Raw genomic sequence first — 143,563 nt, forward strand, 5'->3', positions numbered from 1 at the left:
TCTCACTACCCTCCATGACGACCTCCTTATCTCCATCCTCTCCTTCCTCCCCATCAAGCAGCGCGTCGCCCTCTCCGCTGTCTGCGCCCGCTTCCGCCGCCTCCTCCCCTCCATCCCCCGACTCGACGCCTTCCGCCTTGAAGTCGACAACCATAAAGATCTCACCTTCCCCGGTGCTCTGATTCGCCAATGCCACCTCGTCTTCCACAACGTCGCCGATTTACCCGAACCCCTCGAACAGCTGCTCGTCGACGGCCTCGTCGAAGCGGGCGTGCAAGACCTCACCCTCGAAACCTCCGGCAAGCGATGGTTGTATCTCAGCGGAAGGGAAAACTGCAGCTTCTTGGACATCAAGTCGCTGAGGAGTCTCTTCTTGAACAGAATCTTCATGGTATCGAGATACTCCGATCGCCGTCCCCTCTTGCCCTCGGGCTGCGCCTTCCTCACCTTCCTTAAAATGAAATACAGCTCCGTTAGCGACGATTTCCTGTGCAACCTCCTCGCCTCCTGCCCTTTCCTCGAGACTCTGCATCTCGTCCGTTGCTATGCGCTTGAGCACGGGCACGGCATGAACAAATTAAGCTTCCACTCCGCCTCCATCAAGCATTTAATCCTGTTCCGGATCCGCATGCTTCACTCCATCTTCACCATCGACGTCCGCGCCCCACAGCTCGAGTTGCTCATCATGGACGTCGTCACCACGATTCGCATAGAAGCCCCCAAGCTCCGGAACGCGTCGTTCCTTATCTCCCTAAAGTCGCTGGCGGCAGATCCTCTAGATGCATTCATGAACCTTTTCGGAGCTGCTTTTCCAAGGCGAGCCGCTGTGCTCTTGCTGAATTCTAGGCAAACCCCAAACGTATACTCTCTTAATTTTCATGTATACTCTCTTTGATTGATATATATATATATATACATCAATACTAACAAAATTTGATTTAATTAACAGATCTTCTTAGCAGAGAGAAACAGAATTGATGGGGTTAAATCGATCTTCAAGCTCGACTTCAATTTGAAAGATCTGTCGTCTACTACGATATTGACCGAGTTCTTGAAGAAGTGCAATGACTGCAATACCGAGTTTGATATACATGTAGATCCTACACGTATGCAGAGCAGCACTAAAACAACAAAGGACGACGACCAACACTTCCTCCATGGCTCGACAGGATTGGAGCTGATTAGCTTACAAATAAAGATGTCAAAGAGGAGATTGGAAGGGTTTCTCTCGGATCAAAAAAAGATGAAGAAATTAAAGGATACGGGATTGGAAATGCTGAGAAGGCGCACCAGCAAAGAGCAGTTCATGGATATATTAGCATCTGAGGAGTCTCTGTTTAAAGTATCTTCCAATAATAACTGTATTGAAATGAAAATTTAGTGTATGTTATTTTCTTTATTAATTTTTGAAAGAGTAAATTTAGTTTTGGGGATAAATTTTTCTAGTTTTATTAGAAAATTTTATTAGGAAAAATAAATAGTGCACTGTTATGAATGTATAAAAGGGGATTAGTATGTATATATTAGTTGCATGAACAAATTAAGAGTTTTTTTTTTCAATTTTTAAGGTCGTATTAGAGTTAAATTCTTCCTAAAACCTAAATTTTATTTCCCCTTTAAATCATATATTTTGACAATCAATATCTAAAAAAAAAATTTGCACCCACCTTGTTGTTGCGCAACTAATGGGATAATTAGACCGACCCAAATTAATTAGCTATGTTAGAAATTCTTTTATTTACTTATCAAACTTAAGTGGTGATGCTTTGATTAAAATAGTACCAAAGTGGTGATGCTATGAGGAAATTAATACTAAGGTAGAACACTAAATGGTGATGTCAAACAATACTAAAATGATAATAATGCTTTGTTCAAAATAGGACCAAGGTGGTTGATCCTGCCTGAGGTCGCAGATGGTGATCAACTCGCTGGTGAGCTGTTATTGATATTGATGTTGACTAACGAAGAATGTAGGAATACTCACCTCGTGTCCTGGAAGGAAAGAATGAGTTAGGAAAATGGCCGAAAAGGTTCTCGCTATTGTTACTCCGATGTCCAAGTCGGTTTTTGAAAATGAAAAGAAAGAAGTATTCTAAAATTAGGATTTTTTTTTAAGATGTATGTGGATACCTTTTCCTTGTAATACCCCTTTTTATAGGAATAAATCCTTCTTATCACGTCTACACATTTTCCTAAGACATTACTATATTCTCCGTAATAAAGGACTATTACTGAATTAAATTATAGAATTATCTTTTATGAAATTTTCTGATTTATTAAAATATTCTATATTTGGAAAGTTTCCTAAATTATTAGGAAATAATAGATTTGGAAAGATTTGAAAAATCATAAAAAATTGATTTGAATTATTCTATAATAAATTAAGAAATATTAATTATTTATTTCCTAAATTGTTAGAAAATTAATTTAAAATTTTGTTTCTAAAATAATTAAAGATTCTTGATTGATGATTGATAGAAAGAATTCTAAATGAAATATATTAATTAAATTTAAAAATTAGTTAATTTGATTAAATAAATCTTAATTTATTAAAATTAGATTTATAGCATATTTTATTTTCTAAATAGAATTATAACATATGTAAATTTATGTCATAGTTATACTTGTATGTCATATAGATGCATTATTATGACATGATTAGATTTTGTCATACGTGTGATGTGATTAAATCTTACCATATATGTGATGTGTCATGCTATGTCATGCGTGCAATGTATCAAGTCATCATTTATATAATGCATGTAATGTTATGTAAATAGAATATTTGCATGATGTAGATGAGATCAAATCCCTTACTTTAAAACCTACACCTTCCGTTAATATGGTAAGAACTAGAGTTTAAGTTCTTATTTGAGTTGTTGTCAAAGTCATGCTCAAATTTGAAATTAAATATGTTCAAACCATGCATATAAATTATGTCTCTAAAATACATTCTTTCGATAAACCACACGATACATTTTTCATCTCTTATATAATGCAAATAAAGATAGGAATATTAACATGTTCATATTATAGCTATTCTACATTACCAAAAAATAATAATTTTATGTCAAATAAAATAAAGATCAAATTAGATAGATCTTGTGTTTGGAATTATATGAATTCCTTTTTAAACTTTTTTTTTTCATAATATTGATGGAGATGAATGAATCATATTAAATTGTGGATAAAAAACTAATACATGTTAGATACTTTACTATAATAAAAAAACAATAAATTTAGATGGCCGAACCATAAAATCGTATTTGAGCTAACATGTAATTAATGGCCTACAATCCGTCCAAGGATCTCTTAACAAAATCCACTCTGAACCCTGAACTGCGATTGCTACCTCCGGCGATAAAAGAGTGAGAAGTTGGCGGAGAGAGTCTGATCCCGACGCCTTTGCTCGCCTGATGACGGACCACAACAAGCAGTGCGTCGACCTCCTCCTCTCCATCCTCTCCTTCCTACCCATCAAGCAGTGCGTCGCCGTCTCCGCCGTCTGCTCCAGCTTCCACCGCCTCCTCCCCTCCACTGCCCAAAGCTCGAGTCGCTCGTCGTTGAGGTTGTCAACCACATGCGCATTGAAGCGCCCAAGGTCCGGAACGCGTCATTCCTTCTCGCCCTCCATCCGCCTCTAGATCCTCCGGCTGCATTGATGAATTTTCTCGGAGCTGCTTTTCCAAAGGAAAACGCTTGGCTCATGCTGAATTCTAGCAAAATCCCAAACGTGAGAGAAGAAGATCCATAAAGTCGATTGACCTTCTTAAATTTCACGCATATTCCCTTTGATTGATACATAACAAAATTTGCTTCGATTGATAGGGATTAGCTAGATAAGATGACAACAATGAATTAATTTATCCGAACTACAAAGGGGGCTCCGTGATCTTCAACCTCGACTTCAATTTGAAAAATCGATTGTCAACTATGATATTGACTCAGTTCCTCAGGAAGTGCAATGACTGCAATACCAAGTTTGATATACTTGCAGATTCTACGCATATGCAGAGCACCAATGAAGACAGATCGCTTGCTCCATGACTCTAAAGAAGTAGAACTAATTGATTTATAAATGAAAATGCCCAACAAGACATTTGAAGGGTTTCTCTTAAATCAGAAGGAGATGACAGAGGAATTAAAGCAGATGGGATTACAAATGCTGAGAAGTCACACCATTACGGATCAGTTCGAGGATATATTTGGATCCGAAGAGTCTCTATTCCAAGTATCTTCTAGCATTGCCAATTGCATTGAAATGAAATTTTAGTGATCCTCTTTTCTCTTTGTTCAGTATAACTAACTTGTAATTTACACAAATGTCTGCGCCCTTTGTTAAATAATCTAACTAACTAATAATTTCTTCAAATGCTGGGTTTGACTCATATTTTTAATCCCATTAAGTTATAAAATTTAATGTAAATGTTCTTATTGACTTGGTTAGCAAATTACTGTGTTGATGAGTTAATAATGAGTGGCGATCGATAGTAGTTAAAGAAAATTATCAGATTTTAATTAGTAGTGACAACTAATGATTAAAAAAAATATTCATGTTGAATGTATTTAAAGTAGTAGATATGTAACCCCTAAGGCTGGTTGTGGTGGTAAGAAGCAATGACAGGGATGAATGGAAGAATAATAGATAGAATGAGCTGATCTCTAATTGCTAAGTTTGCCAAGGATGTAATAGAAGAGGTGAGGTGTGAGTTCACTTCGTGTGATAACGTTACAATCTCATCTTTTTCTATATTTTATCAAATTTTAAATTTTTATTAAATAAATTTTTATTATTTATGAAATTATTAAGTTAATTTATCGATAATAATATTTAATTCGTAGACATTGAAAAATTGAGGTCATAGCAGAAGGTCTTGTCGTTGACGTCGGTATTAGAGAGTGTGCTGCCAACGGTGAGATAGAGGTAGTTACGTTGGTCCACAAGCGCAGTGCTAAACCATGTTCGAGCGTCTCACGCAAGACCTCAATCCACAGTTGCTTGCTTTCGGTGTCAACGTTGTTAGACACAAACAATCTGTTGCCGGAGATTTTAGGGGACTTAGTTGAATTTAAAACTACTACAAAAAAAACACCCATATAAGAGCGATTTTTTTTACTTTTAAAAGCGATTTTCAAGCGCTCCTACACTTTTACCAACGGTTGTAAAACCGCTCCTCTTGTTGCCGTCCCTATATCCTATAGTAGCGATTTTTGTAACCGTTGGTACAAGGTGAAAAACCGCTCCTATTATTCTATGTAGGTACGGTTTGAAACCAATCTTACACATTGTGCATATAACAACGATTTCAAACCGCTTCTATAGGTATAAATCCAGGAGCGATTTAAACCGCTCTACAACCTTTTAGGTGTAAGAACAATTTTAAACCGCTCCTACACGCCATGAATATAAGAGCGATTTCCAAACACTATTGATGTTAGAAATTTAGGAGCGATTCAAACCACTTCTAAATGTCATGGGTATAGGAGCACTTCAAAACGTTATTAAAGCTAGAAATATAGGAGCGGTTCAAATTGCTCTAGAACTCATAAGGTTTAATAACAGTTTTCACAATATATGAGTGATTTCAAACCACTTCTAAATGTCATGGATAAAGGAGCATTATTAAATGCTTTAAGAGCACTATAAACCACTCCTGAACCCGTGCTCTTACATGTCATGAAAATAAGAGTAATTTCAAAATTGATGTTAGAAATTTTAGATTTGTTTTAAACTATGCTTAAAAGTACAACCTATTGATTGATTAAAAGTGATCTAAATAATTTTATGGATTAAGCTACCTGATCAATTATGTAAATTGAAATTATCATGTTAATCGTGCCTGATGATGAATAAATCAATATGATTTGAGATTAGATAATTGCGAATACTACAATTAAAAAATATTTTTAATTACAAGTCTAAAGATTCTTTTACAATCAAAACATGAAGATGAACAAAAAAAAGCCTAGAATTCTTGTGACGGTGATATGATCTCTGGTTTACTCTTCCCTCCGCCTTGCTTCTTGGGCAGTAAAGCCCGATGGATGTTGGGCACGACCCATCATTGGAAATCGTCGCACATGCTAGGAGCCTGCCAAACTCCTCATTGTTTTTCATGAGCAATTGAATGTGTTTTGGGATGACGCGCGCGTCATTTTTGGCCAACTCTAACACCTTGAACAATAAAGAAATATAAATTTAGTTAGAGAAGGGGATCCCTAGTGAAAGAACAAAACAACGAAGCTTACGTCAGCATCTATGTACTCGAGGACTATAGAGAGAGACCGAAGCACCGGAACCAACGCGCTAAGAGTATCGATCGGCCCTAAGGTAGTGAGTGATGCACCCCATTGGGAACTGGAGGCCAGCCTTCTGCAACCAAGAAACAACCTTCGTCCCCTTGGCCTTGCTATGGCCACTCTTAGTCGTCGTCGCCCCCACTGTAGTCAAACTCATCACAAGAGATCGAAGCTATTCGACGGGGGAAAAAAATAGCAGCAACGATGGATGCTAGATGGGTAGGGTTTTCACATGATTTTATTGAATGGGTCGTCACTCGGATTGCCAGCGTGGAACAACTAAAGGTGTTAGATGATGTGAGAAATTTAGATATTCGACTGTCACGATTAGCTTTCACATGGTGGTAATCCCCTTTCCAATTAAGCAAAATATGTTCTACAAATCTTCCATTATCAATAATACTGAATAAATGACAATAATACGATGTAGTCAATCATTGATTTTTTTCCTTTTTTATTTTTTAAATGTTTTTATTTTTTTTAATATTTTTTACACGTATTCCCTTTTTTATTATTTACACGATTTTCCTTTTTTAATTTTTTACACGCTATTCCTTTTTTTTATTTTTTTTTACACATTTTTCCTATTTTAAATTTTTACACGTTTTCCCTTTTATATTTTTAAATATATTTCCTTTTTTATTATTTACATGATTTTTATTTTTAATTTTTTACACATTTTTCTATTTTTTTAAAAAAAAATTTACACGTTTTCCTTTTTTTTTAAAAATTTTTTACAAGTTTTTTTATATTATTTATTTATGTATTACTATAATTTAGACGACTGCCGTCTGAAACAGGTATAGTTTACAAATCAATTCTTATCCATTAGAAAACAAATAGATCCGCTACCTTAGCGAGTCCCTCGTATCGACCCCATGGATATGAAAGAAGGTAAATGTAGATACACAGGTGTTAAACGTATGATGGGTGACCACAGGTCATCAGTTCCTGGTAATCGACTCATGGCCATTATGTTGGTGCAACCTTAGGTCAAGGTTGACCTGGTTGACCCGACTCGAGGTGACTTGACTCGAGTTGTATTTTGATGTTTGACTTGGGAAGATTGTCGGTGCAACCTTAGGTCGAGGTTGACCTAGTTGAGTTGCATGTTGATGTTTGACACTCGTGAGAGAGTTCTATTCTTGATGTGAGACAAGAATAGATGGTTGGGAGATTATTGGTGCAACCCTAGGTCAAGGTTGACCTGGTTGACCTGAAAAGTCCAAGTATGGAGACTTGGCACTGGAAAGTCCAAGCAGGGAGCTTGGCACGCAAAAAGTCCAAGTATGGAGACTTGGCACTGGAAAAGTCCAAATATGGAGACTTGGCACGGAGAAGTCCAAGCAGGGAGCTTGGCACGAGGGAAAGTCCTAACTGGGATGTTAGGCGGTGGAAAGTCACGTGAGTGAAGCCAAGTGGGAAAGTCCTAACGGGATGTTAGGCGTGTGGAAATCTCGGTGAGTGAAGCCAGTCCCGTGAGTGAAGCGGACAGGAAAATCCAGATGGATCGGGGATGATCGGACATCCGGTGTAGAGAAAAAGTCCAAGTGGGTCAAAGGGATTGACCGGACACTTGGTGGAGAGTCTTAGCAGGTCAAGGGACTGACCGATGTTAAGCATGATGTACCAACAGTCAAGGTTGACCGGATGTTGGTTTGGGAGACTTGGGACTTGGTTTGGGCAAAACCAAGCTCCTGGATCGATCTGCGGACCGATCCAATGATCGTTGTATCTCGATCGATCGGTGACCGATCGGATAACAAGCGAAGGGTTACAGAAGACATCTGATCGGCCCGAGACCGATCGGAAGAGTTGAGCAGAGACACGCCACCTCTCGCAGAGAGGTGGGATCGGTCCGAGGACCGAGGGCCTGATCGGTCCCCATGACCGATCGGAAGCATCGGTCCACGGGACCGATCAGGCTACGCACAGAGAGTTGGGCAACTTGCTATCTGATCGGTCTCGGGACCGATCAGCATAGAGCCTGATCGGTCCCCACGACCGATCGAGACCACCGATCGGTGATGCCCGATCGGTCCACACCAGCCGTTGCGACAACGACTAGATTCATGTCTTCGTGTCTTCTTCAGTGCGGTATAAGACCTCTGAGAGCGAAGAAGACAACAACTCTCTTCCTCACGAGACTGTGATTTGAGCTTTTGCTGAGCTCTCATTGTGTTGAAGCTCTGCGTGAGTTTCCTGCTGGTTTTCTAGCTAGGCTTGGATCCGAGAAGCTGCTGCTTCACCAGGGTTCCTGTTGACTTCAAGAAGGCAAGCAAGTGTTGTTTACATTTCTGTTCTTGTTTTCTTGTTCCTATTTGTACTCCTATTGCTGTTGCAAAGATTGTGGTGAGGTTTCTCCACCCACAAGGAGCATCTATTAGCCGGGTTTCCGGGGACTCATCCACCGACGGATTGGTAGGCTTCGTCCACCTTACGGACACGCCGAGGAGTAGGAGTTCATCTCCGAACCTCGTTATATGGTTTGTCTTTCTTCTCCTGTTTTCTTTCTACGTTGTATTTCCGCTGCACTAACCTAATCGTAGGAAGAAACGCGAAAGATTGGGGTCGGCTATTCACACCCCCCTCTCTAGCCGTACGTAGGATCCTAACAAGTGGTATCAGAGCAAGGTTTTGCTTTTCATCGGATTAACACCCGGGGAGCACGAGCTAGAGGATGGATCTACTCGGAGAAGATGTCACCATTCCACCCTTCTACGAATGCGGTGACTTCGCGTATTGGAAGGTAAGGATGAAGTACTTTCTTATGACTAACATAATGAATTGGTTTTGTGTACAAGAAGGTTTTATTCCTCCGGTGGATAAGGAAGGAAAACCACTTGAGAAGAAGGAGTGGACAAGAGAACAAATTCACAAATCCGAAATCAACAAAGAGGTAACAAGAATAATTGAATTTTCATTGCCTACTAACATCTTGTGTAAGATAGGTTACAACAATGCCAAGGAATTATGGGATAACTTGGCCAAGTTCCATGAGGGAAGCTCAAATTCAAGCCATGAAGAGGAGCTAAGTGAGCCAAGTAGCTCACATCATGGAGGAGAGGAATTAGAAGTTGAGGGTTACTCAACATCTAAGGACGAAGAGGAGGAGAGTTCTTCTTCAAGTTCGGAGCAAGAAGAAGAAGCTTCTACCTCCGAAAGGGATGAAGAAGAGAGCTCGCATCCACCCTCAACCCTAGGTAACTCAAGCAATTTAAGTTCAATTAAATTACACATTATGTGCTTTGAGTGTAGGGAACATGGACATTACAAGAGTAAGTGTCCGAAGAGGATAAGAAAGATTCCACCGGCGCCAAAGGTCAAGGAAGCCGGAGTCCCGAAACGCAAGGGCAAGGAGCACATCGTGTGTTTCCAATGCAAGCAAAGGGGACACTATAGGAGCCATTGTCCGAGGGGGAGGCAACCTCACAAGGGCAAGAGACCGGGCACATCGATAGGGGGAGTTAAGGCAAACCCTAAGGTAACCTCTAAGGTTCATTTTTGCAATTCTAATAAAATGCATGCTAGGAATTTTATTGCACTTGTCGATAATAACAAGCATGATAACCTTAGGAATCAATACATGTGCTTAGGAGCTAAGCATGTGAGTCTAGATAAGGATAATTCTAGAAATGCTAACCCTAGAATTAACTCATCTAAGACTAAGGAAAACCTAGGTAGAAACCCCAAGACAACTAGACATATGCCTAGGAACACCTCAAGAAAGAATGATAAATTAAAACTTGAGGTTTTAGAGAAAGAAAATCAAGTCTTGAGGTCAAGACTTGACACTCTAGAAAAGGCCCTAAAGAATTTAGAGAAGTCAACTCTAGGGTCTAAGGGTCAAAAACCCAAGTCCAAGGACAAGAAAGGTTTGGGTCACAAACCTAAGTCCCAAGTGGTCAAGCCCACTTATCATAATGTTCCATTCGATTATGGAACAAAACCTAGGGCTAGGAAGACCACCACCAAGGTCACAAGGGGAGTCACCCCTAGAGTTGATCTTGATGAGTCCCAAATGACCAAGGCTTCAAAGCCTAAGAGGGTCATTAGGAGGGTTGCTAGGGAAGTCATCCCTAGTGAATATTTAGTGAACCCAATGAGCTCACATAGATATTGGGTTCCTAGGAGCATCTTCTCTATCCCATAGATGGGTTAGAGAGTGTCAACTCCAATTAGAAGGGTAGTTAACCCAACTTTGAGGAAATTGACACTCAAGGAGCATTTTCAAGGTTTTGATAACCTTTGAAAATGAAAATGAATTATTATTTACTCCTTGAAGAGTAAATTGTGCCATATTTGAAAAATATCGATTTTAATCTTATTTGGCACAATTTAAGAAAACCTAGAGAAATACCATAATTGGGATTTTGGTTTTCTCTTAGGGATATATGGGCAATTTAGGGTTAGATTTTAAGTTAGCTAAGGCTAAGGATACTTAGATAGGGAATTTAGGTATTTTATTTGTGCTAACTTGCCATGATTGGTTGCCATATGCCATGCCATGACATCATATTTATTTTATTATCATTTGAAATGTCATGATAATGCTTAGGCTAGTTTATATGTCATGCTTTATTTAAGTTTTCAAACTTTATGCCATGACATCATGACATTGGCACATGTTTTTACTTATGATATCATTATATGTCATGTCATCATCTCTTGCATTATAATCAATGAAATTGATTTAAGGACAAACATATAATTTGATATTGAGATCAAATTTGTGTTTAGAAAATGCATGAGACCTTAGTCTAAGATACCTAAACTCATATCTCACATCAAAATTACCATGGATGTGTTTTGATACACTTTAGATGTGTGTGAGATATTAGGATCATGAATTAGGATCAAGGTGCATAGTTCTTGTACCTAGATGAGCCTAATTCAAGAAATGGGGGATCATAGGGAAAGTCTATGTACAAGTCATGTACATTTAGCCCAAAGATTGTGGTCCTAAATTAAATGGTTTAAAATCATTTTTAAATTGATTTAAAAAACCTTGATGAAGCTTTTCTAGTGATAGCATTCATCATTGAGCAAGTTGATACAAAGTTAAGGTAAACTTGAACTATTTCAAAGTTTTTAAACTTTGTATCAAGATTTGAAAATGGAACTTATTTTCGTAGAAAACTATTTTTTCATGATAGTGTATGTTATGAGGAATGTATCCTCAAAATTTTATAATTTTTGAAATTTTCTGTGATTTTATAGAGGTTTCTGAATTTCGGGAGAAGAAATCAGAAATCTGATATCAGACTTGTGGACCGATCAGGAGGTTGCCTGATCGGTCCAGGGGATGCTGGATCGGTCACTGTGAACGATCCAGGGAATCCCTGATCGGTCTGGTGACCGATCAGGGCGTGCCGAATTTCTAATTTTTCAGCTGTTGTCTGAAATTTCAGTTATGGAAATGGTGTTTTTGGATTTCTAAAGGTTTGGAACTCACAAAGACATTGTTGGTGCAATGGTCAAGGGGGAGTTGACCTTTAGGGGGAGTTTTACCTAATTGTCAAGGGGGAGTTGACTTTTAGGGGGAGTTTTTACTCCTTAAGACTTTTGAGGATTAATGATATGGGATTATCACTAAGTTGATTGTTGAGTTTAGTATCAAGTGGGAAATTAAGAGTTTCAATGAAAGGTATGGGACTTTCATTAGGAAGAAACTTTTGACCTTGATACCCTCCTTTTTCTTTTTGATGTGTGTCAAAAAGGGGGAGAATTATTGGAGAACCCAAGTTAGGTTATCGGGTTAACCTAAGGGGAGAATGTCTAGAGAATGTTCAAGGAAAGAATATTGGACATTGGAAGATGATTGGAAAACCTAAGTTAGGTTATCGGGTTAACCTAACTTGATTATGGGTTTTGTCAAACATCAAAAAGGGGGAGATTGTTGGTGCAACCTTAGGTCAAGGTTGACCTGGTTGACCCGACTCGAGGTGACTTGACTCGAGTTGTATTTTGATGTTTGACTTGGGAAGATTGTCGGTGCAACCTTAGGTCGAGGTTGACCTAGTTGAGTTGCATGTTGATGTTTGACACTCGTGAGAGAGTTCTATTCTTGATGTGAGACAAGAATAGATGGTTGGGAGATTATTGGTGCAACCCTAGGTCAAGGTTGACCTGGTTGACCTGAAAAGTCCAAGTATGGAGACTTGGCATTGGAAAGTCCAAGCAGGGAGCTTGGCACGCGAAAAGTCCAAGTATGGAGACTTGGCACTGGAAAAGTCCAAATATGGAGACTTGGCACGGAGAAGTCCAAGCAGGGAGCTTGGCACGAGGGAAAGTCCTAACTGGGATGTTAGGCAGGTGGAAAGTCCTGGTGAGTGAAGCCAGGCAGTGGGAAAGTCCTAACTGGGATGTTAGGCAGTGTGGAAATCCTGGTGAGTGAAGCCAGGTGAAAGTCCTGGTGAGTGAAGCCAGGCAAGGGAAAATCCAGATGGATCAGGGATGATCGGACATCTGGTGTAGAGAAAAGTCCAAGTGGGTCAAAGGGATTGACCGGACACTTGGTGGAGAGTCTTAGCAGGTCAAGGGACTGACCGGATGTTAAGCATGATGTACCAACAGGTCAAGGTTGACCGGATGTTGGTTTGGGAGACTTGGGACTTGGTTTGGGCAAAAACCAAGCTCTGGATCGGTCTGCGGACCGATCCAGCGATACGTTTGTGTATCTGATCGATCTGGTGACCGATCAGATAACAAACAGAAGGGTTCTGTAAGACATCTGATCGGTCTGGAGACCGATCAGAAGAGTTGAGCAGAGACACAGCCACCTCTCGTACAGAGAGATGGGATCGGTCCGGAGACCGATCAGACTGGGGCCTGATCGGTCCCCATGACCGATCAGCAGGAAGCCTGATCGGTCCACGGGTGCTCTATTCTGATCGGTCTGGGGACCGATCAGCATAGAGCCTGATCGGTCCCCACGACCGATCAGACCAGCCCCAAACCGATCAGGGTGATGCCTGATCGGTCCACACACTAGCCGTTGCGACACAACGACTAGATTCTGTGTCTTCTGTGTCTTCTTCGCAGGTGCAGGTATAAGACCTCTACAGGAGACGAAGAAGACAACAACTCTCTTCCTCACGAGACTGTGATTTGAGCTTTTGCTGAGCTCTCATTGTGTTGAAGCTCTGCGTGAGTTTCCTGCTGGTTTTCTAGCTAGGCTTGGATCCGAGAAGCTGCTGCTTCACCAGGGTTCCTGTTGACTTCAAGAAGGCAAGCAAGTGTTGTTTACATTTCTGTTCTTGTTTTCTTGTTCCTATTTGTACTCCTATTGCTGTTGCAAAGATTGTGGTGAGGTTTCTCCACCCACAAGGAGCATCTATTAGCCGGGTTTCCGGGGACTCATCCACCGACGGATTGGTAGGCTTCGTCCACCTTACGGACACGCCGAGGAGTAGGAGTTCATCTCCGAACCTCGTTATATGGTTTGTCTTTCTTCTCCTGTTTTCTTTCTACGTTGTATTTCCGCTGCACTAACCTAATCGTAGGAAGAAACGCGAAAGATTGGGGTCGGCTATTCACACCCCCCTCTCTAGCCGTACGTAGGATCCTAACACATTACACTAGAGATATCATGCGTCCACCATCTGTATTATGCCCTAGGGGCATTACCCATTAGAGGAGAGAATATAAGTGGTTTATTGCCACACTAATTCTTATCCATTAGAAGAGAGAATGGTTAATAGCAGCACTTTATATAAAATGTTGTTAGCGATTTGAAAATTATTCCTAGAAGTTAAGCAATAAAAATGGTGAGTAGCAATATTTGACACAAAACTGTTGCTATGTAGATAATTTCAATGTCTTGTGATCCATTGCACCATTTCTTTGGGATAGAGCTATCGATTTAAGTTGGGTCCGTTAAGTTGGGTTCGTCGGATTGATATACTTTAATTGTTTTTTTTTTAAAAATAATATTGATCAATTTTAACTTCGATAAGTTATTAACTAAATTTATCTGGTCAAAAATATTTAATTAGTAATTAATTATTTTTTAGCATCCAGATAAAAAAAATATTTATAATAATTAGTGGATAAATGAGAATATGAAAACAATAGTATAAAAATTGATAACAAAAGATAGAAATTGTGAAAGAAATAAAATTTAAAGAGAAATAATCTATTTTAATATTAAATATATTTTTATTTAAAAAATTAAACATAAAAATGCTATGTCCAAATTTTTAAAAAAATTATAAAAAATTAATAATAAGTATAACCAATAAATATTTTAATTTATTAGTGAAACCTAACTTATACTAGTAAAAAAATTAAATATTACAGTTCAAATCTAATTTTGATAAATAATAAATTAAATATTATCGAAAAATAAATTTGGTTAGTAAAAAATTATATATTACCTGTTAAATTTAACTTTAATTATAAAAATAAATTAAATATTACCGACCAAAGTTTTAATGATTTGATAGCGGTTTATAGCAACATTTTACACAAAATATTACGGTTCAAATCTAATTTTGATAAATAATAAATTAAATATTACCGAAAAATACATTTGGTTAGTAAAAAATTATATATTACCTGTTAAATTTAACTTTGATTATAAAAATAAATTAAATATTACCGACCAAAGTTTGAATGATTTGATAGCGGTTTATAGCAACATTTTACACAAAATGATATTAAAAGTATTCAGTATGAATGCTTTGATAATTGTTCTTAGAAGTTAGAGCAATAAAAACGATTAGTAGCAACATTTGACATAGAACCATTACTAAAATTACCGAATATCAGTAGTTTCAAGATTATTTCTAATATTTATATCATTAAGAGCGGTTTACAACGATGGTTTATTCAAATTGATGCTAAAACTATATAATAGGAGCACTTTGAAAATTAATTCTAAAACAATAGAGCAAAAGAAGCCTTTTATAATGGCACTTTACACAAAATGATGTTAAAAGTGTTTAGTATGAATAGTTTGATAATTGTTCTTAGAAGTTAGAGCAATAGAAACGGTTAGTAGCAGTGTTTGACATAGAACCATTGTTAAAGATACCCAATATCAATAGTTTCAAGATTGCTTCTAAAAATTATATCATTAAGAGTGGTTTATAGCGACGGTTTAATTAAATTAGTGCTAAAAGCTATTCAACAAGAGTGGTTGCAAAACCGTTCTGAAAAGGTAAGACAATAGAAACGGTTTAATTCAAATTGATTATGTTGTTGGATTTCCAAGAGCGGTGTTACAACCGCTCCTAATAAACCGTTTCTATATGTGTATTTTTTTTGTAGTGACTTGCACAGAATTTAAATTCAACTTGCAGTCGAAATGACCTGAGCAGATAATCTCAGGCTGCTAGCAGAGGCTAATTTCCGTAACGCAATAGAGCTGAGCGACAGGGCAGGTCTGCAGAGCGGCAAACAAGAGTGGAAGAGCGGGTCTGCAGAGCGGCAGACCAGAACGGAAGACCAAGGCAGGTCTGCAGAGCAGCAGACCAGAGCGGCAGGGTAGGTCTACAGAGCAGTAGGGCAAAGCAGCAGACCAATGCTGTAGTGCGGAAGACCAGAGTGGCAGACCAGAGCGGCAGGGTAGGTCTGTAGAGTAGCAGGACAAAGCAGCAGACCAGCGCTGCAGTGCGGAAGACCAGAGTGGCAGAGCAGGTCGGAAGACCAGGTCAGCAAAGCGGAAGACCAAGTCAGGTCTGCAGAGCGGCAGACCAGAGCGGCAGGACAGGTCTGTAGAGCGGTCGACCAGAGCTACAGTGAGGAAGATCAGAGTAGCAGGGCAGGTCTGCAGAGCGACAGACTAGAGCAGCAAATAGATCTACAGAGCGGCAGACCAGAGCAGCAAACAAATCTGCAGAGCAATATGGCCAGGTCTGTTTGAGCAGGTCTACAAAAAGGAAGACCAGATCTACAGAGCAGAATGACCAGGTCTGTAGAAAGGAAGACCAGGTCTACAGAGCAGAATGACCAGGTATGTTTGAGTAGGTCTTCAGAGAGGCACGATAGGACTGATCTGCAGAGCGGCTCTTGATATGGTAAAAGACAGATCGGGCGAGGAGACTGGCCGATCGAGAAAACTGACCGAGGCCTGCGAGTAGCAATTTTCTTGAAACAGATTCGCCCACCTCCGACTGTGCTTAGAGGTTTACTCGGGTCGTCTGTTTCCCAGGATACAACGATCGACCATGAACTCCACCAAGCACTGATGGTCACGGCGAACTGAGTGGCACCCGAATACTACCACGGGCACTCTGCCGAGCAATGCACAAAAGAGGATGGGAATGAGGAGGAGAGCTTCTGCCTTCTTCGCTGTGTTATCTGCGTAACCTTTTGCCTGTGGTCGCAGCCTCCTTATATAGGAGCTCGAGACCAAAGGACAGTAGTAATGATCAATTAATGATCATTACTCAACGCCAGCTTTTCACTTGGTCGTTTTGATTCTGCATTAATCTTTTTTTAATGCATCCGTTACACAAGTAGCAAAAAGATATATGTGGTAAAATGTTGGTTGTTCCGCTTGGACAAATTTTGCCCCGATCGGTCCGACATTCGTGTGCGCAGGTCGCGCTTGTGCACGAGTCAACTTGGTTCAGTGCAATCCGGACCCTGAATTTGCACCCCCCCTGTGCACCCACGCGTGAGAGAGAGCCTCTCCCCATGCATTTGTTTACATCCTCAATGTATGTGAATCAATATAAACCAACAAAGATGCCAAGAAACTCCCAATGTGGCACTAAAGTCCCATGCACAATAGAGCTTCTTCTCTTCCTCCTCTTCTCCATTCACACTTATTCAACAATCCCCCACATGAATGGAGATAGGGTATGTGATAGCATTCAACAGTCGAGTCAAGTATAGGATAGGTAGGTTTTACCCTTTGAACCTTCCCTTGTGAAGATCTGGTTGCTTACTGGCTGATAGTAGACACGATGTCCTTGAACTATACAGTCGTCTGTGTAAGCAATGACAAATTTCACCTAAGACTGTCCCTAATACAACTCAGTTCTCATGAGTGTGTTCATTCTTAGCCCAGAACACGCCTGGTTCTGTGAGAAGCTCTAAGAATTGTGCCTCCAATTCTCTTCGAAGCGGCCCCACTTCTTTCTCACATAGGTGATCCCTCAAGAGTTCCATCTACTCTTTTTTATCATTAAAAACTCATTGGCTTACCCTCGTCTAGTCACTTTTTCATTAGGCTACCCCTCACAGTGTGTCTAGTCAGTGCAGATTAGTTGTCCCTTTGAACCTAGTTCTTGGGATCTCCAGTCAGCATAGGTTGGGTGTCCTCTGCACTGATCGCTAACATCGACATCAAGCTCATTCCTCTTGATAAGCTTGCAACTAACTCTCGATTTAACCCCTTGGTTAGCGAATCCGCTAGGTTATCCTTTGACTTAACATAGTTAATAGTGATAACTCCCGTTGATAGTAGTTGTCTAATGGTATTATGTCTACGACGTATATGTCTAGACTTACCATTATACAGATGACTTTGTGCTCGACTGATTGCTGATTGACTATCGCAATATATGCAAATCATCGGCACTGGTTTCGGCCATCGTGGAATATCTTCTAAGAATTGTCGTAGTCATTCAGCCTCTTCACCACATTTTTTAAGAGCTACAAACTCATATTCCATCGTGGATCTGGTTATTACGGTTTGCTTAGAAGATTTCCAGGAAATGGCTGCACCTGCTAGAGTGAAGACATATCCACTCGTAGACTTAGAGTCTTTTATACCAGATATCCAACTCGCATTGTTGTATCCTTCGATCACAGCAGGATATCTTGTATAGTGCAGTCCATATTCATGAGTATACCTCAAGTACCTCAGTACTCTTGTTATCCCTTTCTAGTGCTCAACCCCGGGATTACTCGTGTATCTACTCAGTTTGCTTACTGCGTAGGGCAAGTCTGGTCGTGTACAACTCATTAAGTACATCAGACTTCCAATTACTCGAGAGTACTCTATTTGAGAGATACTTTCACCTTGATTTTTTGATAGATGTTGACTCGTATCTATCGGCGTTCATGCCAGCACAGTATCACCCTTGGTGAATTTCTCAAGAATCTTGTCCACGTAATGGGACTGACTAAGAACAAGTCCTTCTGTCGTTCTAAGAATTTTGATTCCTAGAATCACATCAGATAGACCCATGTCTTTCATATCAAATCTTGAGTTCAACATATCTTTAGTGGATTTGATTATCTTATCATTACTCCCAATGATAAGTATGTCATCTACATAGAGATACAAGATGACATAGTCACTCTCTGTGACTCTCATGTAGACACATTTATCACATTCATTGATCTTGAATCCACATTTCTTCATGGCATTATCGAATTTCTAATGCCACTGCTTTGGTGTTTGTTTCAAGCCATATAATGAATTCACCAATCTACAGACCTTGTTTTTCTGTCCTGGCACAGAAAACCCCTCAGGTTGGTCCATGTAGATTTCCTCTTCTAAATCCCCGTTTAGAAAGGCTATCTTTACATCTATTTGATGTATTTCGAGATTCCATAGAGCGACAATAGCCAACAATACTCTAATGGAAGTTATTCTCGATACCGGAGAGTATGTATCGAAGTAATTAAGGTCTTTTCGTTGTCAGTATCCTTTAATTACCAATCTGGCCTTGTATTTATTGATTGTGCCATCTGATTTCATTTTCTTCTTGAAGATCCACTTGCAACCTAGTGGTTAACTTCCCGGAGGAAGATCCACAAGTTCCCAAGTGTGATTTTGCAAGATAGATTTTATCTCAGATGCAATTGTCTCTTTCCAGTGAGGTCCATCAGAAGAGCCTACAGCTTCTGAGTAACTTCGGGGCTCACTCTCCAACATGAAAGTGCTAAAATCTGATCCATAGGATTTTTCTACCCGAGCTCTTTTGCTCCGTCTAGGCTCAACCTCCACGGGTTCCTCGTCATCATCATCTTCTTCTTCGCCTTGTGTTTCAGTTGCCCGTTTTGAGAAGCTAGCATCCTCATGGGTCTTATAAGGAAACACATGCTCGAAGAACGAGGCATTTCTCGATTCAATTATCGAGTTCTTGTGTATCTACGGTATGTGTGACTCATACACACAAAATCGATAAGCACTGCTGTTATGTGCATATTCAATAAATATGCAATCAACAGTCTTTGGTCCTATCTTAATCCTTTTCGAATCAGACACCAACACTTTGGCAAGACACCTCCACATTCGTAAGTATTTGTAGGATGGTTGTCTTCCATTCCACAACTCATAAGGGCTCTTATCTATTTTCTTCCGGGGCACCTTATTTAAAAGGTAATTAGTTGTTAACACAGCTTCCCCCCACATGGACTCTGGTAATCCAGAGCTCAATAGAAGAGCATTCATCATCTCCTTTAGAGTTCGATTCTTTCGCTCAGCTACTCTGTTTTGCTGAGGAGTATAAGGAGCTATTGTTTCGTGTCTGATCCCATATTCAGCACACAACTCAGCGAACGGTGACATATATTCACTGCCTCGGTCACTTCGAATCACTTAATCTTTCTATTAAGCTGGTTTTCAACCTCATTCTTATATAGAGCAAATTTTTGTATTGCTTCATCCTTACTTTTGAGAAGATACACATAACAGTATTTTGTGTTATCATCTATAAAAGTGATGAAGTATTTATTCTCACCACGTGTTGGCGTACCTTTTAGGTCGCACACATCAGTGTGGATTAGGTCAAGTGGTTTATTACTTCTTTCAATATGTTGAAAGGATGACCTTGTCATTTTCACTTCAACACAAATCTCACACTTGTGTTTTCGGTCAAGGTGGAATGTAGGTATGCTTTGCATATTAATTAATCTACGCAATACATCGTAGTTAACATGTCCTAGTCTACCATGCCACGAACACGAAGACTCAAGCATATAAGTGGAAGAGCTTTCAGTTTTATTTATCTTAGGCCTAATCGTCATTACATTGAGCTTAAACAGCCCATCAGATACATAACCCTTCCTACAAACACTCCATTCTTGGACAATACAACTCTGTCCGACTCAAAGACAATGCGAAATCCATGCTTGCTTAACAGTGATCCTGACACTAGATTCTTTCGAATCTCCGGAACATACAGCACATTGTTTAGAGTGAGATCCTTGCTCGAGGTCATCTTCAGCACCACTTTTCCTTGGCCCATGATGTTCGAGGTTGCTGAGTTCCCCATAAACAGTTTGTCTCCAGTGACTTCCTCGAAGTTGTGGAGCAGCTCCTTGTTGCAGCACACATGTCTGGTGGCTCCAGTATCGATCCACCATTGCCACGGGTTTGAACCAATCAGGTTCAACTCAAAGACCACAGCGCAGAGGTCATCCATTTCTGGTCCCTCGTTCAGGTTGACCTCTTGCTTCTTCTTCGGCTTTCTGCAATCCGAAGATTTGTGACCCACTTTGTCACAGTTGAAGTACTTTCCAGAGAACTTCTTCTTGCTGATGCCTCCTCTGGGTCCCATCTTGGAAGACTTGGGGTTCTTCCGTTTCGATCTTTGACCGTGCTCGACCACGTTAGCTTTCACAGTAGCCTGAGAGAATAGTTTCCTCTCTGAACTCTTGTTGTCTTCTTCGATGCGAAGTCGAACAATGAGTTCCTCCACATTCATCTTCTTTCGCTTGTGCTTCAGGTAGTTCTTGAAGTCCTTCCAGCCGAGAGGCAGCTTCTCAATGATAGCAGCCACTTGGAAGGTTTCACTTAGAACCATCCCTTCTGAGTGGATCTCGTGCAAGATCACCTGAAACTCCTGAACTTGGCTTATCACTATCTTGGAGTCAACCATCTTGTAGTCCAGGAATTGGCCCACGATGAACTTCTTTGCCCCTGCATCCTCTGTCTTGTATTTCTTGTCCAAGGACTCCCACAGCTCCTTAGCCATTCTCTTCATGCTATACACAGCGTACAACGAGTGGCAAGTCAGTTGAGGATGTAATTTTGGCAAAGGAACTCAGAATGAGTCCATGCCTCCACTGTACTGATGGTCTGCGCATCAACATCCTCAGCTCGCTTGGGAAGATCCTCGGTCAAGAACCAAGCCAGGTTGAGCGTGGTCAAGTAGAAGAGCATCTTCTGGTGCCACCTCTTGAAGTTCAGTCCACTGAACTTCTCTGGCTTTTCCCCGTGGTTGATTGGTACAGTTCCAATCGGGGCGGAGGGGGCCTGCACGTGTTGAGTCTGTTGCACCTCAACATGTTGTTCCGTGGCCATCTCAACATAAACGAGTCTGTTTCAAGATTGTTAGACACAAACAATTTGTTGCTAGAGATTTTAGGGGACTTAGTTGAATTTAAAACTTACACAGAATTTAAATTCAACTTACAGTCGAAATGACCTGAGCAGATAATCTCAGGCTGCCAGCAAGGGCTAGTTTCTGTAACGCAGCAGAGCTGAGCGACAGGGTAGGTCTGCAGAGCGGTAGAGCAGGTCTGCAGAGCGACAAACCAGAGTGGAAGAGCGGGTATGCAGAGCGGCAAACCAGAACGGAAGACCAAGGCAGGTCTGCAGAGCAGCAGACCAGAGTGGCAGGGCATGTATGCAGAGCAGCAGGGCAGAGCAGCAGACCAGTGCTGCAGTGCGGAAGACCAGAGTGGCAGACTAGAGCGGCAGGGCAGGTATACAGAGCAGCAGGGCAGAGCAGCAGACCAACGCTGCAGTGCAGAAGACCAGAGTGGCAGACTAGAGCGGTAGGGCAGGTTTGCAGAGCAGCAGGGCAGAGCTGCAGACCAGCGCTGCAGTGCGGAAGACCAGAGTAGTGCGGAAGACCAGAGTGGCAGAGCATGTCGGAAGACCTGGTCAGCAGAGTGGAAGACCAGGTCAGGTCTGCAGAGCGGCAGACCAGAGCGGTAGGCCAGGTCTACAGAGCTGCAGATAAGAGCAGCAAACCAGAGCTGCAGTGAGGATGACCAGAGTAGCAGGGCAGGTTTGCAGAGCGGCAGACCAGAGCAGCAAACAGATCTGCAGAGTTGTATGACCAGGTCTGTTTGAGCAGGTCTGCAGAAAGGAAGACCAGGTCTGCAGAGCAGAATGACCAGGTTTGTAGAAAGGAAGACCAGGTCTGCAGAGCAGAATGACAGGTCTGTTTGAGCAGGTCTGCAGAGAGGCACAACAGGGCTGATCTGTAGAGCGGCTCTTGATCTGGTAAAAGACAGATCGGGCGAGGAGACTGGCCGATCGGGAAAACTGACCGAGGCTTGCGAGTAGCAGTTTTCTTGAAACAGATTCGCCCACCTCCGGTTGTGCTTAGAGGTTTACTCGAGTCGTCTATTTCTCAGGATACAACGATCGACCGTGAACTCCATCAAGCACTGGTGGTCAGGGCAAATTGAGTGGCACTCGAATGCTACCACGGACACTCTGCCGAGCAAGAGTTGCACGACAGAGGAGGGGAATGAGGAGGAGAGCTTCTGCCTTCTTCGTTGTGTTATCTGCGTAACCTTTTGCCTGTGGTCGCAACCTCCTTATATAGGAGATCAAGACCAAAGGACAGTAGTAATGATCAATTACTCAATGCCAGTTTTTCACTTGGTCGTTTTGATTCTGCATTAATCTTTCTTTAGTGCATCCGTTACACAAGCAGCAAAAAGATATATGTGGCAAAATGTTAGTTGTTCCGCTTGGGCAAATCCAACCGGTCCGACATTCGTGTGCGCAGGTCGCGCTCGCGAACGAGTCAACTTTGGTTCAATGCAATCCGGACCCTAGATTTGCACCCCCCTGTGCACCCACACGTGAGAGAGAGCCTCTCCCCATGTATTTATTCACATCCTCAATGTATGTGAATCAATATAAACCAACAAAGATGCCAAGAAACTTCCAATGTGGGACTAAAGTCCCATGCACAATAGAACTTCTTCTCTTCTTCCTCTTCTCCATTCACACTTATTCAACAAACGTAAGCATATGTCGATGTGGAGGACACGTTGATCCAATCATGGCAGCCACAGGCGAGGGCAGTCATGTTGACGACTACGCCTCCAAAGGCGAGAGTCTGGACTACAAGTGGTGACCACGAAAGGGCATGCGGACGAGTAAACGAGGTGAAAGAGGGTGGTGATATATGAGAAAACAAAGCCACATATGCTTCTTATAATTTTCCCCCTTGACTTGGTGTTTATTTGCCTGGTTGGGAAATCCATCGATCAGTCTTGCTTTATTTTTTTTACTCCGTGACTTTGTACTAGGCATGGAGCCACTCAAGATTAGTATATATTCCAAAATAGCCCCTGAATCCCTGGACAGGATGTGGTGCATTTCTTAAGTAACTAGGGTTCAATTCTTAGATATACCTATAGCGATTGAACTAGTGGTGAAGCTAGGCCACCACGCCAGAAGTCACCGTGCTTTCTAGATTTATTTGGTAAGCGAAATGTGGTTAAAAAAACAATAGATATGTAGTTAAATGAGTATTGTTTTAATTAATAGTCAATATTGAAGAGTTAGAGTTAGTGGGTTATATACTAGTTTACAAATTGGTCATTTATTTATCAAGGCATGCATTGAGAATTTTTTATCCTCCTAGTCCTTGTCTTTCGTGTAAAACTCTTTAATTTTTAATAGTAATATCATAGCTAAGTTTCAAGAAGAGTGATGACTTCCAAAAGTTTTGTACACCTAGCAGAACCAAAGAATACTGAAAGATTATTAAGGTCCATGACCATGAGCATGTTTTTGGAGAATTATTAAGGTCCAAAGAATACTGAGAGATTATAATTTCTCAAATAGCAGAACTAACAAAAGTATTATGTTTATATAGGTGCAAAAGATGGAGCATGAGATGTTGAAATTGATCAAAGATTTGAAATAAAGAATTATTTCTTTCAGTTATTAATTACTCTATCTTAGAAGTCATTTAATGTACAAAAAAAAAAAATCATCAAAAACATCTAAGATTCCATGATGAAGAAGTATTAGGTATAAATAGTTAATGTGAGGAGTTAGTGGACTATAATTAAGGAATCAGTGGGCTATGTATTGGCTTATAAATATACTATTTGTTTATCAACGAAATGCATTGGAATTTTTGTTTTATCCTCCTTGTCTATTCTCGATCTTGTACAATTGTGCAACATTAAGCGATGCAGTTCATGCATTATTTTGACCAATTTGTTGGAACTTATTATTTGAGAGCCCCAATCTTCTTGACTAATAGATAACCTTTAATAGTTAATCTGGGCTGTAACCCACCCCAAAGTCCTTTTCCTATTGAATTTTTCTTGCTGCATCAAGGCATTGAAATGAGCCTGATTCATTTCTATATGAGAAGAGAGATAAATGTGTAGATTGTGATCATGATCTCTAAAAAATTAAGGACCATGCAACCATTTCAAACATTAATCATATAACAATCTCTAATTATAGTGTCAGTCATTGATGTCAATCTTTTGATCGTTACTAACCAAAAATGATGATCGGCCGTTGTAGGGATTGTAGACTACATCTACTTGCTGTCAATATAACCCATAGTTGATAGTATATCTAAAGAAGACCAAGTAAAGAGAGCCCAAGAACTGAGCTTGAACAAGAAAGGGTGAATTCAAAGAAGAAAATGTGGAGAGCTCAAGAAACTGAGTTCGGAAGAAAGAGCTCGAATAATTGAGCTTAGATAATTTATGCGACATCAACCTTAGATTGTATCGTCTATCTTTTAATCAACTAATGCGGGAGATTTCGGATGCTCGTAGCTAAGTACTTCTCGAATGTTGATCGATCAAGCACTCTTTGTTCTTTCCGTATCAAGTTACAAAATATTTTATTCAACAATAACACAGAGGGTACCGGTCTATCCTGATAAGTTCCTCCGATACTTAAGTGAAATTTTAAGAATTAGGAAATAATTAAACAAAAGAGATGATTATCTGAGACAATCTGATCAAGCGCCCGCGTGAACAGGAAGTCACGCCCGATGACGGACCACTACAAGCGCCGGCGTGAACAGGAAGTCACGCCGGAGGACCGTCTCACTTCCCTCCACGACGACCTCCTTATCTCCATCCTCTCCTTCCTCCCCATCAAGCAGCGCGTCGCCCTCTCCACTGTCTGCGCCCGCTTCCGCCGCCTCCTCCCCTCCATCCCCTTCCGCCTCGACGTCGACATCCACAAAGATCTCACATTCCCCCGTGCTCTGATTCGCCAATATGCCTCGTCGAAGCGGGCGTGCACGACCTCACCCTCGAAACCTCCGGCAAGGGATGGTTGTATCTCAGCGGCAGGGAAAACTGCAGCTTCTTGGACATCAAGTCGCTGAGGAGTCTCTTCTTGAACAGAATTTTCATGGTGTCGAGATACTCCGATCGCCGTCCCCTCTTGCCCTTGGGCTGCACCTTCTTCACCTTCCTTAAAATGAAATTCAGCAACGTTAGCCTGTGCCTCCTTTCCTTTCCTTGCGACACTGCATCTCGTCCGTTGCTATGTGGTCGAGCACGGGCACGGCACGAACAAATTAAGCTTCCACTCCGCCTCCATCAAGCATTTAATCCTGCTCCAGATCCGCATGCTTCCCTCCATCTTCACCATCACATCTTCAAGACCTTCCCCGGAGCCGGAACCCTTCAAATCTCCTCTTTGACATCTTCATTTGTAAGCTAATAAGCTCCAATCGTGTCGAGCCATGGAGCAAGTGTTGGTCGTCGTCCTTTGTTGTTTCAGTGCTGCACTGCATACGCGGAGGATCTACATGTATATCAAACTCGGTATTGCAGTTATTGCACTTCTTCAGGAACTCGGACAATATTGTAGACGACGACTGATCTTTCAAATTGAAGTCGAACTTGAAGATCGATTTAACCCGATCAATTCTGTTTCTCTCCGCTAAGAAAATCTGTCAATTAAATCAAATTTCGTTAAGCATATATAGATGTATATATATATATATCAATCAAAGAGAGTATACATGAAAATTTTGTTAAGCTTGATCGATCGATCTTCTCTCACGTTTTTGGGGTTTGCCGAGAATTCAGCAAGAGCACAGCGGCTCGCCTTGGAAAAGCAGCTCCAAAAAGGTTCGTGAATGCATCTACAGGATCCGCCGGCGGCGACTCTAGGGAGAGAAGGAACGATGCGTTCCGGAGGTTGGGGGCTTCTATGCGAATCGTGGTGATGACGCCCATGATGAGCAACTCGAGCTATGGGGCGCGGACATCAAAGGACGACGACCAACACTTGCTCCATGGCTCGACAGGATTGGAGCTGATTAACTTACAAATGAAGATGTCAAAGAGGAGATTTGAAGGGTTCCGGCACCGGGAAAGGTCTTGAAGATATCGATGGTGAAGATGGAGGGAAGCATGCGGATCCGGAGCAGGATTAAATGCTTGATGGAGGTGGAGTGGAAGCTTAATTTGTTCATGCCGTGCCCGTGCTCAAGCACATAGCAACGGACGAGATGCAGTGTCGCGAGGAAAGGGAAGGAGGCAGAGGAAATCATCGCTAACGTTGCTGAATTTCATTTTAAGGAAGGTGAGGAAGGCGCAGCTCAAGAGCAGGAGGGGACGGCGATCGGAGTATCTCAACACCATGAAGATTCTGTTCAAGAAGAGACTCCTCTGCGACTTGATGTCCAAGAAGCTGCAGTTTTCCCTGCCGCTGAGATACAACCATCCCTTGCCGGAGGTTTCGAGGGTGAGGTCGTGCACGCCCGCTTCGACAAGGCATATTGGCGAATCAGAGCACGGGGGAAGGTGAGATCTTTGTGGATGTCGACGTCGAGGCGGAAGGGGATGGAGGGGAGGAGGCGGCGGAAGCGGGCGCAGACAGTGGAGAGGGCGACGCGCTGCTTGATGGGGAGGAAGGAGAGGATGGAGATAAGGAGGTCGTCGTGGAGTGAAGTGAGACGGTCCTCCGGCGTGACTTCCTGTTCACGCCGGCGCTTGTAATGGTACGTCATCCGCCGGAGGTTCCCTGAAGCGACCGCGATATATATGTGTCAATTAACTAACAATTATATTAAAAAATAATTTACCTTTTTTATCCATATTAGTCTTATTTCTAACAAATAATATATTCCTTAAATAACCCAACAAATATAATATATAAACGTCAATTAACTAACAATTATAGTAAAAAATTATTTATTATTTTTTTTATCCATATTAGTCTTATTTCTAATGTTGGAGTAACCAAATAATATAATTCCTTAAATAACCGAACAAATATATTATAGAAAAAATACGGTATTAAATATTTTGAAATAGGAATTAAGAATAGATCTTATGAGAAGATTTTGTTATTAGATTTATCTCATTGTTGTTTTATTTATTCTTTTATATATAAACGTCAATTAACTAACAATTATAGTAAAAAATAATTTACTATTTTTTTTTAATCCATATTAGTCTTATTTCTAATGTTGGAGTAACCAAATAATATAATTCCTTAAATAACCGAACAAATATATTATAGGAAAAATACGGTATTAAATATTTTGAAATAGGAATTAAGAATAGATCTTATGAGAAGATTTTGTTATTAGATTTATCTCATTGTTGTTTTATTTATTATTTTATATATAAACGTCGTTTAACAAACAATTATAGTAAAAAATTATTTACTATTTTTTTATCCATATTAGTCTTATTTCTAATGTTGAATTAACCAGATAATATAATTCCTTAAATAACCCAACAAATATATTATAGAAAAAAATACGGTATTAAATATTTTGAAATAGGAATTAAAAATATATCTTATGAGAAGATTTTGTTATTAGATTTATCTCATTGTTGTTTTATTTATTCTTTTATATATAAACGTCGATTAACAAACAATTATAGTAAAAAATTATTTACTATTTTTTTTATCCATATTAGTCTTATTTCTAATGTTGAAGTAACCCGATAATATAATTCCTTAAATAACCCAACAAATATATTATAGAAAAAATACGGTATTAAATATTTTGAAATAGGAATTAAGAATAGATCTTATGAGAAGATTTTGTTATTAGATTTATCTCAATGTTGTTTTATTTATTCTTTTATATCTATTATTAACTTAATACAATTATAGTAAAAAAATCTTACACTTATTAATTATTCAGCCATAAAATAAATAATTATGAACATTAGTAGATGAATTAGGACAAAGCCAAATGACACTCGGCTTTAAAGATCAGTGTTCGGAAGCACTCTCATGACCAAAAGAGAAGTAGGAATTTGGGGGGAAGGAAGCGAAGCTTTGGAAATAGACCAGATGTAATAAGCAACTAATAAATACTTGCGGCGCTTTACCAAAGGTGAGGATCGTAGCAGTATATTTTTGTAGTGGTGATAACTTTTTTCTTCGCATTGTATTGTCCCTATATTGAAAAAATGTTGAATGATTCTCTAATACATTCATTATGTGAAGGAATAACTCTCTTCCCATTCGTAATCGTCTTCGAAATATTTCATTGTGATACATCGGGTTTATAGAGAAATAATCATTGATGAGTCTCTCATGTCCAGCTTCACGATTTCTTTGGACGAACCCTCTTCTTCTACGTGTGTCACTCCTCTGATATGCTTCCTTAAGTTGTTGGTGTTATTGAAGAACCAATAACATCAGTTCTTCACCCGGATCATAAGTTTGCTCATCGATTTCAACATCCCTAGTACTCCGATGCTCGAGGCGGGTCCCACAAATGTATAAGCAATCAAATAATAGTAGAACAATGAAGTAAATGTAGGACGAGTACGATGATGTACCCTGGCCCCGGGGAGGCGCCCTCGGATGGGTCGGTGAGCTGATCACGGTGCTGACTGAGTCGTCGCGACCCTGACAAGTAGATGGGTGTGAGCCAGCTGAGGAGCTGGACCTGAAAGCGACGACATGGAATCCACTACAGCAAGGATCCAAGAAGACAACATGCAGGCCGGATATGATAGCGGCTCGTAGGTCGGCGCATGGCACACAAGCCAGATAATACTAGTAATGTACAAGCATAATAACAATGTGAATAGTGAAGCACAACGGCTCGATGGTCGGAACCACATCAGCTCGTCGGCCGAAAACCCTCTCGACTCAAAGGTCGGCGTAGACAAATGGTACGAGCGATGTCGGCCGCTGGAGGCGGCACCCGCTGTTGGATAATACTAGTAATGCACAAGCATAATAATGATGCGAATAGTGAAGCACAATGGCTCGATAGTCGGAACCACATCAGCTTGTTGGCCGAAAATCCTCTCGCCTCGAAGGCCAGCGTAGACAAATGGTATGAGCGATGCCGGCCGCTGGAGGCGGCACCCGCTGCTGGAGGTGGCGGCGATGGCCGTAGGAAGCGACGTCCGTTGGGACGACGGCAGGGCCCGCTGGAGGAGGCGACGGTGCTTGGGGCGAAGGCGGCGAGAAGGTCTGTCGACCTCCTCGCCGTGAGAAAGAGAGCTGCGAAGGGGCAACGGCTGGTCTGTGGGCGTGAGGAGAGGGAGATCTAAGATGTGGTGTCAGGGTTCGAGAGAGGGAGCGCGGGGGGGAGCCCCAGTCGGCCGACGTGCGTGAAGGAGGGAGGCGGCGGCTAGTTTGCGACGACGATGTGGCTGCTTGGCGGCATCTGTGCCGAAAAGGTCGGAGGTGATGCTAACTGCGGAAAGAGAGAGGGAGAGGGAGGATGTGGTGATCGGAGGAAGAGAAGGAAGGGAGCAGCCGGTGCCTGGTGTCGTCGCCGGGGAGCAGCATAAGAGGGAGGAAAACTGGCCCTTTGCTTGGCGGCGCCCGCGCAAGACCACGAACCAACCCCCCTCTATGCGTGAACAGTGCTTCCCTTAAAAAATCCCTAACCTCAACACGCCAAAAGACTAAAATGCCCTCTCCCCCTTACTAATTACAGTTGAGCCATTCCAATATATCCGCATCACAAGCCTTCCCTTCAAGTCTAGTCGAAGGAGGCGTAAGTCCGACTGACTAGAGAGCCTGTTGCAAAGGCTGACTCGCTCTCGACATCAAAGTCAAATCACTGAACTCCTCGTATAATGGCATGCGAGCGGCCGCTGTCATAAGGGTGTTGCATGAGAGATGGTAGCGATGCCGAGCGAATGACAAAGCAACAAGTGAGGCAAGTGCTGACAGAATGACGTACGCTTGGCAGAGTGGCAAGCAAAACGTGTGTCGGCCGAGCGACACGCGGGATGACGAGCAGACCGAGCGATGCTGAGCGTGCGACTGCGAAGATGCTAACCGAGGGATCAGGAGAATGTCGATCGAGCCACCAAAAAAATACTTGACGGAAGTGTAAAGTGCAATCAGACGACCCGACAATGTCGACCAGGTGACCGTAAAATGCTGACCGAGCGAGCGGGCGATGCCGAACGGGTGACCGAGAAAATGTTGACCAATAGATCGCAAAACGTTGACCGGACCATCTAGAGAACGTCGAGCGTTCGACCAAGTAGCTCAAGTGTCTGGCTGATCGAATGACTAAGCGATACCGATCGGATGACTATGAGAGTGTTGAACGAGCGGCCCAGAGAATGTCGACGGGGTGATCGTAAAATGTCGATCAGATTGCCGTAAAATGCGACCGGGACACCTAAAAAGGTCAACCATGTGACCGTAAAATACCGACTTGACGACCACCAGCATGTCGAGCAAAACAATTGCGTGGCTAAGCGGACGATCTGCCGTGGGATCGGGCTACTGCCAAAGTGTCGACCGAGCGACGAAAAAATAGGGCCGAGCTGCTGCCAGGCAAACTATCGGGCAAATGCCAAGTGAGCGCCTGGACAAATACTGAGCGAGAGACGAAGTAGCGCTGGGCAGGAGTGGAGCCCGAAAATCGAGCGGGAGCATAGCCCGTGAAATCGAATACGCACAGAGACGAAATTCGTGAGCCGAACGGGCGCATAACCTAGGAGATATTCTGGTCCGAAACCAGTGGAGATACTCTTGTCCGCGACCATCGAAGATAGCTCGGTCCTGAACGACGAGATGGATATTCTAATATGTTGGCCTATGCCCAGTGAAAATCGCTCGACCCTGAACAGGGGAGGTAGGAGAACTCGCTAAGCAGGTCCACGACTAGTGAAGATCGCTCGACCCCGAACGAGGGAGATAGAACATCTGGTAAGCTGGGGCAAGACCAGCAACAACCGCTCGACCCCGAACGGGGGAGATGAAATATCTGATAAGCTGGTCCGAGACCAGTGGCGGCCGCTCGACCCCGAACGGGGGAGATGAAATATCCGAGAAGCTGGTCCGAGACCGGTGACGACCGCTCGACCCCGAACAGGGGAGATGAGATACGATATGCTGATAAGATGGTCCGAGACTAGTGATAATCACTCGACCCCGAATGGGGGAGATAAGAAGTACGATGCGCTGATAAGCTGGTCCGCGACCAGTGATAATCACTCGACCCTGAACGAGGGAGATAGAATATTTGGCATGTTGGTTCGTGACCAGTGAAGGTGGCTCAACCCCAAACAGGGGAGGTGAAATATCCGCTAAGCTGATCCGCGACCAGTGACGACCACTCGACCCCGAACGGGGGAGATAAGAAGTACGATGCGCTGATAAGTTGGTCCGCGACCAGTGATAATCAATCGACCCTGAACGGGGGAGATAGAATATCTGGCATGCTGGTCCGTGACCAGTGAAGGCTACTTGACCCCGAATGGGGGAGGTGAAATATCCGCTAAGCTGGTCCGTGACCAGTGACGACCACTCGACCCCGAACGGGGGAGATAAGATATCCGATAAGCTGATCCGAGACCAGATACGACCGCTCGACTCCGAATGGGAGAGATAGGAGATCTGATGAGCTGGTCCGTGACGAGTGATGACCACTCGACTCCAAACGAGGGAGATATAATATCTGGCATGCTGGTCCGTGACCAGTGAAGGCTCGACCCCGAATGGGGGAGGTGAAATATCCGCTAAGCTGGTCCGCGACCAGTGACGACCACTCGACCCCGGACGAGGGAGCTAAATGCTCTGATAAGTTGGATGGTGGAGACACGGGTTTAAGATCGCCGCTCGACCGCTGGTGGAGACCTGGGTTTAACGTCGCCACTCGACGGTCTTCAAATATAACTCAAACCCGGTCGATCGACACGGGAGTCTTTGACAACGAGCGTGACTCTAATAAAATATAAGCCCGTCCGATCGGCACGGGGTCTTCGACAATGAGCATGTGGCTATAATTAATATAAACCCGACCGATCGGCACGGGGTCTTCGACAATGAACCTGTGACTCTGATATAATATAAACCTGGTCGATCGGCACGGGGTCTTCGACAGTGAACCTGTGGTTCTAATATAATATAAAACCGGTCGATCGGCACGGGGTCTTCGATAGTGAGCCTGTGGCTCTGATATAATATAAACCTGGTCGATCGGCATGGGATCTTCGACTGTAAGCCTATGGCTCTGATATAATATAATCCCGGCTAATCAGCTCGGGAGTCTTCGCAAATATAATCCCAACCTATCAGCGCGGGAGTATTCGAGATTGAGCCTATGGCTCTAATGTAGGACAAGCCCGGCCGATCGACACGGGAGTATTCGACCGGAGAACTATGGCATATCCTATGATCGAAAGAGAAAATACAACGAAAAAACTGACCTGCCATTCAACAGAGGATCTGACTCAATTCCTCGACTCCCGAATACCTGTGGAGTGAGGAGAATATGATATAATCGTCGAAATCCATCAAGGTCATGAGTATGACCGAATTTTCTGGCGTCGTCCATCTTCACGTTCCAGATTAGGTGTGTTCCCATAGACGACGCCAATTATGTTCCTGTCGGGAAGCTGAGAAGACGAACCAGCCGGTGTGATGTGTCTGGAATGTTGACCGCATCTCAATGACCCGGATGGTGGGTTGTCTTCTATGTTGACCAAGTCGTCCGAAATTCTCTGGTCAATAGTATTTGTATCCAGCGACCGGGATGCCTCGGTCCCTGGTACCCCGATGCTCGAGGTGGGTCCCACAAATGTATAAGCAATCAAATAATAGCAGAACAATGAAGTAAATGTAGGATGAGTACGATGACATACCCTGGCCCGGGTAGGGATGACAATGGGTAGGATTTGGGAAGGATTTCATATCCTCCGTACTCATCCCCATTTATTATATCTATACCCATACCCATCCTCATACCCATCGGGTATTTAACTTTCATACCCATCCCCATACCCGTTGGAGTTTTGGGTACCCATATCCTACCCATCATCCTATTATTTCCTACCATTCTCATTTTAAAAAAAAAATCAATGTACTTGTCAGCTCTTCCTCGTCTCGCGCTCCTTCGCTCGGGTGAACATTTTCCATGGAAAAGAAGATGAGATGCGTGTTAATAACAGGATAAAGAGACAAACTAAGTTTTTTTTTCTAAGATAGAAAACGGGCTAAAGTTTTTTCTTTCCCAATAAAAAATAAGGCTTATAAATAAATAAATAAATATATCGGGTAACGGGTAAGGTATGGGTAGGATTTTACCACATCTGCCTCCATACCCATACCCGAATACCCATTTACTATAATCGGGTATAAAAATTCCCTCCATATCCTCCTCCATTTGGGTCGAATGTCGGATTATCCATCGGATTCGGGTGGAATTGCCATCCCTAGCCCCCGGGGTGCCCTCGGATGGGTTGGTGAGCTGATCACGGTGCTAACTGAGTCGTCGCGACCCTGACAAGTAGATGGGTGTGAGCCAGTTGAGGAGTCGGACCTGAAAGCGACGACATGGAATTCACTGCAGCAAGGATCCAAGAAGACGACACACAAGCCGGATATGATAGCGGCTCGCAGGCCGATACACGGCACGCAGGCTGGATAATACTAGTAATGCACAAGCATAATAACGATGCAAATAGTGAAGCACAACGGCTCGATTGTCGGAACCACATCAGCTCGTCGCCTGAAAACCCTCTCGACTCGAAGGCCGACATAGACAAATGGTACGAGCGACGTCGGTCGCTGGAGGCGGCACTCGCTGCTGGATAATACTAGTAATGCACAAGCATAATAACGATGCAAATAGTGAAGCACAATGGCTCGATGGCCGGAACCACATCAACTCGTCGACCGAAAACCCCCTTGACTCGAAGGTCGGTGTAGACAAATGGTACGAGCGACGCCGGCTGCTGGAGGTGGCACCCGCTGCTGGAGGCAGCGGCGGCCTCAGGAAGCGACGTCCGTTGGGACGACGGCAAGGCCCGCTGGAGGAGGCGACAGTGCTTGGGGCGAAGGCGGCGAGAAGGTCTGTCGACCTCCTCACCGTGAGAAAGAGAGCCGCGAAGGGGTAGCGGCTGGTCCGCCGACGTGAGGAGACGGAGATCTAAGAGGCGATGTCGGGGTCCGAGAGAGGGAGCAGGGGGGAGCCCCAGTCGGCCGACGTGCGTGAAGGAGGGAGGCGGCGGCTAGTTTGCGACGGCGATGTGGCTGTTTGGCGGCATTTGCGCCGAAAAGGCCGGAGGCGATGCTAACTGCGGAAAGAGAGAGGGAGAGGGAGGATGTGGTGATCGGAGGAAGAGAAGGAAGGGAGCAGCCGGTGGTCGGTGTCATCGCCGGCGAGGAGCATGAGAGGGAGGAAAACTGGCCCTTTGCTTGGCAGCGCCCGAACAAGACCACGAACCACCCCCCACCCTCTATGCGTGAACAGTGCTTCCCTTCAACAACCCATAACCTCAACACGCCAAAAGACTAAAATGCCCTCTCCCCCCTTACTAATTACAGTTGAGTCATTCTAATATATCCGCATCAATTACAATCACTCAAAAATACAATAATACTAGAAAATGAACATTGAGTAAACAATTTAGATATTCCATCTCGACCTAATATCCTGGCATAAACATTCATGTATGATAAGTTGCTCCTTTGTCATCTGCGAGGTGTCTTTGTTCAATATTTCGTACTCCTTCAACTTCAAGCGAAAATTCTTAGCTTCAGATTTGGACAAGGCAACTTTTGCCTTAATCTACTCTGCTTCGAGTTGTTTTTGTTTCAGATCGACTTCGGAGTTCTTCACGCTTGTGTACGTAGTGAACTTTGTGATAATATTATTGTAGTTTACTGTCAGATCCTCCATGGTCGATTTTACTTTGTCTTTTCCCTTTCTTTTTGCTACCTTTTGTCCCATTGGATGAGTATCTTCATCATCCAGGTCTATACTCACATCTTGGTTGGAGGAGGTGTTGCTTGCTTCTGACTCTAAGGTCTTCATCTTCTTTGTGGCCACAAAGTGATCAGCGGACTGTAGAGTAAACATTGGACGGTCTTTGACAATTCTCCATACATGTTCAAGATTGAATGCAACGCCATTGCTTTTGGATCGATATTTTTCATACACAAACCTCAATATATCTTCGTCACTGTAACCACTTCGATATGAACTGTAAACACTTCGATATGAACTGTAAACACTATTATAATTTACGTTGAATCAATATACCTTATTTTGGATTGTATTATGCCAATGTAACTATATAACATTTGCACTTCTGGTATTTGAATCTAGGGGCGGTTCTCATTGTAATAGCTTGCAACATGTCCTCAAAAAGCATCCGCCTTTTAATCATTGCCGATTATTGGATCATCGCTAATAGTGACAAAACTTCTCGCTAAGACCTCGTCTTCAACCTTTGTCCAACTTGAACGCTTTCTTGTACCCTCACATTTGAAACTGTTTTTTTCAAAATTGACCACCTCAATTGAGAATTAACGATCGAAAAGTTGAGTCTCTGGGACAAAAGTCGGAGTTGCAGATTCATTCGACATCAAAGGAGTGGAACACGTACTAGTTGTGTGTAGGGTATCATATTCATGAACAACTGACGACATGCAATATGAATGGCTTATGTTGTGCCAAGATTTGGTTGGAAGCGGTTGATATAGACCTCGAGGGGCATAATTCAGATGATTCATAGAATTTCCAAAATCTTGGAATTTTTGAAGATTATATTATATGGAGGAAACGACATATTTGGAAATGGATATGAGTATTGATAATTTGGTAGAATTTGTGGATTTTGGGAAGATGAATATTCTTACGAGTTGTTTGTAGAATTCAAAAAATTTATAAAAAATATCCTATTATTTTCATCTATTTCGGATAGAAAATAAGATTGTACAAACTTAACAAAATAGACGAGGAGAATATTTAGAGAGCAGAATTGAAGAGAGTAGTGAGTTAGAATGAAAATATGTGTATACATTGATAGATATTTATAGATGAAATTTTGAACTAGTCGTTAAACTAACAATTTTATTCAATTTTTAATTTTAGAATTTATAACTTTTTAATATAAAAATAAAAAAATTATACACATGGGGTGGGCCAGCCTGACCCACCCCATGTTTGCTAGAACGTGTTCAAAACTTTGAACGTGTTCAAGTGGAAGAGTGTTATAACACCCCTCTGTAATGCTTTAAACGGTGAAATGATGTTATAACATCAAATTAACATTTGCGTTGCAAATGCTCTCATGGGATAGTTGCTAAATGGAAAGATAATAATGGTGTTCGGTGACTACTACGAAGGAAGTATTTAAATTTCATAATAAATTCTGTTATACGAAATAGTATAAAAGAAAGGCAACAGTTAGAGGATAGAATGTTCACTCTCGTATAATCATCTCTTTTGTTTAGTTATTTCCTAATTCTTAAAATTTCTCTTAAGTTTCGGAGGAACCTTATTAGGATAAGACCGGTACCCTCTGGCCATGTGTTGTCCTTGAACAAAATACCATTTAACTTGATATGGAAAGAACAAAGAGTGCTTGACCATCAACATCCAAGAAATGCTTAGCTACGAGCATGTGAAATCTACTGCATCAGTTGATGAAAAGATAGACGATACAATCTAAGGTTGATGTCGCATAGATTATCTAAGCTCAATTATTCGAGCTCTTACTTCCGAGCTCAGTTTCTTAAGCTCTCCACGTTTTCTTCTTTGAACTCACCCTTTCTTAGCTAAATTTTCTATATTTCTAGAGGTTGGGAAGTGAATGCCATCAATTGTGTTGATGAGCTCAATTCTCCTAACTCCCCAGTTTAAGCTTGATTTTTCAAGCTCTCCCCTTAAAGCTCGATTCCTCTAGCTCTCTCTCGATCTTCTTTAGATAGAAGTACTTCCACCCATGTTGTTATTAGCCACAAACTAAAAGGCCTACAATCTCAGCAACAACCTCTTCACAATCATCATTTCTAGCTTGTAATGGTTGAATGGTTGACATTAATGGCGACTGCATTTCTGATACTATAATTATAGGTTGTTATATGATTAATGTTTGAAATGGTTGAATACTTGAATGGCCCATAACTTTTCAGAGATCATGATCACAATCTACACATATATCTTTCATCTCATATCTATGAATACTAGTTACATACTTACATTTGTCATTTAGAGACTAATGTTAATGAAACTCTAATTTTCATACTTTCTATTGTCCACTACACTCTTAGCGAATTGAGCATCGGAGACGTCTCGTTGGAAGTAACTTCTTGCAAACTTTCTAATGTCTGCTCTTGTATATGCATGTGAGACTATATGTTGTATGGGCATTACTAAACTTCCACTTCTATACCACTAGGTCAGCAAGCATTTACTTCATTACCTCTATCTTAGAATCCATCTCATTGGTAGATTTCATAAACATTAACGACTGTTAAAGGCTATCTATTAGTCAAGAAGTTTGCGGCTCTCAAATAATAAGTTCCAACAAATCGGTCAAAATAATGCATGAACTGCATCGATTAATGTTGCATGATAGTAAAAGATTGAGAATAGACAAGGAGGATAAATAAAAAATTCCAATGCATTTCGTTGATCAGTAAATCTTGATGACTAGAATTTGACCAGTTAAAAATTTCTGTCTTCCAATTATAACACATGCATATACATATATGTAATTAATATATAAATATAATATTACTAAGATGCTTTTATACATGCATTTTCATATTCGAGCTGATCAGATTATGATCATTTAACATTATCCTTCGTTGATAAATAAATAGTCTATTTATAAGCCAATACATAGCCCACTAATTCCTTAATTATAGTCCACTAACTCCTCACAGTAAATGCCTTCTAAGATTGAGTAATTAATAACTCCAAAGAAATAATTCTTTATTTCAAGATCTTTCAATTTCAACATCTCATGCTCCATCTTTTGCACATATGCAAACATAATACTTTTGTTGGTTCTGCTATTTGAGAAATTATGATCTTTCAGTATTGTTTGGACCTTAATAATTCTCCAAAACATGCTCATGGTCATGTGACTATAGAATCAAGAAATGACTACTAGGTGTACAAAATTTTTGGAAGTCATCATTCTTCTTGAAACTTAGCTACGATGTCACTATTAAAAATCAAAGAGTTTTACACGAAAGACGAGGATAAAAAATTCTCAATGCATTTCCTTGATAAACAAATGACCAATTTGTAAACTAGCTAGTATATAACCCACTAACTCTTCAATATTGACTATTAATTGTAATAATATTCACTTAATTACATATCTATTATTTTTAAACCACATTCCGCTTATCAAATAAATCCAGAAAGCACGATGACTTCTGGCATGGCGGCCTAGCTTCACCATTAGTTCAATCGCTATAGATATATCTGAGAATTGAACCCTAATTACTTAAGAAATGCACCACATCCTGCCCAGGGATTCAGGGGATATTTTGGAATATATACCTATCATGAGTGGCTCCATGCCTACTACAAAGTCACGGAGTAAAAAAAAATAAAGCAAGACTGATCGATGGATTTCCCAACCAGGCAAATAAACACCAAGTCAAGGGGGGAAATTATAAGAAGCATATGTGGCTTTGTTTTCTCATGTATCACCATCCTCCTTCGCCTCGCTTACTCGTCCACATGCCCTTTCGTGGTCACCGCTTGTGGCCAGGCTCTCGCCTCCGGAGGCGTAGTCGTCAACATGTCTGCACTCGGTCGTGGCTGCCATGATTGGATCAACGTGTCCTCCACATCGACATATGCTTACGTTGACACCAAAAGCAAGCAACTGTGAATTGAGGTCTTGCGTGAGACGCTCGAACATGGGCTAGCACTGCGCTTGTGGACCAACTACCTCTATCTCACCGTTGGCAGCACACTCTCTAATACCGACGTCAGCGACAAGACCTTCCAATATGACCTCCAAATTTTCAATGTCTACGAATTAAATATTATTATCGGTAAATTAACTTAATAATTTTATAAATAATAAAAATTTATTTAATAAAAATTTAAAATTTGGTAAAATATAGAAAAGATTGTAATGTGATCACACTAAGTGAACTCATACCTCACCTCTTCTATTACGTCCTTGGCAAACTCAGCAATTCGAGATCAGCTCATTCTATCTCTTATTCCTGCATTCATCCCTATCATTGCCTCTTACCACCACAACCAGCCTTAGGGGTTACATATCTACTACTTTAAATACATTCAACATGAATAATTTTTTTAATCATTAATTGCCACAACTAATTAAAATCTGATAATTTTCTTTAACCACTATCACCGCTAATTATTAACTCATCAACTCAGCAACTTGCCAACAAAATCAATAATAACATTTACATTAAAATTTATAACTTAATGGAATTAAAAATATGACTCAAGACCAACATTTGAAGAATTTACTAGTTAGATTATTTAACAAAGAGCGCACACATTCGTGTAAATTACAAGTTAGTTATACTGAATGAAGAGAAAAAACAATCACTAAAATTTCATTTCAATGCAATTTGCAATGCCAGAAGATAGTTGAAACAGAGACTCCTCACATGCTAATATATCCTTGAATTGATCCGTACTGGTGCGACTTCTCAGCACTTGCAATCCCATTTCCTTTAATTCCTCTGTCATCTCCTTCTGATGCAAGAGAAACCCTTCAAATGTCCTTTTGGGTATTCTCATTTGTAAATCAATTAGTTCTACTTCTGTAAAGCCATGGAGCAAGCAATCATCTTCATTGGTGCTCTCTATATGCGTAGAATCTGCCAGTATATTAAATCTGGTATTAGAGTCATTGCACTTCCTGAGGAACTGGGTTAATATCATAGTTGACGATCGATTTTGCAGATTGAAATCGAGGTTGAAGATCACGGCGTTCTCATTTTTGATTCCTCTACTAATACTTGTCAATCGAAGCAAATTTTGTTATACATAGAGCAAAGAGTATGCATGAAAATTAAGAAGGTAGGCTTTATGGATCTTCTCTCACGTTTGGGGTTTTGCTAGAATTCAGCATGAGCCAAGCGTTTTGGTTTGGAAAAGCATTTACGAGAAAATTCATCAACGCAAATGGAGGATCTGCAGGCGGATGGAGAGCAAGAAGGAATGATGCGTTCCGGACCTTGGGCGCTTCAATGCGCAGTTCGTTGATGACCTCCACGATGAGCGACTCGAGCTTTGGGCAGTGGATGTCGATGGCGTCGACGCTGGCGAGCGACTTGAGAAGGACTATATTCTTGATGGAGGCGGAGTGGATGCTTATTCTGTCCATGCTATGCTTGAGCCAACTGAACCAGAGGAGTTGCAGAGTTTCGAGGAAGGGGCAAGAGGCGAAGAGGTTAAGCGGGAAATCATGGCAAAGGATGCAAACTTCCACTTTGAGGGAGGTGAGGAGGGCGCAGCCCAAGGGCGAGAGGGGGCGGCGATCGAAGTATTGCGACACTCGGATTCTGTCAAAGGAGAGGCTCCTCAGCGACTTGATGTCGAACAAGCTGCAATCCCTGCCGCCAGAATCAAAATCCAACCATGCCTTGCCTGCGGAGGTTTTGAGAATGAGGTCTTGCACGCCCGCCTTGGAGAGATCGTCGACGAGTAGCTGCTCGAGGGGTTTGGGTAAATAGGGCCAAAAGGCGGCGTCGTCTTCGTCCCGGAAGACGACGTGGCATTGGCGGATTAGAGCACGAGGGAAGGTGAGCTCTTGGTGGACGTCGACGCCGCTGGAAGGGAGCCTGACGTCGAGGCGGAAAGCGTCGAGTCGGGGGATGGAGGGGAGGAGGAGATGGATTGGATCGATTGGGAGCACTGTTTAAAGCCTTGGCGGAGCATTTTCTCCGCAGTTCTTTGCGAGCTTTCTTCCTGCGATTTTGCTGCGATCTTCAGCGACTTTCTCCGATCTTCATTGCTAGTTCTTGAAGGCTCTTGAGAGTGTTCTCTCAAGGTTCAAGAGGCAACAACAAGCACAAGTAAGCAAGAAGAGACTGTATTCATTTGTATTTGTATTTCTCGTAAATATATGTGTTTGTTATCATATTAGGATTAAGAGCACACACTTCCATAATAACTAAGGTCTAGTTCTTTTATAAAGTCAGTACAAAAAGAACTTACCTAAAATGGTCCTACTCAATACACTTGGAGTGTATCAGTGTAATTTATTAGTTAAGATAAACTAATACTTAATTACATTACAACTACTTCAACGGTTTGTTCCTTTCCATCTTAATCACGAGCAACTGTTTATACTTTATAAAGAACCAACAACATGATCTTCTGTGTGTAACACCACACACCATGTTGTCTACTATATAAATTAATTGAACAAATTACATTTAACAAATAAATGTAGATATTTGACTATTGTGATTTTTTATTTCTAAATAAATGTTTATACAAAAGCTAGGCTTTTAGTATACACTCTAACAATGCTCCCCCTTGAGCAGTAATCTTCTTCTCAATGCTCATCCAAGAGCATTTTTCACTTTACCAATGAAGGTTCTATCCCCTTCATTAACCCAATGCTCCCCCTTGAGCAGTAATATACTCCACAATGCTCATCCGAGAGCATTTATCATCCTAGCAATGAAGATAACCAATCTTCCATTGCTCCCCAATACTCGACCCTGAGTATTAATTCATCACGAAGGTTTAACCCCCTTTCAAGGTCTTTGAAAAGATTTTTATGTTTTCAAAGAGTAACTCCCCCTAAAAACATAGTCAAACTTCTATCATTGCACCAACAATGACTTGGGATTCCTAAATAATTAGGAAAACCAAAACTCGAAGTTTTGAGGTTCAAAATTCAATAAAGAAGCTAAACCTCACTCTAAACTTCACCTAAGTCTACCTTAACCAATCCATGCCTATTTTCATCATGAAAACTCCCCCTAAGTGTATAAAAATATATTTCAAAGGGTTAGGAATGGTTAATGACCCTTGAAAACCAAAACTTGAAGTTTTAAGGTTCCAAAATTTAGAATTGAAACTAAACTGTATCCTAAACTTCACTTTGGTTTCTCTTAACCAATCCATACTTATTTTCATCATGAAAAACTCCTTCTAAATGTATACAAATGTATTCCAAGGGGTTTGGAATGGTTATTGGGACTCGAAGTGACTTGAAGTGCAGAAATCAGGCTTTTCCAGCCATAATCAGACTTCCCAATCAATTGAAGTTGGGACTCAATCGATTGAAATCACTTCAATTGATCCATTGATCGATTCCGCAAGCTACTGCTCGCAGAAATTCCCTCTGAATCGATCGACTGATCAATCCAGCTTGGATCAATCGATCGACTGATCGATTCACTGGACTTTTGTTCGCGTGAATGAATTTCCCAATCGATCGGCTGATCGATCGAAACTATCCCAATCGATCGGATGATCGATTGGGTTTCTGATATCTCTGAAATTCAATTTCAGCGAAATTCAGAAATCCCCCAAAAATTCTACAAAATTCTAAAAATCATGAAAATTCATGTAGACATTATTTAGGGTATACTTTATCAAGGAAAAATAGTTTTTTATGAAAATACTTCTTATTTTCAAAGATTGACACAAATTTGAAAACTTGTAAAAATTTTAGTGTTCTTTTCAAGTTTGTGTCTAACTATTCAATGATGATCACTATCAAAAGATAGTTTTCACCAAGGTTTTCCAAAAGCATTTTAAAATCATTTTCAAAACCAATATTTAACCATGTTCTTTGGGCTCAATGCACATGACTTGTACATCAGCTTTCCTAATGATTAGAAGACACATAATTTTTGATGAACCTAAAACTCAACAAGGTGCACTAAATCAACATCTTGAGTTTTGTTCATCATCCTAACATCTCATTTGTATCTAATGTGTACTAAAACACATACAAGTCACCTTATGATCCTTTGTGAGATGTATATTTGTTTTTGCCCTAAACTAAGGGATCATGCATATTTATCTAGGCATTAAGAGATTTATGATCATCCACCTAGGATGTTATTTGGTATAATCCCACTTCTTGGGATATTTACCATTCTTAATAAATGTCTTTTGTCCTTAATTATAAGGAAATTAACATAATGCATGATGTTACTGTTGGAACCCCAAGGTGTTTTGATGTGATCAAACAAGCTAAGTTAGGTCCTGCGTTTGTTTAACCCTTGTGTCTAAGTGTGTAGGAGCTTAGGAACACAGGAAGTCGAGCGGAAGACGCGGCTAGCGAGAAGGACGGCACGGGAGAGAGCCGACGGGCTCGGTGCTCCGAGGGACGAGGTGTCCGCGGAAGAGTACACCGGTGGACGAGAAGAGCGTGCGCGGCGCTCGAGGGACGAGAAACCGGGAAGGAAGGCTGCTCGAGGAGAAGGCCGGAACATGGGTTCGGGTGAGCCCTATTCCGGAAGGCCGAGATCACCCAAGCTAACGGAGCCGGAGCGAACAAACTCGGACCGAAACGAGCTAAACCGGAGTAGTAGAATCGGACCACAAAAAGTCAACAAAGTTGACTTAAGGGGTCCGGGCGCCCGGAATCATTCCCGGCGCCCCGGGCACTATTGAGGGTCCGAGCGCCCGGAGCTGACTTTTGACCGGGATCGCGTCAAACGCGATCTGATCGTTGGGGATAGAATTTTATCCCCTCCAGGGCGCCCGGAACTCCTTCCAGGCGCCCGGACCAATACTATAAATATAGTACTGGTCTGCACATTCAGTTGAACTCACTTGTAATCAATTCTTTCTGTGCTTTCAGTTGTATTCTTTTCATTTGTGCTGTCAACGTTGTAAAGAGGCTTCTCCGCCCAGAGGAGATCATAGTGCGCTTACTTTCCTTGGATTAGCAATCCTCTGATTGCAAACCAAGTAATTCCTCTGTGTCTATTTTTTGTTTTAATTAATCTCTACTTTTTATTACAAGTGTTTATGATATAGTTGAAATCCGAGAAAGGTTCGAATTTTATTTTGTAGGGAAATTCACCCCTCCCCTCTTGTCGTCCTCCAAATGGACCAACAAGTGGTATCAGAGCAAGGCGCGCTTCAGGAGGACTAACCGCCGATCGAAGCAACAAAGATGGCCGGACCAAGCATTGTTCCACCAAAATTCGAGGGGAACTTCGCAGACTGGAAGCGTCGTATGGAGGTATTCCTAAAAATAGATTTTGAAATTCGGTTTATTATGAAATATGGTTTTGTAGCTCCAATAGATAAAGATGGAAAAGAAAAAGAAGAGAGCGATTGGACAAAGAAGGAGCAGAATGAGTCGGTAGCAAACAGCCGTGCGGAACATCACCTGCTGAGCATGTTACCGCCTCAAGAGGTCAACCGCATCGGAAACTACTTATCTGCTAAAGAACTTTGGGAGAAGTTCTTGGAACTCCATGAAGGAACGTCTAAAGCAAAGCTCGCTAGAAGGGACATCCTCCGCAACAAACTGATGAACATCCGTCTGGAGAAAGATGAGAAAGTAGCTGGTTTACACGCAAAGGTAAAAGAACTAGTTACTGGTCTCGAGAACCTCGGTGAAACGGTAACAAACCGGGACACTATACGCTACGCGCTCAACGCGTTTCCAAGAACTTCGGAATGGACATCAATCGTCGACGCCTACTACATCTCAAAAGACCTGGAGGTAAGCACTTTAGAAGAGTTGTTTTCTACTCTTGAATTGCATGAAACCAGGTATGCAGGAACGACAAAGGATACAACCCAGACTATGGCGCTAAACGCAACCCAGAAGGATGAACTCGAGTCAAACTCCGAAGATGATCAAGAAGCATACATGGTAAGAAATTTTAAAAAGTTTTTTAGATCTAATAAATTTAAAATGCAGAATAAAAGGAATCAAAAAGGTGGAAGAAAGGTGCGGTGCTACCAGTGTCAGAAGGAGGGACACCTAAGAGAAGACTGCCCAGAACTCAAAAAGGCTAAAAGGAAGTCTCCCAAGAAACACAACCTAAAAGCAACTTGGGACGACACTTCTTCATCCGAATCAGAAGCTCAAGAATATGCCGGAATAGCACTAATGGCAAGCTACGATAGACAAAGTATATCAGAACCTAGCATCGATGAAGGGGGAGCGACCTCGGATGAAAGCAGTGAAGCAGGGGGAGATTCATGCTTCAAGTCCGACATGGTAAGTGAGGTATGCCTCTTACCCCCTGATCAGCTTTACTCTGGTATAAAAGCTATGACTAAATCCATGTATAAATTAGAAAATAAAAATGCCAAATTAGAAAATGAAATTTTAGAAACAAAGAGAATTTTGGCAAAATCTTGTCTTATAGAGGATTTTGAAAAATTGAAAATTGAAAATGAAAAACTAAAAGAAGAAATAGAAAGATTGAAAAAATCTAAAGGTTCAAATATTCCTACTTTTAGAAATTTAAATTGGTATTATAGATTTCATCAAAGTCAAATTAGAAATATATCAAAAATCTATATACCTAGGAAATACTTGGTTAATCCTGTAGGTAGGAACCTTTACTGGATTCCAAAAACCTGTTTAACTTAAAATTAAAGTCAGACTTAGCATTTTCAGCAAGGAAATTAAACAACTAATTTCTTTATGAGGCTTTGTCTAAGGAAGTGGTTGTTGCTCCAATAACCAAGAAGGCCTAGTGCCTCGCCACGACCTGGAAGCCAACTATCGAAATGAAAAGTTTAATTGACTAACTGAAAAAGCATTAATTTAAATTACTTAATGCTTTAAAAGAGTTATTCAATTTGTATTAGAAAATATTTAAAAACTTTCTAACTTAGCTTAGAAATTTTTTATTATCTTAGAAATTTTCAAGAAAATTGACTTAGAATTTTTTTTAGGTTAACTTAGATTTTTTTTAAAAAAAAATTGCCTTATCATTTTTTTTTTAAAAAAAAAATTGACTTAGAATTGTTTCTTATGAATATTCACTTAGAATTTTTTTTTTTGAGAATGCTGAGATAAGTTTTAAACTTAAATTTGTTTTAACACTTATGACTGTTCTTATCTGAAAAATATTTTTTTAAAACGAAAAATTCTGAAGAGTGGCTTTACTAAATATTTTACACTTAAAAGTTCTTGTTTGAATTTACCTTAGACTTGTTTATAACCCCAATTTTTATGTGATCAAAGGGGGAGAAGTATGTTAAGTCTAAGAGGAGGTACTATAATTTTTCAATTGAAAAATATTTGGACTTACTTTAATATAAATTGTTTTTATTGCATATGGTTACCCTAACTTAACTTGGGTTGCTCACATCAAAAAGGGGGAGATTGTTGGAACCCCAAGGTGTTTTGATGTGATCAAACAAGCTAAGTTAGATCCTGCGTTTGTTTAACCCTTGTGTCTAAGTGTGCAGGAGCTTAGGAACACAGGAAGTCGAGCGGAAGACGCGGCTAGCGAGAAGGACGGCACGGGAGAGAGCCGACGGGCTCGGTGCGTCCGAGGGACGAGGTGTCCGCGGAAGAGTACACCGGTGGACGAGAAGAGCGTGCGCGGCGCTCGAGGGACGAGAAACCGGGAAGGAAGGCTGCTCGAGGAGAAGGCCGGAACATGGGTTCGGGTGAGCCCTATTCCGGAAGGCCGAGATCACCCAAGCTAACGGAGCCGGAGCGAACAGACCCGGACCGAAACGAGCTAAACCGGAGTAGTAGAATCGGACCACAAAAAGTCAACAAAGTTGACTTAAGGGGTCCGGGCGCCCCGGGCACTATTGAGGGTCCGGGCGCCCGGAGCTGACTTTTGACCAGGATCGCGTCAAACGCGATCTGATCGTTGGGGATAGAATTTTATCCCCTCCAGGGCGCCCGGAACTCCTTCCAGGCGCCCGGACCAGTACTATAAATATAGTACTGGTCTGCACATTCAATTGAACTCACTTGTAATCAATTCTTTCTGTTCTTTCAGTTGTATTCTTTTCATTTGTGCTGTCAACGTTGTAAAGAGGCTTCTCCGCCCAGAGGAGATCATAGTGCGCTTACTTTCCTTGGATTAGCAATCCTCTGATTGCAAACCAAGTAATTCCTCTGTGTCTATTTTCTGTTTTAATTAATCTCTACTTTTTATTACAAGTGTTTATGATATAGTTGAAATCCGAGAAAGGTTCGAATTTTATTTTGTAGGGCAATTCACCCCTCCCCTCTTGTCGGCCTCCAAAGGGACCAACAGTTACATGACATACATCAAAATAAGAATTTTTTTTCAAAAGAAAAGCATGCTATAGCTACATGATGTATGTATGACATGACATGATATTTTTATGTTTTTTATAATAAAAATGAATGCAACATATGATGTCATGACATATAATAGGCAATCAATCATGACATTTTAGTATAAATAAAATATACCTAGATAATCTATCTAAGTGTCCTTAAACCTTAGCTAACCCTTTAAAATTAAGCATAGATTACTTATCTCTTGAAAGAATGTCAAAACCCAACTTGACATTTCTTTTACCCCTTTCTATTTGTGCCAATTGAAATTAAGAATTCAATCCTCAAATATTTGTTTGACACATATTACTCTCTTTAAGGATCAAACATTTAGATTGAGACTTAATTTTGCTCTTAATCCCTTAAGAACATACTAATATCTCAACTAGACATTTCTTATCCTTTCTACAAGTATACCAACTTACCTTTGATGTGATTCCTCAAGGTTTAGCACAACTTACTCTTCCAAAGAGTAATTATCTTATATTTTGAGCCCGGATTTTCCCTTGACTCCCTAAGAACATACCACAATCCCAACTTGGTAGTTCATATGACTCTCCAAATTGTGCCAATTTAATTCAAACACAATTCTTAAGATTTGGCACATGCTACTCTTTCCAAGAGTGACAATTTGGATTAAGGTTTACATTTCCCTTAATTCCATAGGAAAATGCCAAGTTCCCAATTTGACATTTCTTTTGCTTCCCAAGTGTGCCAATTTAACCTAATTTCAAATCCTCAAAACTTGGCACCTTTTTGCTATTCAAGGCTTAATCACATTTGATTAAAGCATGAGTTTTCTCTTAATTTCTTAAGAAAGTATCAAAATTCCAACTCAATTTTTCTTATACTTTTCTTAAATATGCCAATTTAGATTAAGTTTAACTCTTTAAATTTTAGCACATATATCACTTTTTCAAAGAGTAACCCAATAATCCTTTTCATTTTCAAAGATTAACAATAACCTTGAAAATGCTCTCAAGTGTCAACTTTACCAAGGTTGGGTTAACTACCTTTTCAATTGGAGTTGACACTCTCGAAGGGGGAGTTTGTTTTCAGTTTTTGATGTGTGACAAAGGGGGAGAATGAAAGGTTAAGTTAGGTCTTCATCCCAAGAAGGGGGAGTTTGCCCTCTAGAAAAGGGAGAGAATGAAGGAAACCTTCATTCATGCCTTGTCATGAAAAGGTTAAGGCTATGAGATTTAGTCTTGTGATAAAGAAGAGGTTAAGGCTATGGGATTTAGCCTTGGTATAAAGAAGAGATTAAGACTATGGGATTTAGCCTTGGTATAAAGAAGAGGTTAAGGCTATGGGATTTAGTCTAACTTAGAGGTATTGTCAAATATCAAAAAAAGGGAGATTGTTGGGGCAATTTCCCTTGGTCAAGTTTGACAAGTTGACTAAGCTTGAGTTGAGTCAAGCTTGAGTCAGGATTTGAGTTTTGATGTTGGACAATATAGGGAGATTGTTGGAGTAATCATCCGGTTATGGAGATGGTCAAAGGGTTGACTAGGTTGATGAGAATATAAGTCAAGTAGGTCAAGGTTGACAGGAGAATTGACTGGGAAAGTCCTAACTGAAGGTTAGGCGTATGGAAAGTCCTAACTGGAGGTTAGGCGTATGGAAGACTTAACTGGAGGTTAGGCGTATGGAAATCCTAACTGGAGTTTAGGCAGTGGTGAAACTCCTAACTGGAGGTTAGGCAAATTGGAAGTCCTAACTGGAGTTTAGGTAGTGGTGGAAGTCCTAACTGGAGGTTAGGTAAATTGAAAAGTCCAAGTGTGATCTTGGCAAAGGAGAAAGTCCTAGTGAGGAGTCAGACAACTGGAAGTCCAAGTGTGATCTTGGCAAAAGAGGAAGTCCTGTTGAGGAGCCAGGCAATTGGGAAGTCATAATGAGGAACCAGGTAACGGAAAGTCCAAGTGTGATCTTGGCAAAGATTGTAAGTCCAAGCATGTGGTCTTGGCAAGATAAGTCTTAGTGTGACTTGGCAAGGAGAACTCGATAACTAGGATGAGGCCGAAGAAAACTCTTGAAGACAAGGCGTGAAGGATGAGAGATATCCGAGAGATGCAAGGCTGATGGAGGAGGTTAAAAGGCTAGTTCGAGGTTGGTCGGGTATAACCAAATGCTAGGCACGGAGACCCAATAGGTCATGGTTGACCAGGAGTTGGGTTGGAGATTTTGGACTTGAGTTTGAGTCAAGTCCAGGCTGGTCAATCAATCGGGCGATCGATTGAACCAGGGTCCAATCGATCAGTCGATCGATTGGAGTGTGCTGTAATTATGGGAAGGCCCAATCGATCGGTCGATTGATTGGGATGTGAAATCGCGAGTACAGAAGCGTTCCCAATCAATCGGTCGATCGATTGGGCAGCAGAAGCTCTTGCGCGATCGCGAGAGCATAGAAAGGCTCTGAATCGATCGGGCGATCGATTCAGGCAGTCCCAATCGATCGGTCAATCGATTGGGAAGTGACTGTTGGGCAGGAAACGAGCGATGGACGGCTACGATGGAGCGGTGCTGATGTGGAAATGGATTGGGGATGGATTGGATCGATTGGGAGCACTGTTTAAAGCCTTGGCGGAGCGTTTTCTCCGCAGTTCTTTGTGAGCTTTCTTCCTGCGATTTTGCTACGATCTTCAGCGACTTTCTTCGATCTTCACCGCCAGTTCTTGAAGTCTCTTGAGAGTGTTCTCTCAAGGTTCAAGAGGCAATAACAAGCACAAGTAAGCAAGAAGAGAGTATATTCATTTGTATTTGTATTTCTCTTTCTTGTGTGAGTGTTGTGTTGTAGTGTGAGTCTTGTACATTATTTCCGCTGTATATCATCATTAAGACGAAGCAAACAGACGGAAGCGCGATGAACCACTATTCACCCCCCCTCTAGCGGGCACAATGGTCCTAACAACTTCTTCTGGTCGCTCATAAGGAAGCTGCCCTGGTACTACGACCACATGCTCAAGAAGGCTAATGAGTATATAAATGTGGAGGAGGCTCAGGCCGCAAGAAGGAAGGAGGTGTCAGCCGAACCCGTGGTGCCGACTGAACGGTGACTGCCTAACAACCACTAACCGCCAAGGGGGCCGAGAGCTGAAGGTCGACCGCACCAAGAAACGAGGACACAGGCCGTGTAGCATGTGACTTCCGATCGGCCGAAGGCACCAAAGGGCAAGGTATGGACACCTATGTTATGTTCCTTCCACCAGTCGGCATTGCACAACACACGTGATTGTCGTGGTCTGACACCAATTGCCAGACCGGCCCCAAGGGGCTATTGTCGACAATCTCCTTCTCCCGAACGGCGACATTGGCATCAATCTGCCGGACGGCTGGAAGATGCAAGAAGATCACCCGAGCGACAACAGCATCATCAGTATAGGGGAAGTTTTGATCCTTCCTGAGCCGCGCACGAGCGAAACATGTCATCCGCTCGGGAGGAGGAAAATAGAAGTAATGCCACTCGGGGGGGGGGGGGAAATAAGCTTCATCGCTGGTGGGGCGACCAGCGGTGACTTCAACCGAGTCAGGAAGTCATATGCTCGCCGACTGAAGATACATGCGATAGGTTGCAGCCGAGAAAAGGCAAGTGGGTCTGAGATTAGCTCCGGGCCCCATGATCTCGAGGGAGTGGAAGTCCTTCACGATGACACTCTCATCATCCGAGCGATAATCGCTAACTACACTATCCATCGAGTTTTCATTGCATAGGGAGCTCAGTGAATATAATCTTCAAGAAAACTTTCGATCATGTCTAAATTGACCAAGGCGAGCTACTACCAATGATGACTCCACTATATGGGTTCACTGGCAACGAGGTACAGTTGATCGGCCAAACCAAGTTGGCTATATCACTCGGAGATGAGTCACTCAGGAGGACCAGAACTACCAACTTCATTGTGGTAGACACCCCATCGGCCTACAACATTATCTTGGGCCGACCGACCCTCAATGAGTTCTGAGCAGTAGTTTCAACCTACTGCTAGAAGATCAAGTTCCCAATAAATGACCAAGTGGGAGAAGTCAGAGGTGATTAGCCAGCCATTCGGCACTGCTATGTTGAGATGGTCAAGACCAAGGCCAGATCCACTCGGAAGGCTCCCAGGCTAGAGGTAAGCGTCGTCACTGAAAAACCACCTACTCTAGTTTATGAGGAGAGAGAGGAAGTGAAAATTCATCCTCACCGAGCGAAAGTAACAACTTTCATAGCGTTCGATCTAGAAGCTGAACAGAAGGCGGAGCTGATCGCCTGTCTCTAGCAAAACCACGACGTATTCGCATGGTCGATGCACGAACTCCCTGGAATTTCCTTGAACGTTGAGCAACACGAACTTCATGTCCGACCGGACGCTCGGCCAGTAAAACAAAGGAAGAGAGACTTCAGCGCCGAGCAAAATCTGATCATCCGGGCAGAAATAGATAAGCTGCTGGAGGCCGGCCACATACGGGAAGTTCAATTCCCGAGCTAGCTCGTAAATGTAGTGTTCGTCTCCAAGCTGGGCAGCAAGGGCTTCTGGGGGCAGCTCGGACAATGATGGGGTCCGGTTAGATGAAGTAGCCTCCGTCATCGCCAGAAGGGTTGCAGGAGAAGAGGTGATGACCAGTTCGGCGACCCCACGGCCTAGGTGGCGGAGCGGGATGGATTATCCGTACGGCGCCTCTTGCGCCTAAGGAGGGGCACTCCATCGGAAGACTCGGAGCCTCCAGTTCGATTGATAGGCTATGCTTTGAGGGTTGGGAGTTGATCACCAACCACTTCAATGTTGGTCGTCTGGTCGACAATTCCCTCACCCACAACGGGCGTCTCCCCGCTCCCAGCAGTCGTGCCCTCCTGGGAGTCGACCGATGCTAAGCCGAGGCTCGCCAACTCCTTCGCAACTACCGCCTCGACCTCGGCATCCTTCAGCTTGCTGTAGGCGGCCACCCGTGCTCGCATCATGATTTGGGCTGCAAAAGGAAAAGAGGAAATCAGTTAGACTCAAAGGAGAGAACCAAGAAGTTTCTTACCTAAGCCGCGCGAGAGTCGGGATCGGATCGGACTCAGGCCGAAGATATACATGACACCCTCCAACAGCAGCTTATGGATGTCAAACTTCTGGCCGGCTAGCATTGTCGCTGCGTGAAGGTAGTCCGGCCGGCCCTTGTACTTTTTCAGATCATGCCGGGGGGGTGAAACCGACCTGCCAGCGCGTTCGGTAGCAGGGTCGCTCGGGGAGGCGTAGGAAGAAGAAGTACTCCTTCCAGTGTTTGTTGGAGGTGGGTATTTTATCGAAAAACACTAGGTCAACTTGAGATTGAAAGAGGAAGGTTCCTAGTTCTGATTGCTTGGGGTAGTAAAAGTAATGGAAGGCTTGAGGGGTCAAGGGAATGTCGTGTAGCCGAAACAAAACTACGACGTCGCACAACAAACGGAAAGAGTTTGGTACGAGTTACGAAAGGGGAACGCGGAAATAGTTACAAACTTCGATGATGAAAGGGTGGATCGGGAATCGGAGACTGGCCACAAATTGGTCTCGGAAAAGATAAATAGTGTCTATCGGCGGGTTATTAGGCCGATTAGACGAGGAGGCCGGGATTATGTCATGGTCGGAAGGGATCTTAAAGACATTTCTAAGACTCTCGACGTCGCCCACGTCAAATCTGATCTCCATTGTACTGTACCAGAGACCAGAAGTGGGGTCAGACGACCGAGAAGAGCTAGCCATGGTCGGAAGACAAGAACAGGATTTCGATAGAAGCAAAGATGGACAGAAAACGTGATGGACACGAGAAAGATACGAAGATCCGAGAGAACTACAAGAAGATCGAAGAGAGCTTACAGAGAGTAGTAAATGTTACAGCAGGAGAAGGTGGGAAGTCGCCGGAGCAACTGATTGCACAGGAATTGTCGGAGCAACAGATCACACAAGGATCATTGGAACACTGATCGCAGAACGCAGAGTTAAAGGAGAGGGCAGCGTTGCGACATTATAAGCCCTTGGCTCGACCGAGCAAAGTCGTCAGATCTAGGGCATGAAATCCAAGACATAGATCCAGTCGTAGAATTCAAATCACCAAGCATCACATCAGAGCTTGTCGCCTCGGGCAGGCAGCAACGACACGTGGCATTCCCCCATTGGTGCACATTTAATGGGTGCATGCTTGACTTTAACGGGGTGATCTGCACGAAATCCGAAAAGATTATGGTGATGTCAGCATTGACCACATGCGTACGAGGGCATTGGAGGAGAAAGCCCAAGTGCAAATGCTTGGAGTGTCGATCGGCTACAGGGGTCGGTCTCAGGGCCGACTGGCACTCTTTGATGAACCACTTGGGAGTTCTACCAATATGATGGTTGATCAACCAACCGATCTCTATACTTCTTTTTGTCCAGTCAGACGGACTTGTAGCCTCCTTCGACTAGACTTGAGGGAGAGGCATGTAATCTACTGGTAAGGGTCCACCCCTCAGAGGGTCATGGCCACGGTGGAAGTCAAAGTCTAGGTGGTCAACGTGCCTGTGTCGCTGGCCGATCGGACAACTCACTCGCCCGACCGGGACAAAGAAGTATCGATCAGATATCAGCACAGCTCAGCTAGGCACCGAGCTTCCGACGCTCAAAACAGACATACGTCAAGTGGCCAACTCGCTCGAACTTACATCGAACCTTGGAACTGGTGAAAAAGGATCGCAGCATGACAACGGAGCTCTGACAGTGGAAGGTTGGCCGAGCGGCCACTCCGCTCGGCCAAAGGGCTAGACCACCCGAATGGCTAAGGACTAGCGGAGCGGCCATCCCGCTCGACCCATTAACAGACAAAAGGAGGATCAGCCGATATCCTTGTGGGAACTTGCGCCACCGACAGACGGCATGGTTGGCGGCATGGACAGGCAAAGGATCGCACGGCGAAAGCTTCCACTGTCGTGTCAGGGATATACTCAGGTCATTGAGGTATGGTGTCAGAGACGCTTTCCTGACATGTCTTTTCAGGGGAAACTTTGAGAAGTATGCATGCCTCAAGGAGCGTGCACACGTTTCCCCGAAACCCTATATAAAGGGCTCCAAGTTCGACGGAGGTATGCATAATCTTTACTGTAGCTATTGTTACTTTGCTACTTTGTTTCCTCGCTTCTACATCGTCAGCGACTGACTTGAGCATCGGAGGGTCATCGCCGGGGAACCCCTCCCTGGCTCGGCACTGACGTTGTTGTGATTGTAGGTCTCTCTGACTGTGAGTCCACCAACAATCAACAGGAGCGCCACATCCCCCAGCATCCATCGCCTCGACTCTCGGACAGGATCAGTAATCACAGCTCATTTCTTGGACAATGATCGGAAGTTGCATAAGCGAATAATAAATTTCACCAAGATTACCTCTCACAAAGGAGATGACATTGGCAAAGTTTTAGAAACATGCTTGAGCGATTGGGGGATCGATAAAATTTTCACTATCACAATTGATAATGCTAGCACGAACGATAAAACGATGGAGTATATGGGAAAGAGGCTAAAGGAAATGGGCACTCTATTATTTGATGGTAAATACTTGCATTTGAGATGTTGTTGTCATATTATAAATTTAATTGTCAATAGTGGGTTGAAGTTTCTTAATGAGTCAGTTGAGTCCATTAGAAACTGTGTGAAATATATGCAGTCTTCTGGGGACCGGTTGGACCAATTTAGGGATTGTGCTATCCTATTAAAGATGGATAAAATGTCAATCGTTCAATGGATGTATCTACGAGATGAAATTCCACCTATACAATGCTTTTTGTTGCATACAAGTTTAAAAAAGTGTTTGGTAGGATGACAGAGAATGTTAAATTTGTTGAATACTTTGAAGAGGTAGATGGTTTGGAGAAGAAAAAGAAAGTGGGGTCTCTATGGAAACAGATTGGGAGAAGACACAAGTCTTTGTGAATTTTCTCAAGAGGTTTCATGATACTACATTGCAACTTAGTATCAGTGACGAATCATCCACATATATCTTTCAAACGACTTTCGGCTCAGGATTTTGTACCTCAGTGATGAAATCCGCCAAGGCTTGCGCTTTGATGGCCGTTCGGGGATGGTACTAGATGTCGAACTCACTGAGCTCCGTTGTCCATTTGATTAGCCGTCCGAACGCTTCTGGATTGAGGAGGACTCTCCCCATAGGACTATTGGTCATCACGATGATGGAATGCGCAAGGAAGTATGGACGGAGCCTCCGAGCGGCGAGAACCAATGCATAAGCCAACTTCTCGAGACCGGTGTAGCGAGATTCAGTGTCTTTCAATATATGACTTAAGAAATACACTAGTTGTCCCTCGTCGTTCTGCCTAACCAGCGCCGAGCCGACCGCGTGCTCGGTCGAGGACAGATAAATTCGGAGTGGTTTGCCAACAATTGGCTTAGCTAGTACAGGCAATGAGTTAAGGTATTCCTTAAGCTCTTCGAACGCTCGGTTGCACTCCTGGTCCCATTGAAACCTTGTGGCTCGGCGCAATATCTTGAAGAATGATATACTCCGATCGGATGATTTGGAGATGAATCGAGACAACACTGTTATCCGACTAGTGAGACGTTAGGATTCCTTCAAATTTCTCGACAGCGAAGATTATTGTAGCTACTATTACTCTGCTTCTTTCGATTCGCTTCTGTCTCTGCTCCCACATCGTCGGTGACTGACTTGAGCGTCGGAGGGTCATCACCGGGGAACTCCTCCCTGGCTCAGTCTGACGTTGTTGTGGTTACAGGTTCATCCTATTCGAAGTCCACGCTCGGTCAACAAGAGCGTCACGTTCTCCCGGCATCCATCGCCTCGACTCTCGGACAGGATCACCGAACATTCGGGTCCCGACACTTGTCGGGTATGAGATCAGGAGAAAAATTAATTCCCAATTTTTATCGGGACGGGTATTGGGTAAGATGGTTACGGGACAGGTCCCTACCTGATTCCACCCCTAGGCATAACGCAACCCAACTTAACATATTGACCAAACTGCTTAGAACGTAGTTTTCTTTCCTTGGGCAGCCCATTATAGGCCCGATCAAATAAAAGGACGGCCAAATCTACAACACTTGACCTCATATTACTTCTCGGGCATATTTCATAGAGCATAGGTTATCAGAGAGATTTCCAGGAAGCATAAGGCATCGTATTATTTCTCTAACGGATTTCCAACATGACTAAGCCTCTATATTATTCTCCGAATGACCGTCTCAATGTTGCACAAAATATAACCAAGTGGCTTAATACCGAGACAGATATAAAGACAGCCGACCTTACTAGCCAGCCAAGATAAATGCAGGATAATACACAACAAAACAGATTATACAGAATATAACCGAGCAGTTCTAGAGATGGTCGGCCTTAAGGACCGGCCGAGATGTACTCAACAGACAACATCCTAACAGCCTGTCAAAATAACAAACTATATGTCAGAGAATATTCTTCTGGAACCTTCTCCAGAGACCATCTTATCCTCCATCAGTCAACCATTTATAACAGCATATTTCTTCAAATGACATAAACAACAACTTGAGTTATAAATGATAAAAGAAAAATATCTATGCGTAAAAAAAATTTCTCAGATAATTATTATGTCTTATCTAATAAATTCTGATACACTTTATCATCTCCTGATTACATAAATTCTAAGATATGATATATAAAAGAAGAATCATCTCTCTAATAAAAGTACATTCTCTGAATAACTGTCACTTACTTTCGTGTGCCGATCATAATCTTACCCGTTGACTCACCACTGCATACCCTCTGAGTCTCCTTGGGACCCGCATCCTTAGAGAAACCTGTTATTAAATTAGACGAGGGTAAATGAGAGGAAGGATGCTTCGGGTAGGAGGGGTCACATAATGAAAAAGTTGGCCCGTGTTGAATCTTTGGCGCTAGAGCTACGTACGTACTGAGGCTGCGCCGGTGGTTTGGAATCGGTGTGAGATGTCATGTACTTAGACTGTGCAGAAGGTGATCGGGACTAAAAAAATGGTCGTTGAGGCGTCTATCAAGACTGATAGGATGTGCTTGTTTGAGGATTATTTTTAATAATCTTAATTAATCATTTAAAATTATCAATAAAAATTATATTTGATTTAGATAATTAATAATTTCCAAATAACGATTCATATCTGACATGTCAATAAAAACGACATGCGATCTGGAATTAAAAAACCTCAAAAAAAAAAGTAATACCCCTAAAACCTTTTATAACCAAAAATTTATTTTAAAATAAAAAAACATAAACTAAAATAATAATAATAATAATAAAACGTAAACTAAAAAAATAAAAAAAAATGTAAAAATAAAAAAAATAAAAAAAATGTAAGAAAACAAGAACTTCAGAAAAAACAAAAAAGAAAAAAAACCAAAAACGTAGACTAAAAAATCGAACTAAAAAATAAAAACGTAAACTAAAAAAACGTACTAAAAACAACGTAAGAAAACGTAAACTAAAGAATAAAGAAAAACAAAAAAATATATAATAAAAAACGTTTGAAAAATAATATGTAGAGTTAGTTTTTGGAACGGGGGATAATATAGTAAAATATTAAATCAGATTATATATTAAAATTTGAAAACAAGAAATTTTTTGTTATATTATCGAAATTGAATCAAATAATTTTAGATTATGTTTTATTTCTCATAATTTTAATTATGTGATTATTTGATAATTAAATAATCAAGATTATATATGATGACTTGAATCAAACGTACCCATATGATTTGATGATGATGGATTGCGAGGTAGATGCATCAAGAAACATATGATGTAGTTATTTTTTAAATATTTTTCTTAAATCTTTTTGAAAATAATTCTAATAATTAAGGGGGGTCTTTTTTTATTATTACTATGTTACTTGATTTTTTATTCCTTAACTGGACAATAACCAACAAAAATTACTAGCTACTTACTTAAACAACAACAACAATAGAAAAATTAAATCGTTAAATTATTAAAATATCTTAAATCCACCTTCAATAATTCATTTTATTTTAATGTTAATGTGAATTTATTCTGGCCAAGTGAGATATATATGGCATCGACCGCGTGGTTTCGTTTTTAATAGAAACTCGGTCTCTGCCTTTTAATTTTGAATGTTATACGCGTGGTTTTATTTCTCCAAATGCAGCAAGTCAGCAAGAGAGTTTTAGAATCTACGCACCAAATGTGAATGTAATTATGATATATATTTATGTAATAATCATATATATATTTAGTGAATTTTACAACGGACGATATATATTTAGTAGATTTTACAACGGACGAACTATTGTATTTGAATGACATATGTTGTCCATATTTAGTAGCGTACGGTCATCTATATATATAGTACGGATGATCTTTCTCGGAAGATAAAACAATTTAGATTTTCTACATGGATCTTGTGCCATGGCTGATCTTTCTTCTCCTCGCCTTATTCTCGAATCCCTTCTTTGTCTATTCTTCTTCTTCTTCTTCTGCAAGCCGTTACATTATTCAAGTCGAGGAGCCCATTGAGCCGCAGCTTACGGAAGCGAGCCTCAAGAGCTGGCATGAGTCTTTCCTGCCGTCGACTGTCGAGGAGTCTGGCGCCGATCAACGACTGCTGCACTCCTACAGCGACGTCCTCAACGGGTTCGCCGCCATGCTCACGGAGGATGAGCTTCATGAGGTGGGGAAGAAGAGGGGCTTCGTGCTGCCCCTGGTCACCACTCACACGCCAGATTTCCTGGGGCTCAAGGTTGAGAAGAAGGGGCTGTGGAACGACTCGAAGCTCGGGAGTGGTGTCATCATCGGAGTCCTTGACACCGGCGTGACGCCCGGACACCCTTCCTACGACGACGAGGGAGTCCCGCCTCCGCCCTCCAAGTGGAAGGGCCGGTGCGATCTCGAGACCGGTTGCAACAACAAGCTCATCGGCGCTAGGTCGATGTTCAAAGGTATGGGTGGGAGACCTCCCATTGATGAGTACGGGCATGGGACCTGCACATCCTCCACTGTCGCAGGTAACTTCGTCCGCAATGCGAGCTACTTCGGCTTGGCCAATGGCACGGCCGCTGGGATGGCCCCTCGGGCTCACCTCGCCATCTACCAGGTTTGCCATAGCTACGGTTGCAATGTCAGCGACATCCTCGCGGGGTTGGAAGCGGGTATCAAGGACGGCGTCGACATCTTCTCTATCTCGATTGGCGGCGGCTCGGCACTGGACCAAGATCTCATCGCCATCGGTTCGTTCGCCGCAGCCAGGAAGGGGATCTTCGTTAGCTGCGGCGCAGGCAACGATGGACCTGACAACTTCACCCTCTGCAATGAGGCACCGTGGGTCCTCACTGTTGCGGCCAGCAGCATCGACCGAAGCTTTAGGGCCTCCGTGAAGCTTCCCAACGGGAAGGTGATTCTCGGAGTGTCTCTCGACCAGCCCCGCAACTTCACTAAAAACTCTCTTCCCCTCTACTACTCTACCGAGTCGAGGGCTTGCGACATGGATCCACCCGATGATAGTCACAGAGGTAGCGTCTGGGTCTGCGAGGCCGATGGCAGATTTCCAAAAGATGTGGCGGCATTCGTCAAGTCCCATGGCGCCAGGGCATTGATCTATATTTCCCCGAAAGTTGAGGCGACCACCATTCTGATGACAGAGCTGAACTTCCCTGGAATATGGCTCACCTCCCAAGATGGCTCCGACCTTATATCGTATTTGATCTCAGCTTCCAACCACTCAGCGTCGATCATCTTTAACGGGACAACGGATCTCGGCATATCCCCCTCCCCCGTCGTGGCTTTCTTCTCCTCCCGGGGGCCGTCTAAGACAACGCCGGGAATCCTCAAACCAGACATCTCCGGCCCTGGCCTTGACATCCTGACGGCTTGGATTCCTTCCGGTGACGCTCCGGAGTATGCTATCAAATCTGGCACATCCATATCGACGCCTCACCTCAGTGGCGTTGCTGCGCTCTTAAAGGCCACACACCCTACTTGGTCACCGGCAGCTATCAAGTCGGCGATCCTCACTACGGCAGATGCTAACATGTTGGACGAGTTACTAGAACCGGCACTCTATTTCACCAAGGGCGCAGGACACGTCAACCCTAACAAAGCTGTCGATCCTGGCCTTATTTATGACATCACTGACGACGACTACATCTCCTACATCTGCGGCAAATTCGGGAAAAAAAGAGCCAGAATTATAGCGCGCGGAGTCGTGGACTGCTCGAAGAGAATGAGGGAAGAAGAACTCAACTACCCGTCGATTCTGTTGGCCCCGAAAGCCAAGGCGACGGCCAAGGTAAGTCGGACGGTCACGAACGTGGGACCAGCGAGATCGAGGTACACAGTATAGGTGACCATATCGAAGACTTTCGTGTCGGCTACTGTCACCCCCAAGACATTGGCGTTCACTAAGCTGAACGAGCAGAAGTCGTTCACCGTGAGGGTGAAATGGGGCTCCGGCGGACCTCCCACTTCCGATATTAAATTCGTGGAGGGAAAGTTGACTTGGATTTCCGATGATGGTAAGCATGTGGTGACGAGCCCATTGATCATCTATGCTCCGAAGTGATCGATGGAGCGCTAGCTCGAGCTTACAATTGTCTGCTCCCTTTCAAATATTATTTATTGCTCATGATTATTAAGAATGTATGAATGAATTAATTGGGTGGGAGACTCGAATAAATAATGCTTTTCCTTTCAATATCATAAATTAATATTTTTGTAAGTTTTTTTTTAAAAAAAAAAACCACCATACCCTTAGGATTCTAAAGAGTTTGACATTGACCTAAAGGACCCCACGAGCATCATTTTTAAATTATATAGTTTTTGAAAAACGTATGCATACATATATCGATATATAGACGAACATAAATGAAATATCAATGTTTAAAAATATATATATAAAAATATTTATATAATTTATATATTTTTAAAACCTCTTTCAAAAATATTTTTAATTTAATTGTGTTTATCATGTCACTCGTTCTGTGTGTAGTATGGACAGTACATGTTGAACTTTTTTCAATTTTATCTAATTAATTTTAAATTTAAATTTGGGGCGATTGTTTGATCTTAGTTAAATTCATATTTAATCAGGAATCAATTAAATAGGTATTTTCTAAATCACGACAAGACACAAGGGTCTTCTTAATCGAATCAACGATCACATCATTAGACAAAATCTTTTTAGAACATTACATACTCAACGACCACATCTTAGGAGTGGACAAAGAACTAAAAGAAATTAGACCTTAGCCATAAGTTGAGCAACAATATTAATCACACAAGATTCCTAATGCAAAGATGGGGAGAAGCTAAGCCTTCAAAAATGACTGTTACATTAATTCCAACCAAATTCACTAACTAAAAATGACACATTTGATAGAGATTTATTTAACATTTTGTGAGACAATATTCATCATCTTCAAGAAATTGTGGGAAAAAGTTTTAGCCTAAGAAGAAATACTTGTCTAGAGAATGAATAATCCTACAAGTTGATGAAATATAAATCTTTTGATGAATAATTTTGTCATTACAGTTATGTTTATCATTTACTTTTTAATTTTTAATAATTTTCAACAAATGTGCTTTTAAAAGTGATGAATATATCACATTTATATGAGACAAAATAAAATTCTATTAATTGATAATATTCAAATATAAAAGGACAATTAGTTATTTGAACAAAAACTTTGCTAGCTATGGGGTTCGAACCCATGCGCACTTATGTACAGAAGATCTTAAGTCTTCCCCCTTAACCACTCGGGCAAACTAGCTAATTATGTACTTTATTTAGAATATTTTATACTTGTAAACTTTGTAAAATTTCTTTTGAAGAATTTGTTAGATTTCTATTCTATAAACTAAATTAGTAGCAAATATTTCAAAAAATAAGCCCAATAATTTTTAAATAGAACAATTTTAATATCAATCATACAGCAAAGTCAAAATACACTACACTCAAAAAATTTTATTTTTTTTATTTTAATATAAAAAATATGTATGTTATTAGAATAATTTTATTTGCACTTAAACCCTAGACTAAGTTAACTATATTTTTTATTTTTTTATTAAGAAAAAATTAAATTAGATAAACTTCAAGTTAACTATGCTTTATAGTCAGCTGTTATTGGATAGTAAGTGGATAATCAATTTTTTTTTTTAATAAGATCAATTAACATCATATAATATATCCAATGTTATCCGGTTTAATTGATTTTTGAATTTTAAAATAGAGATCTAATAAATTGAAATAAATAAAAAAAATGAATTTTGAATAAACAGAATTGAACTTTAATTTAATTGTTGAACAATATAACTCACTATAATTGGGGGAAAAATTCAGTGCTAAAGTTATTTATGGGGCAATTTTCTAGAATTCATACAAATAGAAGATCATCTAATCATTATCTCTTGGGTTAAGAATATTAACTAAAGGATGCTGACTACTGGGTTATTCATTACGAGTGCTTCTCGATTTAACCTGGTGATCGGTAGGAAATTTTCGTGTGACCGAATTGATCACCTCAAATTCAACGTTACCTGATTAAATTTTTTTTTTGAGCTAAGAATATTAATTAGATGAATTCAACAAGTAGGAGTAAACAAAACATTGGTTAGATTCAATTAACCGATTGATTCTAAAATTTATTTTTAAAAAATAATAATTGTTTTAATTTAGTTTGATTTTGATTTTAAAATTATATTAATATATCTTAAGAGGAAATAACTATGTAGTTCGATTGATGGATGGTTTGACTATTTAATATCATCAATGGTTTAATTGGTTAATTCGATAATCGACCTCGTTTTTATATCGATTAATTCGGTAACTATTTTATATTGGCTTGATTTATTCACTTTAATGGTAAAATTCAATCGGGTTTGATTTGTGAAAAAATTTAATTTAACCAAATTTTTTTTTATGGGTCTGCTAGCTTCAGTCCTTCGATCTTCAACAGAACCTTATCGGTAATAAAATATCTAAATAATTATCTTATTAAATCATGTATGTTCTTCCTTGATATTCAGTCAAAAAAAAAAAAGTTTGCATATTAAACTGAAAAGCAAATTTAACCATCACATGGTCTTGCTGCGAGTAATATGACTTCAACATATTAATTGGAAAATTTAGATTTTTTTTATTGTGATATTAACAAAAAAAAATGTATCTAAAATATCCTTAAATAAAAGAAAAATATGATAAAAAATAAAAATATAAAAAATAAAATAAAAAATTTTAAAAAATAGAAAACATTAAAAAAAATTTAAATAGAAAAAACATTAAAAAAATTAAAACATAATTAAAACATGGGAAAAAACATAAAAAAAAGTAGAAAACTAGAAAAATGTAAAAAAAATTTAAAATACGTAAAAATAATAAAAAAACATTAAAAAAGTTTAAAAACATAAAAAAAATAGAAAAAAAGTATAAAGAATTTTAAAAATATAAAAAATAATAAAAAGCATAAAAATATATAAAAAATAAAAAACGTAAAATTTTGTTTTTAAAAAATAAAAAATACACATAAAAATAAAGAAAAACATGAAAAAAAAAGATTAAAAAATTGTAGAGTTTAAAAAAAATAAAATAATATATGATTGATTTTGTAACTAAAGGTAATATAATAAAATATTAAATTAGGTTATTCATTAAAACCTTCAAAAATCGGGAGAAGCTAATGCTAGTTTAATCATATTAAGCTGAGCAACAATCACACAAGATTCCTAATGCTAGTTTAAGCATTTTGCAAAGATGGGGAGAAGCTAAGCCTTTAGAAATGACAGTTACATTAATTCTAACCACAAATTTACTAGGATTTATTTAACATTTCGTGAGACACATTTATCATCTTCAAACTGTCATGGTATAAGAGAAAAAGCTCTAGCTTAAGATGAAGTATTTGTCCAGAGAAACAGCAATCTTGCAAGTTGATGAAATATAAATCTTTTGATGGGTAATTTGGTCATTAACAGTTATGTTTATCATTTACTTTTTAATTTTTTATAATTTTCAATAAATATGCTTTTAAAAGTGATGAATATATCACATTTATATGAGATAAAATAAAATTTTATTAATTGATAATATTCGAATATAAAAAGGATAATTAGTTATTTGAATTTCACTAGCTAACGTAAAATACATTATTTAAAAATATAATTTTTCAAAAATTTTGCTAGCTATGGGTTCAAATTATGTTTATCATTTACTTTTAAATTTTTTATAATTTTTAACAAATATGCTTTTAAAAGTGATGAATATATCACATTTATATGAGATAAAATAAAATTTTATTAATTGATAATATTCAAATATAAAAAGAATAATTAGTTATTTGAATTCCTCAAAAATTTTGCTAGCTATGGGGTTCGAACCCATGCGCACTTATGTGCAGAAGATCTTAAGTCTTCCCCCTTAACCACTCGGGCAAACTAGCAATTTACATCTTTTTTCAGACTTTTTTAATCTTGTAAAATTACTTTTGAAGAATTTGCAGCCCAAATATAATATAGATTTTTATTCTATAAACTAAATTAGTAGCAAATATTTCAAAAAATAAGCACAATAATTTTTAAATAGAACAATTTTAATATCAATCATACAGCAAAGTAAAAATCATATAGACACTACACTCAAAAACTTTTATTTTTTTATTTTAATATAAAAAATATGTATATTATTAGAATAATCTTATTTACACTTAAACCCTAGACTAAGTTAACTATATTTTTTTATTTTTTTATTTTTTTATTAAGACAATTAGAGTAGATAAACTTCAAGTTAACTATGATTTATAGTTGGATAGAAAGTCGGTAATCAATTTTTTTTAAAAATAATATCAATTGACAGCATATAATATATTCAATGTTATTCGATTTAATTGATTTTTGAATTTTAAAATGGAGATCTAATAAATTGCAATAAATAAAAAATGAATTTTTAATAAACATAATTGAACTTTAATTTAATTGTTGAACAATATAACTCACTATAATTAGGGGAAAATTCAACTTAAAATTATTTATGGGGTAATTTTTTAGAATTCATACCAATGGAAGATCCTCTAGTCATTATCTCTTGGATTAAGAATATTAATTAAAGGATGTTGGGTTCTTGAACTGTCTACTATGAGCACTTCTTGATTTATCTTGATAGTCGGTAAAAAAATTTCATGGGACCAGATCGATCACCTCAGACTCGACATTACTCAACCTGATTAATTTTTTTTTTTGAGCTAAGAATATTAATTAGATGAATTCAACAAGCAAGAGTAAACAAAACATTAGTTAGATTCAATTAACCAATTGAATCAATTCAAAGTTCAATTTGGTTAATTTTAAAATTTATTTATAAAAAATAATATTTTTTAAAATTTAGTTTGATTTTGATTTTAAAAGTATATTAATATATCTTAAGAGGAAATAACTATGTAGTTCAATTGATTGATGGGTTGACTATTTAAAATCATCAATGGTTGGATTGACAAATTCGATAATCGACCTCGTTTTTATATTGATTAATTCGGTAACTAGTCAAATTAATCGATTTTATATTGGCTTGATTTATTTACTTTAATGATAAAATTCAATCGGTTTGATTTATGAAAAAATTAATTTAGCCAGTTTTTTTGATGGGTCTGCTTCAGTCCTTCGATCTTCAATAGAACCTTATCGGTAATAAAATATCTAAATAATTATCTTATTAAATCATGTATGTTCTTTCGGTAAAAAAAAAAAAAGTTTGCATATTAAATTGAAAAGCAAATTTAGTCATCGCATGGTCTTGCCGTGAGTAATATGACTATACGATTCGAATCTCGACAAAGTCAAGATAAATATTTTTTTTATATATTAGTTACTATTTCAAAGGTTAGTAGTCGTCCATGATTTATTTCTTCCGTGTTAATCCTGGAACGGATTGGCGGGAATACTAGGAACGAGTGTATTCATCTTTTACCATCGCATGATCTTGCCGTGAGTAATATGACTTCATCATATGATTCATCTTGGCAAAGGATGCCCCCTCGGATGAGTCTAATGGCTAACACATAAGATGTTATCATCATAAGATCTGAGATTCGAATCTCGGTAAAATCAAAATAAATGTCTCTTTTATGTGCTAGTCACTATTCCAAAGACTAGTAGTCGTCCGTGATTTATCTCCTCCGTATTGGCTCTGGGACGAATTGACGGGGGTACTAGGGGTGAACGTATTCACCTTTTGCCACCATCTTGGCAAAGGATGATTGAGATATGAGGTATTATTATATGAAATTTTATAGTTCAAATTGGCGCGTTTAAGTATGTCCTCTTCTATGCTTTAGCTGCTTGTACTAATGGCTAGTGATTATCCGTGATTTATCTCCTCTATATTAACCTAAGGATGAATTAACGGGGACATTAGGAGGAGTGCATCATTTATTTTATTTTATTTTATTTTTTCCATATGCCAAATCTTGGCAAAGGACTTAAAATATAATTTTCCCGAATCCATGTATTTGTTGGATTTATATAACTATGTTGCTTCAAGTCTCTCAAAAAAACAGTGGATGGTATTCAGATATGCTAACAAGACTGGCTCACAGTAGCTTTTTATATGACTCTTTCTAATCATCAAGTAGCATGCCATTGCCCTCATAGATGAGTATTATCATAGATAAATCTGAAATCGATTCCCAGTAAATATTGAATGTTCCGTTAATTGCCTCATCATCTCCTATATACGCTATTACTATTAGACAAAATCCCCCCATTCATTCCCCTGCAGAAAATATGTGATCGCTGTGGAGGGGTCATCAATGTAACATTTCAGATGAAAGAAACATGTGGTAAAACATAATTAGCTCGTCTCAAATCCCTTTGTTAATCCGTTCCTAGATCAACATAACATGAAGAAACATGCTATTAGAACGGCTAGTTAACCATCCAATGTTTCAATCTTTACTAACATTTAGAGTTTTGAAATTCACATGATTTTAATTTTTACCATTTTTTCATTCATAAAAATGGAACCAAATTAGTTTCAATTTTTTATCGATTTAATTTGTTCATTTTTTATAGAAAATTTTGTCGTTCAATTAATTAAATTTTTTAATTTATTTAACTTTGATATATCAATTCGATCCGTTATTAAATATTTGCTCACCCTAGATCTGCCCGTCACCCGATTCAGCTAATTTAGTCTAGATTTTGGCACGGCCCGACAGAGGCTAGGCCATGTTAGGTCTGACCTAGTTGAGGGTCAAGCCAGGCAAAAGTGGCTTCGTTTGCTTGCTAAGCCGGGTTTTCGTTTAAAAATAAAAAATAAAAAAGGGGAAAAAAATTATTTTATTTATTTATATAATTTTTATTTTAAAAGCTCCAACAAGGAGCCCATGTTGGTTTGTACCGGACCCGGCCTACCATGTTGGGCCAACTGTCACATTATATAATTTAGCTGTTGTGGAACCTACAATTAGGCATATTTTTGCAGATCTAGAAGAATAAAACTAGTAATTACTCAACCAACACAGGAAAATCTATCATTTCTGTGAAATTAGAGCTAAATACTTATACCAACTACGCATCAGGAGCCAGGCCAAAGGTGCAGTTTGATAGAGAAAAATCATGATAATCTCATTTCAAAAAAGAAGACGATACACAACAGGTTACATGATATTTTCATGCTACATATATAGATGGCTGAGTTATTTGCTTAATCAGTCATGATGTTAAGCTTCTGAGTTAGTGGCTTTTTTTTTTTTTTTGGTCAACTTCCTGTTTGATTACTTCAATAGTTGGGTACATGCATGATGTCAAGTTCTTGTTCTTTCTCAAAGAGATGCCGAGTTCTTGTCTGAATTCAGCTCGCAATAAGATACTGGTGCTGAGTTCATGCTTTTCTTATCCCAAGTGGTTTGGTTACACCCACAATAAGGCACTAAATGCTGGGTGAGGTCTTGTTCTGGATAATGAGATTCAGTGCTGCTGTTTTTTATTGTTCCAAAATGAGAAATAGGTCATACAAAAGATTACCTCATTCACAGCAAGTGCTGCGACGATAAGCTACTGAGGTTGAGTTGCTTGCTCAGTGGATCCAACAATAAGATACATGCATGTTGAATTACTCCAACAAATAGAATATAATTCATACCGTTGAACCCATGGGTTTTGATGTCAAGTTGTGGTTCTTTCAAGGAAAAGATGATGAATTCTTTGAATCCAATTTGCAACAAGATGCTGACGCTGAGTTCATATGTTTAATCCCTTCTTGTTCGATCGCCCACAAAGCAACATACTATAGAGCTGAAGCAGTTCTCCTTTTCTGCAATAAGATTACAGCGCTGCCGAGCTCACAAACACGATATAGGTAAAGATTAATGATAGAGTTCACCATGAGGATGAAGAGTAAATAAACAATGTTCCATGACTTGTCAAATGATGATTCAGGTGCTACCTGTACCTAATAGGGAACTGCAATCTCAGAATCTGCCAGGTTTTCTCTATGTGAAACTGCAAGATGAAGAACAACAATCATGAAACTGAGAGATAAAAGATTGTTAAGGATTGGGAACTTAACGGACTATATAAATCCAGTTCATGTAAGTGACAACCAAGTTGACAGACATTTTAGGGAAATTGTTGAACAGTATTTCACTAGCAACTTGAACTGTGAAAAATTTCCAGTTAAAGAATTTGAGAAGCTCCTTTCGACTGAATGCAGGCATTTAATGGAAAAGGGAGATCGGCAGGTATGAACTACAGATTGATTTAGAGGATGTGAAGCATGTAATATGAGAAAAATTATAAGTAAATATAAAGTTTGCAGCATCACACACCTCAGAATCAAATGCAGCTTGCAAAGTGAAAGAACCCAAGCATGATGTGCAATCACAACTGTTGAAGAAATATATCGCACTACAGTTCATGGAAACCTCTGCACCAAGGTTTCTGGAACAATTTGCCAGAATTCACAACAAATGGAACATCATCTGGTGTCATTATCTCTTACACTAAGAATATTAGATGAATTCACGAGGAAAACAAGCTTGGCGACTTTATTTGCTAAAACAATATTAACTCAGTTTCTAGAAAATCCTGCTTCCAAGCTATGACAATAAAATTAGGAGGCATTTCCAAACATATATGCAAAGGGCACTTGACTACATTAAACCGTTTGAATCATCGATCAATGTTTAATTAATACAGAAGCATCAGAATCATTGTCGCCTTCATCAATATTCATTGGCCGAAGTACAAAGACAACACAGCAAGAAAAATCGAGATAATTGTCTTATTAAATCATGTATTTTCTCCCTTGATATGTAGTCAAAAAGTTTGCATATTAAACTCAAAAGCAAATTTAGCCATCACTGGGGTGATATACGTCAATATAAATGAATATATGTGCAAAAAGAAGGAGATTTCTTTTAAATATGATAATTCCTTCTCCAACTTTCTTTTTAACTTATAAGTTATAACTGAATCTTCTGTTCTGAGAAGAGCGACTAGGTGGGAATTAGAGCAATAGCTGACATTAGTAATTCCTGTTGTAATGTGACAATGGATTCTATATCATCACATGACCTTGCTGATCATATGGTTCATCTGGGCAAGAGATTGTTCTTAAAATAAAATTTTCTCGAATTCATGTGATTGTTAGGTATGTTTGAGAGACTGTATAACCAAATTCTAAGAGATTCAAAGATGAACTGTACATATAGCTGTACTTTCCTTCATCAAGTATTATACATCATGAAGCAAGAGTGAAGTAGGGTTAATCTGGGGCCATTTTGCAATCTCTCTTAAAAATGTACATGAACCAGAAGCTGCTGAAGACAAAAGCGAACACAATGGTCCAGTTTTACAAGACCATGGAAAGGGCAAAATATAGTGTGCCTAAAAAGGAATAGACAGGAATATTGTCTTGGTGAAGCACACACAGCTCTATATCAGACAAGACTAATAGGTAAGAGAAAGGATTCCACAGCAGACCAAAGTTGTCCAGACAAATCACCACCCTTTGGCATTAAGAGATTGAAAAACCAATTCTTATACTTCCGATAAACATATCACATAATTATTCATCATTAGTTGATAAATATATACAAGTATTAAGTTATAAATCATTTTTTGAGGACAATTGTCATTGAAACATGTTCATCATCATTACAGGATGTAAAATAAAACATATTGAGGTATTACAAAAGAAACCTTCCTTCCCTTGATAAAAACTCTAAATAAACTCGAATTTTAAAAGTTCAATTTACCTTAAGATGCAGAAAAATCTGATCTAAGGCTGGAACTCAGGCTACAAGAAGAAGCTACAACATCAAATGGAACGAGAAAAAACATGGCAGACCTGAGATTTTGTAGAACAATAGTCCATTAGTCCCATAGATGGCCTGTCTGTCTCACCCTTTGGTTTCTATCTTAGCTTCAGGATTAAGCTGATTCAAGAATTCCAATGGCTTTTCTGTCTGCTTCTTAGTCCTCTTAATCTTATGGGTGGTCAGGTTTCCATGAGAAAACCCATACATTCTGAGCACTTGGTTATCTGCAAAATTGAAAGCTCTCTCCATGTTTTTCAAGCATCTCTCCACAGGGTAGTCTCCATAGCTACCACAAGGCTTGCAGCCAACAAAATGAGTTACGAATGGCCACCTCTCGTCCCCTAGTCCGGGATGATGCTTCTCCATCATTTCCTCAAATTTCTCCACCAATCCAGTCCAAAATCCATGAAGGTAATAGGAGTTTTCGATGTAAACCTTGTCTACCCACCGATTCTTCTGCGATAGCAGTAAGTAAATGAGCGCCGATTGATCGTCGGCCTCGAACGCCGGCCGACCCTGCAGTTTGGCAGTCAGTATCTTTCCGGCTTCATCTCGAATCGGGCCTTTTGGCCCCATCGGCGCCCACGCATCAAGCAAATCGAGACTCCACTGGCAATTGCGCAGCAGAAAGCTGCCGGTGTTGAGGGCAATCCAGGAATTTTTCTCAAAGAGGAGATCGGGATAGCCATGGATAACGAGATTGTGAGAAGCATATCGGTCGAGAGGAATCTCGAAGGCCATGTCGGTAAAGAGAGCGTCGCTGTCCATCCACCAGATCCACTCCAACTCCGGGTGCGCGAGCATCAGACGGCGGATCAGCGGGAGCTTCGCCCAGTACCCTGCGAGCTCCTGGTCTAGATGCGCCATATTGTAGACGATCTCGATCCCATGGATGCGGCAATAATCGATCTTGTTCTTGGTGCCCTTCAGAAGGTAATGGTCGCCAATGGCGTTGTCGCATGGGTTGGGCGGCGATCCAGTGACAAGTAAGGTCCTCGGCTTGCCGGTAGCGATCCGGTTCGGGAACCCTGGGTTCTCGGTCAGCCACCGCCGCCGCTGCTCGTCCCAGTCGGAGATCTTGGAGCCGAGGGTGTAGTTGGCAACGGCGTCGAGGACGTCGGAAGAGGTATAGTTGAGAGCGGCGGCAGCGGAGTTAAATCCGAACGGGATCTGGTCGCCCTCGTCCGGGTCGGAGTCCGAACGGATCTCGCGAAGGATGCGGTCTATGTCCTCGACAACCTTCTTGTCGGAGTCTTCGGAGGCCTCAGAGCCTCCGCCGGCGCCGATGAGGCTCCCGATGCCAACGGTGCCGCGGAGGACGAGAATGGTGACGACACCGCAGAGGACGGTGATCTTAAGGTTGTTGAACGTCTTGCGGATCTGTCGGCGACGGGTAAGCCTGGAGCGGGCGGGGCCGGGGAGGTCTCTCGCCGGCGTCGTCTTGCCTTCCTGCCTCATCACGGGATTCTTCTTCGGCGGAGGAGGAGACGACGACGCCGCCGATAGGTCGTCAATGACGTATTTGTTCTACCTATGCTGATGGCAATTGATCCTCTAACTCACCGTACATGAAACGCGCCATTTTGATTGGTTGTTTCTTTCTCTACGTCCACTTTAACAACGTTCACTCCTGTTTCCTGTCGCAGTCGGTGGATGGAAATCCTCCTAGAATTGGAAGGTCAAATATTTTAGTGTTAATTAATAAAAATTTACCAAAACTTTAAAAAAATACATGGCGAGGAAATTTTGATGGGATGAGACTAATGATCTCTAAAAGTAATCGGTATAAATTTAATATACCGTATAAATTTCAAAAAAAAAAAAAACTCTTTTCTAATTGAAGCACTCTTATTTCATTTCTTATCATAAAAAAATAAATAAATAATTTGTTTGTGCAAATATTAATGACGTAAAATTTAATTTTGAATTTAAGATATTAATTTAATTGATTAAATTAAAATAGAGGTCATTAGTCAATTGCTAATCTCCATCACACGTGATTGATGGATTTGATTGTACATCGGCTTTTCGATTTTATCAAATTAATTAAATTTTCATCAGTTATAAAAAATTGATTTATTATATTTAATAGATTAAGTTTGTTTTTATGGCATTTATTTGGGGCTTAAAACATTTACATATATACAGCTATAAAAATGTTTTTGCAAACTGTTGCTCATGGTCAAGCACGATAATACATAATTATACTTTCGATCACATAAATAACATTTCGATTTTAATTTCTCAGTAGGGTGAAAAATGAACCGGCCGCTCCGGTTGATGAAGAGTCTGCAGGGGCGGCGTAGAGGCTCCGATCACCGAGTCCCTACGATCGATCAATATAAAGGATTAATTAATTAATTAATGCAATAGGCGATCGAACTTGGAAGTAAAGAATTATTAGAGTAAGAAATTAAGCTCATCGATGGCCGTCTTCAACCTTCAACTTACTGCTGAGGCGGCCGAGAAGCCCAGAGCGAGCTCAGGGCGCGAAGGCGGGTGTAGTATTCTCCGATCGCCAGGAAGCATCTCGCCGCTTGCCGGACGGTCAGAGTCCGGCGCAACTGGTGGATCATCTGCTGTCTCAAGTTGTCGGCCTGCACGTGCAGGTCAATTAGTATTCACCGCCGGGGGAAAAAAAATAAGATGATCGGAAAGTCGATCGGCCGGCAGGAATTAATTTTATATATTCTTAATTACTTGGCGGACGAATCCTTCGAGATTAGCGAGCTTGTCGAGCGCAACGACCATCTGGTTCATGTAGTTTCCGACGTCAACGGTGGAGGTGTCCGTGCTGAGAGAGGCGGCGCCGCCGGCGACGGTGTCGATGAGGGAGCAATGGAGCTGGAGGAGGCCCTGCGACAGCGCCTCCTCCGCCTGGTGCGACGACTGCTTGAGATTGCACATCCCCACCAGTTGCTGCTCCGTCAATGGGTCCAGCTGAGGGATGAGGACCTTGAGGAGGTCGGAGGGCCGGAATCCGCCGATCCAGAGGAAGCAGCGCTCGGCCGGAGTCATCCAGGCGCCGTTGAGAAGGTGGAAGACGTCGGAGTTGACGGTGATGGCTTTGAGGCGGAAGAGGTGGTCGTAGTTGGCGATGCAGTCGTCGAGGATGGTGCTGAGGTTTCCGTCGGGGAGGCGAGAATGGAGGGCGGCGCGGAGGCCGGCGATGTGCTTGCAGTTGTCGTCCAGCCACCGGGCGTATTCCACGTCGAACATGGCAGCTCCTGCACCAGACTAGACCATGAATTTATTTTTAATACATAAAAAATAAATTAAATATTATTTTAAAATTACTCTTTATTTTAGTATTTTTTAAAAATATAAAAAATTTATTTTCTAAAGCTTAAATGGGGATTAGAGCATCAATAGTTACCTATCTAAATATTTTACTTTAAATTTTTAATATTATAATTAAAATTTTTTTACATTAGCTACCCTATCTATTCATTAAATTTTATATTTATGAACAATAATTTTTCAAATTTAATGAATTTTTTCCATTCCTTAAATATTATGCGAAGAGAGAAAAAAATAAGGAAAATGATTATAATGTAGTAAAAAATGGATATCTAAATTTAATAAAATACTTTTTTTTAATCTTAAATTATATATTTTTTATAAAGAAGTTGGTGTGAATGATCTTATAATACTCGTTTAACATCCCTTACTATTATAAGTAGACATTAAAATGTTCAGTCACATGGAGGAGGATGAACACCGTCCATCTCTTTCCTATTTTTTTATTATTTTTCTTTTTTTAAACAGTAATAATATATCTGATTATTACCTATATTTTTTCAACCGTTTGGATTTGTATTTTATATTATTTTGTTTATTTATAATTTATTTTAATTTAATTCGAATTAAATTTTAAAAAAAATAAAAGTACCATATGGATATTTTTGAAATAAAAAAGATGATGTGTTTTTGTCAATTTAATAAAAAAAAAATGTCATAGCTATGAGTAATTTAAGCCAAAAACTACTATAATGGATATAAAATAAAGATATTTTAGGATTTATTTATTTCAACAGGAAAACAAAAATAAACGGTACTATTTTTAAAAATTTACCCTTAATTAGTTATAATTGCATCCAAATTTAGCTATGGTAAACACTCATGATGGGTTAGAGCATCTATAATAAGGAATATTTTGAAAGAATATATATATTTCTCTAAATATCTTCAAAATTTTAAATATTAAGAGGATATTATGGTGCAGAGTTTTTAAAATCATGATCGTACTTAATATCTTTATTTTTTATAACAAAAAAAATAAAAAACATATTTAATGATATAATTTGAAATATTTGATAGTGGGGGTATTTAATAACTGGACCTCCCAAATAGTTAGTTTGTGAGATATTGAATGGTAAAATTTAAGATATTTAAGGAATAAGATATTTGAGTGAATATATATTTAATAGAAATATTCAATCTTATTGTAGATGCTGGTTGTATATATAAACATGAACATAATAATAAATGAAAATATTAAAGAGAAAGTCAAAAATAATTTTTAAAATGTTATATTTATGAAATGTAAATTGTACAAATGTGCATATTAAATAAGAAAGATGAATATTAAAAAAAGATTTAATTAATAATAATAATAATAAAATAAGATAAATTTATTTAAATATAAATGATAATATAACATAAGATAAGATAAAATTTAATGATAAAAAATTCATCCCTGACTAGTAAGTGACAATTTGATTGTTATTATTCTAAAAACTTTCTAATAGTAATGGTTATTTATTGTCGTAAATCTCAAATTTAAGATATTTACACAAAGAGAAGCTAATAGAATCATAGATAGGAGCAAAGTGAAAAATCTTTATGTGATTTTTATTACCTGAACTAACAGCTCCATTTGCACTCCCTCCTACCCCCACCATGAGCCCCTAATTAACATCAACAAATCAAAATTTACTCAATCAAAAACTAACTAATCCACTGGATTATTAATTAAACCATCTAACACCTGTGATTTAGCTCTTTGGAGTTCTTGCTCAAGCTGCTGAAGCCTTATCCTACTCGACTCCAATTGTTGCACATAAGCCTTGAGATCGATCAAACAAACAATTATTCCAAATTACTAGTAGTTTTTTGTAAAAACAAAAAAATCACCTTTTTTCTCAGTCTGCTCTTCTTCGCTGCCTCTCTATTTTGAGCCAAACGCCTCAGAGTCTAATTAATTAATTAATTAAAAAATCAAAATTAGGCAAATCTAAATCTCGCAAGTATCTTTAATATGTTTAATTAATCGCTAAAGCAGCTTTCGTGGAAGAATAATATTCCACACTTTGTTTAATTTAGTGGAGAAAGAAAAGTTTAATTAAGAAATTAATGATGATGGATTAAGAACCTTGGCATCGAGTTTCTTTCCACCTTTCCCTGTCATTGAACCGGTCATATTATTTTTCTGAAAAAACCCAAACAATTTGAAAATTTTCAGAAATCGACAGAGAGATTTGGGGACGACCACGGAACAATCGAACAGTGGTACGGTACCTTGTCTAGAGGTGAAGGCCGAGAGCTTTCACTTGTCGTTGTTCCTGCTGATGCTGCTGCTGTCGCTGCAGCCATGAAGGCGGCGCCGCCGCAGCCGGCGGCGGCGGAGTCGGAACTGCTCCTGCAAGTCTCTACCTTCTTCTCAAACCCAACAAAGGGTCTTACTCTGGTTGGCCAGGAAGGGAAGATCTCGAGCGTGGCTGCGCCTGCAACAAACAAGAACAGGAAAGACATCAATTGAATCGAATCAAATCAAAACAAATATGTTCTTACAGTTTCTGTCTCCGGCGCTGCTGCTCTCCCTTAGCTGCACGAGGGCCTCCTCCAGCTCCCCAAAGTATGAACCTCCTCCCCCTTCATCATCACTGTTCGGGAAAAAGGAAATTAAGAAAAATATATGGAAGCTTTGTGGATAGATTTTTGTGTGTGTGTATGTATATATATATATATATAAGAAAACAAGATGATCGATTGATAGTGCGGTAGTGCTGATCTATTCAAAAAGTTTGAGCGGAAAAAGGTGAAATAAAAAATATACAAGAATCTGGCTATAGCTTGAGATGAAGGTCCAGGGGCAGCAAGATGAGCAGTTGCGGTGGCTCTGTGATTTTGATTATTTGCCATCCTTCTTCGTCTTCTTTTTCTTCTTCTTCACATGCATCAGTGTTGAAGAGATCAGGAGGAAGAAGGTAGATACCACGCGAGTTGCAGGTCTCTGAAGGTTCGAGCTTGGAGGTCGTTCATGGAGGTGTTGAGATTGAGCAGGGCTTTGGCAGGAGGAGGCAGTGAGTCCTCTGTGACCGACTGCTCGACCTCATTGGACCTTGAGAAATATAAAAAAGAGAGAGAGAATTGCTAGGAGGAGGAAAAAAGATTAAGAAAAACTGAAAACGGACGAGTTTTTGGAGCTTCTGAATTTGGACAAATGAGAGAAGAATAAGTTTAAAGGCAAAAGAAAAAAACAGTGAGTGAGACTTTCATCGCCAAGAACCAAAAAAAGAGGGATTTTTAGGGGCTGTACTTCAACAACGACAATAAAATTTTAATTCCACTAATAGATAAAGTCATTAGGTGATCTTTCTATACGAATTTTATTCTATTTTATTATTATTAATGGAGTTTTTTTTCTTCTACTATGCATATTTTTTATAAATGAACGTATTTGATATTTTTTTAGTCGGAATCCATAATATTTCATTAGATTATTCATGAATAATCCGTCAGCTGAATATGAATCAAAACTCTTATTACTTTTATATAAATTTTAATTTAAATACGCTCAAATTAAGATTTGAATAATTTGAACATAATTCAAATTTAGTTTGAATCAACATTTTAGTCATTCAAATTGAACTTTAGATTGAGCCAAAATTGATTCAATTCATTTACACTTTTACTCTCGATTTTTCCTGATATTTTTATTTTTTATTTTGTTTATATGTGAATTTGTTTTTTAGATTTTACCTAAAAAGTCTTATATCAATGAAGATATTTTGAAACTTTTCCTTCAACTTTAAAGATGTATTCATTCCTATCCCAAACGACTAATTGCTTTTCTCCCTTTTAATTATCCTACATAAAATATCTTTATAATTAGTTCACATCTTATTGCAAAGACTATTCTAAGTGCTTAAAACTTTCGGTTAAGAGTAATTTATCATCTCTTATCTGAATACTAATTTCGTTATGTTTAATATTACTATACTTAAATTTCATATTCAAAACATCATACCTTGTTGGATCTAAAATAAAAGGGAACTTGATGAAGCCTTGTTCAAAAGATCATCTTGGTTCTTAAGTTAGGCAAGATATTTTTACTCTCCAATATGAAATTTCTAGCTTCGTCCCGTAGACAAGTATTATCATGAATATACTTGGAGTTCTTTGTTAGTCGTGACCCTATTGTAGTATTACTCAAAATAGAAGTGCCGAAGTGAAAAACAATATCAATATTATGTATAAATGAGCCAACTGGCTGTCCCACTCATCTAATAATTAAGAATTAAGCCTAGATTTATTTGAGATTATCCCTAATTATTTGTTCATAAGTCAACATCCATCTAAATGTAAAATGCACCCTTGTTAATTAAATACAAGCAGCAGCAATGTTGTTTAGGGCAGACTAATTAAAGTAATTAATTAACTTAATTCGATGCATTAGGTGGAAGGAGATGTGGATTTGATGCAGCTTCCACACAAAACCACTTGCTCCATAAACTATTAATTAGGTATAGGGAAAGTTTCATTTTGACCCTTAAAGTTTATTAAATCATATAAATATTAAAAACATATACCGGAGATAGCGAATGAAAATGTACTTAGCCGAGAAGAACTTGGGATCAACTTTATGTGCCTACTTATGTTAACTCGACTATGCTAAATTATCGCGCATCGATGTAGAACACTTTATGTTCTATCTTATTTTTTAAACAAAAAATAAAAAAATTATGAAATGAATGTTAAGACATTGGTCCCTAACTCTCAAAAAATATTGACAAAGTTAATAAATATTCTTGTTAAATAAGACAACATGAACACAATCATTATGCCATGCTTTCGACAAGGCAACAAAGAGCACAAAAAAAGGGGCAACAAATAGCATTTTATTGCAAACACAATTAGTACTTCAAAGGATAATTAAATCATGATAAATCATTGAGGAAAGCCATAATGTTGGATGAAGAGCAATCATACTATTCCAATAATTGAGTTCTACTCCAATATTTAACTCATCAAATGTTAATTACATTAATAATTAGATCAATCATTTTATTTATTTGCTTTTGTTTTTTTATAAAGGGAGGCTTGCGGTCAACCATGGAATGAAAACCCTATGTTGTTTATGAGTTGAATAAATTATTTTATTTTATTTTAATTTAAATAAATAATAATATACATATATCTTACATTTTTTATGTTAAAAAATGGCTTCTTAACCGTTGTAGACATAGTGCCCTTTTTGGGATGTTTTCGATAAATTGCAAAGATGGAAGGGCTTTTTAAGGATTGTCTATCTTTCTGCAATATTTCGGCCAACTCAAGGCCCAGTCCGAGGTCAAATGGGAATATGTCCGTTGGATTTGAATCCGACGGTAGTCGGTGCTCGGCAGGGGAAATTCTAGGGTGTACACAGGATCGCGTCTTCGTTAGTTTATTTTATACTCTCGCGCGCGCTCCCAGAAGCAATTCGGCGGCGATCTCGTTCTACCTTCTTCCTCGAGGTACGTCTTCCAAGTGATTCGTACCTTTGGCGATGCTTGTTTCTCCAATCCATTCTCGAACAAGCTCTGTTGTTTAGTTAGCTGTCCAATGTTCCGATTTTCATGTTCCTTTTTGTTGCATTTTTTGTATAAAAATTTGTTTTTTTTATGGATGAGTTCATCTCTTCTTTGTATTTTGCTTTGAAGGGTCGGTCGAAAGAAGGAAGGCGTTCACGTGAAAAATGAGGTAGTTTGAAGCTTCGATTTAGTTATCTTTAGATGTTTAATTTTAAATTGTTGGAGGTTGTGTGTCTAATCACATATATCGTGAGCCACTAAAAGTATTATCGGATTCCTTTCTAGAGATGGCACTTTTATCATGCACCACTATGTATGCATATATGATTATCTATATAAAGAGACATTTTATTCCCTTTAGTACGCTTTGGAATACAGAAGATAAGATGGAAGGACATCTTTTCTATTAGACAATTGTTCTTCATGTTTGATTGCTTTTTTAGGTATTTTCAATAATCTTAAAAATTCCCAGTTTGTTTAATCTATTTACATTCTATGTCTCACTGGGGTAATGGGTTGCGAATCACTGATTCTTCACTTTGTATACATTTCTTTAAGTTTTGAGTGGGCTTAAGTTCATCAAATTTTTTATTTTTTATGTTGGAATAACTTTTTTTCATGAATGTTTGTTACCACAGCAAATTGCAGAGTGATGTTCTTAGGGAAGCTATCTCTCAGGTGGTTGGTGATTCTCGAGAGAAGAAGCGCAACTTCACTGAAACAATTGAGTTACAAATTGGTCTGAAAAATTATGATCCTCAAAAGGATAAGCGATTCAGTGGCTCAGTGAAGCTTCCGCATATTCCACGCCCTAAAATGAAAGTTTGCATGTTGGGTGACGCACAACATATTGAGGAGGTATTCATATTGGAATATTTTGTTATACTGTCCCCTCTAGATCCTATTACTTATTTCTCTCTGTAGATTGGCTAAACACCATGCTTAAAATTTTTATATTGTCTTTAAATACCATTATAATAGAATTATAATTCATATTGGATGTGATGCTGGATGTTTTATTTTTGTCCACTGTTCAGATCCTTAACATCTGTCATCTGAAAAAATAACTGCAGTTAACTTCAGTTGCATATGTATTATTTTATGCATACATTTAACTGGAAAACTTTTCCAACACATAGCTTTCTGCAGTTGGATGTTCAAAGTGTCAACGAGGAATAGTAGTGATTTGTATGCATTGGAAATATATTCTCCATTTGAATTTGCACATTCAAAATTTGTGTTGTAGGGATTGACTTTTGAGAGCACATTCGGCTGCTACTTTATATTTGTCCTCATCTTTCATTCAATTTTCTGTAATACTTTTGTCACTTCCAGGCAGAGAAGATAGGACTTGATTACATGGATGTTGAAAGTTTGAAAAAGATGAACAAAAATAAGAAGCTTGTGAAGAAGCTTGCTAAGAAGTACCATGCTTTCCTTGCATCAGAAGCTATCATTAAGCAGATTCCTCGTCTTCTTGGTCCTGGTCTTAATAAGGCAGGCAAGTAATCTTTCTTTTTAAGACCTGTTGGTTTGTGATAGGAAAACTATAATTCTCAATGGTTGATGATTTTCAGAAGAACAATTCTTCTTCTTTTTGTCTCTTTTCTATGCTTCTACAAGAAAATTAATGATACTACACATCATCCTTCTGTATTAAAAAAATAAAAGTGCTAGTTGAACAGGTATTATATATTTAAACCTGACTGAAACTATTTTCATTTCAAATGCTTTATTTATCACAATGCATATTGAAAAGAAACTTCTTTTGTGAGGATGATACTTTGGTTCTATTGACATGATTCCAATCCATGATCACATGGAAACACATAGCATTTGATTTGTTAATGACCATTTGTAGCAAGTTGATGAATTCTTAGTTACTAAATCTATACTTGTTTCCTCCTCATTTCCCTTCAACTATTTTTTTCTGAGTTTGAAGGTTGCAACAATGGGATATGTATTCCTTTTTTTTATATTCTTATTTTTGTTACATTAATATCTGTTTATTTATTCTATTGCAGGGAAGTTTCCCACATTGGTTTCTCACCAAGAGACTTTGGAGTCTAAAGTCAATGAGACGAAGGCAATGGTGAAATTCCAACTCAAGAAGGTCCTTTGCATGGGTGTCGCTGTTGGCAATGTTGCCATGGAGGAAAAGCAGATTTTTCAGAACGTGCAAATGAGCGTGAATTTACTCGTGTCGTTGTTGAAGAAAAACTGGCAAAATGTGAGTTCTCTCTACTCTTTGACCACCCTTGCATTTTAAACCCTTCCTAGAAACAACAACACTAGAATTTAGTAACCTTTTGTTTATGTAGTGCTGAATTTTACACACTCACTATGCCCATGAAATATATCTGACTCTAGTGAACCTTAGAGAAGACACATTTTCAGTAACAAGAATTCCCCGACTAGCTTTTGTCGCTGTCGTGCAGTTGAACCTTTAGTTTTGCAAAATTAGCTATGACACATCTCTTCAGGCGAATTATACATAAATCTGCTGCGTAAAAATTTGACCTTATTGACATGAGGTTGCAATGAAAATCATCTTTTAATGTGCAGTTCGTTCCAACTCTTGTTGTATGCTTTGCTAACATCATCTAGTTTTAACCTTCTCTTTTGCTTTGCTGTGTTCACAGGTCCGATGCTTGTATCTGAAGAGCACAATGGGGAAACCCTATCGCATCTTCTAAATCTTCGTATGCCCGAGTTCGAGCTTGCCGTCTCAAGATCGGACCTTTTAGCTGAATGTTTTTCGGATATCAAAGCTATCTTACAGTTAGTCATTTGTTTGATCAGTCTGAAAGAACAGCAACTATTCTTCCTCCTCAACATAGCTTTCTTTGCTTAACATAGCTTTCTTTGCTTGTTGATTCAGTTATATTAATCAGTAATATATATATATATATTTCAAATGAATTTAAAATTATCTAAAATATGGATTAATCTGTATATATATATATATATATATATATATATATATATATATATATATATATTTCAAATGAATTTAAAATTATCTAAAATATGGATTAATCTGCACCGCACAACATGTGTCCGGTGAGAATCTTAAAGCAACTGGTTAAAAAGATTCATTTCATGAAATGGGTCACGGCGTGATTCTCTATGCCAATTGGTTAAAGAGCCTATGGGCCTAACCCTCTATTTCTATCGGCTTCTTGCCCTTCTTCTCCTCTTCTTCTTCGTCCCTGTCGCTCACTCGGCGGTTTCGCTCACAATCGCAGTGTCGATTCTTCCATCTGTTCAGCCTTCGCCGCCTCATCTCTTGGGTACTCGATCTCTTTTCTTTAGCTTAGTTTTCAAAATATCTCCCTTCCGCACGGGAACTGATTTCGAAGCATTTTCTTTTTAGGTTTTACTGATTAATCCGTTCTAAATGCTCATTCTCTGGTCCTAAATTCTTGAAAGATCATTTTTTGGTCGCATTGTACCAGTTTTCTCGTTGTTTTGATGTGGATTGCAGTAATTGATGTTAGCTTAACATATAAGCAACTGTGCAGTTCTACTGCTCAGTCTCAGGCTCTAAATGGTTATCCTTTTTTTTTTTTTAATCTTGTTGCTGTTGATGTGGGTTGCACTGAAGAACCTGTGTAGTTTTACTGCTGCTGTTTAGGTGGTAATGGTTACTCAATTGTTAGCGTTTAATTTCCTGGTTGCTTCCTCTTACGACAATGGTGCCGGCATCATTTCTGATTGCTGATTTACAACGCCAGTAAAGGTTAAAAGTAACTAGCAACGCATAGCTAGCAATCATACTCTCTTTGCTGTTAGTTAAACGAGGTGATTCAAGTCAATTTCCTGATCTCTTGAGTAGTTGAGTGCCTCATTGATAGGTTAAGATATCATAGGTTAACAGATGAGTGGGCAATTCTACCCAATTTAGTCATTTTGGATGAACGGATCTCTCATCTTCTTCGTCTTCTCTTTCCTTCATGACATGTTCGTATTTAGTGAATATGTAGTATGCAGTCTTACATAGCGTTCAATGAAGAGATAAAGGTGGAGGATGAGTAATCTTATGTGCCACATTGATAGGTTAAGACTTAGATATACATCATAGGCTAACAGTTGGAGAGGCAATTCTACGTAAGTTATACTCTTTTTGGGTGATGAATTCATATCTTTATTGCCTCTTGTCTTCATGATGTGAATTCATTTTCGCTGGTATTTAGTGGCATGCTTTTTTGACACTATAATCTTACGTAGTGTTCTATGAAGAGATAAAGGAGTAGGCCAACTAAACTCTTAAGTGCTACACATCAATAGGTTAAGAGTTGGAGAAGCAAGTTTGACAAGTTATAGTTAGTTATTTGGATGATGGATCTCAATTTCCTCACCTCTTTCCTTCATGATGTGGCTTCATATTTAGTTGATATGTTGTAGAACATAGCTTTCATTAAAGAGATAAAATCCATTTAAACGACTGAAAAATTGGTGCATATCTAGTTTTTGAGACTCATTAGCTAATCGAGATTTTTTCTTTCTGCTGAAGCTCTTGATGTGAATGGCATGATGTGGTATTTTCTTCTATTGTGTTCCTCCCAACTTAGGCAAGAAGATAAGCTTATTGTTGATTCTTTTAGGAACAAATTTAAATTTTTGGTGCAATTCCTCTATATATGCAGTTGTTGAATTCTGCATCTTCTTTCATGGGAAGTAAAATTTGAGATATGATTTAAATTTTCAGGTTTTCAATGGCAACTTCCACACTTGTGTCTTCCTCTATGCTTAAATGCAGCTACAGGGGCCAACTTTCTATGGCGAAGATCAAGAGCCCATCCTCTTTGGGGTTCTTGAAGAGTGTCTCAAAAGCACCGCGCTTAAGGGCATCAAACTGCTTCAGGGCATCGGCTATGGCTGTCTACAAGATCAAGCTTGTCGGTCCGCAAGGGGAGGAGCACGAGTTTGAAGTCGACGACGATGTGTACATTTTGGATGCTGCTGAGGCAGCAGGTGTGGAGCTGCCTTTCTCGTGCCGAGCTGGAGCTTGCTCCAGCTGCGCAGGCAAAATCGTCTCAGGCAGCGTTGATCAGTCCGACGGATCCTTCCTCGACGAAACGCAGATATCCGACGGTTATGTCCTTACATGTTGTGCCTATCCAAAGTCGGATGCCGTAATCCACACTCACAAGGAAAGCGAGCTCTACTAGCGACCATTATCGTCGCAATCTCCTTGTTCTCCGGTTGAGAACTTCTCAGTGTCTTTGTTTTTGCTAGAATAACTATTAGTGGAGTGCCTTCAGTAACATTAGAGGCTGTTTTACTATATCAACTTCCAATGCTTAATGTGATGCATCATTTGCTCTACACTGACATTTTTCTTAAAAAATCTTTTAAAATTTCATTATGTCAAAATAGTCCCTGAGCTTGCCCAATGAGTAATGATTCTGTCTGAAAATGATAAAGAAGGCTACTGGGGAAGTGATTTTTTTGGTTGACTGTGTGAAGACTCTACTCTAATATGTAATATAAGGAACGTTAGTTTTAGGATAGGAAAGGGGTCCTCGACGTTGGCCCTTCGACTTTCAAATCAGTTATTAGAACAGTAGAAAGATGACAAAATAATCTAGTAGCAATGAGAGCACCAGCACAAATAACATCTATCACATATTTCCATTGGTGCATGGATCTCCTTTTATATAGTGTTATAGTAGGTGATGTACACGTTTCTCAAGATGCGGATACATTTTCCCAACTGCTTTATAAAAAGATTTGCCAGAGACACATCATATCTTAACAGGGCATACACATCCCTGATATGACGAAGTTTCCATCGTACGATTTGCCTGTTGACCATGCTTTTTTGTCATCGGCATTATTTCCCAGAGGGATATTGCGAGATATGGGGGGGGGGGGGGTCCCGATGCTCGACCGAGCGGGAGAGCCGCTCGGCCAGGATTCCCCGCCCTGTTGATCTCAGTTACTCTTCTCCCTAGAGCCTCAGTTCGGCAGATTGTTTCTTGTCCGATGGGACATGCGCTTCGGTCGGCATGTAATTCACTTGGTCAGTTGTGAGCATCTGATGTTTTTTCCGTAATGATCTTGGCTGGATAAGCGATCCATTCCTATAACTACATGGTCGATCGGACAAGCGATCCACTCCTATAAGCTAGATGGCCGATCAGACACTTTAAGCCCCGATTGCCGGTTGACGTTGACTTTTGTGCGGCGGACTTTGATGGGCTCGTTGGTTCTCTGATATTGTCCACCTTGACGTTGACTTTCACATCACTTGCAAGTGTTTTTGTGTCAGGAGTTTCAGGTATGATGAACCATTATATCCTCCTCCTTTTACATCAATGCCTACGTTTACTTGATAATTTGCTCAACTTTTGTTCTATAATTTATTGCAGGTCTTACTATTGCGCGTAGAACTACCTACTATCTCCTTTGTTATCAGCATAGCAAAGCCTGCTCTTGCGTTGCTTGATACTGAAACTATTGTTGCATTATATTCTGGTTAGATACTTGATTTGCAATTGTTTTCTTTAGCATGCTGAAACTTGAGATTTGATCTTCTGCATTTTATGCTGTAGGCTATAAGAAGCTTGCCTGAAAATTTATAAACATATTTGTTGTCAAGAGATCTTTCCAATTTGAGATCGTAGTTTCAAGGTGGTGGAAATGGAAGGGTTAGTCCTTTTAATCGTCCATGTTAATTTATTCCCATTTGTGTCTTGCAGTGTCTGCAATCAACTTATTGATGATTTTACAACTATCTCATTTCGCTTGAGCAACATTCTTGTTGCTATTCAACAATTTAATTCTCAATTCATGTCTGATATTGCAAGTGCGTGGAGGTTGATTCTGCCTAATCAGAAAGACATACCAGCAAATCAATTTTGGTTTATTTAATTTAAACATTGTTTCCTTGAATACCTTAGTGGTGTAATCAATCCCTGCAAGTGGCCCTATCTTTGGTTCTTATTATTAATCATTTGTTAGACGTTGAATTAAATTTGAATATATGAACTATAAATATTTTATGTACATGAATCAAGGGAAACATGAATCTTATAATTCATGTAAAATAAGTTCATGTATCTAATTAATAATGTATGATCTAGGAGTTTCTATTGAGTAGTATAAATACTAGTTGTAAGACAAGTATTTCTTCAATACAAAGTCATTCTACTACAACTTCTCTTCTCTTCCTAGAAAGCTTTTGAGAGCCCACCGTCTTCCAACAAAGTGGTATCAGACATCAAAATCCTTTTCTTTCCAATACCCCCAACTTAACAAATTTAACTATGAGAATTGGTCACTTAGAATGAAGGCTATTCTTGGATCCCAAGGAGTGTGGGATATCGTTGAAAATGATTTTGAAGAGTCCTTAGATGTAACAACTCTACCTCAAAACCAAAAGGATGCTTTGGAGAAAGAAAGAAAGAGAGATCAAGGTCCTCTTACCATCATCCATCAAGGTTTGTATGAAGATATGTTCAAGAAAATAGCCAATGAGACAACATCAGAGAAAGTGTGGGCGACGCTTCGCAACTCTATTATGAGAGTAGACAAGGTGAAGAAGGTGCGACTTCAAACTCTAAGGGCTATGTTTGAATCACTCTTTATGAAGGAGAGTGAACATATCTCCAATTACTTTACAAGTGTTTTTACTTGTCAATCAAATGAAGAGACTTGGAGAAATCGTGTTTGACATTCGAGTAATTGAGAAGGTACTATGCTCTCTTAGCACAAAGTTTAATCATGTTGTTGTTGCCATTGAAGAGTCCAAAGATTTGGAGATCATGACTGTTGATGGATTAAACAGATCATTATGCGCTTAGGAAGAAAGGATGAACTGTGAAAAGCAATTGATGGCAAAAGGCGAATACGCTCGCCCCCAGTGTCCTCGCCAATCCGTCCCAGGGCCAACACGGAGGAGGTAAATCACGGGTGGCTACTAGCCTTTGGAATAGTGACTAGCACATAAGGGAGGCATTTACCTCGATTTTGCCGAGATTCGAACCCCAGACCTCATTGATGGCAACACCTCATGTGCTAGCCACTAGACCCATCCGAGGGGACATGAACTGTGAAAAGCAAGAACAATATGAACATGTATTACAAGCAAAGATCGATTTGAAGACCAAAGGAGGTGTTTCTAGTAGAGGTTGAGGCTAAGGAGAAGGCAGAGGCTGAGGTTTAGTATATGGTCGTGGTCAAGGGAGAGATGAGCAACCTTCTCAGTTTAATAAAAGAAATCAAACATTTGCAAGGGGTCGAGGAAGAGCAAGAGGAAGAGGTAACTATGTGAGGTAGATGATAGAAAAAATAAATCTCAAATTGAATGTTATTCTTGTCACAAATTTGGACATTATGTTTGGGATTGTCAATCAAACATGGAAGATGAAGAGGTAAATCTAATGGAGAACAAGGAAGATGATGTAGAGTAATCTTTGTTTCTTGCACTCAAGGAGGACTCTATTAGAAAAGCAAACACATGGTACCTTGATAATGGAGCTAGCAATCATATGGCGTGTGATAAAAGTAAATTTGTGGATCTTGATACAAACAAGAAAGGTTTTGTAAGCTTTGCAGACAACACAAAGTTGAAGATTGAAGGCAAAGGTACAATTCTTCTTGAAACAAAGAATGGTGGTCATAAAGTACTTGTGATGTTTATTATGTTTCATAATTGACTAGTAATATCTTAAGTATTGGTTAACTTTTGGAAAGAAATTATAAGATTCATATGAATGATTGTATGCTTTGGCTACGTGATCAAGATTCTAATCTTGTTGCTAAGGTGTAAGAACAGGATGTTCTTATTGGATTTGAAGAATTGTGGACTTATGTGCTTGAAGAATTGTATCCAGGATCCATCATGGATTTGGTATATGAGGTTTAGCCATTTGAATTTTGATGGACTCAAAGTTTTGGGATATCATAAGATGGTGAAAGGGATTCCAAAAATTGATCGCTCTGATCAATTATGTGAAGCATGCTTACTAGGTAAGCATCCAAGAAAGAGCTTTTTAAAGCAATCCGTTTCAAGAGCAACTAAACCACTTCAACTTGTCTATGCTGATGTTTGTGGTCCTATCAAGCCTGAATCTCTCGGAAAAGCTATTGCTTTGTGCTCTTTATTGATGATTTTAGTAGAAAGACATGAGTTTATTTTTTGAAGCAAAAATCTTTGTGCTCTTTATTGATGATTTCGATAGAAAGACATGAGTTTATTTTTTGAAGCAAAAATATGAGGTATTTGATACATTCACAAAGTTCAAAGCTTTAGTTGAAAAAGTAAGTAGATATCAAATTCAAGCATTAAGAATTGATAGGGGTGGTGAATTTACATCTAATGAATTTAACAACTTTTGTGAGTTGCATGGAATTCATCGTCTTTTGACAGTTCCAAGATCACCCCAACAAAATAGAATTGCTGAAAGGAAGAACAGGACAATACTTAATATGACAAGGAGTATATTAAAGTTTAAAGACATGTTTAAGGAGTTGTATACTGAAGCTGTGGCATGTTCTATATATCTTTCAAATCAATCTCTAATAAAGAGCTTGAAGAATGAAACACTTCAAGAAGCATGGAGTGGGTGGAAGCCAACTGTATCATATCTACGAGTATTTGGATCCATTGCATTTGCACATGTCATTGAACAAGAAAGATCCAAGTTAGATGATCGGAGTCAGAAACTTATTTTCATTGGATATGATTGAAATTCCAAGGGTTACAAATTATACAATCCACAAGGAAGAGTTGTATTCAGTAGAGGTGTAGAATTTAATGAAGATGCATTATAAGGTAGGAGCTCTAAGGAAGAAGAAAGGTCTTATGATTTCCTTCCTTACTTTGATGTGGAACAAGAAGTCCAAGAGGAATTTACTCCACTAACAACTCCACATGCGCTTGGGTTATAGGGTTTAGCGTTATCAATCACACTAGGATCATCTTCGGGAGAAAGACTCCAAAATATCGAAGTCTTGATGACATCTACAATGAGACTTATGCTATTGATGAAATGAGTTTGTTTTATTTACTTGCAGATGTTGAACCTTTGAGCTTTGAAGAAGCAAAAGAGGATGAAAAATGGAGAGGAGCCATGGAAGAAGAAATGCAAGCATTATGAAGAATGATACTTGGGAGTTGATCATGAGACTATTGGTGTCAAATGGGTATACAAGACAAAGAAGAATGCAAATGGAGAAGTAGAAAGATATAAAGCACGATTTGTTGTTAAAGACTACCAGCAAAACCAAGGTATTGATTATGATGAAGTATTTGTTCGGGTAGTTCAATTGGAGACAATTCACTTATTGATGCCTCTTGCCATTCAAAATCATTGGAAGATTTGTCAAATTAGATGTAAATCTGTCTTTCTCAATGGTTATCTAAATGAAGATGTTTACGTTGAGTAACGTATTGTATATGTGGTTAAAGGGCATAAAGACAAGGTCTTGAAGCTAAAGAAGACACTATATGGTCTTAAACATGCACCAAGAACTTGGAACAATTAACTTGACAAGTATTTGCAAGAAAATGATTTCTTGAGATGCACTCACGAGTATGCACTCTATATGAAAGAAGAAGGTCAGAGTTTCTTACTTGTTTGCATTTATGTGAATGATCTCATATTTACAAGAAATAATCAAAAAATGATTGTAGAATTCAAAATAGTCATGAGTCGTGAATTTGAGATGACTGACATGAGACTCATGACTTATTGCTTGGGAATTCAGGTAAAGTAAATGGAGGATGAAACTTCTATTTCACAAGAAAGCTATGTGAAAGAGGTTATTAAGAAGTTCAATATGTTCAATTGCAAACAAGCTAATACCCCTATGCAATTTGAAGCGCAACTATCCCAAGTGAAGAAAGGAGAAGAGAAGATTGATCCAACGATTTTCAAAAGTCTTATTGGGAGCTTGAGATACTTGTACAAAACTTGACATTTTATTTGTAGTTGGAGTTGTGAGTCGATTTATGGAGAGTCAAACTGAAGCTCACATTTTGACAGCAAAGAGGATACTTTGTTATATTAAAGGTACTTTTGATTATGGTATTCTTTATTCATCCTCTAGTAATTATAAGTTGATGGACTATTGTGATAGCAGTTTTGCGGGAGACATTGATGATAGAAAAAGCACAACTAACTTTATATTTTTTTTGGAAAGTAATGTAATTTCATGGAGTTCAAAAAAGCAAGTTATTGTGACACTTTCCAATTATGAAGCTTAGTATGTTGTAGCTACTTCTTGCACTTGTCATGCTATATGGTTGAGAAGATTGTTAAAGGAAGTTCATTTGAAATAAGAAGATGCTACAAGGATCATGATTGATAATAAGTCAGTTCAAAGTTTGGTTAAGAATATGGTGTTTTATGAACGTACAAACATATTGACACAAGATATCATTTTATTCAGGAATACATTGCAAAGAAAGAAGTTGAACTTGAGTATATCAGTATATGAAGACTATGGATCAAGTTGTCAATATTTTTACAAAGCCACTCAAATATGATGATTTTTCACAGATTGGGGTCACGCTTGAAGTAAGGAAGATTCAAGTTTAAGGGGGAGTGCTAGAAGTTAAATTAAACTTGAATATATGAACTATAAATGATTTATGTACATGAATCAAGTGAAACATGAATCTTGTAATTCATGTATCTAGATAAATAAGTTCACGTATCTAATTAATAATGCATGGTCTAGGAGTTTCTATTGAGTGGTATAAATACTCAAAGTTGCAAGATAAGTATTTTTTCAATACAAAGTCATTCTACTACAACTCCTATTCTCTTTCCTAGAACAGTACCTTCCAACATCATCCATGTCGATAATGGGAATTATAACTATGCAACTGTGTCTTCCATGCAGTTTTATTGTATCAGGTAACAATATGTTTGCTGTTTGGATGGCCCTGCCTTGCCAAGCAAGCTGTTTATATTATGCTCAAGTTAAAATTAGCCTATAGCAGCATTATAAAAGTAAAAACATGCTAACATAGAACCCTTTTTTTTATCAGGCAACATTTTTCAGCAAGAAACATGGAAGCCATATGCAGGATGAACTAATTGTTGTTCGAAGGCTTGGAGGCAATTGGAAGGGCATTACGGTCTCTTTCGATCCAGAACAAACTATCATCGAAGTTGAGAGCATACTCAAAAGGATCATACTGGAGGCTGACTCTCGGCTTGCTTCCCTTCCTGATGACTCTCCTGATCCTCGTCCTGATCTTCCACAGCAGGCTTCTGCGGCGCCTCGTGGTGCAAGTAGTCACGCAGGCTACTCTTCTCAACCAACCCATTTTTTCTGATGCCTCTGGCTTATCTCATCAAACCATATGTTTGAACTCTGTGTGTCAGCTCCACAATACTGTAACTCAAAACCTGAGCTCCTCTGTGATTCAAAAATATGAATTCCTTGAGAGTTCTCACTCGTTTATATCTTCCCGCAATGAGCTCCACTGGGTAAATTACACAACATTCTTTCGTAAACACTTTTCGACAGGGATAAAGCCCCATAGGAATATTTGCAAGCTTCTGGCATATCTTTCTCGGTGATGATACACATGTAAGCCCTTTAATTGCCAGACCATCTGCTGCTATAAATTCTCTTGAGCTTGCCCATAACGAGAGTGGCTTTATGATCGATGTTTGCGAGTGGATTGTTTTGTCATGGGGGGATTCTCTTCCATGATGGATCAAATCATCCTCCTGACCTCACAAGGAAACAATGGCCTTATGATTACAGGTATGTGAAAAGGCAGCGATCCTATAGCTGGAGTTTGGTCTTTATTCCTGATGATTCGTGTCTTATTCCCTTGGTGCTACTTGCCTTTATGCCTGATTCTGAGATATCTTTTCAAGTCATCATAGAGAACGAAGCTTCCTCGCAATTTGAGTTCATAGACAATCTTCTTCTTAGAATTTGAACCCTGATCTTTAGAGGTAAAATCATGAGCTCAAACCGCATAAATTTCCTCTTCCAAAAACGTGCCTTTAATGTCATAGAAGTTGCACGTTAACTTTTGATCAGGAAAAGCGGAGTGTAAGGCTTTCTTCATGTCGAAAAGAAAAAAAAACAATGATGGATTAATTTTTTATTTTTTTAATTTATGAAAAATGGTGTCACGTGTTTCTTATCCCGGAGGAAAACACCATGCGTAAAATAGGCTCTGTGGAGGTCACAAGTTGAATTGGAATTGGAGTCCCAATATTGGTTACTAATATCTACCCACCCTTCCATCGTTCATCGTTGCTGGGCCATCGTTGCGAATCTGGAATCTTACTTTGGTCGTCGAACATCTGTAATTTTCACACAGTCGCCCTTGATAATTAAGACACGGGAAACGCGCGGACTTCAAACTACGAGTTGGTTGGATCTTCCCAGCTCAAATTTTTTTTACATGGATTAATTCCGTTTTATTCAGAGAATTTGGAGGTCTATTTCTGAGTATGGATCTAAATAGAGAATAAGAACCATATTTTCGTCTTTCACATGAGCAAGCCTCTTTGACAACTGATTCAAGCCATAGCTGTATCCTTCCTTCTCCAGTTATATCGGTATATAATAATTAGTAAATATTATTAGAAGGGACTCAAGGGACACTAGACATTATGGCGCCAGAATTTAAATACTGAAATGTCTTACTGTTAACAATTGATTATCTTTATTTCTGTGTAATTCATCTTCATCTCTAGTCGCTATACTTCCTATTTCTTCATTTCATGTTTAAGGTTATTATTATTATTATTATTATTGGTGAAGAATTCCCTAGTTGATTGTGCGAAACTCCGCTATGATATGTAACATAAGAAATGTTAGGGTCGGGTTAGGGAAGAGATTCTCGGCGTTGGTCCTCCGACGCTCAAATTGGTCACCAAAATAGTAGAAAAATCACGAAGCAATGTAGCAACTGTGAAAATACGAGCACAAATAACAGATGCTACATACCTCCGTCGATATATGGACCCTCCTTTATATAGTACTTCTCAAGGCACGAGAATCGTCTTCTGAAAAGACATGTTAGAAAAGTGTCTCTGACATCATATCTCAACAGATATACAAATCTTTGACATGACAGTAGAAATTTCCGTCATACGATTTGCTTGTTGACCATGCCCTGTTCTCAACGACATTATCTCCCAGAGGGATATTAAGAGATATGGGAGGGGTAGCCGCTCGGCCAGGACTCCCCGCCCGGTCGATCTCAGCTGCTTTTATTCTTAGTACCTCGGTTCGACAGACTGTTTCTGGCCCGACCGACCGGAGCTCCGTCCGACCTAGCATTATCTTGGTCAGTTGCGAGACTGATGTTTTTGCTGTACTGATTCCGTCAGGACGAGCAATCTGTTCCAATGAACCTGCTAGACGATCGGACACTTCGAGTTCGATCGGCAGTCGACATCGAATTCCGTTCGGCCGACTTTCGGTAAGCCCGCTGGTTCTATGGCATTGACTTTTATGATTTTGACCTTCACGTCAACTGCTGTCTTCGCCTTTGACCCACGCTTGGTGGACCCCTTTATCCAGTGGCGGATCTAGGAATTCATATATGGAGGGGCAGATCATGATAAACAAGGGGTGGTATCCTCCATCTCCACCGGTGGAACCCCATAATACTAGGGTTTCCACCGCCGGGAAAGAGGGGTGATGGAAAATCCCCCCCCCCCCCCCCCCCCCTTCTTATTTTATGGCCGCATCTATTATTATTATTATTATTATTATTATTATTATTTATCCCGGCCGTATAATTTATACATTGCTTTCCTTTCCACCTAGATTTATCTTCTTTTTTTTTGTTCTCTGCAAAATCACGTCTTTGTTTTATTTTTATTTTGCAGATATTGGAGGCACTGCTCAAGTTACCAGAGAACAAAGAATGTGCTGATTGCAAGTCTAAGTAAGCTTTGCTACATGACAGATGCTATATAACCTTGTTGTTCATGCGATCTTTTATGGTCTTTCATTTCCTAACAATGACTATTTCTCATAGCCTTGAACAAGGAATAGAGCCAGGGTATTCCTTGTATAGGATCTAGAATCATTCATATGGTTGTTTTCTGGTGTTCGATAAAAGTGAATGCTTAAATTGTGTCTGGGTTTTCTAATTTTCAGCTTCGGACTAGTTCTCATGGCTTCCTGGGTGTTGTATTTGTTACTTGATCCCTTCATAATGCAGTGTCTTTCACTTAAATATTCTGATTTTACTATGGCCTTAATCCACACAGTTTTAGTGTGATATAATCAATGTAATTAATTTTCTCAATCAGATCTTTTGCTACTTAATGACATTTTTTTACCCACTGTTTGGTTCCAACACGAGCTTATATTTATTTCCTGTAAAGTTTAATTCCTGTTTATTTCCTAACAAAGTATTATTTTGATTTTTTTTTAACCACAGAACATTTGTATATGTTTCATGAATAATTTTTTAGTCAAAATTATGGTGAATGTAAATTCATGAATTACAAACTGATTCACGAACCTAATAAATGGTCATTTATATCAAAATAAAATATCATAAATAAAACAATTCATCCTTATAAATGTTCATTTATATTCATTCAATGTGTTGGTTAATGTTCTTGTAGAGTTATATTCATTTTGCTGCAAATGAATCTAACTCTACAATAAATTTTGAACCATTTTTTATATAAATTTATCGAATGAATTTAATTTTTTATCCAAAAAATATAAAGAAGGGAGTTAATAGGGCTAAAATTTAAATATCCCTAACAGAAGGAAGTTAATTGCATACAACTAAGCTCCATATTTATCTCTTTCTTTTCCGTTCTGTTTTTGTTGCAACCTCATTCTTCGAATCCGAACCGGGGAGAGTAACGATTTCGTTTCTCTTCTACGATCTCTCGTCTCTTCTTTCCATTTCCCTTTTGCTTTCTTTTCTACTTTGTTTCTTTTTAGCTTAGGCTCTTCGTTGAATCCTATTCTTGTTCTTTCTTGTTGGTAATTGGTTTGGCCTTTCCCCTGGAGGATAGATCGATATCTCTCTTCTTAAGAGCTTCCTTTTTGAGGCGGACGCAGCTCAGTATGCAAGAACCCTAATTTTTGCAATGGTTTTGTTCATTTTTAGCTCATGATTCAGTGAAGCAGATAAAAAGCTGCAACCTTGGTGGGAGCTTTTACGCAAAGAAAATCAGCGCACCAAAGTTTCGATTTTTATGAAGATTTCTTGGAGTGAAAGCCTGGATTTGTTTTCTGATCCTACAAAAAACATTCTTCGGTTCTAGTAATCGAGTTGGTAATCGCCCTCCGTGGAGTGAGTTTTTGTTAGCTGCATCGCTTGTTTGGTGATTCGTTGGTTTTAGAGCATCTTCGATTCGGAAGACGTGGTGTTTCTACTTGCTAAATTTAGGGTTTGGGTTTTGATTTTAGGGTGTTGGTCCTTTGCGCCGCCGGCGTCGACATGTCTTCTGCCTTGCCGGCGGTTCCCACCCGCAGCGTGCTTGAGGAAATGCTGGCTGCCCTCAAACTGAGCGATGAGAAGCCGAAGGACGAGCCACCAGCATTGCCTGCCCGGCCCACTTTGAAACGGCGGCCTCCTTCCACAAAGAACAATTTGAAGTTTAAGATTGAGAGTGTCCCTGCAGAGGTCTCATCAAAGGACACTCATTTCACAGAGAAGGCAAGCCCGGAATCAAGTGAACTCAGCAACGGAGTCATTGAGCAAGGTAGGGCAGAAAAAGTGGTTCATTCTGGTGAAGAAGATTTAGGTTCCCATGAAGAAGACACCGAAAAGTCCCATACTTCACAAAAGCTTGATCATGTTGAGCAGGTATCTAATTCACATGCTTTTATTCATAACTTCATCAGAATTGTGCAGATTGTTCCAATCTATTACTTGATTAGTTTACGACATCAATAACAATGTATTACTTTTCAATACATGCGATTATATCAAGAGATGCTCAACTTTTTTGGCATAATGTAACAAGAAATAGCAGGCATGCAATAACTATGTCGCTTTGTGTTACAAAGATCAGTATGGTTTTTAGATACCCTTTCCCTGTTAACAAATGAAGTTCGTGTGTTGAGATCGGTAAACACTATTGTTCTAAATCACGGAAAAGAAAAACTCATTCTAGACTTGGAAAAATGGCACATCTAATTGAGTTAGTTGGACCTGAGGCACAAATCCTTCCAATGCTTATCGGTGTCCTTGCGTAGTTTGAACAATGGTATACTCTTTGCATCTTTACGTGGATTGAACATTGTTATGCTCTTAATTTCACTTTCAACTATAGTGGTCCAAGTTAACATTGATCTTATTTGTTCATCTAATTACAGTTTTAGCTTCAGAAATTTGAGTTACCTGAAATCGACATGAAACAACAGGAAATGGCGCCCGCTTTGAGATTGGAAGCGATTGAGAAGGAGGTTGATGACGTAAAGGAAGAATTGAGACAAAAGGAGGGTGAGAATGTTGCACTGTCGCAGAAAGTGCAAGAGTACCAGAAAAAGTGTTCTGTTTGCGAGGAAAAAATGCACTCCATGGAGGATATGTATCAGAAGCAGATACAGACCCTGAAGGTGAGGCTGCTGATTAATTAACTCCTCTTACTTCGCGTATGGTAATTAGTTGGTTCAGGGGGGAATTGCTATCTTTCTAGTCTAGTTAAAATTCTGTATTACTCAAAGTTGAAGTTCCACTTTTCATTTCCCTTCTGGATTTTGAGATAAGTTAGTCGTCTAGTTTGATAACTGATTCTCGAGTCTCTTTACTTTCACGAAGCTGAAGGTGTTAGAGATATTCAAGCACAAATAAGTAAATTTGTGCATACTGATTCAATACAAAAATCAATTTTTTTTGCATGCAGATGGCCCTAGATGCAGCACAGAAGAATCTTTCTGTCGATGACAAGGCCAAGCAACGAATGTCTGATGAAACACCAACTACTTATCGACCGGTGAATGATGCGAACGACAAAAGTAACAATGCTGTTTACCAATTGGCAAAGGAGTTTGAGAAGCAGAAGCAGGTTTTCGAGGACGATGCAAGGGGGCTCTGCAATGTGAAATCATCACCAGGCCAGCCAGAATTTTCTAGGAAATCCTACGAAGATCTTCGGAAGCTGAAGGCCCAATATGCATCTTGGAAGAAGGAATACAACACTCGTTTGCACGATGCCAAGAAAGCTCTACGGGAGCTTGCAAAATCAGAAGGCGAAAAAACCAGTAGAAGATGGTGGTGCAAGCGAAGGATCATTCGAAATAGAATTTCACTATGCTGTTAATTCTGCCTAATTCTAATCTGCCAGCGGCTTGCTGTTGTTGAAACTCTATGAAATGCAGAGTTCAAAGGGACATTGTTGCCGTGAAGCTGTATAAGTCTCAACTGTTTCAGTGTTGCGCGGATCTTTTCCCTCCGATGGCGAGGGAGAAAACTTAAAGATCTTTGTAAAGAGAATAAGTGAGGAGTTGTAAATGATGCTATATGTAATGACTAGGATGATGTTCTTGATCAAGCTGATGTCCCTGAAATTAGCATAAGATATGGATGACTAGGTTGAAGTAGAGAGGTCTTTATCCAAAAGATCTCGCCTTTCTACAATGGTCATGCCCCATGCCCACGATCGAGGGGCATTGAAACTAATTCGTTGGATTGACCCAATTGATCAATTGCCTCCCTCGTTTGCTAACCTTAAAGTACTTACTACTTGATTTCTATACTTGAATCGATTGAACATGGAAGTAGTTGATGAAAACACATGTGATGTGTCTTTCTACTAACCATTTTTGTTGTATTAATCTTAAATCATTCAAGTGTATCAACATCCACATGAATAAGGTATCCCTTCTACTTGCCTACATCGCAATCACATATCATAAGTGCAAAACAACTCCATTACCTTCTCCATTTTCACTAAAAATAATTTTAAATAATTATAACAAATGTGTAAGATATTAGATGTTGAATATGGATATTAATGATAAAAAAATATATTTTTCCTAACAATTGATTTTCTATTTTAATTATTGCTTCATTGCTTTGTCATGGTTACGTAAGCTGTGGAATGCTATATGAAAATGAAAATTCTAAAGCCCTGGGGATCCGACGGTCGGTGATGAGGGATCACTACTTGCACAGCTCTAGAAGCAAATTAATTCATTTCTTGATTAAGGGATTTATATTGAGTAAATTGGGAAAGAGATGGGCTGGCACTGTTGACTCTGGACTATAAATATCACGCCCCGATCCGGCTACTTCATCGTCTTCCTTTTTCGCAGCAGTTGTTCTTCCGTCTCTCCCTTGCCTCCGATCCGATCCATAAATCAATGGCGACGAAGATCTATGTCGTGTAAGTGTTCACTCCTTTTGTGCGGATCGTATCTCGTCCCATATTTCGATTTTGTTCCTCTTTTTAAATTGTTAATGTGGCGTTCTGCCATTTTGTCGGTCGGATTTGGGTTTTGAATTTATTTTTGTGAAGGATAGAGATCGTTTGGAACTCTGTGATAGCACCGTTGGTAGTGAATGGATCTGGTGGTGGGTTTTGGCTATCTACGATGAGATGTATGAACTGAGTCGATGGTTATTTGGGAGGGGCAATTGAATGATTCTCGGGATTTCGTTTCTTTCCTTCCTTTGTTTCACTTGAAAATTTTCATTTACCTCAGTAAAAATAGAAGAATGACTTACCAAAGTTAGATAATTATGAATACTTCTCTTTTTTCCTCAGATAAGCCGCACACAATCGTTCCTTTGTTTTGTAACTTTCTTGGTGTAATTAATATTTCTTTTGCAAAAAGAATTTGTGTGGGCTCAGCAGACCAGATCAATTGCTTGCTTTTAAGGCAATCATCGGACTACGGACGCTAGGCCGCTCAAAGAACCGTAAAAGGAAATTCATCAATGCGCAATGAATACTTTATTTTTTAAATACTTTTTGAAATACACTTCAACTGATTTAAAGTGCTTTCCTGTTTGAAAAAAAATAAAATCAGCTTTTTCTTTTTATATTTTGAATCTTATAGAAAATCATCCTCGCTTCTATTCAGATACTATTCTATGTACGGCCATGTAGCAAAGCTAGCAGAAGAAATCCAAAAAGGCGCTGCTTCTGTTGAAGGAGTTGAAGTAAAGCTCTGGCAGGTGACAATGCTTGTCATACTTTGGAACGCACTTACTACATTTGGTTTTTAATTTTCTAGCCAAGCTCTCTTGTAATGTAGTAGTCAGATAAAAAATAATTGCAATTGGTTTGCTTTTCCAATCTACTATCAGCACAAGCATGCCAAACTAACTTGTTAAAGCATTACTTTGTTGTGTTGTTGTTGTAACTTTTAATATTTATCTAAAAACAAAGGTTCCTGAGACTCTTCCTGAAGGAGTTCTTGGAAAGATGGGGGCACCTCCTAAGAGCGATGTACCGATCATCGAACCAAATGCTCTCCAAGAAGCAGATGGAATTTTGTTTGGCTTCCCGACCAGGTTCGGAATGATGGCTGCCCAATTCAAAGCTTTCATTGACGCGACCGGAGGACTGTGGCGATCTCAGGCTCTAGCTGGCAAGCCTGCCGGAATTTTCTACAGCACGGGATCGCAAGGCGGCGGCCAAGAGACTACTCCGTAAGCTCCATCTAAGTCCATTAGTTTCATCATTTAATTGGCATCATTTTAACTCAGCTTCGCCCTGTTTCATCGTTGCAGTTTGACAGCCATAACTCAGTTGGCTCACCATGGCATGATCTACGTCCCAATTGGCTACACTTTCGGTGGAGGAATGTTTGAGATGGAAAACATCAAGGGCGGGAGCCCTTACGGCGCCGGCACATACGCCGGCGATGGCTCAAGAAACCCATCCCAGTTAGAGCTGGAACAGGCTTTCCACCAAGGCAAGTACTTCGCCACCATTACTAACAGGTTTAAAGCTTCCTCTTGATCCCACTGATCAATTAATTAATAAATAAAGCATCTTACGCTTTGTTAGCAACCTCCAGTGATCAATGAGCATTGCTTGCTAATATATCTCTTTTCTCTGCTTTGCGTCATTTCTGTAACTTTGTGTTTTTACTAAGAACAGTCGAGCATCAATTAATATAATTTTTCTACCATTTAAACCGAACATCAATAAGTCCTAATAAAACTGACAAAATAACAAATGTTCTTCATCCGAAAAAGTAGAAATGTTACATGAAAACTAGAGTAAAAAAATTCCACAAGATAGAAATGAAATTAATAACACACGCATTAACTATGGCAAAGGTTGATTTTTCACTTAATCATCGTCGCCGGGTGCAGCCTTCGAGGAAGCACCGGCCTTCTTGGGAAGTAGAAGATTATGAATGTTGGGCATCACGCCGCCGCTTGCGATCGTCACTTCGCCCAAAAGCTTGGAGAGCTCCTCGTCGTTCCTCACGGCGAGTTGGATGTGCCTCGGAACGATCCTGGTCTTCTTATTGTCCCTTGCTGCGTTTCCGGCGAGCTCCAGAACCTGTCCCGACGAGTCCAATCAGCTTGAGGTAAAATACAGAGCCAAAGAAGGCGAATAGATTCGAAAACCTAAACAGGTAAAGGATCGACAAAAACACAAACACAAACTCGACTATCTTTGCCCCAAATCAGAACAGAAATAATTAGAAAACGAAAATTTTCCCGCACGCAAACAGTATAACAATTTAATTGCCCCCAATATTCATCCCCAAAAAAAAACAAAATTTCTGAATTAGTGAGAAGAAACCATTGAATTTTGCCCAAAATCAGGATAGAGAGAATTTATCCAAAAGACATCTCCACACGCCAACGTTAGATTGACATAAATCAAGGAATATCGCCCGAACCATGATAGAGAAATCATCGAAAACCAAAATTTTCTGCACACGGCAAGTTAGATTGCTATAACAAGAAGAAATCGAAAACTTTGCCCCATGTCAAATAGGTGAAATATCGATCAGATCCATACCTCCGCGGCGAGGTACTCGAGAACGGCGGCGAGGTAGACAGGAGCACCGGCGCCTACGCGCTCAGCGTACTTCCCGGCCTTGAGGAACCGGGCGATCCTTCCGACGGGGAACTGGAGCCCGGCCTTGCTGCTCCTCGACGTGGCTTTCTTCGCTGTGGCGGATCCAATCGCTTTCCCTCTCCCGGCCATGTCGGAGCAAAGAACCTAGGGTTACAGAAGCGTCGAAGCAGGGAAGAAAGCTAGTGATTTGGAAGCGGAGAAGAAGCTGCGCCAAAGCCTTCGATGGAAGAATGTCAAAGCCGTGCGCATCGTTTCATATATATAGCAGATTATGATGGATGGCTATTGGTCGAAATCCTGCGCACACGGATCGCTGTTTATGTCCGTCTGATGGCGAGTTAATCGGACGGTAGACACTGCCCAAAATTGCTAACTTTTATAATATCCGAATTTATTGTCATAAAAATTTTAAAAAAATTTATAAAAAATTAATTAGTTTAATATTTTTAGAAAATAAGTGGATAAGAAATAGGGAATTATTATTATTGGCGGGCCAATGTTGTCACGTGGGAGGGCCGTGATAGTGTCGGGCCGGCCCATTTTGAGTAGCCTTAGCCCAATTAACTGCCTCGTCAGCAGAAGGAGAGCCCACTTGGGCCCAGGTGGCGGAGAGGTGCCGACGAGAAGGCGAGGTCGTGGAGGCGAAGCGCGAGGGTTTACGTCAATTAATGGCAACGGCTTCCCCAAATGTGTCGATCCCCGGCGCGAGCGGAGTCCCATCGCCAGGAAGCGACGAGAAGAGAGCCAATCAAGGACATCGCTAGGGGTTCCTCTTCCTCCTTCCTTTTTTTTCTTCGATCCAGGCGTCGGCGATCTTATCCTCGCTGGATTGATTCCGGCCGAAGAACCACCAGGGCGAAAGGTAAAGTCACCCCTTTCCTTCTCCTTCTTCTTCCCCGTGCTTTAGATTTTAAAAAGTAAACTTTTTGTCAGCAGCGGGCTTTTGGCTCTGTGCGTGCACGTCGCATGACCGTTTTTGTTTTTTTTTATTAAAGTAATGTGCTTCCCTTGAAAATTTTAACTTTTTTTTATTGCGATCGTCAATGGATGCCGTGTGCTTGGTGGAGGCGAAAGGTCTCGATTCGTTTCGATTTGATTATTCTGGAAGAACGATTCCGATTCGGATCTGGACTATAGTTGGGCGATTTAGGGTTGCATCAAAATCGGGTATTGTTTATTTCTCATTGACATTCCTTGAGAATGTACCTTGAAAATTCGATGTGTTCTTCATCCTGTGAAGTCTGATGTGCTCAGATGTTTGCTTTGGAAATGAATTAACTCGATAATTGATGTACCGCTAAATGTACTCATCCAAAATTTTGAATCTCTTTCTGCATGTCTCGTAATTGCAATAAAGAACGTGGTTGTTGCCAAAATTTGAAATAGCTGTGAGCTCAACTTCTAAATCTTTCTTCCGATCTCTGCTTTGTTTTCCCTTTTTTGTAGGGATTTACTGCTCATTTGGTTTGTACATTTTGTTTATATGTAAAAATGTTAAAGCTTATGATATAATATTCAATAATGTTTTGATATAATCTACTTGGGAACAGGCAATTTGAATGTTCTACGTGATCACTTGTTGAATATATTCCACACACACATTTGTTTCTACAATACAGGAGGTGACAATTGATTTTGTTCTTGCAGAAAGGGATTGCTGACAATTTTTACAGGAATTTTCACCTTAAGAGAGCATGAGCGAACAGAATCAGGAGATCATCCAGAGCCCGGCTAACTTACCTCTGAAGCGGAAACGTGGACGCCCTCGAAAGTATGATTTAGATAGTCTAAGCGAAAGGCAACATGCTCGTCGAACTAATTCGACTAATATTTCCGCTCTCAGGCTTCAAGCTGCTACTTCATCTCAACCGTATCCAGCTTCAAATTCAAGTCATGGTGTTCAGGTTATCCCAAATCAAGTTGATCTTGCTGCCTTCTCTGGTATGAGACCTCAAACTCTTCCGTTTCACACTCCTTCAAAGATCGGCGTCGATCCAACTGCCCATTCTCGAAGTGCAAGCTTCGCCCACTACTCTGAAGTTAGCCCGACTCAACCTAATTCTTCCATCGTTTCGAACCAAAAGACTAATGGCTTACTCGGTCAGACTGTGTGTGGCACACTGGATGGAACCTTTGAAGCTGGTTATCTGCTGACTGTCAAAGTAGGCGACACCGGTCATGTCTTGAAGGGCATTGTGTTTGATCCTCATCGTTGCGTCCCTATTTCAGAAGAGAATGACATTGCACCGTTGATCCCCATGGCAAGGCCGATAGGAACCTTTTATTCGTCGACTGAAAAACCTAGTCAGGCGCTTGTTTCAGTGCCAGTCCGCCCTGCTGCGGCTTCATTTGATGTTGCTGTGCCCCACCAAAGAAAGGATCCTTCCACTAAGATTCCAGAGTCTTCCAATTATAAGCCTTCCGTGCTCGATATAAATGAAACACTACCAAAGATCGCAGAGCTTACACCTGTTGCGCCTCAAAATGAAGCAGTTGGTGAAACCCAAGCAGAAGATTCATTGTCTCTCTTCATTACTAACAAAGAAAAACCTCAAGTGACTGCGGTAGTTCATTCGGAAGATCAAAGAGGAATTGCTATCGAGCCTCATACAGTTGCAGAATCATCTGCCAACATAGACATGTCGGATATCTCAGGATTAGATCAAAGACAGCAGCATCACTTTGAAGAACTATTACAAGGTAATGGTAGAAAGCTAAAATTTTGTATACTTAAAAACCCCAAGGCAAGTAATGATCAGCTAAGTTTTGCAGGCAGCATGCCACAACCTAGTGAGCAATCATCTGACCAGGGGCAATTCTGTGGTGATCCAAAGTTGCAGGATGAGATCTGGAACCTTTGAGTTTGAAGAACTTGTTAGGTTTAGCACTAGTGGGAAGAATTAGAAGCAGCTGTAGTAATTTGGAAGAAAATTGGAAAGAAGAATGAAAGAAAGAAAAAAAAAAGGTTGTACTTGTTGTCCAAATGAACATTTGTTTTATGTGCTGGTGAAATACTCTGCTCAGAATCCTGCCTATGGCAAAGCAGTGTACCCCTTTTTGTGTAGGTTTTTTGGAGGACAATAAAATTATTAGGTCACCAAGAATCTTTTTGCAATGTTGATGATTCATTGGGATATTTTTTTTCCTGTTATAAAATTATTATTTCACCAACAATTTTTATGTTGCTCTCTCATCAATTGATTTTCCCACGTGTTATTTATTTGGTTTTAATTTTTAACTAAAAGGCATTTTGGTGCCCCCAATATAAAAATCTCGGAGAAGAGTTTTTATATGTTATGTTCACTTTATTAGCTTGGGTGAATATATATTTATGTTTTAAATTAAGAATTCCATACTAAAATCAGAGAAAAAAACTAATTTATAAATTTTAAATATTTCAATTTAATTTTATTTCATGAACTGAATGCTCTAAAATTGCTCATCAATAATTTGGACTAAGACATGCATATATTTCTCTCTGCCCTGTTTTAAATACACAATTCCATCTCTCTATAAAAAAAATTCTTATCAAATTAAAGAGAATAAACCAGAACTAAAGGACTCGAACATGTAATTCACTTTCTTCTTTTGACAATAAAAGACATTTGAAGTTCCTAAAAAAAATTCCCTGATCATATCATCAAGTTCAAGAGGCCAAATGATATCATCTTCTACTCTGCATCATTATTTACCATGGCTGAGGAAATCAAACTAATTCAACAAAATTGAGAGCAGACTCCAAGATCCGGCTAAAGAGATCTGAAGGGTTCATCGGAAAATATAACCGTTGACATCGGAGATCAGTACGGGTTGGGGAACGGCATAGGGCTGGGCGAATGGAACATGCATCGGTGCCACAAGTGTTTGGTTCTCACCAGCCATTATGGGGGGAGCCATAGGCAGCTGTATAGGCTGTGCTGCTGTACCTAAAATGACGATCAAAATTCAAGAAAAGTCGAGCACAGTGAGCAGCTGAAGATTAGAATGAAGTGATTTGGTCACCATCAAAACTTCCATGAAGATTCTCAGATATTAATAGTCTAATTTATGAGGAATAAAGATTATCAAAAACTTGAAAACATGCCATGCTTTAGGAAGCTAACACCTACAAAAGTTGAACAGCTCTATGAAAACTTTTGATTGGGATAGATTCATATCTAAAGATGCTAAAAACAAGTTCTTTTAAAACCTACTATTTCTTCGTCTATTAGAGGAGAGGTTGTAGAAATGTTCATGATTAAGTAGATAGCTCTATGAACAACTGGGTTGATTGAATTGGAAAATGGATACAAGTTAACCTTTTTGTGACCACTTTGTGTAAAGTTGTTACATATAAATATGTTAAATACGTGTGATTCGATTTGAGAATTTAGTAAGGAATACCTTGAAACTTGAGTATATTTGCTTGAGGGGGATGAGGCCGAGGATGCCCTTGTGGCATGAATGGTGTTCCTTGAATTGGCTCCTTGAAGCAAAAGGCAACGATCAGTTCAAAAATCAATGACTAACATAATGATATAAAATTTTCATAGATCACTAGTAAAAGGAAAAAAGCTAGAATAGTGATAAATCAGACTGAGAAATTCCATATTGAAGAAAATTAGCTACAAGAGTGACAACAGTTAATAAGGCAACAAGTCCATTAAGAGACTTTCATTTCTTTTTTTTACCCTGAACTAGAATCTTCTATGGTCTTTGCTGGCCTTTGTTGATATTTGAAAGAAATATACATCAGTCCAATTCAATACTCATTTGTTTAATGATCTTTTTTAGCATAAGCAAACTGTTCTCAATTAATTGGTTCTCAAATAGGAACTCCCTCAGTTTTTGCTAGGGAAGCAAGAACATATGTACTCAACCATTTCAACAAATCACCATATATGTATATCTGCATCACCATTTCTTTAGTTATGACATAACTTCTCAAACATTTTATGTTCTGTTTGAGTCAAGACATCAAGCATTATTTTACTTTCAAATTTCTTGTACATTATTCTAAGCAGCATTTTCATTTTTACAGTATAACAAATATTCTGTTAACTATCTTAGTGAAATTTTCTCAATGTCCTCTTAACAATCATAGTGAAATATCATTTTTTTAGACCTTATCATTCATCTAATTTCGACTCTCGATCTAGGGTACCGGATATCCTATTGATAGCACTGAAGATGTACTTTATAAAAGCCCTTTCTGATTTGAATAGAGAAGTTATCCTCTTTCCTCAACAATTAAGATATCAAACTGTTCTTAGAAAAAGACCTATCAGCTATATATACGTGATAATTTCATAAAATGAACACTCTGATAGGCGCTTGCTCATTTTGACAGTGGGAGAAACTATATGACAAACATTTATAAGCAGCCATATAGTGAATATCACAAAGAATACAAAACTACACATACATAAGAATAATTACCTGGGATACTGGATGTACATACACAGGCTGATTTAGTGGCCCAGCAGGTACCTAGATTTAAGATCACAAATGTTATCATATTTAATTAATTTGGGAAGTAAATTCCTCACCATATTACGACCAATTACTAGGTGTTAGACCCAATTATTTTGTGCCAGAAAATAATGAATTCAAGGATATATTAAGAAAGGGATAAGTCTACCATTTGGGAATGTGGATTCAAGTACACATGATGTCCTGCTTGAAGAGGATGATATTGGCCATTGACACGAACTGGAAGTTGGCGAATACTACTGTGCCCCACAATCTATTTGAAATTAGAAACAAAGAAAGAATAAACAAATATAATTTATGGGGTTCTGAGTATTACCATTGTTATAGAACATTAGTGTAGCATCAATTAGGAATGGACAAAACAGAACTGTCATGTATAAAAAAATGTAGCCTATGGATGACAGTGAAAATGAACTAGTACTTAAGTTCAATTATTAAAAAAAAGTTTGACTAATTGATTATATAGACATGGACTTAATAAAGAAAGCATCATATACATACAATGAGCAGAAAGCACTTAAGAACTCACCGGGCGAGCGTAATGAGTTCCATTTCCAGCTTGAGCAGCAATTAGGTTATTGTATGGAACCACTTTACTTGGTACTGTGAAACGACTTGCAAAAGATTCCACCTCATGTCCTAATTGTGCACCAATAGTAGGCACTACAGAAAGGCTATTTGACATTTGACTTGGGCTTACAAATCTGGGCACTGGAGCTGCTACTTGTCTATAATTTGTGGCTGTTGGTGTAAAAACTTTTGCATCTGGATTGAGCTTTGATTCCTGTAAAATTATGAAAGTACCAAAAAGTAAGAACCAAATATTGGTAAACAAATGAATCTAACTAATGCAAAAAATTCAAATGCTAAAAGCATCCATAGATCTCCTATGATGCAGTTCTGTTAGATTAAACAAATAAATTAAATCAACAACAGGTAATAAATTCAACCCATTCACACCTATCCAGGCAGTATATCTCAAAGAACCTATCACAGTCTACCCCATTCAGCCCGACTTGAACCATCCAAACTACCTGTCTTGTCTGTCCTACCAAATCCATCTGACCTGCTCAACTCATTTGACCACCTAGTTTGCCAAGCCGATTCACTTAATTCAGCCCACTTAATTCATTTGTCATGTCCTGCAAACATTGGCCCACTCGACTTACATAATGTATCCTTGGAGAATGGAAAGAGTGGGAATGCTCATGTATTTGTTGGAATGACAAAAGGAATAGATAGAAGGATAGTGAAGGAATAATAATTCAATAAAAATTGGTATTTCAAGTTCATTCTATGACCAAACATAGAAAGAGTTATTCTATGATAATTCCTTTATTCCTATGAACAGATACATGAAAGAGGAAAATCCAACAGAATATTCCCTTCTGCACAATTACTACTTTTGAGATATGTATAAATCTAAATCAATAGAAGTAATCCTCTACTTTATCGTTTGAAGAAAAGTTGTAACATCCAACAATTATAGTGGCTTAAGGAAACAAAGAATTGGCAGTACATTTTTTTTCATACAAAAGCAGGAGATGGGAAATTCTAGAACCTCACCTTGGCAATAATACTTTCACCTTTGATTTTCTTTGGGATTGTTGTATTAGATGTTACTAATCCAGTAGCATATGAATTGGCTGTAATATCGAATATTGAAGTGGAAGAAGTAGAACAGACTGAAGTACTAGTATCTGATGAGGTCAATGCTTTGGGAACTTCAATTTCTTGAGAAGATAGCTGGTCAGGTAGAGAAGCAAGATGGCTATTTCTTCCCTTGATGTTTGCTGAATAATAATTTGCAGCAACAAATTTCAATTTTTCAAAAAATGCTGAAATAAATATAAAGATGCAAACATAGTATTTTGGTTAGAACTAATTTCTCAAGAAGAGGACATATGACTCACAGTTAGGACTCAAAGATGGAGCTCCATTTGCCACCTGCATGGACATACATTATAAGCTCAAATAACCAGAAAATATATTATTCAATAATATAAAAATTGAAAATGTATGTCATATTCAAACTAAGTGATGGTTCTAGAAACCTCAACAATTGAATTGTCCTCTTTGTCTCCATCAGCTCGGGACTCTGTGACCTGTCTGCAGAAAACTAATGAGATCAAGGTACTAACCATGTAAAAACCAAACAATGTTGACACAGAGAAGAATTGATAAATTTTTGGGATTGGCGTTTCCAATTTATTTATTAAAATTTCACTGCTACTAAAAATCATTTTATTTGAGCAATTAGCCTCAGGAATATATAGTTTTAAGGAATCCAAATATACTGTTACTTTCTAACTAGAGCATAATTAGAAGTAAATTCAATTATGCTTTATCAATTGAAATTCAACATCATTCTATAAGCTAAGTTCATTTAATTTTAGCAAATGGAATTCGCATTCATCTGAATCAGAATGTAAGTGCCTTGAGAAAATGAAATTTCCTTTCTGTGAAGGTAGCTGTCTAGCCTACTTTCAGATAAACAATATCAATTTGAGAAAATTCAACTGAACGTGGAGTTTAATGATAACTTAAATGTCAGTAGGGTCCAAAAAACATATGAAATTCCACTCATCATGATCCTTCCAACACAACTGGCGAAAGACATTTGTTTGAGAGATAAAAGGCCAAAATATAAAACAGAATACAGATCTTCAGACCAGAGTATGAGACAGAATATAGCATAAAATAGACAGCTTGGTCATTCTGTTGATAGATTGGTAGGTCATTGAATGCAACCTAAATTCCGCAGGTAGATAAGTTTCACATGTGATCCTAACAGAAAGAAGAAATATATTTTTTCCCAAATTCACTATGATTCCCTACCAGTTGTTAAATACAACTAAATATAATTGTATAAAATAGTTGGCTAGGAACCATAACTGTCCTAACAACAAACATACACCAACAGATTTAAGTTTTCATATGCACCACAAACCTTGAAGCAGAGTCCTGAAATATCGATCCGTTTTCTTCCCTTTCTATTTCCCTACTACAAGAACGGGACTCAACTTGATTCACTGACTCTGTACTTTTGCCAACGACATGATCAACAACACCTTCATCAGCTGGAAGTACAAAACCCTGGTAAAAAGAGAACAGATTACGGAACTATAAAACAAAAGCTTCACACAAGAGTAAGGTAAAGGACTTACCCTTACGACTACTTGAACCAGATCAGACGAAAGCACAATGAGAGTATCCACACAATCTCCTAATGCTAAGTTTGCGCGACACTTCCCTTTCCCTATTTTCGTCGCTTTCTTCAACACAATACCTAATAAAACGAAGCAGATAAAAATTTCAAAAGTTCGTAAATCTACAACATGCGCGGATCTGACACCAACGAAATATACAAAATCTTAAAATCAAGCTCTAGCATTAAAAAAAAAGAAGGTAAAGTCGTAAGGAACGTTAAAAAAAAAAAGAGAAATTTTAAGGAAGAAATCATGGATCATCAATCAAATCACAAAGCTTCGACCTTCAGGACGCATACATCAATTAGATCAACAATCAGGGCAGGCAATAGCGGTTGGCCACACCAACGCAAATCGAAACGAGATAGAGCTAATAGGATGATCAAGGTTGAGCAAAGTAGAAACAAGCGGAGGCCCTATACCGTGGTCTCTGTCGAAGCAGGCGGTGTGCAAGACTCCGGAGTAGAGGGATCCGTCCTTGACCTGGACTTCGACGGGGAGGCCAACGATGCACATCGTGGCGTACAGCAGGGCGTCCCCGAGAGAGGAGGCCGCGGGGATCTCTTCGCTTACGCTTTCCTTCGTCGGAGCCATTCGCGTCGCCGGAATCTTCTCGATCTCGCGGCCGCCCTCGTTCGTCCCAGAGAAGAGAAGCGAAGAGAATTTTTAGCAGCAGTCTCCCTACGAACCGGCCTCCCGCTTAGCTGTCTGCATTAGATTCCGTGCTACTTGATTCTGATGTGAACCGTTGGATTTACGGAATCTTCTAGATATATAACTTGTCGGTATTTTGTTGTATTTATATTCCAAATATAAGAATTTGAATCTATCAATAATTTTCAAATTTATTAACAAACTTTTTCGACACATCGTATTTGTTTAATATGATATTTATCTATTTAAGAAAATGATTAAAATGTGAAAAATTGCTAATTTTAAAAATAAGAATTCGATTTAAGCTTCATTTTCGGCTTTTAATTGGGCCTATTGGGTAGCCATGGGTCGCACATGAGGAATATTAGGCTTTATGGGCTTTTATTGGGCCGTTGTGGCAATTTTGTAATAAGAGGATGCACTGCTTGCCCTTTCGATTTAAAACCCCACGGTGCTGATTAGTTCTTCCCTTTCCCTCCACCTCCCGCCTTTATCGCTTCCATTCACGCTCTCAAAAACCTTCCAGAAAACCCTAATCCGATCTCGTTTCATCGATCTCCCTCCCCCCTGCGAGCTTTTTCGCAGTTCGATCCGTCGATCATGGTGAGCTCGGGTGCGAAGCAGCTCTCGCCGTCCTCGTGCTCCCCTTCCCGGCGCAGCAAGAGGCGGCTCCACCGCTTCCTGAAGCCCGGCGACCTCGCACGCCTCAGGGACTCGATCTTCCGGACCGTCAGATCCGATGCGCCACTCCTCCTCTCACCGCCCTCCTCCCCCTCCCCGGCCGCTCAGATCGACGGCCGCCCTTGCTTCGTTGCCCGGGGGCATGGCCCACGGTACCCGCAGCGGAGGAAGCTCGTTGCCGCCAAGTACGTCTTCTTCGCTCCGCCGAGCCCCGATCCGGAGCATTTCTTCGATCCCTTCGGCGTGGATCTGGTTCCTGCTCATTGAGCCTTGTCTGCTCTCTCCCAATTGTTTCGTTCTTTCGTCTGTTCAGTTATATAAAGCGTCAATAGCATGCTCTTTCCCTTCCCTCTAACCTAGCTTCTCAATGATTGAGCTCCAACTGCTCCCTCACATATTTTTTTCTTTTCATTTTTGTGTTTGTTTAGTTGTACTCAAGGTCAATAACGTCAAGATTTGACAGTTGCTGCTTAAAGAATGAATTTCTCCTTTCCCCCTCTTTTTTTCATTTACTACTTTTTCAGCATGTAGAAACTTGGGGAGTATTGAATGTTTGATTCTGTGAAGAATTGATGTTGAAAATGTAACGTTTTACTGTGGAAATTCTACCTTTATTCTCGTTTGTTGCTTCTTGTAGCCATGGTGTGTCTAAGGTATTTTTTTTTATGAGAACAGATATGTTGAAAAGAGGCAATTTTGGCAATTACTGTCAACGTTTTAATAACTATTGATTGTCCATCTCTTTCAAGTTCATGATAATCATGTGTACTTTAATGTCTTATTTATAGCATGAGGTTCATTATCATCACTAATTTTACTCTTTTACCATACAATGGCCTTACAAGATATCTCTAAGTTGTTGAAAATGAGATCCTGGTTGTATTTGTTAATTGTTCATCTGCTTCAGGCTAATGATAATTGTTGTGCACTTAGATGTCTTATTTATAGCATGCAGTTCATTGGTCATGAACAAATTTACTCTTGCTATAAAATGACTTTTACAAGACTTATCTAAGTTGAAATTAAGATCCTTGTGATTTTTAGACGGTTGCTACTTGTCTTTAAAAAAAAATCCATCAATTTCTAGTTTGCCTGCCTGTCATCATCAATCATGTTGCTAGTAAAATTGATCATGAATTTATGATCTTATGATTGTTTGTTCCTACCATTTTGTTTAAGCAATGTAGGTCTCTAGTTTCTTGAGGCCTTCGGTTTCAAAATTGTCAATTGTGCTTATTTGTTACAAGGCTATCTCTATTCATTTGTTATGTTCTTTGTGCTGTATGTTAGCAAAGGATCATTGCTCTTTTATATAAAATAAATTTCAAAATTCATTCCTAATTCCAACCTGTCCCACATGTCTACTTGTTTGTTTCAATTCTTAAGTTCAATTATTTGTCAATGACTTTGCAGCCGATGGTCATCAAAGTGTGAGTAGAAGTAAATGGGGTAAGCATTAGTCATAAGTGTAACATTAGATTTATCAGTTCATTGATTATCAATATCATATTCCTAAAAAGAGCACTAGTCTCCTTATTTGATTTGTGCAAATTTGCTAATTTTTCTTTATCTTATTCCTTGCACTTAACCATCCTAAATGAATTGTAAGTTAACTATACTCTAATTGATTAGACAATACATTAGTACGCTTCTCCACAATAATATATCCCTTTTAAGTGTCTATTCAATGTTCCCAATACAATCATGCGTGTAGTCGGCTCCTTGGTATCAATATTTGCAGTAGTTAAATTTAGTTTATGTTTTTGCAGTTAACAACTCAAATATTAACTCAGTGAAAGGTTTTGTGCTGTGTTGATATATTGCTAATTGGCCTAGTTATTGATTCTTCATCATGTCAATGTCAATTTATCCAACTTATCTAATTAGGAAAGATACATACAATCATTCATTTTTTTATGGTCTTTGCAAGTTATTATCATTGTGTTTCCACATTAATCTCTCTGCTGTACAAGTCAAACAATTACTGTCTGATTTTTAGCTGAAGCAACTTCTGATAAACTTTTCCTATTTTGAGATTCTTCTGGATATGTTCAAAAATTTATTTCCAAACAGAAATGCTCAAAAAAATTCCCACAAATTATATCATTGTATGAAATTAAAGCTTAGCTTGTGCTAGTTCATAATGTTTAAGATCAAATTATAGTAGCTCATATATGGTGAAACTTGATGATAGTTACATGATGATGTAACCAACCTTTGCTAACATCTTGCCATACCTAAGATTAGATCTAGGAGTCGTGTTTATTTTTATTAATTGTGTTTCAGATTGATCAAGTTGTTTAATGTTATTTAAAATTGTGTCTAATATTATACATGTTTTTGAACATATTCCACATGCGATCAGAAGTTTCTTCTTTCCTGGTGCTTTGCAATATGTATGAGGCTTTACTTGGAGCCTAAAACACCACAGAATGTTCATTGATTGGTTCTTTGTATCAGTGTGATGACTTTGATCTATAGTCTGTGTTTGTAGCACATGTCGGTAAGTAAAATACCTTCACCTATAGGAAGACACAAGAGTGAACTCTCTACCAAAGCCAAAAGATCTTTGCCTCAAGAGCTTCTCTATGCCTATTCATCTGCATGAAAATAATTGGTTCATCATAATACGACTACTGAGAATAATGCTTCATAAGTTGTTAAGCAAAATGGGAAGTATCTTCTACTATGGATCTCCAAGTAACAAATTAAAGTATAATACAACCCTTAACATACCTTTTATTGAAATATAGTATAAGAAACTAAAGGGTGATTTAGATAAAGGATAGTCTTATTTAGGAAGTTCTTGTCAATTAGGAATTTCATATAAGAGTTTATTATATGCAATTTTGGTTATATTGTAAAAGACTGGTTTCATGATTTGAATCCGTGATATTAAAATCACACTGTAATAATTTTACCGTGGTACCAGCATGTCAAAGGCAATTTTGAATGAGTTATTTTTCGTTTTTCATGATTTTTTTTTCTTAGATGTCCATTTGAAAGTTTAAATGCTATCTTTGACAAAAAAAAAAAAAATTTCCCAACGTGTTTTTTATATCTTGATATTTTCCAACCAAAATATCTTATGAAACCTCGAAGATTTAATGAATTTATTGATGTCCAATCAAAATCTATTAAAAAAGTGACTCGGCCTTAAATTAGAAATTAAATTGCATTTGCACATCTATAGCTCTTTCACTTGTTGCCAAAGAACCCCAAACAGCCCCAAACTCTATCCACGTGAGAATTATTTGATTTGGCCAACGGAGTGGGACCCGCTAAATCTACCAAATGGCCAATAAATTCCCCCTCCCCTACTTTTGTCACTTGGACAAATATTATTAGGCACAAATAAGAATTATTATTAAATCAATTAGGCTACGTATTTCCCTACTTAGATTCTTATAGCCTGTGGGTCCGATATTTATAATTTATTTTTTTAATTATAATATATTTATAGAAATTTTTTTACATGCATTTAAGGAATATTAGACTTCTAAATTATTCACTACATGTACTTTTTGATTTATTTTGACGACCAATAAGAAATTTTCGTAGGATCGATCACCTTAAGTCAACGATATCTAACTTGATTAATGTTATATTTTTATATGATTCTTATAACCATCATAGCCTTGATTTAGAAACAAACCCATCAAGGGTTGAATTGAAAGTAAACTCATTTTTTCAGATATATAAAGATCGAGTCCTAACTTCGATAAATTAACGGATGAATTTTTCTTAAAAAGCAATTGATATAAGAACATTAGGTTGATCGATCGTCTGCTGCAAATATTTCCCGATTTATCTTAATGATCTATCAGGTTTTTTATAGACCAGATTGATCATCTCTAAAATTAATCAATGTAAACTAGATACCTAATTCCAACAAAAAAAAAAAACTGAACTCGTAACTTGAATTAAGACACCTAATGAACTAACTAGATCTCATTGCTTGCATTAGCTATTCCAAATTCATTGTAGTAATAAATTATCGAACAAGATCTCTCATATATATATATATATACAGAATTGATATGCTGCGCGCCTGCACAGTGCGCGACTGTGCGCGCGCAGCATATCAATCGGCGTTTTTTAATTTTTTTATTAGTTTTTAAATTAAAAAATAATTAAAATTTTTTTTTATGATTTTATTTCTAGGGTTCAGGCTTTGGTTGTAGTATTAAAGTTATTTTTTTTTTTAGATTTTAACTATAGGGTTTAGGCTTTCCAATTAGGTTATAGTGTTTGGTTTAAAAAAAATATTAAAATAAAATTAATTTAAGTATTTATTGAGTATTGTAATATGTTAAGGGGATATATTAATGTATTAGAAATTTATATAAGGAAATGTGAACATTCCTTGATCTTGGATCCGCCCCTGTATATATGATGTGTGTGTGGTTTAGTTCAATCGCACGAGTCAAGTTTCATTTGAACCTCACGAGGGAGCCAGACTAGCGCAACATAAGAGGTAAATCTTAGTTACCCTCCTCGTTAAGTTTGATTTGGTCCGTGTACTCGAACATTCCTTGATCTACTATGTCGATATACAATAATATGAGTGAGATCTAACTCCGTTCGAAACATCATAATCAAGAATTATATATATAGTGGTGAATCTAGAAATTCAAGTATGGAGGGACGAATTTTACATGGAATAAAGGACATTATCCTCTATCTCCACTAGTAAAATTTCATAATACTAGGGGTTCTGGATCTGCCCCTGTATATATGATGTGTGTGTGTGGTTTAGTTCAATCGCACGAGTCAAGTTTCATTTGAACCTCACGAGGGAGCCAGACTAGCGCAACATAAGAGGTAAATCTTAGTTACCCTCCTCGTTAAGTTTGATTTGTTCCGTGTATTGATTTTCGATTTAGAATTTAGCCAATGGAATCGTCTATGCTCAACGGAACAGCCATAATGAATTTCTAAGGGGGGTCAGGAAGGGTTGCAGACTAACAAATTAAGGGGACGGAGTCTTTTTAGTCACTATAGATCGTAAAAGAGAGTACTTTACTCTTAGCTAGTGAATGCGATGGTCAACCGATCAACGGGCCGGGAAGAAGTTACCATTAAACATTTTGAACATACACACTACTCAAGCAAGACAACTCTTCTACATCAACCAAAAAGAAAAGGAAAAAAACAAGAAGCAAAAAACAGTGAAGAAAACTTAAATGTAAACAATTAAGTCACATCACATCACGGTTAATTTATAGTCGACAGCCGAGTGATTAGAGAAAGATAAATTATGGAGTTAACTTATATCCGATTGCTAAATATCTAGAGGATGGAAGGAATTTTTTTTCCATGAGAATATATATGTTCATCTAGAATTGATCTTTTATCATATTATGACACACTATCATTCTCAAGCCAATTAGGCATCCTTATAACAAAAAAAAAAATCCTAGCTAATAAGGATCCTAATTAAATAAAATATTTACAATTTTTCAAACAAAGTGTTTATAAGAGCATCCATAGTAATTGAAATTTTAGGAGAGTTTTTTCATTAGCACATCTGTTTCACGTTAAAAGTAAAAAAAATAAAAAAAATCATACATCTCTCAATTATCAAAAACCCTTTCAACAATTTTTTTTCATAAATTTCACACTTTTCATTATATATATGATCCGGTGATAAGGGTCTACCCCTCAGAGAGTCATGGGCCTCATGGCCATGGTGAAAGTCAAGGTCTAGGCGGTCAACGTCCATGTGTCGCTGGTCGGTTGGACAACTCACTCGCTCTACCGGGATAAAGAAGTACCGATCAAATATCACCATAGCTCGGCTAGACACCGAGCTTTCGATGCTCAAAATAAGACATACACCGAGCGGTCAGCTCGCTCGGACTTACATTTAACCCTGGAACCGGTGAAAAGGGATCGCAACACAATGAAACTCGGACACTAGAATGATTGGTCGAGCGACCACTCCGCACGGCCAAAGGGCTAGACCACCCGAACGGCTAAGGGCTGGCCGAGCGGTTGTCCCGATCGGCCCACTAATAGACAAAAGGAGGATCAGTCGACATCCTCGTAGGAATTCGTGCCACCAACAAACGACATGGTTGACGGTATGGACGGGCAGAGGATCGTACGTCAGAAGCTTCTACTTGTTGTTTCCGGTAAATTCCGGAGTATGCAAACTGATCGTCGAGGCTAGTGTTCGACACTATCTCCGTAAACGATATTGCTCCGCTACGGTGCTTAACGGATTGTTGCAATTCGTTCCCAAGATACAACGACGACAATCGTCTCGGAATCGTAGCACTCCGACTTCCGAGACCAGCGAACCTTCTCGTAGGCTTCTTGGACTCTTGAATGCACAAGATGAGTGAGTGAATACTTGAGGAAGAGAAGATTAAGTTGAGTGATTTGATTCCAATCTGGAGGGTTCTATTTATACAGAAGGAAGAGGCTTTAGGGAGACCAGCGAAGTGCAAAGTGCACCTACAAAGCGCCCAAAGCGCCCATTGCGACGTGGCGGGTGGCGGGCTCACAGGTGCGAGCACCTGCTCGCCCCTGAGCAGAGAGTACCTGGTACTTTTCTGAGTTAACTCCAATAACTCAACATCATTAATAAGTAAGGAATGCACATCGAAAATTTCCGATGTGGGACTATTCTCCCTTGCATTTCCTTAATGAATAACCAACGTTATTTTGGGCCGACTTTGAACATTAATTTCTCATTCACCCTTAATCGGTTTTGAGCAAATTAATAGTCTAAATCTATCTACGCGAAACGTAGATTTTAATTTTGAAGTCAATTACGACTTTCAACAATTGATGGCTTCCGATTTTTCCTCCTCACAATCGTATTGGTCCATTTAGGCCCCAATATCCAACAATCCCCCACATGAATGGAAATTAATGTAATGCGTATATGCATGCTGACACTTTACAAGAGTCCAATCGATAAGTCACTGCATCGGGAGAGGTAGCTTGTGGCTTTGAACCTTCCGTAGTGGAATGCTATCGAGTATACTAGGCTGCGCAGTGAACGTGATGTCATGTTTGTGTATACTAAGACAATAACACCCACACAGAGACCTATCTCACCTACTTTAGGTTCTCATGGTTGGTTCCGTTTTGGCCATGGACACCATCTTGGATTCATGAGTGTTTCATTGAAGCGGCCTGTCTTCACACTCACATAGGTGACACTTCTATCAAGAGTATCCTACCATACTCCACCTTATAAGGTATAGAAGTCACTAAAAGCATAAGCTTAACCTCACTACATGAGGTAGGACAGCACAAATTCATCCTAGGATTGGGATAGAGATAAACTATCTCCTGTCTGAACCACAACTTCAAACTTTGTTGTCCCATTGAACCAAGATCTTGGGATCTCCAATCAACAAGGTTGGGTTTTCCACTTCATCGTTTTCGTTGTAGATTTTTAATCTCATTCCTCTTGATGAGCAGTATACTTGATCTCGACTCAACCCTTTCGTAAGAGGATCCGCCAAATTATCTTTGGACTTAACATAGTCGATTGCAATCACTCCATTCGAGATCAACCGCCTAATGGTATTATGTCTACGACGTATATGTCTTGACTTCCCATTATACATACTACTCTGTGCCCTTCCAATCGCCGATTGACTATCACAGTGGATCAGTATGGCAGGCACATGTTTCGTCCAGCTCGGAATATCTTCCAAGAAGTTTCGCAGCCATTCAGCTTCCTCATCTGCTTTGTCTAGTGCTATAAACTCGGATTCCATAGTTGACCGAGCAATGCACGTCTGCTTAGTGGATTTCCAAGATACTGCTCCCCCACCGATCGTGAATACATATCCACTAGTGGATTTGGAGTCTTTTGTATCTGATATCCAATTAGCATCACAATATCTCTCCAACACAGCGGGATATTTTCCATAATGTAATCCATAGTTCATAGTATATTTCAAATATCTAAGAACTCGCATCAATGCCTTCCAATGGGCGTCGTTTGGATTACTGGTGAAACGACTCAGCTTGTTGACCGTACAGGCAATATCCGGACGTGTGCAGTTTGTAAGATACATCAAACTGCCTATTATCCGAGAGTATTCCAACTGCGATATGGTCTCACCATGGTTTTTCGCTAAGTGTTGACTTAGATCCATTGGTGTTTTTACAGTAGAAAGATCGTACGCATTGAATCTTTTCAATACTGATTCTACATAATGGGATTGTGTTAGAACTATCCCCTCTGATGTCCTGAGAATTTTAATTCCCAATATAACATCTGCTTGACCCATATCTTTCATATCGAAATTTTTGGTCAACATTTTCTTTGTAGTCATGATTACATCATGATTACTGCCCATTATTAGCATGTCGTCTACGTACAGACAGACGATTATATAGCCTTTGGGTGTGTCTTTGACATAAATGCATTTGTCACATTCATTTATTCTGAATTCGTTTGACAACATTACTTTGTCAAATTTTTCGTGCCATTGTTTAGGCGCTTGCTTAAGTCCGTATAACGACTTAACAAGTCGACACACCTTTTTCTCATTTCTTGGAGCTATGAACCCTTCGGGTTGCTCCATATAAATTTCTTCTTCCAACTCACCATTTAAGAACGCAGTCTTAACATCCATTTGATGTATTTCAAGGTCATACAGTGCTGCAATGGCTATTAGCACTCGTATGGACGTAATCCTTGTCACCGGTGAGTAGGTGTCGAAGTAATTAAGGCCTTCCTCTTGCTTGTACCCTTTGGCTACAAGTCTGGCCTTATACTTGTCAATTGATCCATCAGCTTTATACTTGCGTTTTAGTATCCACTTACAACCTAATGGTTTATTACCAGAAGGAAGGTCTACTAATTCCCAAGTATGATTATTCATGATAGACTCAATCTCACTATTGACAGCTTCTTTCCACATTGGAGCATCGGGACTAGAGAGAGCCTCACTTAATGTTCTTGGTTCCATTTCTGACATGAAAGTCATCTGGCCCGAACGATTTCTCAACTCTAGCCCGTTTGCTACGACGTGGCTCTTTGTTTTGATCGTCAATAGTTCTTTTATAACAGCTAAGTTCGGTAACGACATTCTCGTTTGAACTTCCGTTGTTATCATTTTCAACATTTCCCTTCTTATTTGGGAATACGTTTTCAAAGAATATTGCATTCCGAGATTCTATGGTTGTTCCCACATGAATATCAGGAATGTCTGATTTGTGAACTAGGAAACGATATGCACTACTATTATGGGCATATCCGACAAATACCGCATCGAACGTTTTAGGTCCGATCTTTACTTGCTTTGGTTTAGGTACTTCGACCTTTGCCAAGCACCCCACACTTTCGGTATTTGTACGATGGCTCGCGGCCTTTCCATAGTTCATAAGGAGTTTTATCACTTTTCTTATGAGGGATTTTGTTGAGAATGTGATTTGCCGATAATATTGCTTCCCCCACAAGTTTTGAGGTGCCTGAATTTATCAACAAGGCATTCATCATCTCTTTTAGTGTCCGATTTTTACGTTCGGCAACACCGTTCGATTGAGGTGAGTAAGGTGCCGTTGTTTGATGAATAATGCGATTCGAACAGAATTCATTAAACGGTGCACCATATTCTCCACCTCTATCGCTACGAATTATTTTAATTCGTTTGTCAAGTTGATTTTCAACTTCTGTTTTATAAGTTCTAAATGCCTCTAGGGCTTCGTCTTTACTTCTTAAAAGAAAGACATAACAGAACTTTGTGCAGTCATCGATAAAAGTAATAAAATACTTTTTACCTCCTCTAGTTTGCACAAATTTTAAGTCGCATAGATCACTATGTATTAACTCTAGAGGAGTCGTTGACCTTTCCACCGAATGAAAAGGTAGTTTCGTCATTTTTGCTTCCACGCACACTTCACATTTGTGTGCTCCGTCAACATTGACGTTTGGTAATAAATTTAATTTGACGAGACGTTTAAGAGTATTATTATGCACATGTCCGAGTCGATCATGCCACAAATTAAAACACTCAACAACATAGCTGGAAGCATTTATTTTATTACCATCAATATTTCGGAGTACAGGCATTACAACCATTTTGAATAGACCCTTTTCTAGGTACCCCTTTCCTACGAAGATATTATTCTTCGTAAGTACAAAGTTTTCTGACTGAAACACTAGCCTAAATCCGGCCTTAACTAGTGCCGCTCCAGAAACTAGGTTCTTACTGATGTCGGGAACATGGAGTACATCAATGAGTGTTAGCTCCTTTCCGGACGTCATCTTCAGAACAACTTTTCCGAGTCTGACAATTGGCGACGTCGTGGAATTACCCATATAGAGCTTCCTGCCATTTATCGGAGTATACTTGGAGAACATCGCCTTATCGGAACAGATATGACGAGTTGCTCCAGTATCAATGAACCACTGCTTCGGGTTGGTATCCACCAAGTTGGCTTCAAATACAACCGCAGTGAGATCCAAGTCCTCAAGAGAGGTTGCGATGTGGTTCGCAGCATCCTTTGGCCCCTTGGTTGGTTTCTTCGGGCGTCTGCAGTCCTTGGACAGGTGTCCTGCCTTTCCACAGTTGTAGCAGGATCCCTTGAACTTCTTTGCTTGTGCCTTCTTCTTGAACTGTTTCGGCTTTTTAGCGTTCGACTCGACCAGGTTGGACATATCGTCTATAGTCCGCTTGGTTCCTCTGCAGTCGGATAACTTTTGATTATCCTCCTCTATTCGTAGCCTCAGGATCAGGTCTTGCAGCCCTATCTCCTTTTGCTTGTGCTTTAGGTAATTCTTGAAATCCTTCCATGACGGAGGGAGCTTCTCAATTATCGCAGCAACTGCGAATGACTCGTTCAGCTTCATTCCTTCGGCGTCCAGATCATGCAGTATTAATTGCATATCTTGGACTTGAGATGAGACGCTCTTTGAGTCCACCATCTTGAAATCCAGAAACCGCCCAACGATGAATTTCTTCAGTCCGGCATTTTCGGTCTTGTATTTCTTCTCAAGCGATTCCCACAAAGATTTCGCTGTCTCCAATGAACAATACACGTTATACAACGTGTTGTCCAAGGCGTTGAGAATGTAGTTGCGACACAGAAAATCTCCGTGCGTCCACGTATCGCAAGCAGCCTTGCTACCGTCCGTAGCGACTGGCGGGTCTTCACGCAAAAACCGTACAAGGTTTAGCGTTGTTAAGTAGAACAGCATCTTCTGCTGCCATCTTTTGAAGTCGGCTCCGGTGAATTTCTCCGGCTTTTCTCCGTGCGGAATGGATGTCGGAACGGCGGTCGGAACGGCCGTCGGAACAGCGGTCGGAATGGCGGTTGGAACGTCGTTGGTACGGATAATTATACTATTTCTTGTTGTTTCCGGTAAATTCCGGAGTATGCAAACTGATCGTCGAGGCTAGTGTTCGACACTATCTCCGTAAACGATATTGCTCCGCTACGGTGCTTAACGGATTGTTGCAATTCGTTCCCAAGATACAACGACGACAATCGTCTCGGAATCGTAGCACTCCGACTTCCGAGACCAGCGAACCTTCTCGTAGGCTTCTTGGACTCTTGAATGCACAAGATGAGTGAGTGAATACTTGAGGAAGAGAAGATTAAGTTGAGTGATTTGATTCCAATCTGGAGGGTTCTATTTATACAGAAGGAAGAGGCTTTAGGGAGGGGTGTGACCTTTGGGTGGATTAATCTGGGCCGTCCGGACTGAAGAGTTATAACCCTTCACATAGCCCCTTTAATCTCATCCATCAGATATAAGAGTTGTGACCCTCAGATCTATCAGCCATCGGATCTGGATCCATTGATCCGATGCTTCAGATCATGTCTCATCCCAAGCCGTCAGATCGTGACTCATTGTGATCCAACGCTCTAGATCGCATCACAAGCGATCCACCATACTTCTTTGATCAACGTTGATCAACGGCTGCCATCCGTTCGCCCAACCAACTGTCCAGTCATCTCCCTTTGCCCACGAGGATGCCACATAGGCACTGCCATGTCAGGTACTAGCCTGACACGTCACCCGAGTGCCATGTAGGCACTGCAATGTCACCTGGAGCATAAATTTAAGCTCCTCAATGCTCCTCGCGACGATGCAAAGTGCAAAGTGCAAAGTGCGCCTACAAAGCGCCCATTGCGCACGTGGCGGGTGGCGAGCTCACAGGTGCGAGCACCTGCTCGCCCCTGAGCAGAGAGTACCTGGTACTTTTCTGAGTTAACTCCAATAACTCAACATCATTAATAAGTAAGGAATGCACATCGGAAATTTTCGATGTGGGACTATTCTCCCTTGCATTTCCTTAATGAATAACCAACGTTATTTTGGGCCGACTTTGAACATTAATTTCTCATTCACCCTTAATCGGTTATGAGCAAATTAATAGTCTAAATCTATCTACGCGAAACGTAGATTTCAATTTTGAAGTCAATTACGACTTTCAACAATTGATGACTTCCGATTTTTCCTCCTCACAATCGTATTGGTCCATTTAGGCCCCAATATCCAACACTACTGTCATGTCAGAGATATGCTTGGGTCATTGAAGTATGGTGTTAGAGACACTTTCCTGACATGTCTTTTCAGGGTTAGCTTTGAGAAGCGTGCACGCCTCGAGGAGCGTGCACATGAGCCTTCGGAGCCCTATATAAAGGACCCCAAGTTTCAACGGAGGTATGCATATTTTTTACTGTAGCTGCTGTTATTCTGCTTCTCTGCTTCCTCGCTTATACATCGCCGGAGATTGACTTGAGTGTCGGAGGGTCATCGCTGGGGAACCCCTCCCTGACTTGGCACTGACGTTGCTATGGTTGCAGGTCTCTCTGACTCGGAGCCCACCAACAATCAACAGGAGCGCAACGTCCCCAAGCATCCATAACCTCGACTCTCGGACAGGATAATATATTTCTTATCTTTTCTTCATATTTCACCATTTATATAATTAAATTTTTAAAAAATATTAATTAAAAAATATTTTAATATTATATATATTTCTTATCTCATATTGGTCTGTTCTTTTTATTTAACAAATATAAAAATTAAAAATTAATATAAAAATAAAAAAAAGATGGTATGTCTTGATACAAACTATATTACAAATAACTATATTGATTACCTACCCACAATTCTCTATTCATACAAATGTGGCCTATGCCATATATATAAATTCTCAATGAATCCGTCCAATAACCCATTGGATTCCATCTCGAACTCATATGGCATAAAAAGCGATTCACTCGTCGTCAACACCTCCTCTAATTCATCCCTAAATCAATACGGAAATGATAAATCATGAGTAACAATTAGCCATTAAAACAGGCAACAAGGCATGAGACAACAGTTTCAAATAAGTCCAATAGCTAGTATCTATTATTAATATGACTCAAATTAAAACACGATTAATAAAAATATAAAATAATTATTTTTTTTATCAAGTTTTAATTTTGTTTTAACTAGTCCAAAATATATGAATTTCAACATGAGCTAACCGTTCACATGGACGGTCGGCCCGTAAATAGTTGACTAATATGACATATTCAATAGAGCTATTGGTATTAAGATGATTAATCAAACTGGGTAACATTGAATCTGGATGATTAATTCGGTCCCATAAAATTTTTTCACCTTCCGTAAAAATGAATAAATAAGGAGAGTAATTGGTATTAAGAGCTGTACAAAGAAGGCATTGATTGGAGATGCTGACATCATCTATTGGACTCTTATAACATGCTCTAACTTATACTTTAAATTTATCTAATCGATTTAGGTATGAAAAAAATATATTGGCTCAACATTTTTTTTTTCGGATATCTATATAATCAAGAGAAATAGATAAACACATAGGAATTAATTCATCTCATTCCGAACTCTCTAGGTCCATTAACCGGCTTCGGATAATTTTTATTTTTAATTTTATTTTTTTTTAAATAGCAAATTTGCATTGGATCCTCGCTTTAGATTCGTTGCAAATGGGCTACTTTTAAAAAAAAAAACTCAAAAATTCTCCGAAGTCAATTAATTGACCTAAAGAGTTCGGAATGAGATGAAATCAGTTTTGATATATTCATATCATTATCCCGATTGTATAGATATCCTCAAAAAAAAAATTGACCTAATATATTTTTTTCAGTGATTTTTTCAATACTAATGTATCTGAAAAATATAATTCATATTTAAAAAAATCACCAATCAAAATATATTGAGTCAAATTGATGTTTGAACGGATAGATATAATAAGGAGAAATATATAAATATATAGGAATTGGTTTAACCTCATTCCAAACTCTCTCGATCAATTAACCGACTTCAAGCTATTTTTCTTAAAATTAAAACTTTGCAATGAATCTATTTATTCGTTGCAAATTCATGATGAATCCCTGTTTCACGAATTCAATATTGTTGTAAAATCTACGATAAATTGTAGATTCGTTGCAAAATTTACGACGAATTTTAGATTCATTGTAAAATCTGCGACGAATTCCGTGTTCATTGCAAAATCGATGAAAAAATTACAACGAATGATTTATTCATCCCTGATTTTGCAACAAATATTTATTTTGAATTGCAACAAATTTAGTAATGAAATATTTTCCATTGTTGATTTGCCACAAAATATTTTTGTTGCTGATTGGCCATGAAATATTTATTAGTTACTAAGTAGTAACAATTTATATATGTTTTTATTACAAAACTCGTCGGCCTTAAATGATTGGGTTTTTTAGTGCGAAGTGCCTATGGGATGAAAGTTTTTTTCCAGAGATAAGTATTAGTTTTTTTGTTTTTTTATTTTTGAAAAACGAAACGTAATCGTAACACTTGTGAATTGGGGGATTTATGGTTGAGAATAAGACTTGTCAAACTGAGTCAAAAACAACTTCATTACATGCATGCATATATATAAAAACAAATATTATTCGACCAATTAAAACAGCGTGCAATAGAGCTCACAGCGGTTCCAAAGGAGAGCTTGGCCTTGCGGCCATTGAGCAGGAGTTGCAGAGCATCTAATAGGACAATGATATATATATATATTCAATCATAAAAAGTAGCACAATGATATATATATATATTCAATCATAAAAAGTTGAAGCTCACGTAGTCTAAAGAAAGCAAAACAATAATTTTCCTTAAAATATGTACAAGAAATAACGGGCAGGAGATTTATCTAATTTTTTTTTCTACGACAAATAGGATAGAGAAAGAACTCGTGGAAACGAGGATATTCGAGGAATCTTCATAAATTCCAAGAATGATTGTTCGGGCTCTGGTGTTGAATAAGATTCATTGTAGGATCCAGCACCAGCTTGTGCATCGTCAGCACTGCCATCCTGATCATTCAGTTGGGCATTTATCGTCATACCGGCCACTGTATCTTGCTGGAGCATGCAGCAACGGGAATTGACCTTCGGGATGTTGGATTGTTCGTCAGAAGCAGCAGAAGGAGGCTGGAAATCAAAGTCAAAGAGTTGTGACATAAAGTCCTCTCCGTCGAATAGAGCGTCGCAAGGCAATGATGTGTTTCCTGAAGCCAGCTCCTCAACTTTAGTCGTAGATAAAGTTTAGTCCCAACAGTTTCTGGATAGATGAATTATTGAAAGGTGATACAGTTGGAGCTAATATTATTACCTGAGCATGGTGAAGGAGTGCATTGTGAATCAAAAGCAGGTGTCCTCCAGAAAGAATCTTGTGTTTCCGTCTTATTGGAGATTGATGATGTTGCACAAGGGGGACCAGGTTCGTAAAAGCCGGAGAAAGTGGTTTTAGAATCATCCTTAATAACATCATTGATATGACTTTTAAAATCACTTTGACCATCCAAAACTGAGTACTGAGGATCAAAGTAAGGCGATGCTAATAGAATATCCGAGTACCGAGGATCAAAGTAAGGTGATTCTAATATAATATCAGGTTGCAGACTAAATAGCGGATCAAAGTAAGGCGATTCTAATATAATATCAGGTTGTTGACTAAGTAGCGGATCAAAGTAAGGCGATTCTAATATAATATCAGGTTGCTGACTAAGTTGCGGATCAAAATAAGGCGATTCTAATATAATATAAGGTTGCTGATTAAGTAGGGGATCAAAGTAAGGTGATTCTAATATAATATCAGGTTGCTGACTAAGTAGCTTCAAATGAGGATCACAATTGATAAGTTTCTCAAAATTCTTGATCAACGAGGTCTGGGGACATTGAAGTAGATGCCTCCTGCAACATACATTTGGTGAAAGTTACAATATAGACACAACCGAATATGTAAAATTTTGATTTATCTATGTTTCAAACAATTTGAGATAGGGAACAAACATATATATCTTCTAGCAAAATTTGTTATATCACATCAAGCTTAGTTTAAATAGGTCAAGGTAACATGCAGTCAGGTTATCACAAAGGATATGCTTTACATTGTAGATCATCATATAAAACTTAATATAATTAATAATATTCAAAAAAATGTATAGTTTAAATAATTTAATCAAATTTAAACAATTGACAAGAAGGAAGTAACTACAATATTCAAAAGGCAAAGGCTTACAATAGACTCCAAAAAAAATATATACTGAAAATAAAATCTGATTATTTTTTATTAAAATACCAATAACAAGAAACCACAGATTAAATGATAATATCACTCCAAAAGCTTAGATTTTGTGTCAGCTTGCAACAAAAGAGGTGAATTTCATAAGATGCGGGAAAATATAATTTACATCTACCTGTGTATATGTGCTTGGCCATTGGTAAAATCCTGAGTTGCTTGCCATTGTATATGCTTCCTTGGTTGAGGATCAATCTCTCGGAAGAAAAGAGGTGGTCTTGCCAACTAATAAACAATTGCCAACATGTTACCGGTAAGAAATGACCAATATATACCAACACAAATTAAGAAAAAATAAATCTTACCACAATATCCAAAGCCCCATGGCCACCGTCAAAAAATACTGCCTTAATTGCAGTAATGTCGGACCAATGAAACTCAATCTTGCTCTTCACGCCACCTTCGAGAAATTCCCATAGAAGTTTACGTTTGGCGAAGTAACATTTTGCCACTAAATCTCCTTCATATCTAGTCACAAACTGTTTGCCAATAGAACATAGTGAACTTCTCCACAAAGTTAACCAATTTGGTAAAGGATTACTTGACAAAAACATATGAGAATTAGAATGCACTAGATCACCCATAAAGAATTCATGAAATGCACCTTCAAGGAAAAAAAGACAATGACTCGAAAAACTATGTTCCAATGGCAGATCCCTAGTTGATAATTGTAAGTGAAACCCAGAAATAAAGGCAAGTAAAATTGCTCATCATTTTTTTCTTTTTGGTGGACCATATCACAGAAAGTTACAAACACAAATAGGAGGAAAAGGTTGAGCAGAAAAATTCTGCTAAAAACAGAAAGATTGAATAGATTGCAAATACAAGAATATAAAACCAGAATAATGCATAGACAAAAACTTCCACAAGAACATACAAATAATAACAGGAAAGAGAGACGTATCATTTACGTAAACCATCAAATTTTTCCTTATAAAATCCTCACCTCCCATGTCCCAATCCTCAATAATGACGCATGAAAATGCGAAGCTTTGATCTTGCTCAATGAGCTCGAAGAAGCTGAGTTTGATTTTACACCAACTTTCGAGCCCTTCGAGCTAGTGACGCATAAATTTTTACCTGCCTTTGACTGAGAAAGCATCATATGAATCGACGGACTCTTCCTGAGGCGAAGACCCAACGGTTTAGGTTCCTCAAGCAAATTGTTGTACACAGCCTGCAACAAGGTAGTATCAGGAGCTGGTATTACCTCTTTTCAAACGACACAGATCCATACTTAGAAAGTGTACCAAGATGCAAGGACAGATCCAGAAATAAGAGAAGGACAACGCTAAACTTTGAGTGTCGAAAAATGAATTAAGTATCAAATACAATTAAAAAATAATAATTTTTTATGTCAAATTATAGATTATAAAATATAGTTTATTTTTTGAATTGGATTAGAGTACAGGACAATCCTATCTTTGCGCTAATATGAGTTGAATAATTTTTTTCAATATACATATATATATATATATATATTTTATTTCACACCTAATGAGATTTATTTATTTTAATATATATAATTAATTTGACTGAATAATTTTTTCTTATTTTTTCTTTTATATTCTACTCATATTTTTTACCTATATTTCATATTCTTTAAAAATTATTTTTGATAAATTTAATTGAGATTGATCGGATTATAAATAATATAGGATTGATTTATTTATATATTAGGATTTTTTAAAAGAAATTTTTTCATTAATATAATAAAAATATATAATTATAAAAAATCCTTTTTAGTAACGTTTTAAATTTAAAATAATAATAATAAAAATACCCGATTAAATTTAAATAAGATATGAGGTAGGAATAATTAATGCAAAATCTTTTTCATGCAAGATTTGATCGGGATAAATGAAAGCTAGATTTTTGTTTTTATTTTCTATGGCACTTTTTGTGATTTGAAATAGATGATTAAACATGTAAAAAAAAAAAATAGGCTAGGCTATAGCCCAGGACGAGCCTAAGGTAAATCTGTCTCTGCCAAGATGGGGAAGGAAAAAAAAAGATCGGTCCTTTTGCACGAGATCATGAGAACCTAATCAAAATGATCGCTCAACGAGACAAAACATAATGAGAAGAGAAAGTGAGGGATCTACCTGCTCACTAGAAGTGCTCGTGTCCCTGGCCCTCTTGTGTAGACGTACGCGCTTCTCGTACAAGGGCTCCTCCACTTCCAACTTCCCCGCCGGAGGAGGTGGAGGCGAGTGCGGGGTGGAATCAGCTCGGCGCTTGCTGGAAACCGAAGACCAATCCATTCCGCCGGAAGATATCCAAAGTAGGAACCTTACAACGCCCAGTTCCGCTGCTTCTCCGCAGCTTTTACGCTTCGATAGCGTAGAGGTATTTCGCAGAAGCAGACGTGGAGGGATTTGTTCGCGAGGAAGGTGGAACAATTTCACAGAAGACGTCGAAGGGATTCTTTAATAGGGAATAATTTTGATCGAATTTAGTAAGTTCTTCCCATGTGGCATATATATTGGCAGAGATATTTGGGAGAGATATATTTCTTTCTAAATATTTCCTAATTTTAAATATCTCGGCAGAAAAGGGATTTCTTTTAAATCTTTCCTAATTTCAAATATTCTTTTTGGAAGGATATTTTTTAAAAAATATTTTCCAATTTTAAATATCTAATTGGAAAGAAATATTATATAGGAGATTTTAATGTATCTCTGTTCTTAAAAAATAAAAAACTTTATATTTATATGGAATTTGAGATATTTAATAAGTGGTTAAGTCAATATTTAATTTATAAGATATTTAATTAGAGAATTTGAGATATTTAAGAAGTGGGATATATAATTGATAATGTAAATATAATTACCATAAATAAAATATCATTATTTTATACTGTGTACAAGTTGGCGTCATTATGCTAAAAACCTAATAACTAACTTATATAACATATTATTTGATGAATCGTGATTTTAACCTAATTAATTAATATTTTAACGAGCAGACTATATAATATTCATTGTATTTTAAATGAATAAAATCATGCAAATATAATTGATGGTAGAAGTTAAAGGGTAATTTTTTATAAGAGAACTAAATGTAGAGGTATTTTGGGATTAGGGCATTTGACTTTTTTTTTTTTTAGAAAAATATACGTTAATATGACGTCTCTTAATTTGAAATGCCCTTTTAATTTTTATATAAAAAACTTTGCGTTGAACATAATTAACAAGTAAAATAATAAAAAGAGCACTTAATACTTGTTTATATATTATAATTTTATCCATGATACATAATTCATCCAAATTGAACTTTGATTTAACATTATTTAAAAAAATTGATACGCGCAATATTTTATGATTAAAAACCTATGATATTTTCTGTGTTTTTTTTTCATTTTTGTGTTTGTTTAGTTGTAGTCAAGGTCAATGATGTCAAGATTTGACATTTGCTGCTTAAAGATTGAATTTCTCCTTTCCCCCTCTTTTTTTCATTTACTACTTTTTCAGCATGTAGAAACTTGGGGAGTATTGAATGTTTGATTCTGTGAAGAATTGATGTTGAAAATGTAACGTTTTACTGTGGAAATTCTACCTTTATTCTCGTTTGTTGCTTCTTGTAGTCATGGTGTGTCTAAGGTTTTTTTTTTTTTTTTATGTGAACAGATCTGTTGAAAAGAGGCAATTTTGGCAATTACTGTCAACGTTTTAATAACTATTGATTGTCCATCTGTTTCAAGTTCATGATAATCATGTGTACTTTAATGTCTTATTTGTAGCATGAGGTTCATTATCATCACTAATTTTACTCTTTTACCATACAATGGCCTTACAAGATATCTCTAAGTTGTTGAAATTGAGATCCTGGTTGTATTTGTTAATTGTTCATCTGCTCCAGACTAATGATAATTGTTGTGCACTTAGATGTCTTATTTATAGCATGGAGTTCATTGGTCATGAACAAATTTACTCTTGCTATAAAATGACTTTTACAAGATTTATCTAAGTTGAAATTAAGATCCTTGTGATTTTTAGACGGTTGCTACTTGTCTTTAAAAAAAAATCCATCAATTTCTAGTCTACCTGCCTGCCTGTCATCATCAATCATGTTGCTAGTAAGATTGATCATGAATTTAGGATCTTATGATTGTTTGTTCCTACCATTTTGTTTAAGCAGTGTAGGTCTCTAGTTTCTTGAGGCCTTCGGTTTCAAAATTGTCAATTGTGCTTATTTGTTACAAGGCTATCTCTATTCATTTGTTATGTTCTTGGTGATGATATGTTAGCAAAGGATCATTGCTCTTTTATGTAAAATAAATTTCAAAATTCATTCCTAATTCCAACCTGTCCCACATGTCTACTTGTTTGTTTCAATTCTTAAGTTCAATTATTTGTCAATGACTTTGCAGCCGATGGCCATCAAAGTGTGAGTAGAAGTAAATGGGTAAGCATTAGTCATAAGTGTAACATTAGATTTATCAGTTCATTGATTATCAATATCATATTCCTAAAAAGAGCACTAGTCTCCTTATTTGATTTGTGCAAATTTGCTAATTTTTCTTTATCTTATTCCTTGCACTTAACCATCCTAAATGAATTGTAAGTTAACTATACTCTAATTGATTAGACAATACATTACTACGCTTCTCCACAATAATATATCCCTTTTAAGTGTCTATTCAATGCTCCCAATACAATCATGCGTGTAGTCGGTTCCTTGGTATCAATATTTGCATTAGTTAAATTTAGTTTATGCTTTTGCAGTTAACAACTCAAATATTAACTCAGTGCAAGGTTTTGTGCTCTGTTGATATATTGCTAATTGGCCTAGTTATTGATTCTTCATCATGTCAATATCAATTTATCCAATTTATCCGATTAGGTAAGATACATACAATCATTCATTTTTTATGGTCTTTGCAAGTTGTTTTCATTGTGTTTCCACATTAATCTCTCTGCTGTACAACTCAAACAATTACTGTCTGATTTTTAACTGAAGCAACTTCTGATAAACTTTTCCTATTTTGAGATTCTTCTGGATATGTTCAAAAATTTATTTCCAAACAGAAATGCTCAAAAAAATTCCCGCAAATTATATCATTGTATGAAATTAAAGCTTAGCTTGTGCTAGTTCATAATGTTTAAGATCAAATTATAGTAGCTTATATATGGTGAAACTTGATGATAGTTACATGATGATGTAACCAACCTTTGCTAACATCTTGCCATACCTAAGATTAGATCTAGGAGTTGTGTTTATTTTTATTAATCGTGTTTCAGATTGATCAAGTTGTTTAATGTTATTTAAAATTGTGTCTAATATTATACATGTTTTTGAACATATTCCACATGCGATCAGAAGTTTCTTCTTTCCTGGTGCTTTGCAATATGTATGAGGCTTTACTTGGAGCCTAAAACACCACAGAATGTTCATTGATTGGTTCTTTGTATCAGTGTGATGACTTTGATCTATAGTCTGTGTTTGTAGCACATGTCGGTAAGTAAAATACCTTCACCTATAGGAAGACACAAGAGTGAACTCTCTACCAAAGCCAAAAGATCTTTGCCTCAAGAGCTTCTCTATGCCTATTCATCTGCATGAAAATAATACGACTACTGAGAATAATGCTTCATAAGTTGTTAAGTGAATTGGGAAGTATCTTCTACTATGGATCTCCAAGTAACAAAGTATAATACAACCCTTAACATACCTTTTATTGAAATATAGTATAAGAAACTAAAGGGTGATTTAGATAAAGGATAGTCTTATTTAGGAAGTTCTTGTCACTTAGGAATTTCATATAAGAGTTTATTATATGCAATCTTGCTTATATTGTAAAAGACTGGTTTTTTGATTTGAATCCGTGATATTAAAATCACATTATAATAATTTTACCGTGGTACCAGCGTGTCAAAGGCAATTTTGAATGAGTTATTTTTCGTTTTTCATGATTTTTTTTTTTCTAAATGACCATTTGAAATTTAAATGATATCTTGACAAAAAAAAATAAGTTTCCCAACGTGTTTTTTATATCTTGATATTTTCCAACCAAAATATCTTATGAAACCTCGAAGATTTAATGAATTTATTGATGTCCAATCAAAATCTATTAAAAAATTGACTCGGCCTTAAATTAGAAATTAAATTGCATTTGCACATCTATTGCTCCTTCACTTTTGCCAAAGAGCCCCAAACTCTATCCACGTGAGAATTATTTGATTTGGCCAACGGAGTGGGACCCGCTAAATCTACCAAATGGCCAATAAATTCCCCCTCCCCTACTTTTGTCACGTGGACAAATATTATTAGGCACAAATAAGAATTATTATTAAATCAATTAGGCTACGTACTTAGATTCTTTTAGCCTGTGGGTCCGATATTTATAATTTATTTTTTAATTATAATATATTTATAAATTTTTTTTACATACATTTAAGGAATATTGGACTTCTAGATTATTCACTATAGGTATTTTTTGATTTATTTTGACGGCCAATAAGAAATTTTGGTAGGATCTAATCGATCACCTCAGGTCAACTATACCTAACTTGATTAATCTTGTATTTTTATATGATTCTTATAACCATCATAGCCTTGATTTAGAAACGAACGCATCAAGGGTTGAATTGAAAGTAAACTCATTTTTTCAGATATATAAAGATCGATTCCTAACTTCGATAAATTAACGGATAAATTTTTCTTAAAAAACAATTGATATAAGAACGTTAGGTTGATCGGTCGTCTGCGACAAATATTTCCCGATTTATCTTAATGATCTATCAGATTTTTTATAGACCAGATTGATCATCTCTAAAATTAATCAATGTAAACTAGATACCTAATTCCAACAATAAAAAAAACTGAACTTGGAATTAAGACACCTAATGAACTAACTAGATCTCATTGATTGCATTAGCTATTCCAAATTCATTGTAGTAATAAATTATCGAACAAGATCTCATATATATATATACTCGAACATTCCTTGATCTACTATGTCGATATACAATAATATGAGTGGGATCTAACTCCGTTCGAAACATCATAATCAAGAACTATATATATATATATATATAGTGGTGAATCTAGAAATTCAAGTATGGAGGGACGATTTTTACACAGAATAAAGGACATTATCCTCTATCTCCACTAGTAAAATTTCATAATACTAGGGGTTCTGGATTCACCCCTGTATATATGATGTGTGTGTGGTTTAGTTCAATCGCACGAGTCAAGTTTCATTTGAACCTCACGAGGGAGCCAGACTAGCACAACATAAGAGGTAATTAAATCTTAGTTACCCTCATTGTTAAGTTTGATTTGTTCCGTGTATTGATTTTCGATTTAGAATTTAGCCAATGGAATTGTCTATGCTCAACCGAACAACCATAATGAATTTCTAAGGGGGGTCGGGAAGAGTTGCGGACTAACAAATTAAGGAGGCGGAGTCTTTTTAGTCACTATAGACCGTAAAAGAGAGTACTTTACTCTTTGCTAGTGAATGCGATGGTCAACCGATCAACGGGCCGGAAAGAAATTACCATTAAACATTTTGAACATACACACTACTCAAGCAAGACAACTCTTCTACATCAACCGAAAAGAAAAGGAAAAAAACAAGAAGCAAAAAACAGTGAAGAAAACTTAAATGTAAACAATTAAGTCACATCACATCACAGTTAATTTATAGTCGACAGCCGAGTGATTAGAGAGAGATAAATTATGGAGTTAATTTATATCCGACTGCTAAATATCTAGAGGACGGAAGGAATTTTTTTTCCATGAGAATATATATGTTTATCGAGAATTGATCTTTTATCTTATTATGACACACTATCATTCTCAAGCCAATTAGACATCCTTATAACAAAAAAAAAAAATCCTAGCTAATAAGGATCCTAATTAAATAAAATATTTACAATTTTTCAAACAAAGTGTTTATAAGAGCATCCATAGTAACATTAGCACATCTGTTTCACGTTAAAAGTAAAAAAAAAAAAAAAATCATACATCTCTCAATTATCAAAAACCCTTTCAACAATTTTTTTTCATAAATTTCACACTTTTCATTATATATATGATCCGGTGATAAGGTCCACCCCCTCATAGGGTCATGGCTATGGTGGAAGTCAAGGTCTAGGCGGTCAACGTCCATGTGTCATTGGTCGGTTGGACAACTCACTCGCTCGACCGGGATAAAGAAGTACCGATCAGATATCACCATAGCTCGACTAGACACCGAGCTTCCGATGCTCAAAACAAGACACACGCCGAGCGGTCAGCTCGCTCGGACTTACATTTAACCCTGGAACTAGTGAAAAGGGATCGCAACACAATGAAACTCGGACAGTGGAATGATTGGTCGAGCGGCCACTCCGCTCGGCCAAAGGGCTAGACCACCCGAACGGCTAAGGGTTGGCCGAGCGGTTGTCCTGATCGGCCCACTAATAGACAAAAGGAGGATCAGTCGACATCCTCGTAGGAATTCGTGCCACCAACAAACGACATGGTTGATGGTATGGACGAGCAGAGGATCGTACGACAGAAGTTTCTACTGTCATGTCAGAGATATGCTTGGGTCATTGAAGTATGGTATCAGAGACACTTTCCTGAAATGTCTTTTCAGGGTTAGCTTTGAGAAGCGTGCTCGTCTTGAGGAGCGTGCACATGAGCCTTCGCAGCCCTATATAAAGGACCCCAAGTTTCAACGGAGGTATGCACATTTTTACTGTAGCTACTGTTACTCTGCTTCTCTGCTTCCTCGCTTATACACCGCCGGAGACTGACTTGAGTGTCGGAGGGCCATCGCTGGGGAACCCCTCCCTGACTTGGCACTGACGTTGCTATGGTTGCAGGTCTCTCTGACTCGGAGCCCACCAACAATCAACAGGAGCGCTACGTCCCCCAGCATCCATAGCCTCGACTCTCGGACAGGATCAATATATTTCTTATCTTTTCTTCATATTTCACCATTTATATAATTAAAATTTTAAAAAATATTAATTAAAAAATATTTTAATATTATATATATTTCTCATCTCATATTGGTCTGTTCTTTTTTTTTTTAACAAATATAAAAATTAAAAATTAATATAAAAATAAAAAAAAGATGGTGTGTCATGATACAAACTATATTACAAATAATTATATTGATTACCTACCCATAATTCTCTATTCATACAAATGTGGCCTATGCCATATATATAAATTCTCAATGAATCCGTCCAATAACCCATTGGATTCCATCTCGAACTCATATGGCATAAAAAGCGATTCACTCGTCCTCAACACCTCCTCTAATTCGTCCCTAAATCAATACGGAAAAGATAAATCCATGAATGACTATTAGCCATTAAAACAGGCAACAAGGCATGGGACGACACTTTCAAATAAGTCCATTAGCTAGTATCTATTATTAATATGACTCAAATTAAAACACGATTAATAAAAATACAATTTATAATTATTTTTTATGAAGTTTTAATTTTGTTTTAACTAGTCCAAAATATATGAATTTCAACATGAGCTAACCGTTCACATGGACGGTCGGCCCGCAAATAGTTGACTAATATGACATATTCAATAGAGCTATTGGTATTAAGATGATTAATCAAGCTGGGTAACATTGAGTCTAGATGATTGATTCGGTCCCATAAAATTTTTTCACCTACCGTAAGAATGAATAAATAAGGAGAGTAATTGGTATTAAGAGCGGTACAAAGAAGGCATTGATTGGAGATGCTGACATCAGCTATTGGACTCTTATAACATGCTCTAACTTATACTTTAAATTTATCTAATCGATTTAGGTATGAAAAAAATATATTGGCTCAACATTTTTTTTCTTCGGATATCTATATAATCAAGAGAAATAGACGAACACATAGGAATTAATTTCATCTCATTCCGAACTCTCTAGGTCCATTAACCGGCTTCGGATAATTTTTATTTTTAATTTTATTTTTTAAAAAATAGCAAATTTGCATTGGATCGTCAGTTTAGATTCGTTGCAAATAGGCTACTTTTAAAAAAAAAAAACTCAAAAATTCTCCGAAGTCAATTAATTGACCTAAAGAGTTCGGAATGAGATGAAATCAATTTTGATATATTTATATCATTATCCTGATTGTATAGATATCCTAAAAAAAAAATTGACCTAATATATTTTTTTCAGTGATTTTTTCAATACTAATGTATCTGAAAAATATAATTCATATTTAAAAAAATCACGAATCAAAATATATTGAGTCAAATCTTTGTTTGAACGGATAGATATAATAAGGAGAAATATATAAATATATAGGAATTGGTTTAACCTCATTCCAAGCTCTCTCGATCAATTAACCGACTTCAAGCTATTTTTCTTAAAATTAAAACTTTGCAATGAATCTATTTATTCGTTGTAAATTCATGATGAATCCTTGTTTGTAACTTCTTAATAATAATTCATGTAATAATATTTGTCACGAATTCAATATTGTTGTAAAATCTACGATAAATTCTAGATTCGTTGTAAAATTTACGACGAATTTTAGATTCATTGTAAAATCTGCGACGAATTCCGTGTTCATTGCAAAATCGATGAAAAAATTACAACGAATGATTTATTCATCCCTGATTTTGCAACAAATATTTATTTTGAATTGCAACAAATTTAGTAATGAAATATTTTCCATTGTTGATTTGCCACAAAATATTTTTGTTGCTGATTGGCCATGAAATATTTATTAGTTACTAAGTAGTAACAATTTATATATGTTTTTATTACAAAACTCGTCGGCCTTAAATGATTGGGTTTTTTAGTGCGAAGTGCCTATGGGATGAAAGTTTTTTTCCAGAGATAAGTATTAGTTTTTTTGTTTTTTTGTTTTTTTATTTTTGAAAAACGAAACGTAATCGTAACACTTGTGAATTGGGGGATTTATGGTTGAGAATAAGACTTGTCAAACTGAGTCAAAAACAACTTCATTACATGCATGCATATATATAAAAACAAAATTATTCGACCAATTAAAACAGCGTGCAATAGAGCTCACAGCGGTTCCAAAGGAGAGCTTGGCCTTGCGGCCATTGAGCAGGAGTTGCCAGAGCATCTAATAGGACAATGATATATATATATTCAATCATAAAAAGTAGGACAATGATATATATATATATTCAATCATAAAAAGTTGAAGCTCACGTAGTCTATAGAAAGCAAAACAATAATTTTCTTTAAAATATGTACAAGAAATAACGGGCAGGAGATTTATCTGATTTTTTTTTTCTACGACAAGTAGGATTGAGAAAGAACTCGTGGAAACGAGGCTATTCGAGGAATCTTCATAAATTCCAAGAATGATTGTTCGGGCTCTGGTGTTGAATAAGATTCATCGTAGGATCCAGCACCAGCTAGTGCATCGTCAGCACTGCCATCCTGATCATTCAGTTGGGCATTTATCGTCATACCGGCCACTGTATCTTGCTGGAGCATGCAGCAACGGGAATTGACCTTCGGGATGTTGGATTGTTCGTCAGAAGCAGCAGAAGGAGGCTGGAAATCAAAGTCAAAGAGTTGTGACATAAAGTCCTCTCCGTCGAATAGAGCGTCGCAAGGCAATGATGTGTTTCCTGAAGCCAGCTCCTCAACTTTAGTCGTAGATAAAGTTTAGTCCCAACAGTTTCTGGATAGATGAATTATTGAAAGGTGATACAGTTGGAGCTAATATTATTACCTGAGCATGGTGAAGGAGTGCATTGTGAATCAAAAGCAGGTGTCCTCCAGAAAGAATCTTGTGTTTCCGTCTTATTGGAGATTGATGATGTTGCACAAGGGGGACCAGGTTCGTAAAAGCCGGAGAAAGTGGTTTTAGAATCATCTTTAATAAAATCATGGATATGACTTTTAAAATCACTTTGACCTTCCAAAACTGAGTACTGAGGATTAAAGTAAGGCGATGGTAATATAATATCAGAGTACTGAGGATCAAAGGAAGGTGATTCTAATATAATATCAGGTTGCTGACTAAGTAGCGGATCAAAGTAAGGCGATTCTAATATAATATCAGGTTGCTGACTAAGTAGCGGATCAAAATAAGGCGATTCTAATATAATATCAGGTTGCTGACTAAGTAGCGGATCAAAATAAGGCGATTCTAATATAATATCAGGTTGCTGATTAAGTAGCGGATCAAAGTAAGGTGATTCTAATATAATATCAGGTTGCTGACTAAGTAGCTTCAAATGAGGATCACAATTGATAAGTTTCTCAAAATTCTTGCTCAACGAGGTCTGGGGACATTGAAGTAGATGCCTCCTGCAACATACATTTGGTGAAAGTTACAATATAGACACAACCGAATATGTAAAATTTTGATTTATCTATGTTTCAAACAATTTGAGATAGGCAACAAACATATATATCTTCTAGCAAAATTTGTTATATCACATCAAGCTTAGTTTAAATAGGTCAAGGTAACATGCAGTCAGGTTATCACAAAGGATATGCTTTACATTGTAGATCATCATATAAAACTTAATATAATTAATAATATTCATAAAAATGTATAGTTTAAATAATTTAATCAAATTTAAACAATTGACAAGAAGGAAGCAACTACAATATTCAAAAGGCAAAGGCTTACAATAGACTCCAAAAAAAATATATACTGAAAATAAAATCTGATTATTTTTTATTGAAATACCAATAACAAGAAACCACAGATTAAATGATAATATCACTCCAAAAGCTTAGATTTTGTGTCAGCTTGCAACAAAAGAGGTGAATTTCATAAGATGCGGGAAAATATAATTTACATCTACCTGTGTATATGTGCTTGGCCATTGGTAAAATCCTGAGTTGCTTGCCATTGTATATGCTTCCTTGGTTGAGGATCAATCTCTCGGAAGAAAAGAGGTGGTCTTGCCAACTAATAAACAATTGCCAACATGTTACCAGTAAGAAATGGACAAAATATACCAACACAAATTGAGAAAAAATAAATCTTACCACAATATCCAAAGCCCCATGGCCACCTTCAAAAAATACTGCCTTAATTGCAGTAATGTCGGACCAATGAAACTCAATCTTGCTCTTCAAGCCACCTTCGAGAAATTCCCATAGAAGTTTACGTTTGGCGAAGTAACATTTTGCCACTAAATCACCTTCATATCTAGTCACAAACTGTTTGCCAATAGAACATAGTGAACTTCTCCACAAACTTAACCAATCTAGTAAAGGATTACTTGACAAAAACATATGAGAATTAGAATGCACTAGATCACCCAAAAAGAATTCATGAAATGCACCTTCAAGGAGAAAAGACAATGACTCGAAATAAACTATGTTCCAATGGCAGATCCCTCGTTGATAATTGTAAGTGAAACTCAGAAATAAAGGCAAGTGAAACTTCTCATCATTTTTCTTTTTGGTGAACCGTATCACAGAAAGTTACAAACACAAATAGGAGGAAAAGGATGAGCAGAAAAATTCTGCTCGAAACTGAAAGATTGAATAGATTGCAAATACAAGAATATAAAACCAGAATAATGCACAGACAAAAACTTCCATAAGAACATACAAAAATAATAACATGAAAGACAGATGTATCATTTAAGTAATTACCAAATTTTTCCTTATAAAATCCTCACCTCCCATGTCCCAATCCTCAATAATGACGCATGAAAATTCAAAGCTTTGATCTTGCTCAATGAGCTCGAAGAAGCTGAGAAGCTTGATTTTTTCCCAAGCACATTATTGTTTAGAGCCTGCAACAAGGTAGTATCAGGAGCTGGTATTACCTCTTTTCAAATGACACAGATCCATACTTAGAAAGTGTACCAAGATGCAAGGACGGATCCAGAAATAAGAGAAGGACTGGGCTAAACTTTGAGTGTGGAAAAATGAATTAAGTATCAAATACAATTTAAAAATAATAATTTTTTATGTCAAATTATAGGTTATAAAATATAGTTTATTTTTTTGAATTGGATTAGAGTATAGGACAATCCTATCTTTGCGCTAAAATGAGTTGAATATTTTTTTTTCAATATACAGATATATATATTTTATTTCACACCTAATGAGATTTATTTATTTTAATATATATAATTAATTTGACTTAATAATTTTTTCTTCTTTATTCTTTTATATTCTACTCATATTTTTTTACCTATATTTCATATTCATTAAAAATTTATTTTTGATAAATTTAATTGAGATTGATCAGATTATAAATAATATAGGATTGATTTATTTATATATTAGGATTTTTGAAAAGAAATTTTTTCATTAATATAATAAAAATATATAATTATAAAAAATCCTTTTTAGTAATGTTTTAAATTTAAAATAATAATAATAAAAATACTCGATTAAATTTAAGTAAGATATTAGGTAGGGATATAATTAATGCAAAATCTTTCTCATGCATGATTTTATCGGGATAAATGAAAGCAAGATTTTTGTTTTTTTTTATATGACACTTTTTGTGATTTGAAATAGATGATTAAACATGTAAAAGAATATTTTTAGTCTAGGCTATAGCCTAGGACGGGCCTAAGGTAAATCCGTCTTTGCCAAGATGGGGAAGGAAAGAAAAAGATCGATCCTTTTGCACAAGATCATGAGAACCCAATCAAAATGATCGCTCAACGAGACAAAATATAATGAGAAGAGAAAGTAAGGGATCTACCTGCTCACTCGAAGTGCTCGTGTCCCTGACCCTCTTGTGGAGACGTATGCGCTTCTCGTACAAGGGCTCCTCCACTTCCAACTTCCCCGCCGGAGGAGGTGGAGCCGGGTGCGGTGTGGAATCCGCTCGGCGCTTGCCGGAAACCGAAGACCAAACCATTCCGCTGGAAGATAACCAAAGTAGGAACCCTAGAACGCCCAGTTCCGCTGCTTCTCCGCATCTTTTACGCTTCGATCGCGTAGAGGTATTTCGCTGAAGCAGAGGTGGAGGGATCTGTTCACGAGGAAGGTGGAACAATTTCACAGAAGATGACGAAGGGATTCTTTAATAGTGAATAATTTCGACCGAATTTAGTAAGTTCTGCCCACTTAGTATATACATTGCTTAGCCGCAGAAATATTTGGGAGGGATATATTTCTTTCTAAATATTTTCTAATTTTAAATATCTCGGCAGAAAAAGGGATTTCTTTTAAATATTTACTAATCTCAAATATTCTTTTTGGAAGGTTATATTTTTTAAAATATTTCCCAATTTTAAATATCCAATTGGAAAGAAATATCATAGAGGAGATTTGAATGTATCTCTGTTTTTAAAAAAATAATAAATAAAAAACTTTATATTTCTAATTTGGGATACTTGGTTAAGTCAATATTTAATTTATGAGAT

General features: G+C 38.5%; 11 protein-coding genes and 2 non-coding genes across 19 annotated transcripts; 7 read left to right on the forward strand and 6 right to left on the reverse strand.

Moving 5' to 3' along the window:
* The first annotated feature begins 59,000 nt into the window (after positions 1-59,000).
* Positions 59,001-61,163, forward strand: LOC122004773 (subtilisin-like protease 4). Its single transcript, XM_042559608.1, has 2 exons — positions 59,001-60,890; positions 60,960-61,163. The coding sequence occupies exons 1-2, from the start codon at positions 59,001-59,003 to the stop codon at positions 61,161-61,163; spliced, it is 2,094 nt and encodes a 697-aa protein (XP_042415542.1).
* A 1,124-nt stretch (positions 61,164-62,287) lies between these two features.
* Positions 62,288-62,370, reverse strand: TRNAL-UAA. The gene has a single exon. It is a non-coding gene; the product is annotated as a tRNA-Leu (tRNA).
* Positions 62,371-64,951: 2,581 nt separating this feature from the next.
* Positions 64,952-65,034, reverse strand: TRNAL-UAA. The gene has a single exon. It is a non-coding gene; the product is annotated as a tRNA-Leu (tRNA).
* A 3,244-nt stretch (positions 65,035-68,278) lies between these two features.
* Positions 68,279-72,479, reverse strand: LOC122007334 (probable glycosyltransferase 2). 2 transcript variants are annotated; one of them, XR_006118884.1, is made up of 3 exons: positions 70,938-72,479; positions 69,039-69,088; positions 68,279-68,900 (listed from the first exon to the last, which is right to left on the reverse strand). XR_006118884.1 is itself a non-coding variant. In XM_042563188.1 (1 exon), the coding sequence occupies exon 1, from the start codon at positions 72,364-72,366 to the stop codon at positions 70,990-70,992; it is 1,377 nt and encodes a 458-aa protein (XP_042419122.1). In that variant the 5' UTR covers positions 72,367-72,478; the 3' UTR covers positions 70,719-70,989. The 2 variants fall into 2 exon arrangements, 1 of the variants encoding a protein (XP_042419122.1); XM_042563188.1 differs by lacking the exons at positions 68,279-68,900; positions 69,039-69,088 and having other exon boundaries at positions 70,719-72,478.
* A 578-nt stretch (positions 72,480-73,057) lies between these two features.
* LOC122007335 (transcription factor TGA2.1-like) lies at positions 73,058-77,415 on the reverse strand. Of its 2 annotated transcripts, none has more exons than XM_042563189.1 (10): positions 76,967-77,415; positions 76,702-76,793; positions 76,429-76,634; positions 76,283-76,339; positions 76,045-76,104; positions 75,899-75,976; positions 75,770-75,818; positions 73,609-74,135; positions 73,360-73,505; positions 73,058-73,234 (listed from the first exon to the last, which is right to left on the reverse strand). In XM_042563189.1, the coding sequence occupies exons 1-10, from the start codon at positions 77,050-77,052 to the stop codon at positions 73,153-73,155; spliced, it is 1,383 nt and encodes a 460-aa protein (XP_042419123.1). In that variant the 5' UTR covers positions 77,053-77,415; the 3' UTR covers positions 73,058-73,152. The 2 variants fall into 2 exon arrangements, with proteins under 2 accessions (XP_042419123.1, XP_042419124.1); XM_042563190.1 differs by having other exon boundaries at positions 73,349-73,505; positions 76,967-77,414.
* Positions 77,416-79,512: 2,097 nt separating this feature from the next.
* On the forward strand, positions 79,513-82,560 carry LOC122007337 (60S ribosomal protein L10a). The gene is made up of 6 exons (XM_042563191.1): positions 79,513-79,649; positions 79,836-79,875; positions 80,345-80,564; positions 81,042-81,207; positions 81,731-81,936; positions 82,349-82,560. Exons 2-6 carry the CDS (start codon positions 79,871-79,873, stop codon positions 82,400-82,402), a joined length of 651 nt encoding a protein of 216 aa, XP_042419125.1. The 5' UTR covers positions 79,513-79,649; positions 79,836-79,870; the 3' UTR covers positions 82,403-82,560.
* A 282-nt stretch (positions 82,561-82,842) lies between these two features.
* Positions 82,843-85,037, forward strand: LOC122007338 (ferredoxin, root R-B2-like). The gene is made up of 2 exons (XM_042563192.1): positions 82,843-82,999; positions 84,418-85,037. The coding sequence occupies exon 2, from the start codon at positions 84,425-84,427 to the stop codon at positions 84,878-84,880; it is 456 nt and encodes a 151-aa protein (XP_042419126.1). The 5' UTR covers positions 82,843-82,999; positions 84,418-84,424; the 3' UTR covers positions 84,881-85,037.
* A 10,441-nt stretch (positions 85,038-95,478) lies between these two features.
* LOC122007339 (myosin-2-like) lies at positions 95,479-98,176 on the forward strand. Of its 2 annotated transcripts, none has more exons than XM_042563194.1 (4): positions 95,479-96,001; positions 96,087-96,486; positions 97,047-97,241; positions 97,529-98,176. In XM_042563194.1, exons 2-4 carry the CDS (start codon positions 96,118-96,120, stop codon positions 97,943-97,945), a joined length of 981 nt encoding a protein of 326 aa, XP_042419128.1. In that variant the 5' UTR covers positions 95,479-96,001; positions 96,087-96,117; the 3' UTR covers positions 97,946-98,176. The 2 variants fall into 2 exon arrangements, with proteins under 2 accessions (XP_042419128.1, XP_042419127.1); XM_042563193.1 differs by having other exon boundaries at positions 95,479-95,970.
* A 699-nt stretch (positions 98,177-98,875) lies between these two features.
* LOC122007342 (NAD(P)H dehydrogenase (quinone) FQR1-like) lies at positions 98,876-100,703 on the forward strand. The gene is made up of 4 exons (XM_042563201.1): positions 98,876-99,010; positions 99,711-99,804; positions 100,019-100,281; positions 100,363-100,703. Exons 1-4 carry the CDS (start codon positions 98,988-98,990, stop codon positions 100,592-100,594), a joined length of 612 nt encoding a protein of 203 aa, XP_042419135.1. The 5' UTR covers positions 98,876-98,987; the 3' UTR covers positions 100,595-100,703.
* A 96-nt stretch (positions 100,704-100,799) lies between these two features.
* Positions 100,800-101,922, reverse strand: LOC122007343 (probable histone H2A.3). The gene is made up of 2 exons (XM_042563202.1): positions 101,615-101,922; positions 100,800-101,146 (listed from the first exon to the last, which is right to left on the reverse strand). Exons 1-2 carry the CDS (start codon positions 101,801-101,803, stop codon positions 100,931-100,933), a joined length of 405 nt encoding a protein of 134 aa, XP_042419136.1. The 5' UTR covers positions 101,804-101,922; the 3' UTR covers positions 100,800-100,930.
* Positions 101,923-102,224: 302 nt separating this feature from the next.
* LOC122007341 lies at positions 102,225-104,793 on the forward strand. 3 transcript variants are annotated; one of them, XM_042563200.1, is made up of 5 exons: positions 102,225-102,536; positions 103,322-103,445; positions 103,518-103,713; positions 103,780-104,374; positions 104,447-104,793. In XM_042563200.1, the coding sequence occupies exons 2-5, from the start codon at positions 103,369-103,371 to the stop codon at positions 104,533-104,535; spliced, it is 957 nt and encodes a 318-aa protein (XP_042419134.1). In that variant the 5' UTR covers positions 102,225-102,536; positions 103,322-103,368; the 3' UTR covers positions 104,536-104,793. The 3 variants fall into 3 exon arrangements, with proteins under 3 accessions (XP_042419134.1, XP_042419132.1, XP_042419133.1); XM_042563198.1 differs by having other exon boundaries at positions 102,227-102,536; positions 103,518-104,374; positions 104,447-104,792; XM_042563199.1 differs by lacking the exon at positions 102,225-102,536 and adding an exon at positions 102,571-102,841 and having other exon boundaries at positions 103,518-104,374.
* Positions 104,794-105,080: 287 nt separating this feature from the next.
* Positions 105,081-111,077, reverse strand: LOC122007340. 2 transcript variants are annotated; one of them, XM_042563197.1, is made up of 11 exons: positions 110,778-111,077; positions 110,314-110,435; positions 110,097-110,242; positions 109,201-109,255; positions 109,060-109,093; positions 108,713-108,939; positions 107,676-107,930; positions 107,295-107,399; positions 107,093-107,143; positions 106,058-106,136; positions 105,081-105,600 (listed from the first exon to the last, which is right to left on the reverse strand). In XM_042563197.1, the coding sequence occupies exons 1-11, from the start codon at positions 110,947-110,949 to the stop codon at positions 105,443-105,445; spliced, it is 1,404 nt and encodes a 467-aa protein (XP_042419131.1). In that variant the 5' UTR covers positions 110,950-111,077; the 3' UTR covers positions 105,081-105,442. The 2 variants fall into 2 exon arrangements, with proteins under 2 accessions (XP_042419131.1, XP_042419130.1); XM_042563196.1 differs by having other exon boundaries at positions 106,058-106,139; positions 110,778-111,075.
* Positions 111,078-111,492: 415 nt separating this feature from the next.
* LOC122007344 lies at positions 111,493-112,289 on the forward strand. The gene has a single exon (XM_042563203.1). It carries the CDS (start codon positions 111,610-111,612, stop codon positions 111,955-111,957), a length of 348 nt encoding a protein of 115 aa, XP_042419137.1. The 5' UTR covers positions 111,493-111,609; the 3' UTR covers positions 111,958-112,289.
* Positions 112,290-143,563: the final 31,274 nt, after the last annotated feature.

Source organism: Zingiber officinale, chromosome 7B (assembly GCF_018446385.1).
Source record: "Zingiber officinale cultivar Zhangliang chromosome 7B, Zo_v1.1, whole genome shotgun sequence".
In the NCBI taxonomy this organism is placed as follows: Eukaryota; Viridiplantae; Streptophyta; class Magnoliopsida; order Zingiberales; family Zingiberaceae; genus Zingiber; species Zingiber officinale.

Bases quoted from the DNA above. Each gene is read 5' to 3' on its own strand.
- LOC122007340 (XM_042563196.1), bottom strand. From the start codon at position 110,949: ATGGCTCCGACGAAGGAAAGCGTAAGCGAAGAGATCCCCGCGGCCTCC. The intron at 110,243-110,313 runs GTAAGTCCTTTA...TCTTTTTACCAG, and splicing joins TGGTTCAAGTAGTCGTAAGG to GGTTTTGTACTTCCAGCTGA. The intron at 106,140-107,092 runs GTAATTATTCTT...TTTTGCTTCAAG, and splicing joins ATGTACATCCAGTATCCCAG to GAGCCAATTCAAGGAACACC.
- LOC122007337 (XM_042563191.1), top strand. The intron at 80,565-81,041 runs GTATTCATATTG...TGTCACTTCCAG, and splicing joins ACGCACAACATATTGAGGAG to GCAGAGAAGATAGGACTTGA. The intron at 81,937-82,348 runs GTGAGTTCTCTC...CTGTGTTCACAG, and splicing joins TGAAGAAAAACTGGCAAAAT to GTCCGATGCTTGTATCTGAA.
- LOC122007335 (XM_042563189.1), bottom strand. From the start codon at position 77,052: ATGGCAAATAATCAAAATCACAGAGCCACCGCAACTGCTCATCTTGCT. The intron at 76,794-76,966 runs GTATATTTTTTA...TTTCCCGAACAG, and splicing joins CAAGCTATAGCCAGATTCTT to TGATGATGAAGGGGGAGGAG. The intron at 73,506-73,608 runs GTAATTAAGAAT...CTGCACGTGCAG, and splicing joins TCGAAGGATTCGTCCGCCAA to GCCGACAACTTGAGACAGCA.
- LOC122007344 (XM_042563203.1), top strand. From the start codon at position 111,610: ATGGTGAGCTCGGGTGCGAAGCAGCTCTCGCCGTCCTCGTGCTCCCCT.
- LOC122007338 (XM_042563192.1), top strand. From the start codon at position 84,425: ATGGCAACTTCCACACTTGTGTCTTCCTCTATGCTTAAATGCAGCTAC.
- LOC122007339 (XM_042563194.1), top strand. From the start codon at position 96,118: ATGTCTTCTGCCTTGCCGGCGGTTCCCACCCGCAGCGTGCTTGAGGAA. The intron at 96,487-97,046 runs GTATCTAATTCA...ATGAAACAACAG, and splicing joins AGCTTGATCATGTTGAGCAG to GAAATGGCGCCCGCTTTGAG. The intron at 97,242-97,528 runs GTGAGGCTGCTG...TTTTGCATGCAG, and splicing joins AGCAGATACAGACCCTGAAG to ATGGCCCTAGATGCAGCACA.
- LOC122007341 (XM_042563198.1), top strand. From the start codon at position 103,369: ATGAGCGAACAGAATCAGGAGATCATCCAGAGCCCGGCTAACTTACCT. The intron at 103,446-103,517 runs GTATGATTTAGA...TTCCGCTCTCAG, and splicing joins AAACGTGGACGCCCTCGAAA to GCTTCAAGCTGCTACTTCAT. The intron at 104,375-104,446 runs GTAATGGTAGAA...TAAGTTTTGCAG, and splicing joins CTTTGAAGAACTATTACAAG to GCAGCATGCCACAACCTAGT.
- LOC122007343 (XM_042563202.1), bottom strand. From the start codon at position 101,803: ATGGCCGGGAGAGGGAAAGCGATTGGATCCGCCACAGCGAAGAAAGCC. The intron at 101,147-101,614 runs GTATGGATCTGA...TCGTCGGGACAG, and splicing joins TCGAGTACCTCGCCGCGGAG to GTTCTGGAGCTCGCCGGAAA.
- LOC122007334 (XM_042563188.1), bottom strand. From the start codon at position 72,366: ATGAGGCAGGAAGGCAAGACGACGCCGGCGAGAGACCTCCCCGGCCCC.
- LOC122007342 (XM_042563201.1), top strand. From the start codon at position 98,988: ATGGCGACGAAGATCTATGTCGT. The intron at 99,805-100,018 runs GTGACAATGCTT...CTAAAAACAAAG, and splicing joins TTGAAGTAAAGCTCTGGCAG to GTTCCTGAGACTCTTCCTGA. The intron at 100,282-100,362 runs GTAAGCTCCATC...TCATCGTTGCAG, and splicing joins GGCGGCCAAGAGACTACTCC to TTTGACAGCCATAACTCAGT.
- LOC122004773 (XM_042559608.1), top strand. From the start codon at position 59,001: ATGGATCTTGTGCCATGGCTGATCTTTCTTCTCCTCGCCTTATTCTCG. The intron at 60,891-60,959 runs GTAAGTCGGACG...ACCATATCGAAG, and splicing joins AAGCCAAGGCGACGGCCAAG to ACTTTCGTGTCGGCTACTGT.